Consider the following 142,935-nt stretch of genomic DNA (forward strand, 5'->3'; position numbering starts at 1 on the left):
TCGTCGAGCAGCAGCAGCTGGCCGCCTACCTGGAGAAAGCTCTGACTGAGGGCCCAAGAAATGTAGTGCTGTTCCTTCAGGACAAGGTGCACGCAAACACACACATTTTAAATGCTCTTTGTTTCATTACATTTCAATTATCAGTCAGAAAAGGGATATTTTGTTTGTTGCAATCTGCAACTCCACCGCTAGATGGCCCTAAAGTTTACACGCTGTACCTTTTTTTTAAAATGACTTGTTTGCGCTCACCCTCAGTCAAAACACTATAAATGTTCCTGATAATGATCCAGAACTCAGAACTCTACACATATTTGGAAATCCGAGTTTTGTAGCTTGAATGTCTACATTTTGAGTAGAGTTGATTTTTGCTTATTTGAGATTGTTTTTGACTGTCTCCACCCAGATGAGCATAGAGGACTTCACCATGTATGGAGGAGCTTTTGGAAACAAACAGGACAGCGTTTTCCCCAACCTCGAGGTAAGATGATGTCATTGAGTTATTGAGTATAAGATTTCTGAGTCCTATTATACTCTCAATTTCTGCTTATCATGCTGATGCGAAAAGTTTAAAGTTCTCGTCTCAAATGAACATGACAGAAGAAGAATGTTACACTTAACTTTAAATTGACTAAAAGCCACTAGACCTTTTGTTATATATTTTGTTGAGTTGTGTATTTACATTATCCAAAATGTTTCCAGTAATGTCTGAACCAGAGAAATAATAATTTAACTGAAGGTAATCATGCGTTTCATTTGGTCGCCTGTTCACATCTTCTGTCTCTCGTGTCTCACAGGGGGCTCTGATGTCCTCGTCCTCCCCTCTGGTGCTTCCTGCTGTGTCCTGGCCTGCCTCCAATGCAGTGATTGGTCAGCTGCAGGACCAATTAGAAACCTCCCCTCTGTACATGGACCCTGAGACCCTTAGCCAGCTGAGACTCAACGCCTCCTCACCCGCCCTGCTGGTGTTCAGGCTGCCGTACGGCATTGGGTAGGTACACTGGGGATGCAATCAGAGAGAGCATTACTGACTGTGATACCAATAACAATCTTTAAGCCCCAGGCAGAACAGAGTCCAGCCTAGGGCATTAACAGAAAAGCCGATTTGTCGACGCGTCAACGTCAGTGGTGCAAGTCGACGACCCCTGAGAGTGGTCGACAAGTCGTGTTTTTTTGCTCTTTTTTTTTTTGGGCAGTGAACAGTGACAACAAATTTGTCTTCAAAATAAGAGCTTTACATTGCACCCCATTGGATTTTAGAACTGGGTTCTTAGCGGGGGGCTTTTAATTTGAAAGTAGCGACCGTTCGTAGCTTGTCGCTACACAGCTACAGAGACCGAGGAGACGCTAGCATCTCCCAGATCTCAGCGGCTTTCCAGTTGCTCATCTTGACGTCCGCGGCTGAAGTGATGGACTGATTACTGTGATCAGCTGTTTCCTGGTTTTAAAACTCTCCGGCTGTGGGCCAGACACACATCCCATGTATGGAGGTGTTCCTCCGCTGTGTCAATGTGATGACGTCATCAAACGACTTGACTTCGATTTTATTGACGGATAAGTCGACTTGAAAAAATCTGAAGTCATTAATGCCCTAGTCCAGCCCCATTTTTTTATCACTCACTGCTGATCTCTGCCTCCCTCCGACAATAGCTTTTAATACAGGTAATGTTAGACTATTGGACTCGAACCCCGGACCGCTGCAGCGAGGACAAGGCCTCTGTACATGGGACGCCTGCTCTACCAACTGAGCTAGTGGGCGCCCCTAACTTTTAAAATTGTTGGTCCAGCCGAGGCCAGAAAATCAACAATAAGGCCACAGTCTCTCGATTATGCTCTATCTCTACATCCAAATATTAAATTCACCACATCTCCACTAGAGAAATAAATTGAGTCTGAATGGGGTTATTACAATCTCAGTCTTTTGATTTTAATCATGCCAATTTCACTCACCTCCCTCCTATTTTCATCAATATCTCATTGTTGTCCGACTCTCTTTCAGGGCTGATCTGATGTCTGCAAAAGAGATTCTCAGTGGAAACGGTGAGTCTTACATTTAACCTGTCTAACGAGCCGCCTGCGGTATGTCTCGGGTAAAATGGTGTTCATTATGTGTATATTGCAGCCTCATATACATAATATAAGCGTGTAATAGGTTGAATGAGTTCTTTGCGTAGACCATCTAAAAAGTGTTTCATCAATCAGCTTACATAAAAGAGGCCAGCTACAGTTAGAAACCAATATTAAAATCACTCCTGCAACATTGTTTTGTAGGAAAATGTCCCCAAAATCAAGCTGATTGACCCTGTAAAGTCCGATGAATTCTGACTGGCTGTCAGTGTTTCTATTGTTGATCAAATTGCTCTGAAAGTGATCCCAATGACATCGTTCCCCACTGTCGTTATTGTTGTGGTGTGGACTCCATACACTGCAGTTAGAACGATTTTTAAAACGTAATATTTATAGTTATCGTTCTTGGTGTGGATGGACCTGAACCCCTCTGGGGACAGTTTTTGGCATGTGAGAACTTGCTGGGTAATGCCACGCCAATAGATGAAGATGTTGTTTTTCAGATGAGGTGATTGGTCAGGTGTTGAGCACCATGAAGGCCCAGTCTGTTCCATACACTGCCATCTACACAGCCCTGCGACCGTCCAGGGTGAGTGCCAATGTGTTTATTAATAATGTGTTGAACATCTGTTAATTCATGTTTTTCCAACCCAAATGTCTGTTCCACTCTTCCTGTCTCTTTACAGGAAGCTGCGTCTCTCTCTATTGAAGCCGGCCTGGGTGGAGGACGTTCTCTGCTGCAGGCCAGAGGTGGATACAGGGAGAGGGAGAGAGAGCGTGAGAGGCAGCGTCGGATCAAGGAGAAGACTGAGATCTACGGTCCGGTGGAGTTTAAGGTGGAGCGACTTGGTTGCATCCTTCTTTACATTCAGTGTGCAGTCTCATATTTTCTTCTTATTGTTAACAAATCCTATTGAAAGACCCAAATCAACGAGTGATGTTTTTACTGACAAGCTTAGCCGTGTTTCCATGAAGCATTTTGAAGAATATCGCATTCGAAATTTTATGCAAACGGCAACATTTGAAAAAACATGCAAAAACGTTTGAACGCTCGCATGAGGTGGTTTTTGTCTTTTGTGAATCAGAGTTGAAGCGCAGACTGTTGGGTGGAAACAGAATCGAACTGAATAACCTCCGCTGTCTGCATTGTATTTCTTTGTCAACATGGCCGATGCTATCAGACATGCAAGAACAATTACAACTTGCCCTATCGTAATTTCTGAGCCTACGCTGCATCATCCTCTGGCCAAATTACGCTTTACCTGGCCAACTTCATTCATTCAAAACAGTTTATGGAAATGCACCAGATTCACCTTTTGTTTTGTTTTAACTATCTTTCAAAAGTTTGCTTAAAATTTGCTTAGACATTTTATGGAAACATGGCTACTGTGTGTGTTTCACAGCCCGATGTATCCTCTTCCTCTGTGCCACAGAGCTCCACTGTCCATAAACTATTAGCCACACTGCCATGAACGCACACACCGTAGTTTATTTTGATTCAATCCAGAACACACCATCCTGCTTCCACAAATAAGGGTCAAAACTCTAAACACCAGGTGGGTTTATAAATAATAATTGCTTGCCAGAAGAGGGCAGCACATATACGTTTTAGATCTTTAGATTTTCCTTTTTATTTATTATTCATATGGCACTAGTCTAATAAGTGGGAGCAGATAAATATTGTAAATGTTAGTATTTTGTTTAACACTTTTATATGCAGTGTAGAGATAATATTGCTGAAATAAAACTTATAGACTGACTGACTAGCGTTCATGATGTTCAGTTTCCACAAGCGATGATTTAACTTTTTTTCTGATCCAGTGTTAAAGAATCAAACAAAAAAACTTAGTCTTGTAGCGTCACATTAGTGACGTGTACTGTAGAACCACCACCCAATAATGTGATAGTATTGATTTGGGAGGTAAGCATATCCTCCCAGCCCTTTGAAAGGTTTTTGATGTTATTATTAATTTGGTAACAATAAGAAAAATATGCAATAACAGTTTTATTCTTTCAGTCTTGTTTTCTTGATCTCTCATCTCTCCTCCTTCTTCCTACAGGAGGGTGAAGACACCTGTATCCTTCTGTGGGCTAAAGGCCTGACAGTCAGCATCCTTCGGAGCGGTAGCTGGGAAGTCCAGGACTTAACCATTTCAACCTTTGGGAAGGAAGCCCGCCTGAAGCTCGACGGCTCACGCTGCGACAAAACCAAAGCGAGGTAGTTCATACATGTCATATACTTAAGGGGGCACTGTGTAGTTTTGGAGTGTCCAACTCACAATTTTAATATTTACAATATTAATGAGGTTTAATTAATCCAAACTCAGAAATATTTATCTTTTCCATCAGTGAATAAACAAGTTGTTCTCAAAGCAAAATCAGGTCCCAGAACACTGTTTGAAGATCTTTCTCTTCTGATTAAAATGTCTTCACCAGAACTATGTAGTGCACCGTTTAAAAAGTGAAGGAGGAATTACTTTTTTTGGACAGTCAAAACTGCTGCCACAGGTGGGCTAGTACAGTGCTTCTGCTTAAACTTCACTTTATGTAATCTGCAATCCACCAGGTTTTACTTTTATAATGGATTCACAGTGATAATTAAGATAGTGAAAAATGTACATCAACTTTTCCAAAGTGACGTCACAAATGTTTTGTTTTGTCCTAATTAAAAAAAACAAAAACAAAAACTCAGTTTAGTTACAGAAGATTAAGAAAAAGTGTTCTCTCTGGCACTAGAACAGAAGCTGTATCAACTCAATAATTAGCATTTGTGCCTAACTGAATGACTTCAGTGATTAATTATCCAACTAGAAACCGACCGCCACTGCCCACATTGACCTCTGGGGTCGTAACATTTGGCTTTTGCTAGAGTATCTTAAAATGTTCAGCTGAAAGGTTTTGGAAGTAAATAAACAATAAGTATTGAAATGGTGTCATAAATAAAACAATACAAAAATCAGACAAACTGAACACATTTTACTAAAGAGACACACAAACCATGTTATCCAAAACTTTATTAGACCCATTATTTCATCATCAGTGTTATCGGAGACTTAAGACAGCAAAAGCAAACAAACGAGGAGATGCAGACATTATTTTAAATTCATTTCACCACCAAAACTGCTCTCAATATTCATCATAGCAGCCTAAAAGAAAAAGTAAGAAATTGTCCTTAAAATTGTGTCAACTGGATTTTTTTTTGTTTTTTTTTGACCTCCTTTATTTGATTTCATCTTTGGTTCTTTGCAGGTTGGTTCTTAATTATGAGGATGTTCTCCGCCACCGTGACTTCAAACTAATGTGAGTCCACAACATAGAAAACACACTCAAATGACTGAATATAATTCTATATCTTCTGTTCTGTTTGAACTTTAAGCCTTCAGCACTATAATTCACTAATACTAGTGGACATAGAGCTCCACCATCTCCTGCTGTAACCTCCATGAACCCGTTTGAATTCTCTCCATGTGTTCGTGTGTATCCAGCTTTGCCATGAGCCAGCGTCACTACAAGGTGTCCGCTCGCCGCTGGTTCACGCTGGACGCCGTGGAGCTGGAGTACGACGGCACCAAAGCCACGTTCAACGGCAGCAGAAACATTTATGCACCCGCTGAGTACTCGTACCGCTGCGAGTCCGTCACCAACTTCCGTTGGCCCCTGCTCATCCCACGCTCGTCCAAAGATCCAGCCAATCAGTGGAGGGTTTCTTTTGAAGACTTTCAGGTAAGAAAGTCATCTTAAGCCGGATAAAACTTTTGGTTTTCAAAGTGTGACACCTTGCCCCCCTCAACACACAGGAAGTATGATATCTTGGAGCTGTGGGCTTTTGTAGCTATACGTCTTCACATTTTGGCAAATTAGACTTATTAGCAAATTATTACTACAAAACTCAGCCGCACGCATGCTGGTGAGGACCAGAGGGCGGGAGCACATTACACCAGTTTTAAAATCGCTGCATTGGCTCCCCGTGCGCTTCAGGACCGATCTTAAGGTTCTTTTATTAGTTTTTTTTTATTTTAGTTGTTTTTTTTTTTAACTGAAATTTTCTTTCAACAATTACAGTGTCAGGTTTTACAAACTCCACAAAGCAAATATTCACATATCAGTGTCCTTATTGTCCAGTGGTGATGTGGTGTCCTCTTGCTGTGTTCTATAGTCTGTCCATTTTCCCCATTTTTCCTGAAATTGTGTCTCTTGTAATCGTAGTTTATGTGTAATTTTTTCCATTACAAATATTTCTCCCACAGTGCTCACCCACTGCTCCACGGTCGGTGGTTCTGCTTTATACCATAACCTTGTTATTGCTTTTTTACTTGCCAATAGCAGATCTTTTGGCAAGACCAAAAAATATGCATATGGGCTACATCCATGTGTCCACATAGTCTCCAGCATGGTTGCTGGTTACATACAGTTTCCTTCCTAATATTTGGAGTTATAAAAATTCTGACCATATTTTTCCAATTGAATTCTCTCCAAATCCTGGAGCTAGTGGCCGTGCACTGCGTTTTACACATATTGAACCATTCCTCCTCAGTTATTTGTTCCTTCAACTCTTTTTCCCATTTTTCTTTGATATAAACGGAGGAAGTCTTCCTGCATGACAACAAACCTCTGTGTAGGGTTGAGATTACTTTACAATAGCTTCCAGGTCATGTGATCAATTGACTCAAAATCATGTTGGGATCATGTAACTACACTGGCTGCATGAGATACACCTCTTGTTTTTACATCTCTAAATATTTTTTATTAATTTTTATATGCAAATATTAGCATTTTAGCTTAATAGTCACGATATAGTCATTTTCTACATCCCACAGAGAACAAGCCGCGATACATAGAGTATATTCGAGATATCGCCCAGCCCTACCTGTACACATAGCTGGGATAATCTCAGTTCCTTCTGTAAGGAAAGAGAATTTCAGGATACTTTGTTTTTCTTGTGAAACTGATCTTCTTTTTTTTTCTAAAATTCCCCTCAGTAGAACTTTTGTTTTTATTTTTGAAAAAGCAGAAAAATTTGCCTGAATTTCCTCCTGGAAAAAAAAAAAATCTTTCTTCTGGAAAATGTTTGCACGAGGAATTTTTCATGTGTGAAACAAATATACATTTTCTCCCAGGAGGATTTTTGTTTTCATGTATGAAACTAATTTGACAAAGAAAGAAAAATTCTAGTGAAAAAACAAATTCAGAAGAAATCATTTTCCATGCGTGAAACCGAGTGGGGGGGGAATTCATAAAAACCTCTTCAGGAGAAAGAAAATATTACTAAAAAATGCTCCACCAAAAAATATTTTCCACTCAGTTTCACACATGGCAAAAAAAAATCACTTGAACTGGTGGAAAAAAGTTGTTCTCATCTTTATGAGTAACGATTCTGTGAAAACATGAAAAAAGAGAGTTTTGTGTGAAATGTTTCCGTTTCTGCAGGAGAAACTGATTTTTTTTTTCTTTTCTTCTAAAAAATCCCCTCAGGAGAATTACAGGAAACGTTAAAAAGGAAATCAGGAGAAACTTTTTTCTCATGCGTGAAAAAAAAAAAGAACATTTCCAGGAGAAAAAAGTATTTATAAAAACCCAAACATGTCTCCTGTACGGAGTTCTTGTACTGCATTATATGTCTAGAAGAAATTGTACAGGATGTAATTTTTGGAAGGAATTATGTATTTTGATATAAATAAAAAGATAATTCAAAGTAAAAAGGAAAAAATACAATAAAAAAATGTTTTTATATTTTATTTATTTCATCTATTTTCATATTTTAAACTAGAAATTTTTTTAAAAATTAGGAGAATTTTCAGGAGAAATCTTTTTTTTTTACGTTTGAATCCGAGTGGGGGAAATGGGAAAATGGGAGACTTTTTCATTTTCCAGGAGGCTTTTTTTCCATTTTCGAAATTGAGTTGGAAAAAAAAAAAAAAAAAAACATTTCCAGGAGAAAAAAGTTATTTAAAAAAATAAAAGAATTTCAGGAAAAAAATAATTCAGGAGAATTTTTTTTTTCTTTTCAGGAAATATTTTTTTCAAATTTCACCAGAGGATTATTTTGTTTCCATGAATGAAACTTGTTTGAAAAAGGAATTTCAGGGGGGAAAAAAAAAATTCAGGAAATGTTTTACTATGGGCTAAAAATTCAACTAGGAAAACATTTTCAGGAAAAGAATTCTGGGGGGAAAAAAATCCAGGAGAGAAAAGTATTAAAAAAACAAACTGGAATAAGCCGGAATTTTCTTCTGGAAAAAAAAAAAAAATCTCTTTTGGAAGTATTTTTCAGGAGGATTTTTTTCATGTGTACGAGGGTAAAAAAAAAAATGTGCGAGAATTTTCCCTTTTTTTTCACGTGTGATTTTTTTATTCATTTATTTATTTTTTTACTTTTTGTTTTGATGTATGAAACTAGTTTGACAAGAAAAGTTATTTGGGGAAAAATGTTTTCAGGAGAAATCTTTTTTTTTGTATATGAGCGAAACTGAGTGTGGGGAATTCAACCACGAAAAAAATATAGTATAGTATATAATATAGTTGTTTTTTTTCTTTTTTAATTACAAATTTTCCTCAAGGAGAATTTTTGTTTTCATGAATGAAACTAGTTTGAAATGGGGGGGGAAAATTCAGGAAATAAAAAAAAGTTTTTAAGTATTAAAAAAAAAATTCCAGGAGGAAAACATTTTTTACTCTTTCACGTGTGAATTCTTCTTCGTGTGTTTACCCAGGAGAAAAAATGTTCTCGCGTGACAGTGAAATTGTTTTTTTAAACTAGAAACTGAAAAAGAAAAAAATCCTGGATATTTATTTTTTCATAAATGCCAAAAAATCACTTGAGAACTGGTGGAAAAAAGTTGACCCCTGTGTGAAATCAAGTGGGGAAAAAAAAAACAGGAGAAAGAAACTATTTCAAAAACGAACAGAAGAATGAGCCTCACAAAGAAAAAAAACAGCCCTGGGGAAAAAAATAAATAAATTTCTTCTTTTTTTCCACTTGGTGTGTCACACATGAAAATAATTTTCTCCTGGCAAAAAAATAATATAAATCACTATTTCTCACATTCTTGGTATGCAGCAGTGTTTAGATGGTTCATGAAAAAATGTGAGTGACACCGAGTGAGGATAAACATTTCAGATCTTTTTCTTTTTTTAAACCGAGTGAATTCTTCTTTCTTAATTCTTGTTTCTAGGAGAAAAAAAATCTCTTCTGAAACAGTGATTTTTATTATTTTTTTTAGTCCAGGAGGATTTTTATGTCAACGTGTGAAGCTAGCTTGAAAAATAAATCCAAAACGTGCAGAAAATTCCCAAAAACATCTTCAGGAGAAAGAAAGTCAAGTGATTTTTTTGGCATGTGTGAAACTGGGTGGAATATATTTTTGAGTGGGGAAAAAAAAGTTTTGCCAGAATGGTGTTTTTTTTGTTTTTTCATCTGTGAAAACATGGAGAGAAAAAAATTAAGGAGATTTCTTACCCACGTGTGAAATGGTGCAAAAAAAAAAAAATCCAAGTGAAATAATTTTTTCATGTGTGAAATGTTTCCGTTTTCTGCAGGAGAAACTGTGAGTTTATTTTTCTTCTAAAATTTTCCCCCATCAAATTTTTTTTTTTAAAAATGGAGAATTTTCAGGATTTTTAATACAAATTTTCCCCCAGGAGAAAAAAATCAGCTAGGATGTGTGAAACAGATTTTCTTTCTGGACCGTCTTCTCGATGTATTCTGATGAGCTACATGATCTGCAGCTTTCTACTTTTCTGTTTTTCCGCCTTTGTGACGTCAAATATGACACAACAGATAGTAACAGGGAGCTAAACTCATCTCCTGGCAATGTGAAAGTAGTCAAATGCCTATTTTTGGTGTCTACCTACAAATTTTGGTTTGTTAGCGCTTTGTGTCACAGACACTGCTGCAGCTCCAAATGCTGAATGTGTCGATAAAAGGCCAAATCAGTCGAGCTACAACTCCCTGTTGTTTTTCAGCTGTTCCCTTCACCACATGCTGTATTTTTGCCTCACAGTTTGAAAACCTCTTTTCTCTGTGTACATCATACTTTGTCCAGTTGGCTGTTGAACAATGTGTCTCTAAATGTTTCTTTTGTACAAACAGAGAAAACAGAGATTAACACCGTCACCTCTTTTTCATTTAACTTGATAGATCCAGGGCTTCAACGTGTCCGGCAGTGAATTCTCGTATGCCAGTGACTGTGCGGGCTTTTTCTCTCCTGGTATCTGGATGGGTCTGATGACCAGTCTCCTCATGGTCCTCGTGCTCACCTACGGCCTGCACATGATCATGCAGCTCCGCACTATGGACCGCTTTGATGACCCCAAGGGCCCGGCTATCTCTGTGCCCCAGACAGAGTAACTGCAGTCTCTCTCCTGACTTCACTTTCCATTTTTCCTCCCTCCCTTTACATTCCACTCCCTGTTCATCTGTAGTTGGGCATTATGCAGACTAATAAGTGGTGTTGTCAGAATAAGGGTTTAGTCATCACTGCGTATGTGTCAGTTTATAAAATGTGCATCCTGAGACTGAACAGCCGAGTGTTCAGGTCGCTCAGTTTGTGCCTCTCATGTATTAAAAATCCCTAAAAGGTGGTTTAATAAAACTAAAAGCTGCTCTGAAGGGATTTCCAGAATCCTCAGTCACTTCTAAAATATTCGTCACTGCTCGATGAGATTTTCAACTTGTTTCCTAATCTGAACAAAGACGATGGCTGAAAAATGTCTGTCTTGGCTTAAAACAGCTATAATCAATATTCTTTATTAACAATGTGATCATGTGGAGGGTGTGGCCCTGTTTATGGAGTCTTGAGGTGACTTTCACTTTCACTACATTCAGGCAGCTGTTCTCAGATAAAAGGCTGTAAAAAGCCACTGTTCATTGTGGCTGTGTTAGACAATGCTCTAACACAGTCCGGTCAAGTTTTTCAAAACCCAGTGCTGAATCTGACTCTACAGCACAACTAAGTAGGAAACGATTAAACTATGTAGCTTTGGGTAAGGGTAGTAAGTTGGGTGGTCTTCGTTGCAATTTTTTACATGTAAAAATTGACTTCGGGAACATTTCTGGGTACAGAAATGCTTGACTGAGCGAGTAAAAACACATTAACATTACTCAGTCATTATCTCCTCCCTCCATGTTGATGTAAAGTCAGGTGAAGTTTCGTAGTCCACAAAACATTTCTGGAGCTTCACAGTAAAAGAGTTGCAGCATTCTGCTAAACAACTGAAGGAGCTGGGTTAGGTGAACTGTTCCTTTAACGTTGAACCCCATTATTTCTCAAACATCACCAAAAGTGATGTTAATACATGAGAGGCACAAACTTGGGTGAGTTTTCAGGCTGCTGTGGAGGGATACAATTGTACATACAGGGACAAAAATTAACTTAAATTATGAAATGCTATTTATTGGTGAAACTCATTTGTGTGTGTGTGTGTGTGTGTTTACAACTGTTTTGTGTTTGTCAGTAGACAAGGTTCAGTGTTGATATTGAATGAAGGGATCCATTTTCTGTATGGATGATAGATGAACTTCTATCCATTACATTACTGTTAAAGAGCAAAGGGACATTTTGATGAACAAGCTGACTCAGATCCAGATCATCTCAACACGCAATGTGAGACGACCTCTAACAAACAGCATGAAGTCAGACATTTCCAAGTGTTTGTCAATCATCCTCATGGTTGTGTTTCAGACCGTGAGCTTAAAGCTATTTTCATTTTTGAACAATATTCTTTGTCTCAGTCGACATGAATACTGAATTTATTACTCAGCTGAAGTGCACTGAAATATGCTCAATGTGAATTTTATTTTCAGTTTAACTTATTTTGTTTTGATGATTTGTAGTGAATATCAATGACGTGAGGAACATGGTCCTGTGTTGATGTGAACCCAATAAAACATCTGTGAAAACTGAGTGCTTATTTTTATTTTTAATACAATAATGAAGTCTAATTCATTCACAGAATATATTCAGGCAAACTTTGCAGAAATTAAATTGAGACTTATCAAGGAACAGTACAGCACGTTTGTATACTGGCTGAAAGTAACTAAGTATTGTGCTTATGTACAAATCTGAAGTACTTATATTTTACTGCAGTCTTTTGTTTTCATGTCACTTTCTACCTCTACTCTACCACATGTCAGAGGAAAATACTTTTTTACTCCACTACATCAGACGGTTGTAGTTACTTTATGAATTAAGATTTTTTAGAATTTTTTTTAGGAGGAATTTTTTTCTTTTCCTTCAGGAAATATTTTTTTAATGTGTGAAAAAATGGGCTAAAAATTCAACTAGAAAAAAAAAAGGTTTCATGTGTGAAACATTGTTTTTATTTTTCACCCAGGAGGATTTTTGTTTTCATGTGTGAAACTTGTGCAAAAATTTCAGGGAAAAAAAAACATTTCAGATTTTATCCATGTTTGAAGCCACGTGGGGGAAAATCCAGGAGAATTCTCTTCAGGAGGATTTTAAAAAAAAAATTTAACTAGGCTAAAAAGAAAACTGAATTTTCAGGTGTTACGACCGGGGCCTAGGGGAAACCCTCGTGCAACACGAAAATGAGACTCCCCTCTTCCCATCCCTCAAGCACCACCAGCAGCAAAGCATTTTTAAAGGTTTTATTTAAAAACACATCTAGCACACAAACAGACATGCTGGCAGTCTGGCTGAGAGAGGAGAGCCCACAGGAACTGGGAAGAGCCGGCCTTTAAACTCCTGGCTTCAGGGCAGGAACCAATCAGCTCCCTGGACAACCTACAATCACTGAAACACACCTGCAACCAATCACACACACACTCAGGTAACAGAGAGGGTTATTTAAGCAGAGACAATAGAAACATTTATACGACTTGAGGGTTGTAACATCAGGGGGAAAACATTCTGGAGAAAAAAGTATCTAAAAAACAGAAACAGCCTGTTTTCTTCTGGAAAGTCTTTTCAGGAGGAATTTTATCATGTGTGAAACAGATTTTTTAAATTTACTTTTATGTATCCTAATTTCCCCCAGAAGGACTTTTGTTTTCATGTATGAAATTATGATGTCAAAGTTTCGTAGTCCACAAAACATTTCTGGAGCTTCACAGTAAAAGTGTTGCAGCATTCTGCTAAACAATTTAAGGAGCTGGGATTTTTTCAGATTTTTTTAAATTTACTTTTATGTATCCAGATTTCCCCCAGAAGGACTTTTGTTTTCATGTATGAAATTAGTTTGACAAAGACAAAAATTCTAGGGAAAAGAAAACATTTCAGGGGAATTTTTTTTCTTCCATGCAGATTTTTTTTCAGGAGAATTGTATTTCTTTTATCCTTCAGGAAATATTTCATGTGTGAAAAATTGGGTAAAAATTCGACTAGCAAAAAAAAATTTCAGAGAATTTTCAGGTAAAAAATGTTTTTCATGGATGAAAAAAAAACAGGATTTTTTATATCAGGAAATACTTTTCATGTGTGAAAAAATGGGGTAAAAATTCAACTAGGTGAAAACATTTAAGGGAATTTTCAGGGAGAAAATGTTTTTGAAAAACAAAACAAAAATTCGCCCGGTTTTCTTCTGGAAAAAAATCTTTCTTCTGGAATTTTTTTTGAGGAGGAATTTTTTCATGCGTGAAAAAAATTGGGTAAAAATTCAACTATGAAAACAAAAAATTGGGAGATTTTTTCCCACAAGATCCCCTACAGGGACTTTTTGTTTTCATGTTTGAAACCAAGTGGGAGAAAATCCAGGAGAATTCTTTTCAAGAGGATTTTTTTAATTTCAGGAAATATTTTTCATGTGTGAAAAAATGGAGTAAAAATGCAACTAGGTAAAAAAAAAAAAAAAAAATTTAAAAAAAATCAGGGGAAAAAAAACCATTTCCAGGAGAAAAAACAGAAATAGTCAGGTTTTCTTCTGGAAAAAAAAAGTATTTCTTCTGGGGGAAAAAAAAAAATCTTCTAGAATTTTTTCCATGTGTGAATCTGAATGGGGAACCATTCAACCATGAAATCAAAAATTAAGGAGAATTTTCAGGAATATCTTTTAACATGTGTGAGAGATTTTTTTACATTAATTTTCATATATACAAATTTTCCTCCAGAAGGACTTTTGTTTTCATGTATGAAATTAGTTTGACAAAGACAAAAATTCTAGGGAAAAGAAAACATTTCAGGGGAATTTTTTTTCTTCCATGCAGATTTTTTTTCAGGAGAATTGTATTTCTTTTATCCTTCAGGAAATATTTCATGTGTGAAAAATTGGGTAAAAATTCAACTGGAAAAAAAAAAATTCAGAGAATTTTCAGGTAAAAAATGTTTTTCATGGATGAAAAAAAAAACAGGATTTTTTATATCAGGAAATACTTTTCATGTGTGAAAAAATGGGGTAAAAAATTCAACTAGGTGAAAACATTTAGGAGAATTTTCAGGGAGAAAATTTTTTTGAAAAACAAAACAAAAATTCGCCCGGTTTTCTTCTGGAAAAAAATCTTTCTTCTGGAATCTTTTTTAGGAGGAATTTTTTCATGCGTGAAAAAAATTGGGTAAAAATTCAACTATGAAAACAAAAAATTGGGAGATTTTTTCCCACAAGATCCCCTACAGGGACTTTTTGTTTTCATGTTTGAAACCAAGTGGGAGAAAATCCAGGAGAATTCTTTTCAAGAGGATTTTTTTAATTTCAGGAAATATTTTTCATGTGTGAAAAAATGGAGTAAAAATGCAACTAGGTTAAAAAAAAAAAAAAAAAAAAATTTTAAAAATCAGGGGGAAAAAAACCATTTCCAGGAGAAAAAACAGAAATAGTCAGGTTTTCTTCTGGAAAAAAAAGTATTTCTTCTGGGGGAAAAAAAAAAATCTTCTAGAATTTTTTCCATGTGTGAATCTGAATGGGGAACCATTCAACCATGAAAACAAAAATTAAGGAGAATTTTCAGGAATATCTTTTAACATGTGTGAGAGATTTTTTTACATAAATTTTCATATATACAAATTTTCCTCCAGAAGGACTCTTGTTTTCATGTATGAAATTAGTTTGACAAAGACAAAAATTCTAGGGAAAAAAACATTTCAGGGGAAATCTTTTCTTTTTCGTGCAGGAAATATTTTTTCGTATGAAAAAATTTAGGTAAAAAATCAAGTAGGGAAAAAAAATTAGGAGCATTTTCAGGGAGGATATTATTTTAATGTGGGGATAAAAATTCAACTAGGAAAAAGCATTTGGGGGATTTAAACTAGGAAAACCAACATTTAGGAGAATTTTACAGGAAAAATGTTTGAAACCGAGTTGGGGGAAATCCAGGAGAATTTTTTCCAGGAGGATTCAACTAGGTAAAAAAAAAAAGGAGAATTTTCAAGAAAAAAAATATTCAGGAAAAGACAAAATCCAGGAGAAAAAAAGTATTAAAAAAAAAAAAAAAAAGACAGAGAAATTAACCAGGTTTTCTTCTGGAAAAAAAAAATATGTGTGAGAAACTGGATGGGGGAAAATTCAACTAGGAAAAAAAAATTATGATAATTTTCAGGGACTTTTTTTTCCATGTGTGAAACAGATTTTTTTTTTTTTTTTAGTTTTTACCTTAAACTTGTTTGAAAAAGGAAAAATTTCTGGACAAAAAAAAAAATCAGGAGAAATCTTTTTTTCATATTTGAAACCAATTGGGGGGAAATCCAGATATTTTTTTCCAGTTATATTCACCTAGGTATAAATGTCAGAGGGTAATACTGTACTTTTTTACTCCACTACATCTATCTGACGGTTTTAGTTACTTCATAAATTACAAAGAAAATATATGAAGAACTTTAAAAATTTAAAGTTTATAATAACTATCATTAGTAAGTGGTCAATTTAGAGTTATTTATTTCATGTTTAACAAACACTGAAATGCTTTATAAACAATTTATTTAGCAATTACTTATTGTAAAGTTGAAACTGGTGTTTATAAAATGTAATTATCCAGCAGGTTATTTGAAAGAACACTTAGGTTCGGTCAAATATAGGAAACTCGTTTCACTATTTAAAGTTGCAGTAAGTAGTTTTGGGGGGGGAATGTAATCAGAAGATAAGACAAACTGACCTTAAAGGACAACACAATGTATACTGTTTTGTTTATATGTGGCGGACCCTGCCACCTCTCTAGCTTCAAACAGTGGTCTGGGTCCTTAGTTTCCTCTGAGAACAGCTTGTTTATTCACTGATGGAAAAGTACACTTCTGATCCTGTTTAATGCAGTTATACTTCTTCTTTATACTACATTTATCTGACAGCTTTAGTTACTTTAGAGATTTCTATTTTATATCCTTCATGTCCAGTGAAAACCATGCATCTCCAAACGATGATTTGAATATGAATGAAGGACTGGATAGTTGTTACACTATAGGTTGACAAAATCCTCCTTCTTAAGCTAAACACACATTTTTAAAAACCCTCTTGGATCAACTGGAACATGCATCATCACAAAGCTGAAGAGAGACGTGGTCCTCACAGCTACACCTCAACATATGATGATCTTACAGAACATGATGCGCTGCTGAAGATTAAACTAGACAAATATAAAATATATACAGGAGTTAAAATGAGCTCAGCCTCAGATCTACAGCAGCGATGACACAACTTTCTGACACACTTTTACTTAAGTAATGTTTCTGAATGCAGGACGTCAGCTTGTAGTGGAGTATTTTCACACAAGCGGTGGAGTTTGTACTGTTACTGGGTTAAACAATCTGAATATCGATGAATATTCAATATAGTTTACCGTTTTTAAAGTTGTAATTCTCACTGGTTGTTCTCGGCTTTCTGCCCCGCTGCGGTAACTTCGCCTCACCGTCGTTGTTTGTACTCGGCGCCATTCGGTTTGTTTTGCTACTGCCTTCCTTCCGGAGTCATTTCTGCACATGCGCAGTAAGATGGAATAGTCCACTGTAGTGACGACGCGGGGGGACGACACACGCATAATGGATGAAGCATTGTGATGTGACATTTAGCGCATGGATTTTCTGAAAAACACAATAAGCGAAAAGTAAAAGAAAATGTTTTAACCAAAAGTGTATGAGGACGTTTATGGGGTCCTTGGTGGCTTGAGATCCAAAGTACTCCTCAACCTTTGCCTAGCGGAAAGTCCGAGAACCGAAGTCCCGCCCCTTCCGGTTGTCATGGCCCTTATTTGATAAAACCTTAGTGAATGAAGAGATAAATAATTTGTTGATCCTGTTTGAATTGTCATGAATCTCACATGTGATGTTTGTCAATTTAAAAGATAATTTTCAAGTCAATAAAGTCTCAGTTCATCATCATCATCTGACAAACAACAAAAATCCAAGTTATTTGTGTCTCTCATTCAGTGGTGGACAGTAACGAAGTAAATTTACTTGAGTACTGTACTTAAGTACAGTTTTTGAGTATCTGTACTTTACTTAAGTATTATTTTTTGGGGATACTTTTACTTTCACTCCACTACATTTGAAGGACAAATATTGTACTTTTTACTCCACTACATTTCTATTGATGCTCTCGTTACTCGCTACTTTTGAGCTTACGTCAGCTGATGATTTTTTTTTTTTTTTTGTGTGCAAAATTCAGAGAAAATAAACTGTTTCTGCTGATTTGCGTATGGTTTGTCTTAGTCGTATTGCCGTACCTGTACTACGTCATGCCATACGAAGAAATGGAGGAAGAAACTGGAGAAACACGGGGGAAGCTCCCACCGAGCACCTGTGGCCTTATCTCAAACCCATGTTTGATTCGTTTCAGTTTAAATGTTTGTTGTGCTTATAACGAACAAATTATATCACGGCCGACAAATACTCGTCTTCCAACCTGAAAAAGCACGTCGCGGTATGTAAAGTTGTTACTAACGTTAGCTAGCACAATGTTGGTTAAATTGCAGATGAACATTTTAAACGTAATTGTATGTGTTTGTAGTATCATAGTTGCCATTTTTAAACGGTTTAAAAATATGGCAACTGTTGCAGTGCAGTTGAATGATTGAGTTTGACTTTCTGTTCATGTTTTTTATACAATTCATATCAAAGAGTCCAAGGTAGGGGTTAGGTGTGTGTGTGTGTGAGAGAGAGAGAGAGAGAGAGAGAGAGTGTGTGTGGGTGTGTGTGTGAGAGAGAGAGAGAGAGTGTGTGTGAGTGAGAGAGAGAGTGTGTGTGGGTGTGTGTGTGAGAGAGAGAGAGAGTGTGTGTGGGTGTGAGAGAGAGAGAGAGAGAGTGTGTGTGGGTGTGAGAGAGAGAGAGAGTGTGTGTGAGAGAGAGAGAGAGAGAGAGAGAGTGTGTGTGGGTGTGAGAGAGAGAGAGTGTGTGTGAGTGTGAGAGAGAGAGAGAGTGTGTGTGAGTGTGAGAGAGAGAGAGAGTGTGTGTGGGTGTGAGAGAGAGAGAGAGAGAGAGAGAGAGTGTGTGTGGGTGTGTGTGTGAGAGAGAGAGAGAGAGTGTGTGTGAGTGAGAGAGAGAGTGTGTGTGGGTGTGTGTGTGAGAGAGAGAGAGAGTGTGTGTGGGTGTGAGAGAGAGAGAGAGTGTGTGTGAGAGAGAGAGAGAGAGAGAGAGAGTGTGTGTGGGTGTGAGAGAGAGAGAGTGTGTGTGAGTGTGAGAGAGAGAGAGAGTGTGTGTGAGTGTGAGAGAGAGAGAGAGTGTGTGTGGGTGTGAGAGAGAGAGAGAGTGTGTGTGAGTGTGAGAGAGAGAGAGAGTGTGTGTGAGTGTGAGAGAGAGAGAGAGTGTGTGTGAGAGAGAGAGAGAGAGAGTGTGTGTGAGAGAGAGAGAGAGAGAGAGAGAGTGTGTGTGAGTGTGAGAGAGAGAGAGAGTAGTATAGAGTGAGTGTAGTATATATTTCATGTGTTGGTGAATGCAGCTGAGTCTGTGTTCTGAGGCTTCTTGCCTTTGTTTATTTTTGAGCTATAAACACGTCTGTAGCAGAATCGCATCAGTGTATTGTATAATGACATTAAGCTACTTTCCTTTCCTGTATTTCCTGAGATATTTTTTAAATACTTTTACTTAAGTAATTTTTTAAGCAAATACTTTAGTACTTTTACTTAAGTAATATTTTGACTAAGCTACTTTTACTTAAGTAATATTTTGACTAAGCTACTTTTACTTGTATTGGAGTAATATTTGACAAGGAGTATCTGTACTTTTACTCAAGTAGTGAAGTTGTGTACTCTGTCCACCTCTGCTCTCATTCACCACCATACCATTTTTCTGACATGCGTCCCAAGAGGTCCACCGGAAGTGACGTGTTTGGCGCTCAAAGGACTTTAATTTAAAAAACAAAACAAAAACAAAACTGTTGTTCTGACATTTTCTCAAACCACACTTCTTTATTTAATGTCACACTTTTTATAAGGACACACTTTATTTCACTCTGTCATTTGTCACATTTCACTGACAGTGGTGTTGACACCGCCCCCGTCATCTGTCAGCCAATCACATGCGCCCGCCTCACTTCAACTAGCAAACTGAACGAGTGCTAATTTAGCCAGTTAGCTCCTGTTAGCTGGAGCAACAACATCAGAGTCATTCTGAATCAACCAACTAGAGGCTGCTGCTGTAAATACACACAGATTGGCTCAATAGACTGAAAGGTGAGGTGCTGAATATCACTCTGAAATGAACAAAGACTTTTCATTTTAAAGAGTCTTCAAACATTAAAGCTCATCTTTTTAATGTTTTCTTCACTGCAGCTTCCTCCAGTCAGTTCTTATCTTATCTAACCTGCAGTCATTTATCTCATCACACAGTATATTATCTCATCACACAGTATATTACCTCATCACACAGTATATTACCTCATCACACAGTATATTATCCCATCACACAGTATATTATCTCACACAGTATATTATCTTATTACACAGTATATTATCCCATCACACAGTATATTATCTCATCTATGTCAGAAAAGAGTGAATAAAGTCTGTTATAAGTTCCCACAGCCCAATGAGATCACTTCAAATGTCTTGTTATAATCGACCAACAGTCTGAAACACAAAGATATTAAGTTTATGATCATATATGAGAAGAAAACATCAAACCCTCACATTGAAGAAGCTAGAACCAGAGAATATTTGGTATGTTTAGTTGACAAATAACTAAAAGGATTAACTGATGATCAAAATAGTTGATGTGACTGATCGATTCATCCACATGTTGCAGGTCTATTCTGACACATTACATGAGCACTTTGAGGAAAGAAACACACAAACTCAACATTAAAGGAGCATTCTGTAGTTTTGGTGAAGAAATGTTAATGAGCAGAGAAAGATCTTCATTGGCTGATTTTTTTTTTCTGCCTAAACAAACTAAATAAACAAACTCTTTGTTTTCATGACTGAATAAACTGAATAAACAAACTGACCTTAAAGGACGACACAGTTTATACTGTTTTACTTTGTTTATATGTGGCGGACCCTGCCACCTCTCTAGCTTCAAACGGTGTTCTGGGACCTTATTCTCCTCTGAGAACAGCTTGTTTATTCACTGATGGAAAAGATAAATATTTCTGAGTTTGTATTATTACCTGATTAATATTGTAAATATTAAAATGATGAGTTTGAATTTCTTCTCCAAAACTACGTAGTGCCCCTTTAAAACTCGTCCTTCTTCTTCTTCTTCTTTGTCTCCTCCTCCTTGTGGAAGACCTTTCCATCCGACTGCTTCCTCCAGCTCAGTTTGACGTCTCCATCCACCCCCTGGTCCTTCAGCCTCTGTTTGAGCTGATAAAACCTCCTCAGCATTATCACTCACATAGAGATATTACATTCTGCACTGTTCTTTATATGTTCCTCTATTTCAGGAGCGCTCTGCATCACGTTTATATATTCACATGTTGTGTTCCCTAAGATGGCGTCGCCCTGTTGGCCTGCTGTCCTTTCTGACTTTCTCCTCCTCTTTCTTCTGTTGTAAAGGCTCTGGCTTTTCTAAAACTGACAGTAAAGTTTGTGCTGAGCGTCGACTCTTAACGAGTCACAGTTGTACCTCAGTCAGGCCTGCAGAGTGGCACGACTACACTCTTTAATCCTGCACATGTACATGCACAGCTTCCTACACAATGCTCAGCTCATGTCATGTTTATCTGTTTCCTACCTCTTCACACTGTTTCTTGTTCTGCTGAGTTTTCCCTCGGGGATCAATAAAGTCTGATTTTATTTGAATTTGTTCTGTTTGTGTATAAAATTAGAAAGGTCCAACATGATTTACCTCCTTCAGCATTTGTTCCATCACAGCAGGGTCGTTGAGATCCAGAGAGGAGTCCTTTCTCTCCAGACGCACTTTGAACACTTGCTTTGTAGTCGTAGGGACTGTGAAAAAATATGTTCATATAAATATTGACTCATCAGTCTGAACAATGACAGGGAACATGTGGCTCTGTCCTCCATCTGTGGCAGGGCCGGCTCTCGCCATTTTGGTGCCCGAGGCAAGATGAGGAGTTGGATTTATGACTGCAGCTGAAGTAAAATATCTCATTATGTGTGTAATGTAGACGATGCCCACAGTCACATACAGTTAACAGAACTCACCGGCGTCAGGCTGCGTGATGCTGGAGGTTGGTGGCGTGCTGGATGTGGTGCTGCTGCTGCTTGTTGTCTGAACTGCAGCTGTATTCAAACACACAGTACGTTCATACTGTTACACCACTGCATTAAGTCCATTGTGTCATTCTACAACTGCAAAACATCTGTTCATGTAAATATTGACTCATCAGTCTGAACAATGACAGGGAACATGTGGCTCTGTCCTCCATCTGTGGCATCTGTTTGCTAACTTTACAGATAATTTCATGTCAATGATAAACATCAGGAGTGTTTACATTTTATTTTCTGTCCATAACTTTATGTTTTGTGTTGTTTTTGTTACATTATCATTGAGGACATTTGATGCTAAATTAAACCAAAATCCAAATATAAATACAAGTTGAATCAAGAGTTAACACTCACGTAGGCTGTAGCAAACGAACGGTCTCTTCTGGTCACAGGGAACGTCCCACCATTTTCCAGAGGTGGGTAAGTGTGCCATCACACAATCCTCTATCACACCACGATAGTTATTAGGTTCAGTTTCATCCCAGTACCTAAATGAGGAGTTACTTCCATCCGACCACTTCCAGGAGTCTCTGAAAAGGCCGATCCAGACTATATATCCTGGATTTAGCAGGTCCTTTACCTCCTGGTTCTCTGCTGTGTTCCTCACACTGGCCAGGTCTGTGTGGTGTTCTCTGCAGTAGCTCTGGGCCTCAGTCCAGTTCATGCGAGTACCGATGAGGACAAACGTCACATTCAGCCCTGAAAACAGAGCACAGTGCTGTGCAGAGGTACTATAACATACAGTTTACCATCCATGCCGTGTCTGTGGCAGTATTCACAGCATTATAAATCCACTGAATTAATGACTTTGTAAAATAAAGATGGAAGACATGATCATCTTAATAAATGTTACTGAGTATTTCTTCAGTCTCTCCCCATTAATAATCACATCCTTAAAATCTACATCTTATAGATTGACACATTATTTTTTCTACATGTGAATATTTTCTCAGATTTATGAAACACAAACATACGGGCCCCTCTGAAGGGTCACCAGATACATCTGAGGGCTCGTCAGATGGTTGATGGGAGAGGAAAGAAAAGAAAAAAGTTCTGATACACAAATCTGTCTTCAGCTTTTCTTTTCTTTAACTTTCCTCCAATATTTGCTTTCACATAAAACATTGGATCATCTGACTTCTTTGGACTTCACCATGTGAGAAGTTTAGTGGGGAAATGTTTCTTTGGTGGAACTAACAACACATGAACATGTGAAACATGACAAGAAGCTCCAGTAGACAGAGCTTTGTGTTAGAGGTCACCAGCAGAAAGAAGCAAGAAGGTTGGGAACTAGTTCAATATATAACAATGTGTTGTATTTTATAAGCTTCTCTTTTTTTTTTTTTTTTTTTTATACCTTTATTTAAAGAGGACAGTGCACATCAATGAACGTAACCGTAAAAGTGCCAGTGTTAGCCAGAGGCTAATTTCCAACTGTAGTCCTCTGGCAAGATGTTTAAAAGCCATTTAAATATACAATGACACAAGGGACATGAAAACACTACTGAGAACAAAAACAACAGATAGGCAGTAATACACACAAAGAAACAAACAAAGAAGTCGAACAGCAAAAAAACAAACAAACAAACAAAAAAAAACGAACAAAACATAGCACAACTCTTGTTGGAGTTGTGCTACAATGAATTGAGAAACACAACGAAGCCAAGGTCATACAATATAATAAGTGCTACAGTGCTCAAGTAAAGTGTTGCAGTGCTCATAAGAGTTGGTGGGGTTTGAATCAGCTGTCAGAGGTGTGTAAATGGGATGAAGTGCAACAATGCAAAGACCGGAACACGATTTCTTGTTGGGAGTTGTGCTAAAATGAAATGAGAGGTGGTACATTTGAAAAGTGCTGCAGTGCTCCTTATGGTTTACCCATGTCAATGCGCATGTCCATGGGGGGTCATGCGCAGTTTGAAAGTGATAAGACTGTCAAAACTCAGTAGATTATGGCGTGTAAGGATGTCACAGTGACGGTAAAAGAAAGATTTTTTGTCAAAAATTTTCAGGTTTTTTTTATAAAGAGATTCAATGGGTTTAAGTAAGTTTTTTCCCGTTAAAGACCAAATTGTGAAGCAGTACTCAATATGTGAGAATATCATAGAGTGCATAAATATTTTTGCTGCGTCTTCAGTTAATGAGGATCTTATTTGCCTGAAATTGCTCAGATTGAAATTAACTATTTTGATTACTTTTTTCACATGCTTTTTGTAGGATAGGGTAGGATCTAAAGTGACACAGAGGTACTTAAACTCTGTCACCAAATTAAGTTCCTCCCCTCTCAAAAATACATTGGAATTTTGCATAACAACAGGTTTTTTAGAGAAAGCCATACAAACCGTTTTTTGCGTGTTTAAATACAGACATGAGGCAGTGAGCCATTCTTGAACATTGGACGTGACAGATGTTAGTGTCTTAGACACCTCACTATAGTTTTTACCGTGAGCAAGGACAACGGCGTCATCTGCATACATCTGGAAATGGACATTGTTACACACATCTGGTAGGTCGTTTATATACAAGGAGAACAACAAAGGTCCAAGAATAGAGCCCTGCGGAACCCCAACAGAACAACTAAGATATGTTTTTAATGTTTATATTAATCTGAGCAGTAACAAGTAACTACAGCTGTTGAGTAAATGAAGTCAATTCAAGAATACATCATTTTCCCTCTGAGATCCAGTGGAGTTATAAAGTTACACAGTAAATAAAGTAGTGTAGTAATAGAGTACATGTACTCAGTTGCTTTCATGTGGGCTGTGGAGCCAGATCTGCCTTTTATTATCTGAAACAGCTAAATTGCGGCCACGTCTCCGTCTGAGTGACTCAGAGACTGAAGCATGTTTTTAAATCCAGCAGGATGGACTATTACAATGCTCTTCTATCTGCTCCACCCAAACAAGTCCTTCATCACTGACAAGCTTCTTTTTCTCATTCTCATCTGCATCGCTGTCAAATCATCAATATTCATTGCTGCCTTATTGGCTTGTAAGTCGTCTGTAAAGCTCTTTGAATTGTGCTAACTTTGATGGAAGGTGCTGTAAATAAAGTTTGACTGACTGATCCTGTATCGGCCCAAATAATGAGGGAGAGCTCAAGAACCTGAACTGGTGTGTTTTAAACTTCACTGCTGAATATTCTCACCTCTGACATCCATGCAGACCGACCAAAGGCTACTGTTACAATCATAGTCATACCATCGTCCACTATCAGGCATCACTGTGCAGTGCTGTCTACTGTTAATGTTATTTGGGTCTCCAGTCCACCACTGTCTGAACTCAGTCTCCCCGTCTTTGTAGAAACTGGCGTCTGACAGTGACCACCTCCAGCTGTTCACGTCATCATACAGCCCGATCCAGAAATCCTGAAAGCAATATTTTAATGCATCTTTCTTTAGCCTCACATTTATTACATGACAACACAATATACACTCAAAAGTGAATCTGAGGCTTCAGCAGTCTGAGTGACACAGATCCAGTTCATATCTTCCAAAGTGACAGGCTTTCTAATACAACATTCCCTCCTTTTGTTTCCATCCACTGCAGCTCAACAGGGACACTCAGTCTGGTGAAACACAACGAGGGAGTTTTATATTAAAACACTTCACAGCCCGAGTCTAAAAGAGTTGGGACGCTGTGTAGAATAAAGACACAATGCAAACATTTGCAAAGAGCTGACTTCAGTCCTGCTGTTCCTGAGCTCATGCAGTTAAATCATTTATACAATCATGTGTCTGACGACCTCGCCCCATCCTTGCTTGTGAACGACTGAGCCTTTCGAGGACGCCCCTTTCATACCCGATTATGATACTATCACCTGTTACCGATGAACCTGTTTACCTGTGGAAGGTTCCAACACAACAACTTTCAGGCTTTTGTTGCTCCGTCACAATTTGTTTGAAACGCGTCGCTTCAGAATAGACATATATTTACACAAATCAGTGAAGTTGAACATGAAATAAATAAATAGTCTTTGTACTGTTTTAAACTGAGTTTATGTCAAAAAGGATCAGCAAATTATCACATTCCCCGATTCTGTTTAATTTGTATTTTACACAACGTCCCAACTTCTTTGGAGTGAGCGTTGTATACATATATAGACATATGTAGACATATAGTCTATGAGTACATTTCATATTGTAAACAAATAAATACGAGGCATTTTCTAGAGGTAGAGGTAGGAGTAGTTTAAACTCAAGCTGCACCTTAATCAGACACAAGATTAAAGTGCTGCTTACAATGTCCTTCTGAGAAGTAGTGGAGTAGAAGTACAGAGTGGCATTACATGGAAATACTCAAGTACAAGTACAGTACCTCAAAATGTTACTTCAAAATGTATCTACTGACTTTACACCAATGTGGAAGTGCAAAACTTTCAACCTGCGTGTCATTTACATGTTTGTCAAAAATGGCTTTGAGACTAAAGAAAGACATCAGTGAACTCACTTTGAGTTTGCTTTTATCTACGGTGTCGATCAGGATCCTCATGTCCTCCATGTTGTCTATAGTTGCCAGGTCAGTGTATTTCTCTCTGCAGTACCTCTGAGCTTCAGTCATGTTTTTCCGGTCATAAACAAAATGGTACTGACGACGGACATGTGATGAGACAGCACTCAGCCCTGTAGTGACAGACATGCATACTGGTGACATTTGGGCGAAACATGACTTCTATGAATCATCTGGACTTTGTCACGTTGCATTTCAGTGTATTCAGGTGTGTCGTTGTCTGTGTCAGTAAAATCAGTTGTGGAGTGTAACAAAGTCATTTACTTCAGTACTGTACTTAAACTAGTGACAGGGTTGGGGGTGTCTGTTGACACTTTAAGGACAATTTGGAGTATTTCTGTTTCAGTAACTTTATATTTCTACTCCATTACATTTCACGGTAATATCAGACTTTTACTGCAGTACATTTAATTGTTATTCAGATGAAGATTTTAGTCTAAAGACACATGACAACCTGAAATACAGTAAAATACATAGTTATATATTACACCAGTGGTTCTCCGGGACGTCCCAGTAACTCAAGTGGTAGAGCATGCGTCTCATGCACAGAGGCTGATCATTAAAGGGGCACTACGTAGTTTTGGAGAAGAAATTCTAACTCAGAATTTTAATATTTAAAATACATACTAATGAACTGATTGAATCATCCCTAATTGTATTTCTAAGAATAAATGAGAGCTGTGATTGGTTCCTGCTTTATTCAGACAGATCCCAGTTTATTTTTTCATGTTTTAAAAGTCAGTTCAGCATCGAGAAATATTGAGGAACTCAGTGATGGTTTGTAAACGGCAAACACCAAAGCTGGACTGGAAAAAATAGAAAGCTGAAGATTGTAAGAGCTGCAGCGCGACCACAAAATATTTCAGGGTAAAAGAAATCAAACTCAGAGGATTCAGTTTGCATCAGTCTGTGCGTCAATCAAAGGAGAAGGATTATATAAATGTGGGACATCATTTTTAATTTAGACTTCTGATGACAGTTTTGTCCCCACAAGGTTATGTGCTGTAATAAAAGAATATAAACATCTATAAAACAAATAAACTTCTGACCTGATGCAGCCATGATGAGCAGCAGGACTGCGTCCATCTTCGTCGGCTCTCTGTTCGCTCTAATGTGAGACTTCAGACTGTGGCTGTTGATGTAGCTCATTAAAGCTGACACGGCTTCAATACAATACGTCACTGTCCACCTCTGATTTGCATTATTAGGAGCTGTAAACTTCGGGTACGCTGCTAAAACTGAACCTTACCCTTTATGCATGACATGGTTTGCATCCTTCATTTGGCTATCGCAATGTTTATGACAAGGAAACAAACAAGAACAACATATTCATGGAAAATTTCATTACACATACCTTAATGTTCATGCCAGACTGGGTCCATGGTATTCTTTGCTGAGTGTCAGGCTCATCCCAGCACTGTAAACAACACAGAGATACTCTGTTAGTAAAAGTCGTGTGTTCATCATTTTATTTGAGTAAAAGTAGGATTGAAATGTGATTAATGTATCAAGTGAAAGTACTCATACTTCTGAAAAATGCCCCTGTGAGGGATACACTTTATTATTGATGCACACATGAATGCAACATATTGTCATTTATTTGTTGATTATATTTTGTGTCAATCTGAATCTGACGGCCACTTAAACTTTACAATACGTGTAGTACAGTGAAAAGTACAAACCCCTGAAATGGAGGTGTAGATGTATACAGGTACAAGTGACAAATGATGAAAGAAGCAAAGACCTTGAGATGTGACAAACTGTGGACTAAAAGCAGCCCAACTGACATAAATCGCTATAAAAAGCTGAATTTATAAAATAGGATACATGCTGGAATTTTTCTATGCAAATCAAAGTTAAGCTAACTCTTAATAGTTGTCAGGAATGTTAAAGGTGCTTCGGCTGCACAAACAGCCACAGACTGCTTGTTTGAAGAAATGCAAGGTTTTCATAAATAACTGGACAAACAGGTGATTTTAGTGTTTCAAGAGACCAAACGAATCTGTACCAGAGTTTATCAAACACCGTCAGAGAGTGTAGGAATCTAGTGAAGCCATAAAAATGGGCCATTGTGAATCAGAACAGACTCTAATGAATGGCTGATTGCCTACGATAGAGACTATCTTTAAAATAAGAGATCTTACAGAGATCAGACGGACTTGAAGCCTCAGAGAAAAGTGTTCCTGATGAAGGAAGCAGCCCTCCTCCCCTCACAACGCCCAGAGGACAGCAGAGGGAGGAGCCCCACAAACAACACACTCACACACACACACACACACACACACTCACACACACACACACACACACACACACACACAGAAAAGAGGAACTGTAGACCAGAATAGACGAGAGGATCAGATATGATCTTCATACACTGAGGTACGTGTCAGGCAGCAGGTAGCAGGTGTCAGATTACCACTGTACCATCTTCTCTCACACCATGTTTAACCCGTATAGAAATCTTACCAACGACAGGCAGAAATTTCATTTAGGGCATTTAGCAGACGCATTTGTGCAAAGCGACTTACAATAAGTACATTTGTCACAAGAAAGAAACCACAACATATCACCGTCCATAAAGCAGAAAAGGAAAAATAGAAACAATCTTCACAGCCCTCTTCTGAGCAAAGAAGCTGCTATTTATCAATGATGCCTTAATCATTTATGATACATAAGTGCTATGATGCAAGAACATACAACTGCATATCATTTCATATCAGTGACTCTGCTGTCCTCACATTGGCCTTGCTGTCCCACCCCCCGAGGTGTTGGCCTTGCTGTCCGCCCCTCCTCCCCGTGCAGGTTTGAATCCTGCCCACAACGACTTGATGTTTTGACTTTCTCATATAGTTATAATGGACTTTGAGTAGTTCTCATCAGTCTGCTACCAGAAACACAGGCTAGGAACAGGCAGCTGGGTTCATTTGTAACTGAAACATGTTGGGTTCAGGACTCATGGTTCATGCAGGATATTAATCGCAGCAAATTAAATCATTCGAGACTAACAAATAATACTTGATTCCCTTGTTTTGTTATAAAAAATTCAGCCATTATATTTACACATTACAAAAATTGACTACACAGCGATATAGATCTAAATATCTACTGCTACATTTCATTTAAGGGCTGGTATTAGTGCAATTCGTGTATTTCACCACCAGGGGGCGCTGCTTGTATAGTGCTTGCTGTTTACGTTTGGGACAGTCTGTGGTTACATGGTGAGTCAACTGTGATCATCAGTCACTGTGCAGAGTCACTGAACACTATGAAGGTCACAGAAATCAAGTCATGTTATTTATTTATGTATTGATTTAACTGTCACATACAGGCTGAGCAACACCTGCACAAGCTGAACAGTTTTCATGAATGTTGCATTGTAAAAACAAAAAAAAGAAGAAGAAACTCTAAATAAAATATATTTGTAATATTTGAATTACAATATAAAGACAAGGAAGCAACCAAACTCAGCTGTGTGTCATCTTTATTTTTAAATTGAGCAACAGACATAAACAAACACCAGACTATAACAAACTATGACATAAAAAGTCCAAATTACAGTATGAGATACAAAAGTCATAGTTACGAGGTGTGAAGAAATGCTGTCAAATAAGAATGCTTTCAAAAATATAAATAATAATTGTTTACTTTCATCAATTTACGAATGCAAAGTGAGCGAACACAAGAAAAATCTAAATCCAATCAGTATTTGGTGTTACGACCCTTTGCCTTCAAACCAGCATCAATTCTTATTTTGTAGGATTATAGTCAGTCATGATCAACCAATTATACCAGACAGGTGCTAATGATCGTCAATTTCACATGTAGGTTGAAACACAGTCATTAACTGAAACAGAAACAGCGTGTAGGAGGCTTAACACCGGGTGAGGAACAGCCAAACTCTGCTACCAAGGCGAGGTTGTGGTTGAGGTTTCATGTCACAGGTCATACACCAGGGCGAGACTGAGCACAGCGACAAGACAGATGTTAAAGATTCTTCAAACATTAAAGCTCATCTTTTAATGTTGTTTTCACTGCAGCTTCCTCCAGTCAGTTCTTATCTTATCTAACCTGCAGTCATTTATCTCATCACACAGTATATTATCTCATCACACAGTATATTATCTCATCACAGTATATTATCTGATCACACAGTATATTATCTCATCTATGTCAGAAAAGAGTGAATAAAGTCTGTTCTAAGTTCCCACAGCCCAATGAGATCCCTTCAAATGTCTTGTTATAATCGACCAACAGTCTGAAACACAAAGATATTAAGTTTATGATCATATATGAGAAGAAAACATCAAATCGTCACATTGAAGAAGCTAGAACCAGAGAATATTTGGTATGTTTAGTTGACAAACAACTAAAAGGATTAACTGATGATCAAAATAGTTGATGTGACTGATCGATTCATCCACATGTTGCAGGTCTATTCTGACACATTACATGAGGACTTTGAGGAAAGAAACACACAAACTCAACATTAAAGGAGCATTCTGTAGTTTTGGTGAAGAAATGTTAATGAGCAGAGAAAGATCTTCATTGGCTGATTTTTTTTTTCTGCCTAAACAAACTAAATAAACAAACTCTTTGTTTTCATGACTGAATAAACTGAATAAACAAACTGACCTTAAAGGACGACACAGTTTATACTGTTTTACTTTGTTTATATGTGGCGGACCCTGCCACCTCTCTAGCTTCAAACGGTGTTCTGGGACCTTATTCTCCTCTGAGAACAGCTTGTTTATTCACTGATGGAAAAGATAAATATTTCTGAGTTTGTATTATTACCTGATTAATATTGTAAATATTAAAATGATGAGTTTGAATTCCTTCTCCAAAACTACGTAGTGCCCCTTTAAAACTCATCCTTCTTCTTCTTCTTCTTTGTCTCCTCCTCCTTGTGGAAGACCTTTCCATCCGACTGCTTCCTCCAGCTCAGTTTGACGTCTCCATCCACCCCCTGGTCCTTCAGCCTCTGTTTGAGCTGATAAAACCTCCTCAGCATTATCACTCACATAGAGATATTACATTCTGCACTGTTCTTTATATGTTCCTCTATTTCAGGAGCGCTCTGCATCACGTTTATATATTCACATGTTGTGTTCCCTAAGATGGCGTCGCCCTGTTGGCCTGCTGTCCTTTCTGACTTTCTCCTCCTCTTTCTTCTGTTGTAAAGGCTCTGGCTTTTCTAAAACTGACAGTAAAGTTTGTGCTGAGCGTCGACTCTTAACGAGTCACAGTTGTACCTCAGTCAGGCCTGCAGAGTGGCACGACTACACTCTTTAATCCTGCACATATGTACGTGCACAGCTTCCTACACAATGCTCAGCTCATGTCATGTTTATCTGTTTCCTACCTCTTCACACTGTTTCTTGTTCTGCTGAGTTTTCCCTCGGGGATCAATAAAGTCTGATTTTATTTGACTTTGTTCTGTTTGTGTATAAAATTAGAAAGGTCCAACATGATTTACCTCCTTCAGCATTTGTTCCATCACAGCAGGGTCGTTGAGATCCAGAGAGGAGTCCTTTCTCTCCAGACGCACTTTGAACACTTGCTTTGTAGTCGTAGGGACTGTGAAAAACATACAGTACAGACCAAAAGTTTGGACACACCTTCTCATTCAATGAGTTTCCTTTCTTTTCATGACTATTGACATTGTAGATTCACACTGAAGGCATCAAAACTATGAATTAACACATGTGGAAATATGTACTTAACAAAAAAGTGTAAAACAACTGAAAATACGCCTTATATTCTAGTTTCTTCAAAGTAGCCACCTTTTGCTCTGATTACTGCTTTGCACACACTCTGCATTCTCTTGATGAGCTTTAAGAGGTAGTCACCTGAAATGGTTTTCACTTCACAGGTGTGCCCTGTCAGGTTTAATAAGTGGGATTTCTTGCCTTATAAATGGGGTTGGGACCATCAGTTGTGTTGTGCAGAAGTCAGGTGGATACACAGCTAAGTAAAGAGAAACGAGTGGCCATCATTACTTTAAGAAATGAAGGTCAGTCAGTCCGAAAAATTGGGAAAACTTTGAAAGTGTCCCCAAGTGCAGTCGCAAAAACCATCAAGCGCTACAAAGAAACTGGCTCACATGAGGACCGCCCCAGGAAAGGAAGACCAAGAGTCACCTCTGCTGCGGAGGATAAGTTCATCCGAGTCACCAGCCTCAGAAATCGCAGGTTAACAGCAGCTCAGATTAGAGACCAGGTCAATGCCACACAGAGTTCTAGCAGCAGACACATCTCTAGAACAACTGTTAAGAGGAGACTGTGTGAATCAGGCCTTCATGGTAGAATAGCTGCTAGGAAACCACTGCTAAGGACAGGCAACAAGCAGAAGAGACTTGTTTGGGCTAAAGAACACAAGGAATGGACATTAGACCAGTGGAAATCTGTGCTTTGGTCTGATGAGTCCAAATTTGAGATCTTTGGTTCCAACCACCGTGTCTTTGTGCGACGCAGAAAAGGTGAACGGATGGACTCTACATGCCTGGTTCCCAGCGTGAAGCATGGAGGAGGAGGTGTGATGGTGTGGGGGTGCTTTGCTGGTGACACTGTTGGGGATTTATTCAAAATTGAAGGCATACTGAACCAGCATGGCTACCACAGCATCTTGCAGCGGCATGCTATTCCATCCGGTTTGCGTTTAGTTGGACCATCATTTATTTTTCAACAGGACAATGACCCCAAACACACCTCCAGGCTGTGTAAGGGCTATTTGACCAAGAAGGAGAGTGATGGGGTGCTGCGCCAGATGACCTGGCCTCCACAGTCACCGGACCTGAACCCAATCGAGATGGTTTGGGGTGAGCTGGACCGCAGAGTGAAGGCAAAAGGGCCAACAAGTGCTAAGCATCTCTGGGAACTCCTTCAAGACTGTTGGAAGACCATTTCAGGTGACTACCTCTTGAAGCTCATCAAGAGAATGCCAAGAGTGTGCGAAGCAGTAATCAAAGCAAAAGGTGGCTACTTTGAAGAACCTAGAATATAAGACGTATTTTCAGTTGTTTCACACTTTTTTGTTAAGTATATAATTCCACATGTGTTAATTCATAGTTTTGATGCCTTCAGTGTGAATCTACAATTTTCATAGTCATGAAAATAAAGAAAACTCTTTGAATGAGAAGGTGTGTCCAAACTTTTGGTCTGTACAGTATGTTCATATAAATATTGACTCATCAGTCTGAACAATGACAGGGAACATGTGGCTCTGTCCTCCATCTGTGGCAGGGCCGGCTCTCGCCATTTTGGTGCCCGAGGCAAGATTAGGAGTTGGATTTATGACTGCAGCTGAAGTAAAATATCTCATTATGTGTGTAATGTAGACGATGCCCACAGTCACATACAGTTAACAGAACTCACCGGCGCCAGGCTGCGTGATGCTGGAGGTTGGTGGCGTGCTGGATGTGGTGCTGCTGCTGCTTGTTGTCTGAACTGCAGCTGTATTCAAACACACAGTACGTTCATACTGTTACACCACTGCATTAAGTCCATTGTGTCATTCTACAACTGCAAAACATCTGTTCATGTAAATATTGACTCATCAGTCTGAACAATGACAGGGAACATGTGGCTCTGTCCTCCATCTGTGGCATCTGTTTGCTAACTTTACAGATAATTTCATGTCAATGATAAACATCAGGAGTGTTTACATTTTATTTTCTGTCCATAACTTTATGTTTTGTGTTGTTTTTGTTACATTATCATTGAGGACATTTGATGCTAAATTAAACCAAAATACAAATATAAATACAAGTTGAATCAAGAGTTAACACTCACGTGGGCTGTAGCAAACGAATGGTAGCTTCAAGTCACAGGGAATGTCCCTCCATTTTCCATCTCTGCCCAAGTCTGCCACCACACAAGCCTGATTCTCACCACCGTTATTAGGTTCAGCTTGAGCCCAGTACCTAAATGAGGAGCTACTTCCATCCGACCACTTCCAGGAGTCTCTGTAAAGGCCGATCCAGGCATCATATCCTGAAGTCATCACGTCCTTTACCTCCTGGTTCTCTGCTGTGTTCCTCACACTGGCCAGGTCTGTGTGGTGTTCTCTGCAGTAGCTCTGGGCCTCAGTCCAGTTCATGAGTACCGATGAGGACAAACGTCACATTCAGCCCTGAAAACAGAGCACAGTGCTGTGCAGAGGTACTATAACATACAGCTTACCATCCATGCCGTGTCTGTGGCAGTATTCACAGCATTATAAATCCACTGAACTAATGACTTTGTAAAATAAAGATGGAAGACATGATCATCTTAATAAATGTTACTGAGTATTTCTTCAGTCTCTCCCCATTAATAATCACACCCTTAAAATCTACATCTAACAGATTGACACATTATTTTTTCTACATGTGAATATTTTCTCAGCTTTATGAAACACAAACATACGGGCCCCTCTGAAGGGTCACCAGATACATCTGAGGGCTCGTCAGATGGTTGATGGGAGAGGAAAGAAAAGAAAAAAGTTCTGATACACAAATCTGTCTTCAGCTTTTCTTTTCTTTAACTTTCCTCCAATATTTGCTTTCACATAAAACATTGGATCATCTGACTTCTTTGGACTTCACCATGTGAGAAGTTTAGTGGGGAAATGTTTCTTTGGTGGAACTAACAACACATGAACATGTGAAACATGACAAGAAGCTCCAGTAGACAGAGCTTTGTGTTAGCGGTCACCAGCAGAAAGAAGCAAGAAGGTTGGGAACTAGTTCAATATATAACAATGTGTTGTATTTTATAAGCTTCTCATGTGTTTTTAATGTTTTTATTAATCTGAGCAGTAACAAGTAACTACAGCTGTTGAGTAAATGAAGTCAATTCAAGAATACATAATTTTCCCTCTGAGATCCAGTGGAGTTATAAAGTTACACAGTAAATAAAGTAGCGTAGTAATAGAGTACATGTACTCAGTTGCTTTCATGTGGGCTGTGGAGCCAGATCTGCCTTTTATTATCTGAAACAGCTAAATTGCGGCCACGTCTCCGTCTGAGTGACTCAGAGACTGAAGCATGTTTTTAAATCCAGCAGGATGGACTATTACAATGCTCTTCTATCTGCTCCACCCAAACAAGTCCTTCATCACTGACAAGCTTCTTTTTCTCATTCTCACCTGCATCGCTGTCAAATCATCAATATTAACTGCTGCCTTATTGGCTTGTAAGTCGTCTGTGAAGCTCTTTGAATTGTACTAACTTTGATGGAAGGTGCTGTAAATAAAGTTTGACTGACTGATCCTGTATCGGCCCAAATAATGAGGGAGAGCTCAAGAACCTGAACTGGTGTGTTTTAAACTTCACTGCTGAATATTCTCACCTCTGACATCCATGCAGACCGACTGAAAGTGTATTTTACAAGGATCGTCATACCATCGTCCATCAGACATCGCTGTGCAGTGCTCTATACTTTGAAAGTTGTTTGGTTCTCCAGGCCACCACTGTCTGAACTCAGTCCCCCCGTCTTTGTAGAAACTGGTGTCTGACAGTGACCACCTCCAGCTGTTCACGTCATCATACAGCCCGATCCAGAAATCCTGAAAGCAATATTTTAATGTATCTTTCTTTAGGCTGAATTTTAATATAAAGCGTTCGACCCTGCTCTAGCTTTGAGCTGCTAAAGGAAATGTTTTCATGTAACATGTTCAGTCTTGATACTGCCTCTACTTTACAACGACTTTGGCTCAACTCTCACAACAATTTGCAAAAAAAGTCTTTCTTAAAACTATATCTAGGTGCCCACATGTACACTGAAACAGGATTTGCATGCTGTGATCATTCTTCCTGTTCATACTGGCCATATTATCCCCTGGTAATATTCTTTCAGTATCCTGTCAGTGACGGGGGTCAAAATCCACAGTCCTCATTCTGAGTAAAACTACATTCAGAGGTGAATCTGAGGCTTCAGCAGTCTGAGTGACACAGATCCAGTTCATATCTTCCAAAGTGACAGGCTTTCTGATACAACATTCCCTCCTTTTGTTTCCATCCACTGCAGCTCAACAGGGACACTCAGTCTGGTGAAACACAACGAGGGAGTTTTATATTAAAAACACTTCACAGCCCGAGTCTAAAAGAGTTGGGACGCTGTGTAGAATAAAGACACAATGCAAACATTTGCAAAGAGCTGACTTCAGTCCTGCTGTTCCTGAGCTCAGGTAGTAAAATCATTTATACAATCATGTGTTTGACGACCTCGCCCCATCCTTGCTTGTGAACGACTGAGCCTTTCGAGGACGCCCCTTTCATACCCGATTATGATACTATCACCTGTTACCGATGAACCTGTTTACCTGTGGAAGGTCCCAACACAACAACTTTCAGGCTTTTGTTGCCCCGTCACAATTTGTTTGAAACGCGTCGCTTCAGAATAGACATATATTTACACAAGTCAGTGAAGTTGAACATGAAATAAATAAACTGTCTTTGTGCTGTTTTAAATTGAGTTTATGTCAAAAAGGATCAGCAAATGATCACATTCCCCGATTCTGTTTAATTTGTATTTTACACAACGTCCCAACTTCTTTGGAGTGAGCGTTGTATACATATATAGACATATGTAGACATATAGTCTATGAGTACATTTCATATTGTAAACAAATAAATATGAGGCATTTTCTAGAGGTAGAGGTAGGAGTAGTTTAAACTCAAGCTGCACCTTAATCAGACACAAGATTAAAGTGCTGCTTACAATGTCCTTCTGAGAAGTAGTGGAGTAGAAGTACAGAGTGGCATTACATGGAAATACTCAAGTACAAGTACAGTACTTCAAAATGTATCTACTGACTTTACACCAATGTGGAAGTGCAAAACTTTCAACCTGCGTGTCATTTACATGATTGTCAAAAATGGCTTTGAGACTAAAGAAAGACATCAGTGAACTCACAGTTTTGAACACATTGTTTTTATCTGCGGTGTCGTTCAGGATCTTCACGTCCTCCATGTTGTCTATAGTTGCCAGGTCAGTGTATTTCTCTCTGCAGTACCTCTGAGCTTCAGTCATGTTCTTCAGGTCAGAAACAAAATAGTACTGACGAGGGACACGTGATGAGACAGCACTCAGCCCTGTAGGAACAACAGAACAACGTGAGATGTTGAAACATCACATTTCTGTGTTCAGGTGTACTCTCTGAACTTATTCATATCCACACACCATCCCGCACTCTCCGACCCTCTTCTACCATCCAGCTCTTTGCCCCATCTGCCAACCTAACCACCACGGGGTCAAGAGCCTTCAGCCCATCTGCCTCCAGCCTTTGACCTCTCTCCCACCAGACATTCACACTTCTGACACTATACATATGTATTATTGTACTACTGTATTATTGTACTATGTAATTGCATTTCATATCAATTTATTTAACTTCCACACAAATGTTACCTGATTATATTGTCTGATGTACTGTTGTTATGTTGTGTGTTTTGTAGAGTGTCCTTGAGTGCTATGAAAGGCACCTTTAAATAAAAGGCATTGGCATTATTATTATTATTATTATTATTATTATTATTATTATTATTATTACATTTAAAGTACATTTAATTGTTTTTTAGATCAACATTTTACATTAAAGGATGATAAACCTAAACACAGAACACAACAATACATCATCATATATTAAACCAGGCGTTCCCAACTCTTTGGGCTTTTGACGTCTTTAAAACAAAAACTTCTGTGCTTCAGTTGTTCAGAGTCTTTTACCTTCTAAACTTCTCCCATCGTTTCATTTATACAACAAATTATCAAATACTTCACAACAAATCCATTCCTCCCCACTAAATAAATAAATATATATATACACACATACATACGGTACTTGCCTGATGCAGCCAAGACGAGCAGGAGAACTACGTCCATCTTCACTGGCTCTCTGTCCATTCTGATGTGAGCATTCAGACTCACATCTGTTGAAATAGCTGAAACAGCGCCTCAGGATCATTTGACGTAATGTAAACAACTATTTGCATTTCATGAAAAGAACACGCCTATTCTGCAGGTAGTTTTTAAGGAAATGATTTGTGTAATAGGAAACATGGGAAAAACAGGAGTGTTGGCAGATCTGTCAAAAACCCCTCAGTTGTAGTTGTCATGAAACATGTTTGTCACGCACCTTGAAGTCCGGCCTGAGGACTTTGGTGGCCCTAAACAAGATATTTTTTATGTGGCTGCAAAATACTCAGTTTTGAAGCGGGGGTTTGTCCCGTAAGCTGCAGGGAGAGCTGCCATTGCTCCACCACCCGGCCTGCTCGCTCCACCTTATGAGCCCGCGGACACAGCTCAAGAGGTCGGAGTGTTTCCCGGGGCAACTATGTCACACAGTCCGCCTGCGTCATCTCCACCGCTTGCTGTTTGTTTTACAAACCAACCGCTAGGAAAAGACAAGCACAACCCGTTAACATCAGACAACCAAAATGGGAAATATTAATGCATCAGCAAGATTTTCATGGCCCTGGTAGTGCGTGGCTGTCCTCTGAGTCTCTGGGCTGGTTAGGTAACACAGACAGGCCGGGAGCTCCAATCAGGACCAGACTCTTACATGTTCCTTCTTCCCACGGGAAGTTCAAAATTAGCATGACTCGTACCTGAATCCAAAATTATTATTTAAGGTGGCAACGTGAGACGACACTACTACTTAGCACAGACTCTAAGTGCTGTATCGTAAAACTGGACTTGTTTTAGTTTCTTGAAGATGTTTCAGCTCTCGTCCATTGGATGAGAGCTGAAACATCTTCTGATGTCAATGATATTGACTTTGTTTCTAAGACATCTGGTTTTATCTGTCATTTTCAGATGGCTCTAAATACTGCAATACCCATGAGCCTCAGCTGCGGTTGCCAAAGTGAAGAATCCAGATGTGAACATGGTGAACACTAGCCTATATAGCATTGAGACTGTGACCGTGTTAGCGTGTTGCCAGTAACATTTAGCTCAAAGCACTGCTGCTTATTTACAGCCTCTCGTATGCACTCACAATCATTTGAAAGACAACGATTCTTCACTCTGTAGCAGCATAACAATAGTATCTGCGACAATCATGGGAATTAAAGGAAGACTGCAAAATATTTCTGGAGACAAAACTTTTTTTTTTTTAAAGGACGAAGCAAAAAAAATCTTTCATGTAAAGTTCGCCGCCAGACAAATCTCCTTCCCACGCCTGTTATTAGGTTCCCTTGGTGTCCGTCTCCAGAACCGAAATGAGGAGTTACGTCCATCCGACCACTTCCAGGAGTCTCTGAAGAGGCCGATCCAGAAGTGTTCTTCTCTGGGTACCAACTCCTTTATGGAGGACAGGCACTGCCACAATCAAAAACAAATAAATGAGTAAATAAATCTACTGGTTTGTGTCTGTGTTGTCTTTTTACATTTCTTTATGTGTTTCTGATTTGTTATATGCATGAGGTGGCTGTGATTCAGAGCCATTCACAGCACAGCAGGGCAGGACCAGGCGGGACAGTCTCAGGCTCAGCGGGCTGATTTACAGACGCCCCGACCAGGATTCTGATCTGAATCATATTTTGTGGAGACCGCTAACTACTTCTAACTGCAGCTTTAGCTACCATCAGCTAGTTAGCCGTGTATTCAGCGGTGTTGTTCCCTGAGGAGGGAACAAACAGCAGCTCTCAATCCTTCATTTCTTCTATCAGGCTACTAAACGCAGCCAGTCGTCTCTGAAATGACATTATTTCAGACTGATCATTGATATGAACTCGTTGTCTGTTATTGACCTGTCAGTCCAAAGCTCCTGTACCAGAGGTGTAAACCAACTGTTGCCGGCCCGGCCCGGCTCCGCTCTGTTGGACCTGACACAGTCAGCCCGGTGTGGCAGGGATTTGCATATCCAACTCTTCCTCCTCTCGGTGCTATGGAAAAACAGATGCTAAAAAAAGCTCCACTGGTTGAGTGGAAAACTCGTTTAATTTCCAATGAAATGAAATAGAGAGAGGGGGTGTGAGCTGGTGCAGGGTGCAGCAGCAGGAGAAGAGGGCAGGTAGCGCGACTTCAATGTGCAGTGAAGGCCTCAGCTGTGGGTAAATAAAGCTGCAGCTTCTCAAGACCGAGCTGAAGTCTCCCACGAGCAGCTTCATTACTGCTGGTGAAAGTGAAGGAGGCAAGCACAAACAACTTTGGCCCAGGAGGAAAACACACATCTCTGTTTCCTGACTTCAGTGAGGACACAGAGCAGGAAGAGGCAAACACACAGAGATTCAGTGAGAAGCTACAAAACCACTGAGAAAAACAAAACAACGAAAAAGGCCTTTCTCTAAGGTTTCCTGCTCAGACATGAGCTGAGTCTCACAACACAGGCTTGTTTGAGGGGGAGATGGGGGGTCGTCACGGGTCGGCGCAGCCCGCTTGGAGGTGGGCCGGCACACTACGGCCCTACTAGGCGTGGTTAACCTGGTAATGCAAATCGGCGCTGCATGGATCGACTCAGCAACGCCCAGAGTGACGGTGGAAAAACCCCACAGCGCCCGGCGCTCCCGGTCAGAGCACAGTCACCTGAGAGGAGCTGAACGGCTAACTGAGCTACTGCTAACTACTGTTAGCTGAGCAACAGCTGAAGCTGTCAGTCAGGAAACTGTCTGAGTCTTTTTCTCTGTGAAATATGAGTCAGTGGATAAAGTCGTATGTTATACAGTAATCAGTGAGGCCTCGCCCCCCCGATACACTCAGCTCTGTGCCGTCTACGGTTTCACATCTGGCTGTGCACTAAATGTCACGTCATTCCCTTTGCCTTTGTTTTTTTTCCCTGTGCCACTGTGGACTTGGTCTGTCTGTCCAGCAGAGGTGGGAATTGTGGAGTCATCAAGTCATCTCCATGCCATGTATTTGTTCTGTTCATGCACTAAACCAGCTGAGTCCAATCAGCACATCTCTTCAGCCAGGAAGGTGAGCTAATTAGTGAATGCACCTGGTTCAGTGACTGAGCAGAACAAATACATGGCATGGAGATGACTTGATGACTCCACAATTCCCACCTCTGCTGTCCAGTGTCATGACTCTATATGAAAACTTCTCATCTGCTTCTTGTGTTGTCCGTGACTCATATAAGGATCGGAGAAGTTGTAACGCATCATACAGGAAATCTTTTAGGCAAAAATGTCTGATTATTTTATTATTGTTAATGTCTGGGAATGTGCAGCCAAACCCAGGCCCAGACATCCCTACAGGCTTTGACACACCGGCAGATTTTAAAGAAAGATCTGGTCTCGGTTTCTTACATTTGAATTTACGCAGTCTTGTCTCTAAAATGGACATGATGAATAACTGGGCACACTCTACAGATGCTGATGTTATTGTCTTATCGGAAACATGGCTAAGCAAATCTATTTCAGATAAAGATATCATGATTAGGGGGTATAATGTATTTAGGACTGATTGCCCTAAAAGAGGTGGGGGTGTAGCAATCTACATTAAAAATAAGTTTCAAGCTAATGTCCTGCTCTCAAAATCTGTAGCTAAACAATTTGAATTTTTAGCCTTGAAGCTTGAAGTCTCTAAATCTATTCCTATAACTGTTGTTGGTTGTTATAGGACACCTTCAGCTGATAGTCGGGCTCTGCCCTCTTTAATGCAGCTCCTTTCAGATCTGAACGCCAAGGAATTGGTAGCTCTGGGAGATTTAAATTTGAACTGGTTGCAACCAGTTTCTGATGACTTCAGGGCTTACTGTGATTCACTTAACTTATTCCAGATTGTTGATGGTCCCACACGGCCAAGCATAAAAAATCCAGAAAAATCATCTTTAATAGATGTTGTTAGAGCCATTTTTTGGTTTATGTGTGTTTTTGTTATTTTCTGTGTAATACCGAAAGCCACAGTAGGTGGTGCTCTGCACGGTGGTGTGCAGAAATTCTTCAAATAGAGCAACAGGTAATTACTCAGCAGGTGTGTTGCTGACTGGAGAAGCACACAGTTTTTTGACCGTCATCGTCATCGTCATCGTCATGCTTTAATGCGTTGTGGCAATGTAAGCCTTTTGTTTGATTTGCATTCAAGTTACAAGTTAAGTGTCTGCATAGGTCGGCGAAGATCGCTTGTTGTTAAGAGCGCAAATAGCAAATAAATGTTTGGATGACTGCATACGACGCTCACTGGTTTTGACTCATTCATTCATTCATTGGACCCGGAAGACGACGCGTCAATTATTCAAGTACCCAGCCAGCAGCCCCTCAGTGGCTTAGGTTCGTTTTGTTATTTTTTACAAGAACAAGTCACAATAGATGTTATTCTAACAAATGTTCCCCACAAGTATTCAGCTGCTTCCATATTTGCAAACGACATCAGTGATCACTGTGTTGTTGCAACAGTTAGAAATGTCAAAATACCAAAAACCAAACCACGTATTTTAGCCACATCCAATAATATTAGGAAAGGGGAAATTATAGGTAAGACTTGCCTGATGCAGCGATGATGCTCAGAAAAACTTTTTCCATCCTCGTCTCTTCCCTGTTTCTCTCTCTGTGTCTGACTGCAGATGTGCAGCTTCTAAAATCACTCGATATTCATTAACTATTATCTTCGTCACCTTCAGCTTCATGCAAAGTCGTCATGTGAGCGCTTATTTGCCGATCAGGCTCCTCAGTCTCTGACTGTTTACACTGTGCTGCATAGGTTGTTAAGTCAAGAACCAGGAGCCTTTGTTCAGAAACATGATCTGATATCTGTTGATGGTTCAAACGTGTCGAGGGGAGCACGGCCACATCAAGTCAAGGAAATACAATCTGAGCTGAATGAAGCAGAGATGTAAACATTCAGACACCAGACCTGCTGGTTCATCCTGAGACCGCTCAGGAGACGCACACAGACACTCACAAATAAACAAAAACCAACCTGTATTAACTAAATTCATTAACTCAAGTATTGTATTTAAGGGCAATTTTGACTTTACACTACAACTCTTCTATAACTGAGAGGCAAATATTGCAGACTTATGTTGAGTTAGAAAAATTCAGGTGAGATAAACATAAATAATTCAGTGTGGTTGGACTCCTATAGATCAGTGACAGAAGCACTTACAGAGCTTCTGACAGCTTGGGGGTAAAACAAAAATCAGTTTATAACTTCAAAAGAGCCCAAAACCATGTCTGTACTCCAAATGGTTCAACAACAGCTTTGAATTAACTTTGGGCTGGACGGGGACAGACGTTTTAAGATAGTATTACATCCATTTCCAGGAATGGTAACAGCTGAAGTGGATTTTAATGATAATACTGTAAACAGTACGTTTTGGATGCAGTACTTTTACTTGTAGTTGAATATACTCACAGTGTGGTATTCACACTTTCACTTAAAGCCCCCTCCAGTCAGTTTTTATTCCTGTCTGAAGGTCGACGCTCTTCCTCAAACAGAGAATGGGGGCGTGGTCAGTAGTCATAAATAGTTATCACCATCATAACCAGACAGCCCTGATGGCTACGCCAACATCACTAGCATGGATTAGCAACAGCATCGATATTGGCACGGACAAGCAGCATGAATATTAGCAGGGATAGTGCTAGCTGTCACTCAAACTGAAGTTCTTCTTGTGTATTGAGGAGCTGCAGAGTTTATTCATGGTCAAACTGCAACCTGCACTGTACATTTACTGCCACTAGACAATTATCTGCTGAATATATTATTCCATATTAGCAACAGCTTAAATTTAGTGACTTTGAGAACAAAGTTATGTTGTTTGTCTGAAAATATTTGCCTCATCAACACTGCCAAGAAAGGACTCAGAAATATCATAAAAATATCAAAATACAATGGAGGGGGGCTTTAAGTTAAAAATACTTTTTACATCTCCGCTGTGAGTTTTGTCTGTCATAGTGTGTCTGATAGTTTCACCTCTCTGACAGGAAGTGTGACAGTCTGGTCACCAAATACAAGTCTTCCACACACACACACACACACACACACACACACACACACACACACAAACAACATTACAGAAACACATTATGCTTAAAGATTATTTTTATTTCAGTGTATTTTTGTTTTTTGTAGTGATTGTGATTGAGATTAAAGAAAGTGAATATATGACAGTAAATGAGAAAAATCACAAGAAAAATCATTTTGTCTCATTTGAGAGCAAGTTTTTAAATCATAGTTTAGTGAGGCAATTTCCTACGCTGCCATTTACTGATTTGGTGGAATTTTGATTTGAAACATTAAATGAAAAGTGAATCATCAGAGAAAGGTTGCTACTATTTAAGTGTAACATTGAAGACAAAGTAACGTCGTCATGGTGGAAGTGGCATCATCTCGGTACACGTGAGGGCAGATGGAGGATGGAGGCATCACTGTCTCCCCACACAAACAGAAGGCAACACTGAGGTGCATGGTAAATCATTCCAGTAGGGCCCTGTAAAAGGAAAAGAGTCGCTGAGTACAAGAGCACAAACGTCTTTGCAGTTAATGACTTGTCGAACTGATCTAAGTGCATTTAAATTAAATGCTTGTTCTGCAGAAAAATTAAGAAAAACATGAACACAATTTTTATCCATGTTTCTTCTCAATAAAAAAAACCATTAAGAAGTTCAGAAATAATATTCGTACCTTCGAAGTTGATGTTGGTACAGTCTTCTCTGCCACCATTGTTGTTGGGCTCCTTGCGAGCCCAGCGAATGAAGACGACCCTCGACCCATCAGTCCACAGCCACTTTCCGTCCTGGAAGAGAAAGCTGATTGCTGAACAGCTGCATTGATTGCAGGTTATGATTTGTCTGTAGACTACACGTGTAAACAGGACTCACCTGAATTGCATCAAACAGCCCAATCCAGGTCCACACATCAGAGCCACAGGCTTTTTTAATCATTCCCCTAATTGCGGAGTGTTCCTCATTGTTGTGGATTGAGGCCAGGTTCCCACCAAGACGAATGCAGTTGCGCTGATGGAGGAGACGGTGGAAGAAAACAGAGACACAAAATCAATATTGAACATGTGAGAGCATGTACGCAGAGAAGAATAATAGAGGAGAGAAACACAAACAGGTTCTGAAAAGCTAAAACGTGATCATCAACTACCTGAAGGCCAATAAAGAGCGATTAACTACGCACCTCTGCATCAAGCATCGACAGTCTGCTGGCTTGAACGATGAAACAGCGTGAGCCAATCAGAGTCCAACCAGGAGGACAGGCTGCAACACAGTTTTCATGTTAGACAGACTGACAGGATGATGCTGTAATCTGAGTCAGAAGTGTTACATCATATTCACTGGGGCTGCCAAGACACTACAGGTGAATACGTAAATAATTTAACTAACAGATGTCACCATGAAACTTCCCCAGGTTACTTACATTAAAGTTGAAATATGTCAGAATTATTGTTTTAAACCATTCAAATATTAACTAAAGTTATTAACAGAAGGTGAAATAATGTTGACGTTATGTCAACTATGTCTACGTATTCTGTTAGACAGAGCTGCAGAAGTTAGCATGCAAAGCAGCTAGCACTGGGCCTGAAAACCTCTTTCTCCCAGCAATCTGAAGCTCCTGTGCAAGCAGTGTAAACACCAACATTCCCTGGTTGTCTGGCTAGCTTCACGGCTAACTTAGCTAACACGGTAACAGGAGCTACAATCATGCATGTAACAGAATACAGTTAGCAGCAGTTAGCAGTAACTCTGGTTATATGCTGCCTGTATTTGTTTTGAGTATAAATTAAACAGGTGAACAATTCTTACATATTGCACCTTTAAGTCAATTATTTCAGAGTTTTCAGAAATTGTAGACTTAAATATGCAAATAAAAAAACTATTGTAAACTTCAGAAATAAATAATGACACTTTGGGTGAATGGGTGGAATTATTTTAAACTAATAAATATCACCATAAAACTTCTTTTGTTGTGTTACAAGTTTTCTGAAATGATATAGCCAATGAGGAACTATCTATTAAGCATATGATAATTTGCATTTAAATGTGTAGAACAGAAATCTGGACTAAAATAGACCCATAAATGTGTATTTTAGTTGTTTTCTTGAGTCTGAAAGAAGACATGTTATGGATTAATGTATGAATATATGATGGCTTCTCCTGCAGTGTCCCCCCTTTAAAAGAAATAAACTTTAACACCCTCCCACAACATCAGAATAACTTGAAAGATGCTGTAATCACTTGGGCTGACGTGAAATCATTTGTGTCAGAGGTTCATATAAACAGTCTGATGACATTGTGTAATTTTATCGCTCCATCACAGAGTGACAACAGCATTTTGTGCATTGATCAGAGGAGGTGGTGGTGTGTTGGTGAACTGCTCTGTGTAATGACTCGAGCAAACCAGATGATGTAATGTGTTCTGGATGAACTTCTGCCACTGGACACAGTTGAAGGTTGCAGCTACCTACCTTCGGCAGCAGACACCTGTGAACATGAACAAGACATTCATTAAATCAGCTTGGAAGGAAGTTGTTGTAGTTAAATTAGGAAGTAGAGGTAGATGAAGAAGACTGATTATTATTGTGAAGAAGGGACATAAAGTCAGAATTTCATACTGCTGAGGATGAAATGATAATGTCAGAAAAGTAGAAAGGGTTTAATGTAGGTCTTATGAATAAAACAAATGATTTAAAATCTCTTGCAAGATGCATCATCACTTACGTTCAACGGTCCAACGGTCAAACAGAGGAGCACAATGAGAGGAAGAGCTGATGCCATCTCTAGAAAGATATATGAAAGAAGTTAGGTTGTTCAGATATCAACTGACAATCAAAACTACAGTAACTTACAGGTACTGGTTATATACTTCAGTTTGTGAAAGTACACTATAAAGTACACACTCATTAAACTACAGGTTCTACTTTATACTGCAGGTATACTTGTTTTCTTGAAATGAGCGCTATCAACATCGGTTAAAGGAGCATTCTGTAGTTTTGGTGAAGAATTTTAAATCAGCAGAGAAAGATCTTCATTGGCTGATTTTTTTTCCTGCCTGAAGAAACTAAATAATCAAACTCTTTGTTTTCATGACTGAATAAACTAAATAAACAAACTGACCTTAAAGGACAACACAGTTTATACTGTTTTACTTTGTTTATAGGTGGCGGACCCTGCCACCTCTCTAGCTTCAAACAGTGTTCTGGGAACTTATTTTCCTCTGAGAACAGCTTGTTTATTCACTGATGGAAAAAATATATATTTCTGAGATTGTATTATTACTTCAACATTAATATATTAAATTTTATAATTCTGAGTTTTAATTTCTTCTCCAAAACTACAAAGTGCCCCGTAAATATTTGTATATAGTATTTTGTACTTTAAAGTACCACAGGGTTTTTATTTAGGTATAATTTCATTTTATTCTTATTTATAAAAATAAATGGATACAGTAAAACACAGTTGATTCTTGAGCAAAATATTAAGTAATATGTATGATCCAAATATTCTTAAACTCTTCTATACACCTGTCAGTATAAACCGTGTATACTTCTGTATAGTTTTGTCATGTTTATCTCTGAAAAGTGCATGAAAAATAAACTGAAAATATAAATAGCACACTCAAATAAACATATTTTTTGGAAGGGAAGGCAGCACTGTAAACAACTACACCCTAAAAAGACATTGCCTCATTAAGTGGACACAATGCAATCAGCTGATATATTTTGTTTTTCTATGAATAACTGTAAATCAGCACTGGGTAATTGCAGTTATCAACAGTAGAAGCAGAGTCTTTTCTGTGAAGCTGGTGCTGTGATGAAAGACAAAGTTAAAACCTTACCGCCTTATGATGATCAGATTCAGTTGCTCGTGCAGTAGCAGGTTGAAGGATGTCTTGGCAAAGGGAACACAGCCTTTATATAGTTTTTCTGGGTGCTTGTTTCCTCATCTTGCTCGTCATCCACTGACCACAAGACTGTCTGTTGTTTTAGTGAATATTGTTTTACCTATTGCCACAGCCTTGAGTAAATTTGTTCCTTAAACAATTTTATGAAAACAATCCGGTTCCTTGAGACATCAGCTCCAAACGATACAGTGTCAAAAACAATAGTGTTATCTGTCGCAGTACATCTTCTAGTTACACATAGGGGCGTTTCAAAAGAAATAGTATCGATATATTTGCGGAGAAAATAAATAAAGTTTCCTCCCAAAGGACAAACTGTCTCCTCGTTCTGGTAATGTGATTTTCACAAACTAAAACTATAATTACCGCCTTGCGTTTGTTTGCCTCCACGCAACAGGAAGTAGCAGTATTGACCTGTATGATTCCAGAGAATAACTTCCAGTCAGACACATGCCGGCTACACTTGGAGGCCATTTTTACAGGACTGATAGAGAGCTTCACCACATGGTGCAACAACAATCACCTGAAAATCAATATCAGCAAAACCAAGATTCATTCATTAAGACAAAAAAAACAACAGTTGTAATCCTTGTATGTGATCAGAAACATTTGACCACCAAAGTCAAAATCAGTCCATCCTTGAGTCCAAGTGGACGTTTCTTCCAACTGTGGGGAAATTCCCTCGAGGTGTTCCTAAGATGTTGGGTTCACAACATCGGGACATACGTTTATATGGAAAACCTGAAAACAAAACACCTCCAGCCAGAGCGATCACCAGCGCGGGCATAAAACTACTTTCAAATGTCATTCTTCCGGCTTGTCATCATTGAATCTGCTGTCGTTATGCAGAATCATCCAAACATGCATCTACGGAATAAAAAATATATATAAAATATTTACTTTTAAGACGCTGGAATCAGAAAACGTTGATGTTTTTTATACAGTGAACATGGTAACTCAATAAGACAGTTTCAGCACTGTGTGTTACACTGCCACGTCTGAGCCTGTAATCTAGCCGACTGAACCTTAACTGTCATCATTGCAGTAGATCACATGCTTCTGCAAACACATCATATGAACGAGAGCATGAAAATGTCAAATATAGTCAAAAACAACAGGAGCTAGATCTGCTCATGCAGGACTACTGGCTGTTGACACATCCACTATACCAGAGAAAATGTACCTGAAAACAAATCTAATACAAACATCACGAGTCTTCTGTCGTGGATTCATTCCAAGCAGTCAAAGCTGTTGGCATACTGTCCTCCCTTATCTCTTAAAGCCATATTTAATCTGCAGTTCAGTCGTGGTATCTGAAACGAGTCAAATGCCTACATGTGTGACGTATTTCCAGTAACTGCCAACAATATACGCCTGTTTCAAATATGGAATATTTGATGAGATGGAATAAACAGATGTGGAACACAGTTTAATGATACTGAAGCATTCAGTCGAGAGGAGTTTGGGTCACTTTTTCTTCTTGTGTTTGTGTGTAGGCATGTGCAGATGGCATGTATATAAATAAATATATGTGAAGGTAATGAATGCTTCATATGTTCATATATACAGTAGGTATGTGCACCACCATACTAACCTGTTATTTTTCCTCATTTCCTGTCTGTTACGGACCCTCGAACCTAAAGGCTCGCAGAGAGGGTGCGACATATTTAAAAGGACGCTCAGACACCAAATGAACAGTTGAACAAAAGTTGATTTTAAATCAATCACTGTAGCTCAAGCAAAGTACCCACCAAAAGAGGATGGAGATCCCAGCTGAAACCAACAAAAGAAGGGGAAGTCACTGAGCCAGCCACGCAGTGGGCCGTCGCACCCAGCTATCCCCTCTAAACTATCAAAAAGGGAAAGAAAGTAATCTAACCTTAAATGAACCAAAGAAAAGTGAAAACTGGACTAGCGGTGATCTCCAACCCAAACTAAAAACAAACTAACAAAACAAAACCCCAGCACTGAAACAACCTGCTGGGGAAAAGACAACAAAGAGAAGAAGGGAAGAATATCCCCCTTCTGATGTGAGCTGGGCAGCGACTCCAGAGAGAGTGAGCTTTCCCCTCAGTGCTCCTCAAATGCTGTCATCAGGTGATTGCAACACACCTGGGCAGGTGTGTCTTCCTGGAAGACAAACACAGACAAAGGAAGGGAGGGCGCCAGAGAGCAACAGAGGGAGAGAGAGAGAGAAGAAAGGCAGAGGAAGAGAGAGAACAACCAGCCGGGCGCGACAGCGCCCCTACAGGCCCACAAGCAACACTGTCATTATTTTAGATTTTTATCATCTTCATTGTTAATATTATTTTGTTATTAATTAAGATTTTTGCACCCTTACAATAAAGTATTAAAGAATGAAGCATGTAGAGGCTTTTTCAGAGCACACTGTGGTACAGGAGTCCGACCCGTCGCTTGTGCAAATACACTGCTCAAGTACAAAAACTGTATAAACTGTCAAAAAGTGAACAATACAAGTCCATTCTGATGATAGTGCCTAAATGAGTAAAACAACTTAAAAAGCAATGAAATCAAATGCATCATGTAGAGCAGACCTATCCAACCGGAATGCTTTCAAAGGCAGGACACCTGTCAGGAGCTTCATTTTGTCCTGTAGCATGTTGACTGACGCTAAAGTGTTTCCACACAACAAACATGACAACGGTTGTTGTGTGCTAATTCCTCTCACCTGCCCCGAGCTGCATTTCTTCAACATCAATCATTTTGCATTTCCTCGTGTGCAAGTCATCACCTCTGCACTTTTACTCTGCAGTAGCAAATTTCTCTTTCAGCGCTTTGCATTTACTTTCTCCTCTGAACTGCCTCACCTGACTGCCATGATATACATGTTATTTACAAGTGTATGTAAAACGTTTGACAACTGTACAACCACAAAAATCAAGCTGACAACCTACGTCTAAGATTAAAAAGGTGAATTGTTTTTTCTTCTTCTGTTCTTTTGTACACATAATTTCTCTTTCAATTCTGAAAACTATGAGTACATTGTTTTAACACATTTAAACTACAAGTTGTAAAGGGCAGATATAGGTAATGTAAAAGTCCGGCCCATAGCAAGTCACTTATTTCAAATCTGACCCTTCTACAAAAGAAGTTGAATCAGCCTGATGTAGAGGGGTGCAAGCCTACTGTACATTAAAAAGACATAATGTGATATTGAGCATTTGTTAATGATCGTGGTGTAAGATAACTTATTTAGCCGCTGCCGAAGCTTTTGGTCGTATCCCATGGTCTTCTTCTGTGGATGACACACGATGGGAATCCTCCACTGAGATTCAAGACCAGAACTGACACTACTAACCCAACAGGGACTGTTCACAGACAGGACAGTCAGAAGATGCAGCCAAGATCTCTGCTGTTACATCCTAAACACCCCCCAGATGGGAAAACTGGGATGGTGGATGACATCACTTGCCACGGCTGTGAGGGACACTACATCAGTGAAAAGGAAAGGACCATGTGAAGAAGGCCGATAACATGAATCTATTTTTTAAATAGATAATTATCTGTTTGTTGTGGCAGATACAGATACAACCATATTAATCTGACAAAAACAAAAATGTGAAGAGGACAATACAAAGCTCTATTTTTAGAATAAGAATTTGTTTTTCGTTTTTATTTACATTTTTTCTATACTGTATAGTGACGCAGATTGTAGATCAACAACAACATAACATCACTGTTTGCCTGACTGGCCATCAGATTGTGGCTCCTAATAGCCATTTACTGCCAGTCAGATTCAAGGGGCTGGTTTCACCCAAAAAAGGGGCGAGAGCTGCTCTCATCAGTGCACGACTACTGAGTGGGTCACACCTCTGACACCCCCACCTAACCAGAGAAAATGTACCTCAAAGATTTCACAGTTTTCAGATTGAACATGCCTGACACAGATTGTGGTGCCACTGCACTCAGTAAGTTCCTCTCAGAAGAGGCTGAGCCACGTACGCCACCTAGTGCTAAAATTCTGTATTACTAGTCCGGTCTTCATGTCAAGTGTTTACATTGGGTCAACCCTCCGTAGAGTGGGCAACATAACCAGGCTCAGCAGCCTCCACAGACATCATGACAGAGGTGAAGAGACCAAAGAGGACAATGTCTGAGGAGACTTAGAGAGAAAGAGAGCAACCCAGCAAGAGACACGAGTCTCAGACCGGCTTTCAGTCATTTGTGCAGCTTCACTGAATAAAAGCCCAAATGGAAAGATAATCAGCCAGTAGCATGTTAAAGTCAGATGTTATGGTCTCTGGTTCAGGTTACGTTAGCTCGACATGCTGTTGCTATTCTGAGTTGTGTGTGGCGCTCGTGAAACCTTTGACTGCGGCGTGGGAAAAAACATCCATGTTCACTTCAAGACGCAGCATTGTTGCTACATGCTGACTGTTGTTTGTAGTTAGCAAGTAAGGAAACATTTCATCTGAAAAACTGTTACAATCACCTGGTATTTGTTTTTATGAAAGGTGTGTTGCGCCAAATGGAACAAAGTACAACATAATGTTGCTTTAATCAAAGATGCACATGAGGACATTTTGGACTTTACTGTGCCTACCTCCTCCTGAGGACGTCCACAGTGTCCTGCTGAGAGCACTTTGTATTGGTGAGCTGTTGCGGAGGTCTTCCCTCACTGCAGGTCTCTCTGTCTGCACGTCCATACAGAGCTGCCTGCACACCGATCACACCGCCCTCTGCTACAGAGAGTGAAATCAAAAAGTAAGACTGAAAGAGTGACAGTATTCAGTGGATATAAGAAACTATGATCTTTGACGATGGACTTGTTTTTGTCATAAAATACAAAAATTAAAAGAACATTTTTGGTACGCTGCAACTTCCTTTATCCAACCCACAGAGCTCTGATCCTACATATGATCAAGAAAATAAATGTCAGTGGGAAATATTCAGCTAGGTTCCTGTAGAAAGTCTCTGTATGCCTCCACATGGATTGATTGGTTTATTTAGGTCGTCCAACACCAAATGTACTGTTGGTTGTGGTTAGAAAGCTTTAGCATTGAGTCGTATCAGCACTTAGATTCACCATGACCTGGATGACTGAGAACCTTCATCAACAGTACTTTTTATTCACTACATTTGTCTGGCAGCTGAGTTACTTCTCAGGTTACAATATTACATCCCCCTCCTGTCCAGTAAAAACATGCATCTACAGATGTGCTGATTTTGTATGTTTGTGATAAACTGAGGGATGAAGTGATCCTTGATGAGTCCAGAAACTTCTCCTCTTATGAAGCTAAAGAAACTCTTTAAAAACCCTCTAGATGAGCTGATGATCATCACAAACTGAAAACAGGCTGTTTTTATGATTCAGTGTGTTCGGACTCCTATAGATCAATGACAGAAGCACTTACAGAGCTTCTGACAGCTTGGGGGTAAAACAAAAATCAGGTTATAACCTTTCAAAAGAGGCCAAAACCATGTCTGTACTCCAAATTGTTCAACAACAGCTTTGAATTAACGTTGGGCTGGACGGGAACAGACGTTTTAAGATAGTATTACATCCATTTCCAGGAATGGTAACAGCTGAAGTGGATTTTAATGATAATACTGTAAACAGTACGTTTTGGATGCAGTACTTTTACTTGTAGTTGAATATACTCACAGTGTGGTATTCATACTTTCACTTAAAGCCCCCTCCAGTCAGTTTTTATTCCTGTCTGAAGGTGACGCTCTTCCTCAAACAGAGAATGGGGGCGTGCTCAGTAGTCATAAATAGTCACCACCATCATAACCAGACAGCCCTGATGGCTACGTCAACATCACTAGCATGGATTAGCAACAGCATTGATATTGGCACAGACAAGCAGCATGAATATTAGCAGGGATAGTGCTAGCTGTCACTCAAACTGAAGTTCTTCTTGTGTATTGAGGAACTGCAGAGTTTAATCATGGTCAAACTGCAACCTGCACTGTACATTTACTGCCACTAGACAATTATCTGCTGAATATATTATTCCATGTTAGCAACAGCTTAAATTTAGTGACTTTGAGCACAAAATTATGTTATTTGTCTGACACACACACACACACACAAACAACATTACAGAAACACATTATGCTTAAAGATTATTTTTATTTCAGTGTATTTTTGTTTTTTGTAGTGATTGTGATTGAGATTAAAGAAAGTGAATATATGACAGTAAATGAGAAAAATCACAAGAAAAATCATTTTGTCTCATTTGAGAGCAAGTTTTTAAATCATAGTTTAGTGAGGCAATTTCCTACGCTGCCATTTACTGATTTGGTGGAATTTTGATTTGAAACATTAAATGAAAAGTGAATCATCAGAGAAAGTTTGCTACTATTTAAGTGTAACATCGAAGGCAAAGTAACGTCGTCATGGTGGGAGTGGTATCATCTCGGTACACGTGAGGGCAGATGGAGGATGGAGGCATCAGTGTCTCCTCACACAAACAGAAGGCAACACTGTGGTACATGCAACAACTTTCCAGTAGGGCCCTGTAAAAGGAAAAGAGTCGCTGAGTACAAGAGCACAAACGTCTTTGCAGTTAATGACTTGTCGAACTGATCAGAGTGTATTTAAATATAACGCTTGTTCTGCAGAAAAATAAAGAAAAACATATACACACAATTTTTATCCATGTTTCTTCTCAATAAAAAATACCATTAGGAAGTTCAGAAATAATATTCGTACCTCCGTAGACGTTGTTATGGGCACAGTGTTGGTTTCCACCGTGGTTGTTGGGCTGACCACTTGCCCAGCAAGTGGTGTCAACCTTCGACCCATCAGTCCACAGCCACTTTCCATTCTGGAAGAGAAAGCTGATTGCTGAACAGCTGCATTGATTTCAGGTTACAGATTTGTCTGTAGTCTACAAGTGTAAAAAGGACTCACCTGAATTATAGCCCATTGAAAGAGCCCAATCCAGGCAGGCACATTAGAGCCACAGGCTTGTCTAATCAGTCGCCTAATGAAGACGTCATCACTGTAGCTGTGGATTGAGGCCAGGTTCCCACCAAGACGAATGCAGTTGCTCTGATAAAATGACAAAATACATATGGAACATGTGAGAGCATGTACGCAAAAAGAATAATAGAGGAGAGAAACACAAACAGGTTCTGAAAAGCTAAAACGTGATCATCGACTACCTGAAGGCCAATAAAGAGCGATTAACTACGCACCTCTGCATCAGCCATCGACAGTCTGCTGGCTTGAACGATGAAACAGCGCGAGCCACACAGAGACCAACCACTAGGACAGGCTGCAACACAGTTTTCATGTTAGACAGACTGACAGGATGATGCTGTAATCTGAGTCAGAAGTGTTACATCATATTCACTGGGGCTGCCAAGACACTACAGGTGAATACGTAAATAATTTAACTAACAGACGTCACCATGAAACTTCCCCAGGTTACTTCATTAACGTTGAAATATGTCAGAATTATTGTTTTAAACCATTCAAATATTAACTAAAGTTATTAACAGAAGGTGAAATAATGTTGATGTTATGTCAACTATGTCTACGTATTCTGTTAGACAGAGCTGCAGAAGTTAGCATGCAAAGCAGCTAGCACTGGGCCTGAAAACCTCTTTCTCCCAGCAATCTGAAGCTCCTGTGCAAGCAGTGTAAACACCAACATTCCCTGGTTGTCTGGCTAGCTTCACGGCTAACTTAGCTAACACGGTAACAGGAGCTACAATCATGCATGTAACAGAATACAGCTAGCAGCAGTTAGCAGTAACTCTGGTTATATGCTGCCTGTATTTGTTTTGAGTATAAATTAAACAAGTGAACAATTCTTACATATTGCACCTTTAAGTCAATTATTTCAGTTTTCAGAAATTGTACACTTAAATATGCAAATAATAAAACTATTGTACAACTTCAGAAATAAATAATGACACTTTGGGTGAATGGGTGGAATTATTTAACTAATAAATATCACCATAAAACTTCTTTTGTTGTATTACAAGTTTTCTGAAATGATATAGCCAATGAGGAACTATCTATTAAACATGTGATAATTTGCATTTAAATGTGTAGAACAGAAATCTGGACTAAAATAGACCCATAAATGTGTATTTTAGTTGTTTTCTTGAGTCTGAAAGAAGACATGTTATGGATTAATGTATGAATATATGATGGCTTCTCCTGCAGTGTCTCCCCTTTAAAAGAAATAAACTTTAACACCCTCCCACAACATCAGAATAACTTGAAAGATGCTGTAATCACTTGGGCTGACGTGAAATCATTTGTGTCAGAGGTTCATATAAACAGTCTGATGACACTGTGTTATTTTATCGCTCCATCACAGAGTGACAACAGCATTTTGTGCATTGATCAGAGGAGGTGGTGGTGTGTTGGTGAACTGCTCTGTGCAATGACTCGAGCAAACCAGATGATGTAATGTGTTCTGGATGAACTTCTGCCACTGGACACAGTTGAAGGTTGCAGCTACCTACCTTCGGCAGTAGACACCTGTGAACATGAACAAGACATTCATTAAATCAGCTTGGAAGGAAGTTGTTGTAGTTAAATTAGGAAGTAGAGGTAGACGAAGAAGACTGATTATTATTGTGAAGAAGGGACATAAAGTCAGAATTTCATACTGCTGAGGATGAAATGATAATGTCAGAAAAGTAGAAAGGGTTTAATGTAGGTCTTATGAATAAAACAAATGATTTAAAATCTCTTGTAAGATGCATCATCACTTACGTTCAACAGTCCAACGGTCAAACAGAGGAGCACAATGAGAGGAAGAGCTGATGCCATCTCTAGAAAGATATATGAAAGAAGTTAGGTTGTTCAGATATCAACTGACAATCAAAACTACAGTAACTTACAGGTACTGGTTATGTACTTCAGTTTGTGACAGTACACTATAAAGTACACACTCATTAAACTACAGGTTCTACTTTATACTGCAGGTATACTTGTTTTCTTGAAATGAGCTCTGTCAACATAGGTTAAAGGAGCATTCTGTAGTTTTGGTGAAGAATTTTAAATCAGCAGAGAAAGATCTTCATTGGCTGATTTTTTTTCTGCCTGAAGAAACTAAATAATCAAAGTCTTTGTTTTTATGACTGAATAAACTAAATAAACAAACTGACCTTAAAGGACGACACAGTTTATACTGTTTTACTTTGTTTATATGTGGCGGACCCTGCCACCTCTCTAGCTTCAAACAGTGTTCTGGGACCTTATTTTCCTCTGAGAACAGCTTGTTTATTCACTGATGGAAAAAATATATATTTCTGAGATTGTATTATTACTTCAACATTAATATATTAAATTTTATAATTCTGAGTTTTAATTTCTTCTCCAAAACTACAAAGTGCCCCGTAAATATTTGTATATAGTATTTTGTACTTTAAAGTACCACAGGGTTTTTATTTAGGTATAATTTCATTTTATTCTTATTTATAAAAATAAATGGATACAGTAAAACACAGTTGATTCTTGAGCAAAATATTAAGTAATATGTATGATCCAAATATTCTTAAACTCTTCTATACACCTGTCAGTATAAACCGTGTATACTTCTGTATAGTTTTGTCATGTTTATCTCTGAAAAGTGCATGAAAAATAAACTGAAAATATAAATAGCACACTCAAATAAACGTATTTTTTGGAAGGGAAGGCAGCACTGTAAACAACTACACCCTAAAAAGACATTGCCTCATTAAGTGGACACAATGCAATCAGCTGATATATTTTGTTTTTCTATGAATAACTGTAAATCAGCACTGGGTAACTGCAGTAATCAACAGTAGAAGCAGAGTCTTTTCTGTGAAGCTGGTGCTGTGATGAAAGACAAAGTTAAAACCTTACCGCCTTATGATGATCAGATTCAGTTGCTCGTGCAGTAGCAGGTTGAAGGATGTCTTGGCAAAGGGAACACAGCCTTTATATAGTTTTTCTGGGTGCTTGTTTCCTCATCTTGCTCGTCATCCACTGACCACAAGACTGTCTGTTGTTTTAGTGAATATTGTTTTACCTATTGCCACAGCCTTGAGTAAATTTTGAACTGTTCCTTAAACAATTTTAAACAAACATTCTGGTTACTTGAGACATCAGCTCCAAATGATAAGGCTTCAAAGCAATAGTGTTATCTGTTGCAGTACACCTTCTACAGTTACACATAGGGGCGTTTCATATGAAATTTGATTCTAGTATCAATATATTGGTGCACAAAATAAATAAAGTTTCCTCCCCAAAGACAAACTGTCTCCTCTTTCTGGTAATGTGATCTTCACAAACTAAAACTTTAATTACCGCCTTGCGTTTGTTTGCCTCCACGCAACAGGAAGTAGCAGTATTGACCTGTATGATTCCAGGGAATAACTTCCAGTCAGACACATGCCGGCTACACTTGGAGGCCATTTTTACAGGACTGATAGAGAGCTGGTGCAACAACAATCACCTGAAAACTAATATCAGCAAAACCAAGATTCATTCATTAAGACAAAAAAAACAACAGTTGTAATCCTTGTATGTGATCAGAAACATTTGACCACTAAAGTCAAATCAGTCCATCCTTGAGTCCAAGCTGACGTTTCTTCCAACTGTGGGGAAATTCCCTCGAGGTGTTCCTAAGATGTTGGGTTCACAACATCGGGACATACGTATATATGGAAAACCTGAAAACAAAACACCTCCAGCCAGAGCGATCACCAGCGTGGGCATAAAACTACTTTCAAATGTCATTCTTCCGGCTTGTCATCATTGAATCTGCTGTCGTTATGCAGAATCATCCAAACATGCATCTACGGAATAAAAAATAAATATAAAATATTTACTTTTAAGACGCTGGAATCAGAAAACGTTAATGTTTTTTATACAGTGAACATTGTAACTTAATAAGACAGTTTCAGCACTGTGTGTTACACTGCCACGTCTGAGCCTGTAATCTAGCTGACTGAACCTTAACTGTCATCATTGCAGTAGATCACATGCTTCTGCAAACACATATGAACGAGAGCATGAAAATGTAAAACATAGTCAAACAAAACAGGAGCTAGATCTGCTCATGCAGGACTACTGGCTGTTGACACATCACTATACCAGAGAAAATGTACCTGAAAACAAATCTAAAACAAACATCACGAGTCTTCTGTCGTGGATTCATTCCAAGCTGTCAAAGCTGTTGGCATACTGTCCTCCCTTATCTCTTAAAGCCATATTTGATCTGCAGTTCAGTCCCGGTATCTGAAACGAGTCAAATGCCTACATGTGTGACGTATTTCCAGTAACTGCCAACAATATACGCCTGTTTCAAATATGGAATATTTGATGAGATGGAATAAACAGATGTGGGACACAGTTTAATGATACTGAAGCATTCAGTCGAGAGGAGTTTGGGTCACTTTTTCTTCTTGTGTTTGTGTGTAGGCATGTGCAGATGGCATGTATATAAATAAATATATGTGAAGGTAATGAATGCTTCATATGTTCGTATACACAGTAGGTACATGCACCACTATCCTAACTTATGTTATTTTTCTAATTTCCTGTCTGTTACGGACCCTCGAACCTAAAGGCTCGCAGAGAGGGTGCAACATATGTAAAAGGACGCTCAGACACCAAATGAACAGTTGAACAAAAGTTGATTTTAAATCAATCACTGTAGCTCAAGCAAAGTACCCACCAAAAGAGGCTGAAACCAACAAAAGAAGGGGAAATCACTGAGCCAGCCACGCAGTGGGCCGTCGCACCCAGCTATCCCCTCTAAACTATCAAAAAGGGAAAGGATAAAGTCATCTAGCCCTAAATGAACCAAAGAAAACTGAAAACTGGACTAGCGGTGATCTCCAACCCAAACTAAAAACAAACTAACAAAACAAAACCCCAACCTGCTGGGGAAAAGACAACAAAGAGAAGAAGGGAAGAATATCCCCCTTCTGATGTGAGCTGGGCAGCGGCTCCAGAGAGAGTGAGCTTTCCCCTCAGTGCTCCTCAAATGCTGTCATCAGGTGATTGCAACACACCTGGGCAGGTGTGTCTTCCTGGAAGACAAACACAGACAAAGGAAGGGAGGGCGCCAGAGAGCAACAGAGGGAGAGAGAGAGAGAAGAAAGGCAGAGGGAGGGAGAGAACAACCAGCCGGGCGCAACAGCGCCCCTACAGGTCCACAAGCAACACTGTCATTATTTTAGATTTTTATCATCTTCATTGTTAATATTATTTTGTTATTAATTAAGATGTTTGCACCCTTACAATAAAGTATTAAAGAATGAAGTATGTAGAGGCTTTTTCAGAGCACACTGTGGTACAGGAGTCCGACCCGTCGCGTGTGCAAATACACTGCTCAAGTACAAAAACTGTATAAACTGTCAAAAAGTGAACAATACACTTCCATTCTGATGATAGTGCCTAAATGAGTAAAACAACTTAAAAAGCAATGAAATCAAATGCATCATGTCGAGCAGACCTATCCAACCTGAATGCTTTCAAAGGCAGGACACCTGTCAGGAGCTTCATTTTGTCCTGTAGCATGTGGACTGACGCTAAAGTGTTTCCACACAACAAACACGACAACGGTTGTTGTGTGCTAATTCCTCTCACCTGCCCCGAGCTGCATTTCTTCAACATCAATCATTTTGCATTTCCTCGTGTGCAAGTCATCACCTCTGCACTTTTACTCTGCAGTAGCAAATTTCTCTTTCAGCGCTTTGCATTTACTTTCTCCTCTGAACTGCCTCACCTGACTGCCATGATATACATGTTATTTACAAGTGTATGTAAAACGTTTCACAACTGTACAACCACAAAAATCAAGCTGACAACCTACATCTAAGATTAAAAAGGTGAATTGTTTTTTCTTCTTCTGTTCTTTTGTACACATAATTTCTCTTTCAATTCTGAAAACTATGAGTACATTGTTTTAACACATTTAAACTACAAGTTGTAAAGGGCAGATATAGGTAATGTAAAAGTCCGGCCCATTAGCACGTCACTTATTTCAAATCTGACCCTTCTACAAAAGAAGTTGAATCGGCCTGATGTAGAGGGGTGCAAGCCTACTGTGCATTAAAAAGACATAATGTGATATTGAGCATTTGTTAATGATCGTGGTGTAAGATAACTTATTTAGCCGCTGCCGAAGCTTTTGGTCGTATCCCATGGTCTTCTTCTGTGGATGACACACGATGGGAATCCTCCACTGAGATTCAAGACCAGAACTGACACTACTAACCCAACAGGGACTGTTCACAGACAGGACAGTCAGAAGATGCAGCCAAGATCTCTGCTGTTACATCCTAAACACCCCCCAGATGGGAAAACTGGGGTGGTGGATGACATCACTTGCCACGGCTGTGAGGGACACTACATCAGTGAAATGGCAAAGACCATGTGAAGAAGGCCAATAACATGAATCTATTTTTTAAATAGATAATTATCTGTTTGTTGTGGCAGATACAGATACAATCATATTAGTCTGACAAAAACAAAAATGTGAAGAGGACAATACAAAGCTCTATTTTTAGAATAAGAATTTGTTTTTTTCGTTTTTATTTACATTTTTTCTATACTGTATAGTGACGCAGATTGTAGATCAACAACAACATAACATCACTGTTTGCCTGACTGGCCATTCGATTGTGGCTCCTAATAGCCATTTACTGCCAGTCAGATTCAAGGGGCTGGTTTCCCCCAAAAAAGGGGCGAGGGCTGCTCTCATCAGTGCACGACTACTGAGTGGGTCACACCTCTGACACCCCCACCTAACCAGAGAAAATGTACCTCAAAGATTTCACAGTTTTCACATTGAACATGCCTGACACAGATTGTGGTGCCACTGCACTCAGTAAGTTCCTCTCAGAAGAGGCTGAGCCACGTACGCCACCTAGTGCTAAAATTCTGTATTGCTAGTCTTCATGTCAAATGTTTACATTGGGTCAACCCTCCGTAGAGTGGGCAACATAACCAGGCTCAGCAGCCTCCACAGACATCATGACAGAGGTGAAGAGACCAAAGAGGACAATGTCTGAGGAGACTTAGAGGAGAGAAAGAGAGCAACCCAGCAAGAGACACAAGTCTCAGACCGGCTTTCAGTCATTTGTGCAGCTTCACTGAATAAAAGCCCAAATGGAAAGATAATCAGCCAGTAGCATGTTAAAGTCAGATGTTATGGTCTCTGGTTCAGGTTACGTTAGCTCGACATGCCGTTACTATTCTGAGTTGTGTGTGGCGCTCGTGAAACCTTTGACTGCGGCGTGGGAAAAAACATCCATGTTCACTTCAAGACGCAGCATTGTTGCTACATGCTGACTGTTGTTTGTAGTTAGCAAGTAAGGAAACATTTCATCTGAGAAACTGTTACAATCACCTGGTATTTGTTTTTATGACAGGTGTGTTGCGCCAAATGGAACAAAGTACAACATAATGTTGATTTAATCAAAGATGCACATGAGGACATTTTGGACTTTATTGTGCCTACCTCCTCCTGAGGACGTCCACAGTGTCCTGCTGAGAGCACTTTGTATTGGTGAGCTGTTGTGGAGGTCTTCCCTCACTGCAGGTCTCTCTGTCTGCATGTCCATACAGAGCTGCCTGCACACCGATCACACCACCATCTGCTACAGAGAGTGAAATTAAAAACTAAGACTGAAAGAGTGACAGTATTCAGTGGATATAAGAAACTATGATCTTTGACGATGGACTTTTTGTCATAAAATACAAAAATTAAAAGAAAATTTTTGGTACGCTGCAACTTCCTTTATCCAACCCACAGAGCTCTGATCCTACATATGATCAAGAAAATAAATGTCAGTGGGAAATATTCAGCTAGGTTCCTGTAGAAAGTCTCTGTATGCCTCCACATGGATTGATTGGTTTATTTAGGTCGTCCAACACCAAATGTACTGTTGGTTGTGGTTAGAAAGCTTTAGCATTGCGTCGTACCAGCACTTAGATTCACCATGACCTGGATGACTGAGAACCTTCATCAACAGTACTTTTTATTCACTACATTTGTCTGGCAGCTGAGTTACTTCTCAGGTTACAATATTACATCCCCCTCCTGTCCAGTAAAAACATGCATCCACAGATGTGCTGATTTTGTATGTTTGTGATAAACTGAGGGATGAAGTGATCCCTGATGTGTCCAGAAACTTCTCCTCTTATGAAGCTAAAGAAACTCTTTAAAAACCCTCTAGATGAGCTGGTGATCACCACAAACTGAAAACAGGCTGTTTTAATGACTTTTTCAGATGTATGTGGTACTCAAAGGACAGGTTTATAAACTGCTACGTGTGTGGGTGGTCATCTGCAGACTTATGTTGCGTTAGAAAAATTCAGGTGAGATAAATAGATAAATAATTCAGTGTGTTCGGACTCCTATAGATCAATGACAGAAGCACTTACAGAGCTTCTGACAGCCAAAAAAAGATTTACTGCCACTAGACAACTTATCTGCTGAACAAAAGTATGTTGTTTGTCTGAAAATATTTGCCTCATCAACACTGCCAAGAAAGGACTCAGAAATATCATAAAAATATCAAAATACAATGGAGGGGGGCTTTAAGTTAAAAATACTTTTTACATCTCTGCTGTGAGTTTTGTCTGTCATAGTGTGTCTGATAGTTTCACCTCTCCGACAGTAAGTGTGACAGTCTGGTCACCAAATACAAGTCTTCCACACACCCACACACACACACACACACACACACACACACACACACACACACACACACACACACACACATTACAGAAACACATTATGCTTAAAGATTATTTTTATTTCAGTGTATTTTTGTTTTTTGTAGTGATTGTGATTGAGATTAAAGAAAGTGAATATATGACAGTAAATGAGAAAAATCACAAGAAAAGTCATTTTGTCTCATTTGAGAGCAAGTTTTTAAATCATAGTTTAGTGAGGCAATTTCCTACGCTGCCATTTACTGATTTGGTGGAATTTTGATTTGAAACATTAAATGAAAAGTGAATCATCAGAGAAAGTTTGCCATTATTTAAGTGTAACATCCAAGACAAAGTAACGTTGTGGTGGTGGAAGTGGCATCATCTCGGTACACGTGAGGGCAGATGGAGGATGGAGGCATCAACGTCTCTTCACACAAACAGAAGGCAATGCATCCTCACAATCTAAATCATTCCAATACTCCCCTGTAAAAGGAAAAGAGTCGCTGAGTACAAGAGCACAAACATCTTTGCAGTTAATGACTTGTTAAACTGATCTGAGTGCATTTAAATATAACGCTTGTTCTGCAGAAAAATAAAGAAAAACATGAACACAATTTTTATCCATTTTTCTTCTCAATTAAAAAAACCATTAAGAAGTTTAGAAATAATATTCATACCTTTCGCGTTTGGTACAGTCTTCGTTTCCTTCCTTTCCTTCGTTGTTGGGCTCCCCGCGAGCCCAATGAGTGAAGACCAACCTCGACCCATCAGTCCACATCCACCTTCCCTCCTGGAAGAGGAAGCTGATTGCTGAACAGCTGCATTGATTGCAGGTTACAGATTTGTCTGTAGTCTACAAGTGTAAAAAGGACTCACCAGAATTGCATCAGACAGCCCAATCCAGGTATGCACATCAAAGCCACAGGCTTTTTTAATCATTTTCCTAACTACTAAGTGTTCCTGGTAGTTGTGGATTGAGGCCAGGTTCCCACCAAGACGAATGCAGTTGCGCTGATGGAGGAGACGGTGGGAGAAAACAGAGATACAAAATCAATATTGAACATGTGAGAGCATGTACGCAGAGAAGAATAATAGAGGAGAGAAATACAAACAGGTTCTGATAAGCTAAAACGTGATCATCGACTACCTGAAGGCCAATAAAGAGCGATTAACTACGCACCTCTGCATCAGGCATCCTCAGTCTTCTGGTTTGAACGATGAAACAGCGCGAGCGAATCCGAGTCCAACCAGGAGGACAGGCTGCAACACAGCCTTTTCATGTTAGACAGACTGACAGGATGAGGCTCTAATCAGAGTCAGAAGTGTTACATCATATTCACTGCGGCTGCCAAGACACTACAGGTGAATACGTAAATAATTTAACTAACAGACATCACCATGAAACTTCCCCAGTTGATTACTTACATTAACGTTGAAATATGTCAGAATTTTTGTTTTAAACCATTCAAATATTAACTAAAGTTATTAACAGAAGGTGAAATAATGTTGACGTTATGTCAACTATGTCTACGTATTCTGTTAGACAGAGCTGCAGAAGTTAGCATGCAAGGCAGCTAGCACTGGGCCTGAAAACCTCTTTCTCCCAGCAATCTGAAGCTCCTGTGCAAGCAGTGTAAACACCAACATTCCCTGGTTGTCTGGCTAGCTTCACGGCTAACTTAGCTAACACGGTAACAGGAGCTACAATCATGCATGTAACAGAATACAGTTAGCAGCAGTTAGCAGTAACTCTGGTTATATGCTGCCTGTATTTGTTTTGAGTATAAATTAAACAGGTGAACAATTCTTACTTATTGCACCTTTAAGTCAATTATTTCAGTTTTCAGAAATTGTAGACTTAAATATGCAAATAATAAAACTATTGTAAACTTCAGAAATAAAAAATGACACTTTGGGTGAATGGGTGGAATTATTTAACTAATAAATATCACCATAAAACTTCTTTTCAGTTTTCTGAAATGATATAGCCAATGAGGAACTATCTATTAAGCATATGATAATTTGCATTTAAATGTCTAAAACAGAAATCTGGACTAAAATAGACATAAATTTTAGTTGTTTTCTTGAGTCTGAAAGAAGACATGTTATGGATTAATGTATGAATATATGATGGCTTCTCCTGCAGTGTCTCCCCTTTAAAAGAAATAAACTTTAACACCCTCCCACAACATCAGAATAACTTGAAAGATGCTGTAATCACTTGGGCTGACGTGAAATCATTTGTGTCAGAGGTTCATATAAACAGTCTGATGACATTGTGTAATTTTATCGCTCCATCACAGAGTGACAACAGCATTTTGATCAGAGGAGGTGGTGGTGTGTTGGTGATCTGCTCTGTGTAATGACTCGAGCAAACCAGATGATGTAATGTGTTCTGGATGAACTTCTGCCACTGGACACAGTTGAAGGTTGCAGCTACCTACCTTTGGCAGCAGACACCTGTGAACATGAACAAGACATTCATTAAATCAGCTTGGAAGGTAGTTGTTGTAGTTAAATTAAGAAGTAGAGGTAGACGAAGAAGACTGATTATTGTGAAGAAGGGACATAAAGTGAGAATTTCATACTGCTGAGGATGAAATAATAATGTCAGAAAGGTAGAAAGGGTTTAATGTAGGTCTTATGAATAAAACAAATGATTTAAAAACTCTTGCAAGATGCATCATCACTTACGTTCAACGGTCCAACGGTCAAACAGAGGAGCACAATGAGAGGAAGAGCTGATGCCATCTCTAGAAAGATATATGAAAGAAGTTAGGTTGTTCAGATATCAACTGACAATCAAAACTACAGTAACTTATAGGTATTGTACAGTACACTAAAGTACACGCTCATTAAACTACACAATTTATACTGTTTTACTTTGTTTATAGGTGGCGGACCCTGCCACCTCTCTAGCTTCAAACAGTGTTCTGGGACCTTATTTTGCTCTGAGCACAGTTTGTTTATTCACTGATATATATATATTTCTGAGATTGTATTATTACCTCATTAATATTGTAAATTTTACAATTCAGGGATTCAATACAGTTTGAATTTCTTCTCCAAAACAACATAGTGCCCCTTTAATATGTGTATATAGTATTTTGTAATTTACAGTACCACAGGGTTTTTAATCTAGGTATAATTTTACATTCTTATATATAAAAATAAATGGACACAGTGAAACACACAAAAAAATGATTCTTAGGTTAATTCTTGAGCAAAATATTAATTAATATGCATGATCCAAATATTCTTAAACTCTTCTTTACACTTGTCAGTATAAACCGTGTAAACTTATGTATAGTTTTGTTACGTTTGAAAATATAAATAGCACACTCAAATAAACTTATTTTTTGGAAGGGAAGGTAGCACTGTAAACAACTACACCCTAAAAAGAGATGGCCTCATTAAGTGGACACAACGCAATCAGCTGATATATTTTGTTTTTCTATGATTAACTGTAAATCAGCACTGGGTAATTGCAGTTATCAACAGTAGAAGCAGAGTCTTTTCTGTGAAGCTGGTGCTGTGATGAAAGACAAAGTTAAAACCTTACCGCCTTATGATGATCAGATTCAGTTGCTCGTGCAGTAGCAGGTTGAAGGATGTCTTGGCAAAGGGAACACAGCCTTTATATAGTTTTTCTGGGTGCTCGTTTCCTCATCTTGCTCGTCATCCACTGACCACAAGACTGTCTGTTGTTTTAGTGAATATTGTTTTACATATTGCCACAGCCTTGAGTAAGTTTTGAACTGTTCCTTAAACAATTTTAAACAAACATTCTGGTTACTTGAGACATCAGCTCCAAACGATACAGCGTCAAAAACAATAGTGTTATCTGTTGCAGTACACCTTCTAGTTACACATAGGGGCGTTTCATATGAAATTTGATTTTAGTATCAATATATTTCCTCCCCAAGGACAACCTGTCGCCTCTCTCTAGTAATGTGATCTTCACAAACTAATACTAGAATTACCGCCTTGCGTTTGTTTGCCTCCACGCAACAGGAAGTAGCAGTATTGACCTGTATGATTCCAGAGAATAACTTCCAGTCAGACACATGCCGGCTACACTTGGAGGCCATTTTACAGAGGACTGATAGAGAGCTGGTGCAACAACAATCACCTGAAAATCAATATCAGCAAAACCAATGAGCTTGTGCTGGTATGCTGCCGTATGTCTGTTAGTATGTAAGTTCATTAAGAGAAAAAAAAAACAGTCATACTCCGTGTATGTGATCACGTTTTCATCGTTAAATCTGACCCTGATAGAACATAGCTACAAATTCTAAAATAAGGATGCTTCACTGTATAAAAAACATCAACATTTTCTGATTCCAGCTTCTTAAAAGAATCTCTTATAAGTATATATATATTTAGGGCCCGAGCACAAATCTCGTGTGAGGACCTATTGTCCCTGGCCACCCCAAAACTCATCAAATTTGAAACATACGTCATATGTGCGCGCCCACATCTTAATTCAACATGATTGGCGGTGGGTGTGGCCAGGGGACTCCATAGCACCACCTAACGTTGATTGTCCCCGCGGAAACATTCTCGGATCATCATGAAATTTGCAGGACTCATGGGTCTCATGGATGTAGGCAGGTGCCGCAACAGGAAGTCGGCCATCTTGAATGGCGTGCTGCAAATTTCATTGTTCCGCCGCATTTTTCGGGACTTTAGGATGGTCGCAGCCTCACCAAATTCGGCCCGTAGCTTCTTACCCATGAGTACGTTAATTCGATACCATAACTGCCCACATGTGCGGCACGAAACCTCAGTAGCGCCCCCTAACGCCCCCCTTATAGCTTTTCCCATTCATTTTTTGTCATGTCTTTGCATTGTACTTTATTTAACTAATCAGACAGATTTAAGGCCACAGACTTCACACTCACTTAATATCATCTTCAGACCTTGATGATAAAAAGTTGTAAAGAGCTTTCGCCTACGATATACCTGGTGGGCGTGGCAGTGCCATGACTGCTTATGGCTGTTCCCATTCTGTAGGAACCCATTTCTAAGCATCGTACATTAACTAACGCGTCCTACAGATTTTACACCACAGACTTCACATTCACTCAGTAGCATCCTCATGTCTTGATGATGACAAGTTGTGAAAAGCTTTTGCCTACGTTATTCCTGGTGGGTGTGGCAGTGAGGTCAATTTCGATGACCCCCTTATGGCTTTTCCCATTCTATACAGACCCAAGTTCTATGGCTTGTAGTTTCACTATCTTTTCCTGCAGATTTAAAACCACAGACTTCACATTCACTCAGTAGCGTCCTCATACCTTCTACAGCCTGTGTTACACCTGATGGGCATGGCGGTGCGGACAATTTCGATCCTTCGCCATCAAACAGGAAGTACGTATAGGAAGTACAAGTTCCCATCTACACCAAATTGCTCACACATGTAGAGGAGCTCACCCTGAATACGTCTCTGCGTCAATACTGTGTCATATCTATAGCGCCACCCACTGGACACAGGAAGTCACTGAAGATGTCACTGTTGTTCTTTCAGTGACACGGTTCCCATTTAGGTAGGAACCTCTCCACAGACAACGGGCCAGCACACATCTGGGCGCCCAGGCCTCCGACGGCGCCACAGCCCGACGTACGTGGGGGGCCGAGGGCCCGTTCATCACTGCTTGCAGTTTTAATTATAAATGTTTTTTGACTTTCATACACCTTTTCTTACATGAAGTAACCTACATTCACAGATTTCTACATGTCATTGTGCACCTTACAGTAACAAATTAAAGAGGTCATATGTCCCTTTTTGGGTTTTTTCTTTCCTTTATTGTGTCAAGTGGCATTTTTGTGCATGTAAAAGGTCTCCAAAGTGAGCAGCCCAAAGTCCACGAATTAACTTTATTAACTAATGTGCATAACTAAGTAACAGCCGTTATGTTAATATATATATTTATATATTTATTAAATAATATATCACACTACCTTGCTCGGCATTACCTGCCCTACTCTGCCTCTGATTGGCAGCTCTCACCAAAGATTGAACAGAGGCGAGTTGTCTCACTCTGTAGCCAAAATGAAGCATTCAAGACACAGTGTGAAACTGCTGCAATGCACCATATGAGAAAAATACATACTTTAATTTTTTTTGTTTAAAAGTATGTAAATATATTCTACTAGGACCCCCAAATAAAAGTATAAACATGAAAATGTTAATTAGTTGACCTCTTTAAAAAACATTACAAAAAACATTACATTTTATAATAAATACAAATGTCTCAATAGAACAAATTCAGGAAAATTTTAGTATTTTGTAGACATTGTTGTTAATGATTGAATGATTCATCTGCTGCCAATTCCTTTGGTATCATGGCCAGATTATTTAAAATATTACCTATATATAGTGAATAGTGAATATTCAGTTATTGGTTGCTGAGATAAATACATTTAAAAGTAGAAGAGTTTGTTAAAGAAATATAACTCATTTCAATTGTTGATATGTGTTTATATGTCAATGGTTTATTTGAAGATAATCACAATTTTACATTTGAATTCTGCATGAAAGCAACAAGATATACCCGAAAAAAGACATTATTTCAGATTTCATTTTTATTTTCTAACTACTACAGTTTTTTTTATGATTGCTGGCAAAATTAGGACTAATACTGGATTATGAACCACTAAAGCAATTTTGTCATTAAAGGAATAGTTCACTCTAGAACGAAATTCAATCATTAGCGACTCAACCTCATGCTGATGAGAAGTCCGTTGTAGTTTCTTATTCCTCAGAGTGCAGCTGGAGAACCGCGGGGGTACCCTCCTGCAGCAAAAATCCATGTTACGGGCGTAGATGGTGTCCGAGAGGAAAAGGTCCATAAAACTACACAAAAACTTTGTAATATTCCTCCATACTGCTCGTCCGCTGCAATCCAAGTGTCCTGAAGTGGCAACATCCAGGGTTTACTCGAAACTACGTCATTTAGTACATTTTTCTAGCCTAAACACTCACTATACTATATTTGCCTGTTAGGCAAATATAGAATAGTGACTGTTTAGGCTGGAGGTAGGTATGGAGGAATATTACAAAGTTTTTGTGTAGTTTTATGGACCTTTTCGTCTCGGAAGCCATTTATGCTCGTTATATGGATTATTGCTGCCGGAGGGTACCCCCGCGGGTCTCCAGCTGCACTTTAAGGAATAAGAAACTATACCAGACTTCTCATCAGCATGAGGGTGAGTCGATAATGACTGAATTTCGCTCTACAGTGAACTATTCCTTTAAGCTAGCAATTAATTTCATAACATCTTCTACCTTTTCGCTGTTCAAATCAAATCAAATCAAATTTATATAGCCCAAAATTACAATCACATTTACAGTCTGTACAATGAGCGACATCCTCTGTCCTTAGACCCTCGATTCGAGTGAGGAAAAACTTGCCATCTTGATGGAAAAAAAACGACCCTTTTAACAGGGAAAAAAAAAGATGATGGAAGAAACCTCAGGAAGAGCCACAGAGGAGGGATCCCTCTTCCAGGACAGAGAGATGTGCAATAGATGTCGCATGTACAGAAAAAAAAAAAAGAAGGGTAGAAGGTAGTTGGGGAACCGGAGCACCCGGAGAAAACCCCAACAGGAATTGAAACCAGGACCTTCTTGCTGGTTAAAGGACTAGGTAATTAATATTGGAAAGTCCAGTTGTTAAAGGTTCTCAGTCAGCCTTGTCCTGGTAAGTCATGTCAAGCCCCAGTGATACGGACACTAAATACTACATGTATGGGGAGAATGGATTAATCTAATGAATTTGTAGAGCACTCTGGATACACTCCACGAGTTAGACCCACTCTGTTTTTCCGAGTAGGAAACCTGGTGGATGATACCTGACTAGTCGTATCTTGTGCCTTACGAGGTAGTGGGGGTACTGGTCTTATTGTAGACGGAGCTATCGATCCCAGAGTGTTCAGGGATGTTTGCACAAGGAAGGAACTTTTTTTTTTTTTTTTAATCACAACTTGTGATAATTGGGGAACCGGAGCACCCGGAGAAAACCGCAACAGGAATTGAAACCAGGACCTTCTTGCTGGTTAAAGTACAAGGTAATCAATATTGGAAAGCCCAGTTGTTAAAGGTTCTTAGTCAGCCTTGTCCTGGCAAGTCATGTCAAGCCCCAGTGGTACAGACACTTTACATACAAATACTGCATTTATGGTGAGAAGGGATGAATCTGCAGAATTTGTAGAGCACTCTGGATACACTTTTGGCAGATCTGTGCAGCGTGTGCCCTTTGACACATCGTCTACCACAGGCCTTGCCCTGGTTCTCATTGGCTCTATTTCGCGATCCACAAAAAACCCTTCCTTCGGTCTGTATGGAACACGTATATCAGGTTTTGTAGGCACTGCCAGTGACCTTTTCAACTCCAGACCGCTTTTTTGTGGGTTGATTGGCGGTAATTTTGTGTCAGCTGCATTCAGACGGCTGGTAGATACACCAGTGTCCCACCCTTTGGTTGATTTTCGTCCCTGTGCCTGTTTTAAAGGCCCTTTCTCTTGGATGGGTGGGAGGACTGAAAATGCAGATGGTAGAGGCCGTGTTGTCTGCGTTTGACGAGGAACCCTGACTGGTGATACCTGACTAGTCGTATCTTGTGCCTTACGTGGTAGTGGTGGCACTGGTCTTATTGAAGACGGAGCCTTCACTCCACGAGTTAGACCCACTCTGTTGTTCCGAGGAGGAACCCTGGCAGATGATACCTGACTAGTCGTATCTTGTGCCTTACGTGGTAGTGGTGGTACTGGTCTTATTGAAGACGGAGCCTTCACTCCACGAGTTAGACCCACTCTGTTGTTCTGAGGAGGAACCCTGGCAGATGATACCTGACTAGTCGCATCTTGTACCTTACATGGTAGTGATGGTACTGGTCTTATTGAAGACGGAGCCTTCACTCCACGAGTTAGACCCACTCTGTTGTTCCGAGGAGGAACCCTGGCAGATGATACCTGACTAGTCGTATCTTGTGCCTTACGTGGTAGTGGTGGTACTGGTCTTATTGAAGACGGAGCCTTCATTCCACGAGTTAGACCCACTCTGTTGTTCTGAGGAGGAACCCTGGCAGATGATACCTGACTAGTCGTATCTTGTGCCTTACGTGGTAGTGGTGGTACTGGTCTTATTGAAGACGGAGCCTTCACTCCACGAGTTAGACCCACTCTGTTGTTCCGAGGAGGAGCTTTTACTGAAGACTCTCTAGGGCGCTCTGGGATTCTAGAGATGGACCTGATGAATTGAGGTGAAGAAGGTTCCTTAGGGGCCATTATTGGGATCTCTATCTTTTTGCCTTCCTTTTGGAAAAGGGCATTCTCTGTAGAAATCAACAAAGATAAAAACAAAAAAAAGCATGTTAAAAACTAGATATGACACAAGATTTTTCAAAGATAAAAAACAAATCAGGTTTCGGACTGTATGTCTGTACTGATGAATTAGCTACAAATACAGGCCAGAGTTGACTCTGGACATCCTGAACATTAATACATTAATTTTGTATAGCGATTTTCATGGCACACAAAGACACTTTGCATGTTAAAAAGCAGAATAATAAAAGCAACACAATACAAATACCAAATCCTACAATCTTAGCAACATCTTTTATATATATATATATATATATATATATATATATATATATCAAGTCCTAAAACTTACCCCACTGCTCTTGATAGTGAAAAGCGACCTCCTTGGTGTCCCTCTCTTCTTCTCCTCTGAACCGTAACATTTCTTCCACATGTGTGGCCAGAAACTTTGGGATGTCATCCGGCTGTCCTAGGAGTGCTGCCCTGGACAAACACTCCAGCAAGCTTTTGAGTCCGTATGGCGTAGGATTAATAGTGCTCATTTTCGGTCGAGATATGTCGATAATGAAACTTTCCTGAAGATAACTCGAGCTACAGTGAACTGTGATCCTGAAATCCTGAGATCTGTGTTGTTAACAACTGGTGCTTTGATCTTAAGCACAACAGAATTGTGTTGATGTATCGACGAGGGATGAAGATTCTGTTCAAGTCCAATGATGCAGCATTCCAAACACACACACACGCACGCACGCGCGCGCACACACGCACACACACACACACACACACACACACACACACACACACACACACACACACACACTACTTTAAGGTTGAAATAGAAGGCAATAAGTCCCTTTAAGATACTTTTTAACATTATGTGTTAATAAAACTATATAACTGTTCATCGAAACGCATCATCATCATGTTTATTGTTAGATTATAAGTCTCTTAGAAGCCTATAAACAGTTTATAGACTGCTTAAAGGTGCATTACGTAGTTTTTGGGGGAGAAATTCAGAAAATCAGATGAGAAAGATCATCACTGACTGATTACTTTTCTGTCTAAAACTAAATAAACAAACGTTCTTTGTTTTCATGAATGAATAAACTGAGTAAAAATGCTTAATCCTCATAATATATGGAATTAATTGAAACTGATGTGATTTAGAAAAGTATTTGAAGGCATCAAAGCTAATTTTTATTATTAGGGCCCGAGCAGGGAACCCGCAAGGACCCTATTGTTTTTGTAGTGAGCATTGGAATATATGTCACATCTGCCGAAAAATTTTAAAATCTGTTGTCGTTGTGAATTTCCATCACTAGGTGGTGCTGTAATCAAGGAAAGTGCGTTTTGGCTATAACTCCCACACACTTTGTCGCACATTCAAAAACCTCATATCCACGCATTCAGTGAATTGTGCTGAATCTCCTGATATAGGCCACGCCCATATCCGCCTACCGTTTTTTTTCGCTAACTCGCGAAATGTCGCAAACCTACTTTTTCGAACTCCTCCCAGGCAATTTCACCAATTTCCACAAAACTTTGCACACAGCATCTGTGGACCCTCCTGACAAAAAATTATTGAAACAATTTTGATATTCCAAAGAATACTCAAGTTATTAAATAACAACTTCCTGCAGATTTAGCTCAAAACAGGAAGTGTTGCATATCTCCACATTGATTCGGCCAAATGACATGAAACTCAGGATACTACTTCCCCATGAGCCCCTAAGGCTCTGTGCAAAATCTTGCCCGATGCCCACTAGGTGGCGCTCTTTAAATTGAAGTATTTTATATCTCCACATCGGTTGGTCCCATTAACACAAAACTTGGTACACTCATTGCCAATGCCCTCCTCAGGACATCTGTTGAAGCTTTTACCGATCCGCCACTAGGTGGCGCTCTGGTGGCAGTTTCATTAGGGCCCCAGCAGATAACCTGCGATGTCCCTATTGTTCAAAAACCATATATCCACACGTTCCCTAGATTCTGGTGAATCTCCTGATATAGGCCACGCAAATTTGCGGCCTGGGTTTTTTTCCCGCAAAGTCGCAAAATTTCGCAAACCTACTTTTTCCAACTCCTCCCAGCCAATTTCACCGATTTGCACCAAACTTTGCACACACCATCTGTGGACCCTCCTGACAAAAAGTTATTAAAAGAACATCGATTGCTCAGATTAACACGAAACTTGGTACAATTATTGTCAATGCACTCCTGAGGATATCTGTTAATGGTTTTACGATCTGCCACCAGGTGGTGCTCTGTAGCGCTAACGCTGTAGTGTTAAATCTGTAACCAGAGAAATTTACCTCGAAGATTTCAGTTTTCAGATTGAACATGCCTGACACAAATTGTGGTGCCTCTACACTCATTAAGTTCCATTCAGAAGAGGCATTTACATTGGGCCAACCCTAGCACTTTGCATATTTCTTGATAAGCCTTCCAGGTATGCCCTACAAAAGAGAGACAACATTTCCTTGTATGCAGGAGCACCCTTGTGCCTCTGCCAAGCAGCTCGTCTTTCAGGTCTGTTGAGTAGGTCATTCCACACCAACTCACCTATGTCCTCCCAATTCATGTAAAATATTTAAAATTGTGTCGAAACTTCAATTACATTCATGGATCTTGCAAATTGCTACAGCTGTACTCTAAAGACCTTTTTTGTTATGAATTTTTGGAGCTTGGCCCTCGGAGCTACAGTATATAGTTGGGCATTTTAATATGGGGTCTTATGGGGATTGACTTCTATTTAGAGCCAGCCTCAAGTGGCCATTTGAGGAACTGAAGGTTTTGGCGCTTCCACGATGGCTTCATGTTTCAGTCTTGAAGGTTGCCGCTTGGTTCTACACAGGACGGAAAGTCCAGTCCTTTGGGTCAAAGTCCAATCCTGGGCCCGACCCATTCAACCACCACAACCTGCTCCCTGTATGGACTAGAGCCCAATCGATACTCGATCTTTGGCTTTGATGCCAGTATAGATATATCGGCTGATGAACACACATTTTTTGCACTCGCATGTGAGGATCAAACACTTGTGACAAAGATATGTAATGGAAGCAGGATATTTTACAGATCAACAATAAACTTAGTCTAAAATGACATCAGTGCACTGATACAGTAAACTTCACATATTGAGTAATTATGAATCTATTTAAAAGGTATTTCTTTGCTTAAGGCTTAATGCTTAAGGCATTTCAAAGAAGCCATATTTGGCCTCCCTTTCCACTAGGGTTGTCACGATACCAGAATTTCAGTAGTCGATACCAATACCTGTGAATTTCCACGATTCTCGATACTAATTCGATACCACAATTTTAAAAAAAAACAACAGAACCCATGTACTTTTAAATTCACTAATTTATTGAAAACTGCTTCAAACTGTTAAGTATTTAACACCAATGTGCTTCAACATCTTTTTGCACAGAATTTAAATTGCAGTACCAGCTGCCAACTGCCAAAAGGTACTTTTAGTTTAAATAACATAAGGTAAGAGACTGTCAGACAGTATCTCATCATGTCACCTTACGTATAATGACGCAGACCGTACCGTTACATTACGTTAAACATCTACATGAGTGAGCGACTGAGCGAGAGTAGAAGCCTGCGCCCCAGCTGACTCTCATGCCCAAATGACGGAGCGTAGGCATATTCGGGTTAACGTATGACATGACACAACAGTGATAGTAAACGGATACTCACTCGAAACTCACTTGAATTCTCTAAACAAGTCGGGGTGCCTGTCTTTGAGGTGTTTGGCCATGTTTGACCTGCTTCCTCCTTTCGTTTGAAAACTTCTGAGGCACTGTTTGCATGTCGGCTTGTTTGAGTCTAGAATTGTTCCGTATTCATCCGCCTCGAATGCAAAATATTTCCACACGCGACTCTTAGTACCTGTCTTGTCGACGAGCCGACGTGTTGTGCTTTCACTCTCACTTGCTGAAGCCATTTTTCCTAAGACGGCAGGTTTCCTTCTTCAGCGCCGCTGACTGCTCTGTGCTGCTCACACGCGTATACTGCCCCCGTCAGTTCTGCCAAGAATCGACACGGCTCGCCGAGTGAAAAGTTGTATATTCGGTTCTGACGTTACCAGAAAAAAGCAAGTATCGTATTATTTTTTTCGTGTCGGCATCGAATTGGTACCGAAGTATCGGCTCTTGTGACAACCCTACTTTCCACCATTTATTTATTTGTCTAATGACAAACTGTAGCTCATTTTCAATATGCACTGATACATTAGCTGCTAACCTGAATGTTTAAAAGGCAGGACACCTGCCACGAGCTTCATTTCATCAACATGAATCACTTTGTGTCTGTCTTACTGGAAACACACGGTAGTTACCAGAATTTACTGGATGAGTTAATAATGCTTTCTCAAATCTTCTGGTCCATCTGGTTATTCCTCATGCTCTGTTTTACTATTACTCTTAGCGTTCTTGTTTTAATCACTCCATGCACTTAATTGCTTCCAGATATTGCATGTGACTTCTGGTAAGGATGTGACAAAAACAACAGATTTAGAGAACATTTCCTTGTGTGCAAGTCACCGCCTCTGCACTTTTACTCTGCAGTGGCAAATTTCTCTTTCAGCCGTTTGCATTTACTTTCTCCTCTGAACTGCATCATCTGTGAGAAGTTTTAAAAATAAAGATTTTCAGTGCATCTGTTTAGCTTTTACATGTGTCCATAACTGCCATTTTGCCTCAATATGTTTTCACTTACTATTCAACAATAATTTGATAAATTCATTATTTAACCAAACTTCATGAATGTCTTTTGTGACAAAGTAATGTGTACCACTCATTCCATCAAAGAAAAATTTGAGTTGTAGAAATCACTGGAACTCAAGACTGTCACGATATACACGTTGTGTATGTACAATTTTACCACTACTGTATATACTGGGATATATTGCAATTAATTTTCAGTTGGATGTTATTTGTCCAGTAACAGAGCACTTTATTTTGAAACTTGTTTGAGTGAGAGTGAGATAAAGTCCTATAACCTGGTGCAGTTTCTGAGAAAATGTAAGAGTTGGCCTATTTAATATGAACATACAAATGTTTGTGCATACTGTACATTTTTGTTCCTTGACAGAAAATTGGAAACGGCCGGAATCTGCTTTAAAAAAAGACAAACATGGGAATCAGCAAAGAAGATTTGCAATTGGCGTTAGTCTTTTGAAAACATTTGCAGCACCAAACAGAAAAGCAAGACCACAACAGATCCAGCTTGTGTACGGAGGACCCCGTGTATCAATGGAATCAGTAACACCTCTTTGATGGGTTTTGGGATCTGATGTAGCTGATATGAATAAAAGTTTAAAAAGGGACAGCTAACCCCAAAACCAACAATACATATTGTCTCTCTTACCTGTAGTGCTATTTATCCATCTAGATTGTTTTGGTGAGAGTTGCAGAGTTTTGGAGATATCGGCGGAGAGACGTCTGCCTTTTCTCCAGTATAATAGAACAAGATGGTTCTCGGCTTGTGGTGCTCAAAGTGCTCAAACATTTGAAAACCTCAACTCAAGATAATCCACAGACCTTGTTGTGAGCAGTTTTGTGTTGGAACTACTAAGGCATCCTCCTCAGCTGAGCTGCAACATTAGCTAGCTTAGTAAGGGCCTGTGTCTACATAGGGGTTTTTTCCCCAGGCAGAAAAGCACTGAGATGAAGAGTTTTTGAGCGCTGGTGTCGCACCAGCACCTTTCTGAATTAATGAGAGATTTTTAACTCGAAGTGGCCGCACAAAAAAGGCGCAGTGCTCAAAAAAAGGACAGGTCGCAGCCACCTGCTGCTGCAGACACTCATTCATAATTTTTGCACAATACTGCACAAAAAAAATCCATATTGGACAGAAGGCAGATACATCTACGGCTGATATCACCAAAACTAGATGTAAAAAGTAGCACTCAATGTAGGAGAAAAAAATATGAAACTGAAATAAAATGAAATCATCTCCTAGAATTGATGTGACGCCGTCAGCTAGATCATTTCTCCAGACAAGACTCGCCACTCTGGTGACCAAACTAGGATAAAGCATGCTAAGAAAGAGAAACCTTCCATGTGATGTTGGCTACATATCAAAAAAAGATTCAGTGAGGGAGTGAGCCTCGGAGCAGAGCCAAAGTGGATATTTTGCCAACCAGGAACCAAAACAAAAATAGAAGCGCCTCACGCACCAGCCTACAAAAAAACTTGTTGGGTATGTTTGTTTCTGGTAACAGGTGGAAAATCCCCATGTTCAACAAAACTGAGGTTGACATATTCAAGATTCCAGGTCAACACACCCTGGGTGGATGTATATATATGTAGTGACTGGTCTTACTTTCGATAGACAAACTGCAGTTTGCTCATCCTCTCTGCATCAGCTGCATCACTTCAGCAAAGGTAATATTTTATAGGTTAACTTCTTTTAAATCTCATGAGACAATTACATCTTAGTAAATTTGTAAATTAGATAATCGACAGAATAATAATCTGCAACTATTCTGATAACTGATTAATTGCTTAAGTCATTATCATGCATTATCTTTTTTTTATCATTTTAAATTGACTATTTTTGGGTTTAGGGCTCTAAAAATCTAGTGTTGAACTTAAATGTTTACTTCATATATATTGACGTCAGGCATGGAGATGCTTTTTTAACCACAAATTTTAAAAAACACAGCAACTTACAGTCCGCTAATAGAATAAGATTAAATTCCTACACTGTCTATTTTGTAAGAACTACTTTGACAGAAATGAAGTCGGAACACTATTAATTTAAATCATTCATGCTTACATACCTGATGTTTAAGGTGAGTACATTAACTCTATTTAACGCTTTTCAACAGATGGCATCTAGTTGTCATTTGGCTTTCTTCCTATGTCTGACCGCCGGACTGTTGATCTCAGAAACTGTAAGTACATTTTATTTTTTTTCATTAAACAGTTCTGTACTATATTAAAGACAAGATGTTTGACACTCAAGTACACAAAATCTTTCTTTAATTAATGTTTTGTTCATGTTCACAGTCGTCCTTCAGATTGTTTTCTAAAGGTAGGTAGCTCTGTGACTTATTTACGCTGGGATGTTGTATGTTCAGTTCTGTCCAAAGGCAGAAGTTCATTCAGATGACATGACCTCATCACATGGTTTGGGTTGTTAAAGTGTCTGTATGAACCTCTGGCGTTAATAATAGTAAGTAAGCATAATCAAAAGCATTATATTAGTCTTTAAATGTTTATCATGTTTTTGTGATTACAGCATCAATTATTGGTAATGGTGTGGGAGGTTCGCTAATAAAGTTTCCAGTTTTATTCCTATGAAAATCTTTATAGATTTCTAATCTATATATTTATCTTATTCTCAAGGTTTTTACAGAGATTATGACATCTATTTAAATATAGCATTTCTAACAGCTTGTAATACAAGAAACAATTTTCTTAACGTAAGTAATCAACCGGTGGAGTTTCATGGTAATGACTTTAAGTTGAAATTTTTAACCTATTCACATGTAGCGTTTTACCAATCACAATGATTAGGAACTACACTTTTTCCTCTCAGATTAAAGCCATATCCTTTTAGTGTGTCTAATATTACAACGGTGTTGCAGGCTGTCCTCTAGGTTGGACTCGGTATGGCTCACGCTGTTTCATCGTTCAAACCAGAAGACTGAGAATGGCTGACGCAGAGGTGCGTAGTTAATCGCGCTTTACTGGCCTCCAGTTACTCAGTGATCATGTCTTAGCGATTCAGAACCTGTTGGTATTTCTCTCCATCTCATTCTTTTTGCGTACATGCTCTCAGATGTTGATTTTGTTTCTCTGTCTCTCCCACTCAGCTCGACTGCGTTCGTCTTGGAGGGAACCTGGCCTCAATCCGAAGCGTCTCTGAAAACAGCTTTGTTAGGGGACTGATTTACAAAAGGTGTCACTCTTATGCACCTGCCTGGATTGGGCTGTTTGATGCAATTCAGGTGAGACCATTTTTGAGTCTAGTAGACTTGTGCTCGTTCAACATATGACCAACTGTTCCAAAACATTCTGTCATCCACAAGCAAATAAGTAATCTGCAGTTAGCGCAGGTGTTCAGCAATCAGCTTTCTCTTCCAGGAGGGAAAGTGGCTGTGGACTGATGGGTCGAACACTAGACTGAGATGCTGGGCCCACAGGGAGCCTAACAACAGCTACTCAAGGGAAAACTGTGTAGAGATGAACTTTGGAGGTACAGATATGACTTTTTAACTTTCTGATGGAATGTGTAATTGAGAAAAAACATGGATACTTTGTAGGGAGCTGATAGATAGCTAGCTGATAAATCTAGCCGATAATACAAAGCCAAATTGCTTTTGTCGGCTTAACATGTGCAGCATTTACACACAGTAGGTAGTGGTATGCACCTTTACAGGTGTTTTGTGAGCAGCCAATAAACACAGAGAAGAAGAAGAACAAAAATGATGTTGCGCTCATAACGCCTAACTGCTGCACCTGTGTAGAGCCACAATGTAGACATGAGCCACAAGTCATCACTGGTTAGGGTGTTGTTTTTTTACAAGAACAACACAAGCATTACATTTAAATGTCTTCTGATCAGTTAACTGAGGAGAGTTTTATGCTGTTGAACTCTTCTTCTTCTTACAGGAACAGCCTATTGGGGCGATCGACTATGTTCATTGACTAGACCTTACGTCTGTGCCAGGAAACTGTGGTGTCTCCCTCTGACGTCACTTCCACTGTCATGATCATCATGTCCTTGATGTGATACCTCACTTATAGCGAACTTTCTCGAATGATTCACTTCCAACTTAACACTCCTAGACCTAAATTTCTCCCAATTGCTACAGCCAATCACCTCATTAAACACAATAAATTGTCATTGATTTAAAAACATGCTTTTTTATGAGGGGAAAAACAAATATTCTTGGGATGTTTTCTATAACTGTCATGTACTCACAGATTTTCATTTTAATCTCAATCAATGCAAAAACATGGGGAAAAAATTTCACTGAAATAAAAAATAATGAGCATAATGTGTTTCTGTAATCTTGTCTGTGTGTATGTGTGTGTATTATCATAGAGCAGTGTTCTCCCTTTGTTTTCCCTGAAGACTTTTGAGGAGCATCACTTGAATCAGCATGAAACAAAACACTTATTTTTTCCATCCTAGCTGGATTACTGATAAATCATTTGGTGATAAATAATTCACAGAAATAACAATGTTCTGTTTTATGAGTTATTGTTATTATTTAAAGGAAAAACCACTAAGTGAAGTAGTGCTTTAAGAGAGAGACATTACATTTTTAAGGGAGGCTGCAGCTCCTCCTTAAACCAGATGTGTCATGATCTGGTCATGGGTTGCCTAGATCTCGCCTGCATCCAGGCACCATTTCACTCCCTCTTCCTCCATGTTTAGTTCGCTTTTATGATTTTGTTATTGCTGTGGTGGCCATGGCAGCAACACTGCTACCTGTATTTCACATCACAATGACGATTTTAAAAGGAAAATAACTCATGGGACCTTGTTTCAAAAAAAACAAACAAATTGTACAGTAATCAATGGGGAGAGACAAATCACTTTTCGGTCCGTTTGAATTGTCCCATGAATCACACATATGATAGTTTGTTGTAAATAAAGTAAAATATCATCTAGTTTTGTGTTAAAGCACTCAGTGAACTACATTGTCGCGCTCAACACACATCAACAACACTAACATGGCCGACACACAGAAAGGTGATAAAAAAAGATGAAACTCACAATAGATCTGGCCGTATTGACAACTGCAGTTATCTGAACGGAGAGTTGGTCAGTTCTGTGAGCTGCTAACATACAGGAGCAGCTCTACAATGTTTAAGTTACAGGGTTTGGTGATCGTTCAACGAGACAAAGTCTGTTGGCTGTGTAGTCTTTATAATAACATATTTTCACAGTGTGATATTTCATTAGTTTAATGGCGAACTGAGACTTTATTGACTTGGAAAATTATCTTTTAAACTGACAAACATTATATGTGAGATTCATAACACAATTTAAACAGGATCAAAAAACTATTTGTCTTTCTCCATTCACTACCAGACAAGGTTTTCCGACTTTGGCTCTCTCTATAGTCAAACCACACAATTTAGGCCAACATCAGACAGAGGCCACATCACTGCAGAAGATAATGGTACTATCATCCTATGCACGTATAATGTTACATTACTAATTTTTGTAATGTTACTGACAGTCAACTTGACCTTATTCAAGTCAACCTGAAGAAAAGAAAACAACGTGGGATGGTCACCAGCATCTTGAACTCCAGGACAAGGAAGCTATGAAAACAATATATTTTTTTCTTTTTTTTTTTTTTTTGAGTTTTTTTTATTTGAGTTTTTTTTTTTTCCCAAACAGAATACAAACACATCAGGAGAAAAGAAAACACACCAATACATTAAAAAAAAAAAAAAAAAAAAAAAAAAAAAAAAGCAGCAACACATATTCACTGATATCAGTGGAGTATTTACGCATATATGTACATGCATGTCCATACACATACATTCCCATAGGCCCTACATGTACACATACCTATACATCCCCATATATATATATATATAGGCTACACATATACATACATATTTACAAGCTCATGCATACACATAGTGTACATTTTACGTTATGGTCTACCTATCTAGGTAAGGTACAGATTCGGGGTTAAACTAAACTAATCAAGAGTCCCTTTTAGAAAATTTCTCCAAACTTGAGAGTAGTGGCAACCAAAATTCTTGAAAAATATGACCACAATTATTTTTTTCCAAAGTTAATCTTTCTAAGGGTAAAAATGCTGAAATCTGATCCATGAAAATCCTAAAGGTTGGGGGGGAATTATCTTTCCAAAATAGGAGTATACATTTCTTAGCAAAGTATGTAATCATAATTAATATCCTGCATTTTTTCCTATCTAACTGAAGATTCAACAAATCATTTAACAAATACAAACTGGGGCTTAAATCATATTTTATTTTCAAAACAGATTGTGTAAAAGAATGAATTGAGTTCCAAAAACTTTGTAAAAGATCACATTCCCAAAACATATGCATAAACGTCCCATCCATCCTTTTACATCTAGGACATTTTGCTGAAATATCCTTTGAAATTTTATGCATTTTTGTCGGTGTTAGGTATATTTTATGGATGAATTTAAAATTAGATTCCTTAATTTTATTACTAGTATATGGGAAATGTGTTCTTTCACAGATGTTTAACCAGGTGTTTTCTTCAAAGTTCATCCCTAGCTCCTTCTCCCATATCTTCATTAATATCTGGAAAGATGATGATTGACCTCCTTTTGAGAGAATATTATAGAATTCACTTATCTTCCCCTTTATTGTCTCTGAGGACATAAATATTTCTTCTATCTCTGATATTCCAAATCGCAATTTGTTTTCTTTAATAAGTGAATGAACAAGATTCCGAATTTGTAAATATTTAAAAAAAGTCTTTGTTAGGAATGTTGTATTCCGATCTTAAGTCATTGAAGGATTTTAATTGCGTGTTCATTTTAAATAAGTTTTTAAATTGTATTAAACCAGAGCTTGTCCATTCCCCTATATTGATTGTTGTTTGAATGTTCAGATCTGGATTTTGATAAATAGGGGAGTAAATAGAGGTACAAGAGGTAATACCGTATTTTTTCCTACAGTCTTTCCATGTAAGCAGAGTATTAAGAACAGAAAAACATTTGTCCATTTTCTTTTTCTTTTCAAAATGATTTATGAATAACAAAGAAACCAGTGGTAGAGGTTTAAACAACTCTGCTTCCATCTGAACCCACTGGGACTCCTGTCTCCCCAATATCCATGACACCATGTTCCTTAACTGGGCTGCCCAGAAGTAATATTGCAGATTAGGGAGACCAAGACCTCCCATGGATTCCGGCTTCATAAGGGTCATTAGGCTGATCCTAGGTTTCTTATTGTTCCAAATGAATTTTGAGATGCAACTATTTAATAATTTGAAAAAATCCACAGCTAAGAAACATGGTAACATCTGGAAAAGGAAGTTAAGTCTTGGAAGAACATTCATTCTAATAACATTTATTCGTCCTAATAATGATAATGGTAGGGAGGACCAATTTAACAAGTCTGATTTAATCCTGTGTACAAGGGGGGTGTAATTTTCCTTAAAGAGATGGTCTAAATTGGGAGTAATATTTATACCCAAATATTTAAAACCTTCTGGTGTCCAATGAAAGCTACAGGATGTAAGCATTTTTTCCGTTGGCACCATGTGTAAGAGAGCAGCATTAGATTTATTGAAATTTATCCTATATCCGGAGTAATTTCCAAATTGTTGAATTGTGTTTTGTAAGTGTAATATTGATTTCTCTGGATCTGTAATGTATAGAAGAATATCATCAGCATATAAGGAAATTTTATGTTCATAGTTATTAATCTTTAAACCTTGAATGTTTGTGTTATCTCTTATATTTGCTGCCAGCGGTTCAATCACCAAAGCAAAAAGCAATGGCGACAAGGGACAGCCCTGCCTTGTCCCCCTGGTTAGGGAAAAGAAGTTGGAACAGCTGCCATTGGTTATGACTGCAGCTTTCGGACAATTATAAATCATTTTAATCCATTCAGTAAAGTTAACACCCAAATTAAATTTTTGTAAAACGGAAAAAAGAAAACTCCACTCCACCCTGTCAAAAGCCTTCTCTGCATCTAAAGATAGAAGGAGGGAAGGCTTTTGCTGGTTATTGAAATAGTCTATTACATTCAAAGCTCTCCTTATATTATCAGCAGCATATCTCCCCTTTATGAAACCCGACTGGTCTGGACTGATCAACTTAGGCAAAACAGACTCCAGTCTTTTTGCCAGTAATTTAGTGATGATCTTATAGTCATGATCCAAGAGGCTTATAGGTCTATATGAGGAGCACTGTAGAGGATCTTTACCATTCTTATGTAAAACACTAATATGTGCTAAGTTCATTGATTGAGGAAGTAATCTTTTATAACAGAAATTATTCATCATTGCCATGAAAATCGGTTGAATCTCCGACCAGAATTCCTTATAAAATTCAACTGAAAAACCATCTGGTCCTGGACTTTTATTTATGGGCATTAAGTCAATTGTAAGCAAGATTTCTGTTTCTGTAAATGGAGAATTTAAACGGTGTCGATCCTGCACAGATACTTCAGGTAGCTTAGTATTTTTAAGGTAATCATCTAAAGCATCCTGTAAATGTCCATCTTGTGACTTATAGAGATTGTTATAAAATTCAAAAAATGCTTGGTTTATCTCTTTCGGGTGATAGGTTACCCTATTGTCCTTAAAATGAATAGCTTTAATAGTCTTTTCAGCCTGCTCCTTCTTTAATTGATGAGCTAATAATTTACCTGGTTTGTTTCCAAATTCATATTCCTTTTGTCTAACATAGTTCATCTTTTGTATGATCTCATCTGAGATATTAAGGTTTAATTTTGCTCTGGCGACAATTAATTGTCTCCAATTATCCTCAGTGGATGCACTCTTATGAAGTTTTTCACATCGTATTACTTCTCTCTCTAGTTCTTTTCTTTTAGTACGTTTTTCACGATTTTTGAATGAAGCATATGAAATAATAAGTCCTCTTAATGTGACTTTCGCTGCTTCCCAAATAATGTTGGGGTCTAAGGAAGGATCATTATTTTCTTTAATGTAGTCTGTTATCCACCTTCGCATTTTTAATTTAAATTCATTATCCTTAAGTAGAGAGGAGTTAAATTTCCATCTCTTAGCGATAAAATTTCCATGATCGAGATGAATCCGTAAGATAATTCTAGAATGATCTGAGAGGATAATTGGATTTATTATGCACTTGCTTATCATATGTATGTATTTAGTGGGGACAAAAAAATAATCTAATCGAGAGTAAGAATTGTGAACATTTGAAAAAAAGGTATAATCCCTTACATCTGGGTTTAACTCTCGCCAAACATCAGTTAAACCACAGTCAGTACAAAGCCCGTGAAGAACCTTAGCGGATTTGGGAGTGGAGCTCTTTGCCTGATTAGATTTGTCTATTGAACACATTGTTAAATTAAGGTCTCCCCCTAAGACACCCAGCCCTTTACAATTTTCACTGAACAATAGTACCATGTCTGATATGAATGATGGTTCGTCTATATTCGGAGCATAGACATTTAAAAAAGTAATTGGAGTGCCATTAATGGTGCCTGAGATCATAACAAACCTACCATTTGGGTCTGTAACTGTTTTTTCTAAAATAAAAGGTAAGTCTTTGTTTAACAGAATACTTGTCCCTCTACTATGTGATTTGTATGATGAGAAGTAAACTTGACCTACCCAGTCTGTTTTTAGCTTCGCATGTTCACTGTCAGAAAGGTAGGTTTCCTGTAAGAAAACAACGTCCACTTTGTCTTGCTTGAGAACAGATAATATTTTCTTCCTTTTAATAGAATTACCTAGACCTTTAACATTCCATGAAATAATATTCATATCATACATGGTAACTACCATTTGGGATAAGTGTACCTTTTAATGTAAACCACTGAACAAAAATAATTATGTTACTGCTTTTATTAAGGGATGTTACTCTAAAGAAACAAACATGAAATAAACAAGGGAAAAAAGAAACCCATACCCCAACCCACCCAAGTTGTGAAATAATAATAGTTGTAATAAATAATAATAATATATTTTTTTCTAATCATAATTTTCACTGATACCATGAAGTCAGCGTGGAGAAACGTTGTTTTTGTGTACATCAAACAAACAACAGGGTAATTTATTGACGGTCCCTAAATCAGCCTCCAGCGCAGCGCGAGGGTCTGGGAGGCGGCTAACCGTCCTGCTGCTGCCAACACTGGGGGACACTGAGGAAGAGACGCCGCTGGGTGTCTCCGGAGTGAACTTAAAACTAACTTAACCTCAGGCCCATTAGCTTATTTAAAAAGATCTAGGCTGTTTCATCATTTTATATAGATTATTTAGGCATTTTGTTGAAAGTAACTAAAGAGTAGTGTAATAAAAACATATATTACTTTAAAAATTAAGGTAACTAGTAATATGGAATAACAAACACCACCCAGCACAGTTAAATACAGGTCTTACCTTCAGATGAGCTTCTTTATCGACCTTCTAGTCCTCAAGGTGAACTACCAGCAAAGGCAGCGCTGGGTGATGTTCCTCAGAAAATCTCCAGTCACCAGCAAAACGTGTTTTTCTTCCACAATCCAAAAGATATTGTAATCCTGTTGCTGATAAACCATGTCGCCATTTTTGATCGTTTCCCTCCAAATTCCCGCCATCAAGCTGGAGCTGGGCGTTCCTCCTTCGCCTTCTTGACTCCTTATTCTTGCCGTTTTCCGTCTTTGTTGCCAACTAAACGTAATCTTTGTCCAACTTAGCAGTCTCTAATGTTTGCTGTGAGGTTTATAATGTTTCATCGTGAAATTACCTTGAACTTGCCGGTGCTGATGGGGAACGGTACTTCATGAGCCTTTACCGTTAGCTAGCAATAACCCGATCCAACCATTAAGGTTGTGTCTGTCCAATAAATGTCACGGTAAAAGAAGCTGAGGCTTGGGGGCATTTGTATTGCCCCCCTGCATGCAGGACACCATGGCTTAGAGGCACTTCAAGAATTAATTTACATTATAGCTAAAGCTAACTTTAGCTGTCGGGTGCTAGCATAACAAAAGTGGTCTACTTCGAGACCGGTGTTGGAAATATGACCACACTGAAGGGCAGCTGAACTTATCGGCAGCATTTTAACTGAAGTCACGTCAACGTCAGGCAGGTCAAAAATGATTAAATAACAACTCACTCCAACCAAGGATGTGATGTAACATCTGGACACAGTCCTGCAGGTGGAGCCCCGTTCACTCCTATGAAAGCTGCTTACACCGTCTTTCCACCTAAATTAGCGGGAAAAAAATCGCCTGTTGACCTGTGGCCAGATCTCGCGAGAGAAAGGGGGTCCTCAGATGTTTGAGTTGTTGGACTTTTCAACTCTTAACTTTTTAGATGGTTTCATTGAAATAACTTTAAATCCCAGAGAGATAAATATTAGTGTTCAAATGATGTATTCCCATTTTAACATCAAATGAAGTGCCATATGTTCAGGCTCCACTAACAATCAATCATTTTTGAGTCTTTTTCTTTTTGCTCAGTCTATCAATCTAAATGTAGTTAGGTGTACAAAGTTTTATTGTGTATATTTTTTCACTTGTAGATTTACTCTTAATTACGAAAATTTAGTTGTGACAACTACACCAACAGATCCTACTGATTTCTCAATAACCAGCATGTTCTCATCTAAAATAAAATCACCATATTATACCTCTAAGAAAGTGAGTCATCTGTATTTTCTGTATGTGGTTCACCCTTTAACTTCTTGCTCATGATCCAGGTGTCAATAAGCTGCACTTTTTGGGATGAAAGAAGCAGCTCTGACGACCAAAAAATCCAGATTAACGTCAAATGTGTTTTATTCTAAACTGGAGAACTCTGTTATTACCGCACCAGGGCCCATCACACCCATCACACACAGTCAACTGTCTGAGGGCACAGGGGCCCTAATACAATACTGAAAGTATAAACATTTACTTTCACACCGCAGTCAAATAACAACATGCAGTTTGGAGATGACTGGATTTTTTATCTCCAAGAACCTTCAGGGATAAAACAATATTTCTGCAAAAACACATCAAATTCAGTTCAAAAACAGTTTTTTAAGAAACAGCCAGTGACAGAGGATGAGAGGCAGTAGTCATGTCCTTTTACTGTCATTGCATACACGTTGATACAAACAGGGAAATGAAAACAAAACTGAGGATGAACAGAGAGGAAAAAAAACAAACAGCAAAAGTCTCTTTCCATCACCCGCATTATTATACAGACAAAAATCAAATAAGCAGCTGCACTGTTTTTTAAACATTAGATACAATTATTAGCTTTATACAACCCGCTCCACTGTTACTTATGTTGGCACATTTAGACACAAACGGCAACAAATTAATAAAAAATAATACAAATAATAATAATTATACTAATGAAAAGCTGATGAAATCTGTGTGATGTCCCGCTTCTGGTTCATGTCGTCCAAATGCATCAAATCATTCTCACAATCAGAGACGTCTACAACAGAAACATTTCAAGGTCTGGATGAGCTCCTCGCTCGGATGTTGAGTTGTATCTGACTCAGTTTTACGTTGCGAATGGTGTGTTATTTTTTTAACCTTTTCAGTACAGGTTTAAGATGTAGATTTATGCCTTGAAAATCATAATTTTTATGTAGAGGCTGGCTCTGAAGTGACATTTTCACCGTCTAAATATGGAAAGTCCCATGAAAAGACCAAAACCAACATTGAATGTATTAAAGTCTGATGTATCTTCTTCCTCTGTGCCGAAATCTATTAAAGCACACCCTCCTGCTGGCACTAATACTCACTAGAGCACCACATGTGGATTAAAGGGGTACGCCTCCAGCATTTCTCTCCAAGTTGTAGGTAAAACAGATTCAAATATCAAAAGGTCAGAATTGATGCATCAGAGACCAAGATTTCCTGAGAGTTTCATACTTTTAAAAAAAAGTACACATTTGCGAGGTGTTTTATAGATTTACATCTTCACGAGGAACCAATTATTAGTTTTGATCTTTTCATGGAATAATTTAAACCACGAAGACGAGCTTTAATACTCTGATGTTCTCTTGCCAACAGGAAAATTCCCCTTCTTCACTGAGCCTTAGCTCTGATTTAACAGACTTTATAATATATCATTTTCATAGTACCATATTATGATCTGAACTTCAGGCAATAAAGAGTTCATCCATCACACATGAGTTCTGTCAACTCCCAAAACTGTTGATCTTTTTAATTCAATTCATACTTCTATATAATTATATCAATTTGGGATTCAATTTGGTACCTTATTTTAATCAGCACTGTTAAGTCTGATTTAAAAATGAAATGTAAATAAAACTCAAGAAGACTCGATCAGAAACAGTTTTGAGTCATTGGGAGACGCATGACACAGTTTTTCCCTTTTCAACATGAGACCTGCAGCTGGTTTTGGAGGTTTTTGCGAGAGGAGCCGGCTGTTTGGTGTCCTGCGCCGCATGAGGCCAAACACACTTTCCCAGTTTCCACCCGACAGAGGAGCCTGATCACTTCTCTGACACTTAAGAGCAAACAAACAAACAAACCAAAAAAACATACAAGCGTGCAGACACACAAACGGAAATACCCAAACGAATCCTATGTCAAAGTAAGTCGGAATAAAAACAAAAAAAATTACACAAATCTACATAAAAAAATGACAATAGAAATTAGATCTAGTATAAATGTTGAGCTTTCTCAGATTTAGCTAATCATCAGTGTACATTAACAGTACTATGGCAGCGAGCGAGGGGAGGAGACGACTTGTTGTATTAACTTCAGGGCAGGTACAGGCAGCACTTCACATCAGCCTCATTCCAGCGCAGGAAAACAGTGACGGAGGACTCACTGTGGTGTACAAGTTAACTTTAGCAGTTAAGTAGCAGATATTGCTGAGTGTTGTCTTAAACGCTGGGATAAGACCAAGTGAAGTGATGCTCTGTTCTCCCTCGTCCACACAGTTGGACTGCAGGACGGCCTTTCACTGAAACAACCTCTGGCTTCTCGCTGTCACACACACCACTGCCTTGTTTTTAACAGCAGCAACTCTGTTAACCTCTAAAGACATTTCAGCCAACAGACTCATGGACTCATTAATTCCTGGACTTAAAATCTGTTATAACTACCACTACAGAAGTGGGAAGTCTCTACTAGTAAGCAGATACTGTGTCTCCTGCTGCCGCCATTTGTTCTTACATACAAGGACAGTGGGGTCATTTTAAATACAGACTCTGCTGCACACCAGCAGTACTCATCAGGAGCTAAAGGTTGTTTGTTGGACAAGACCAAATTCATAGGATTCCTCCTCCTCCTCCTCTTCCTCCTCTTCCCTGGTTGGGCGGGGGTGGCCGCTGGCGTGCGCGGCTGCAGTCGGAGCCTCCCTGAGAGGATGCTGGAGGCCGTCACACCGCGGTGGAGCATCTGTTCTGGTAGAGGTGCTCCACGACCGAGGTGTCGGCCAGCGTGGAGATGTCGCCCAGGTCTCGTTCGTCACAGGCGATTTTGCGGAGCACCCGGCGCATGATCTTACCTGCACACAGAGGAGGACACAGGTGATGACGGCGTGTTTGGGTTTGTTTGGGTTAACGATCAAGGAAGGAAGTGAAAGTTAGTTTTAATATTACAAAAATTAGGCTTCTATATTTTTAGTAGTTAAATTCTGCTCCTCTGCAACTTTAAAATAAAGATTATGAATTCATAAAGCTTTTTATGTGCTCCTGGATAAGCTGGAAGCTGCTTCTTCTGTGACAATGAAGTTAAAAAGGACCATAGACCCGTGTGATGATCTGAGGGGAGGGTTTTTTTAAGCCTGCAGCCTGTGTCTGTTTGCTGCACATCTCTGAGTAAAAAATACAGACAAACACAATCACTAACAGCAGCAGCGCTATCTGTAATAGATTATCTGTGTGTTTTCTTGTCAGATTCACAAGTGGCAAGCAAAGAAAACGGAACCAATGGCGAAAGGATCACTGCAGATAATAAGCTGGGTACGGAGCAACAGGCGGCGGGTGCTGCACGGCGCTTCCACCTCCTGCATTTCCCTCACAAGTGAGACAGCAGATGGATGTCAATAAAAGGGAAAGTCTCACGCCAAGTTCAGGTTTGACCACGTTTTTAAAAAACAAACCTGCATATACAGGACTCACTAATTAGGGTGTAAAAGTGGTTTTAGTGTTTGGCTCTTTGTCAAGGCCAAAAGGCAAACCTGCATTTTTTAGACCAACCCATCAATTTTCAGTCAGTTTGGTTACTTTACCAGATCGGGTCTTGGGGAGACCTGGAGCCTCCTGGATGAAGTCTGGTGTTGCGATGGCACCAATCTTCTCCCGTACTGTGAACACCAAACAAATCACATCAGAATCCAGTTTAGCAGAAATTGTTTTGAAAATCTTTAATAAAAAGGAAATTAATTATTTATTATTAATATTTATTTGTGCAGCAGGATCAGATTCTTTGGTTTGCTTGTTTGTTTAAATCTCCTCCTTTTTCTTAACTCCAAAAAGGACATCAGGATTTCACTGGAGACGTTTAGCGTAACATGATCATCTGAAAGCTGTTTCAGAAGCTATTTATCTACGACAAGAAAACAATCCCCAGGTAACCCTGAAAAAAAACTACACTTGAGCCATACCAACAGCCGTGTTTACTTACCTTGTCTCTTGAGTTCTGCCTCCAGCGTGCGGTTGTAAGTCACTCCATTAGTGAGCGTAACGAAGCAGTAGAGGCTCTCTCCTTTGACAGGATGCGGTCTGCCCACCACGGCAGCCTCGGCGACGGCCTCGTGCTCCACGAGAGCCGACTCCACTTCCGCTGTGCTCAATAAGTGCCCTACAGGGAGGAGAGAGGAGGTTATCGGATCATAGAGTGTAACTTTATCACGGAGGGAATAAATTAATATTAAAGATATAACCCATGATTACAAATAACAGATCCTAACAGATAAAATCCACAGTCGGTCTTACCTGAGACATTCAGCATGTCGTCTATCCTCCCTGTTATCCAAAAGTATCCATCCTTGTCTCTACGGCAACCTGCAGATTAACAAATAATAAAAATAAAGTGTAGGTGAAGTGTCTGAAACGTAAAGCTTGCAACACAGAGCTCAAGATCGTAGTACTGGGAGGTGATGTCTTTAAAACTTAAAAAATAAATAATAATGCACAGAAAGATGATTTGATAGATAAAAGTCTAAAGAGGTAGGAATCATTACAGGATCATTTAAAATGAGAAAGAGAACTCAGGATATTATTCTCATATATTCCAGAAAGAGTTTCATCATAACCAGATCTCGTCTCTCACCGTCTCCCGTCACGTAGTATCCAGGGAACTTCTTGAAGTAGATGGTTTCAAACCTCTGATGGTTTCCGTACACCGTCCTCATCACACCGGGCCACGGCTGTTTGAACACCTGTTTGAAGGCAGAGGAAGGCGATCAACACACATGAACAACACAGATATACTGATCTAGATCATTTAAGGAATGATATTAATAAGAACAATAATAATCCTGACCAGGTATCCTTCACTCGGACCCTCCAGCTCTTCTCCCGACTCATTCAAGATGGCCGGCACGACTCCGAAGAACGGGAACGTCTGCAAGACAGAAAAGGACAGAAGTTCAACTTCTTCACTTTGGAGAATTTATTTATTTGTTTATCATGACATTCAGTTAGACAGTAATCTGGGCATTATTTCAGTTAATAAATAAAATCTTTAAAAATACATCTTTATTATCTTGTTATTCTCATTAACACGCTTTCCATTTTTTCTGTATTTAAATGTATATATATATTAACTGCCAGTTATTTTATTTTTTTTGTACTAATTAAGTTCTTATATTGATTTCTTATGACGCTCTGTGTGCAGGGAAACACAAGAAACTTCCATTTTCATGAACCAAAAACCAGTTACAGTTACTCTCACTGCACCAAGTAAAGATATTATGGATGTTACACTATTTTGACTTGCCGCCTTGTGAAACCTCATTACTTGTGGAGAAGAAGAAGGCTTAAATATAAACCTGGAAGAGTTTTACATCATATTCTAGTAGCTTCAGTGAAGAAATGTTCATTAACACTGAAACTGTCTCGTGTATGAATTCTGCTCTTTAAATACATTTACCAGCCTTAAAATGTTGAAGCAACGAAAGCAGATATAAAAAGCACTAAATGTATAAAGAGTGTGTGTTATTTACTCACAGCTGATCCAGGCTTCATGGGTGTGGCTGCAGGTAGAGGAGTCAACACATGTCCACCCTGAAAGGCAAAAAAAACATCCAGCTAGATTATTCCACATGGTGTAATTAACCTGTCTGTCCAGCAGGGGGCAGCACAGCACAGTCTGTAAATATTAAACATTTAAATTTGCCAAAACAATCTGAAATCTGTTTGATTTTAAACCGTCAACACTGTAGGACATGGTGTCCTCTTTTTAATGAAACAAAATCATCTCCAACACACTCAGGATATAAACGTTAGGACGACTGGAAGCCCCTCAGTGGATGTCGGAGACTGCGATAACTCTAACTCACAGTTTCTGTTTGCCAGAAGGTGTCGACAATCGGACACCTCTTCTCTCCCACCACAGTGTAGTACCACTGCCAGGCCTCGGGGTTGATGGGCTCGCCCACCGTCCCCAAAACCTTCAGAGACTCTCGCTTATACCTGCAGAGAAAGACGACAGGAAACATTTAAACTGCCGCCAATAGCAGAGAACATCACCTTCCTGTTGCGTTGAACACGGCTTTTGTTGAAAATGAATCCTGAATAAAAACACACAAAATCACTGGAAGTCATTTTGTGATGTTCAGACACGACTCACTTCTGCACCGGCTCGCTGCCGTACTTCATCAGCATCCTGATGGCAGTCGGCGCCGTGTAGAACTTGGTCACATGATATTTGTCCACAATCTCCCACATACGACTAACATCTGGGTACGTAGGCAGTCCCTCGAACTGAAACACACACACACACAAGATCAACAGAAACAGTTCAACAAAGATTTTGACGTCACATTTCAGGCTGGGGAGCTGGAGCACAGTGGAGCTAACAATCATTTAGTTTATAAAATGTCAGAAAATGGTGAATAATGTCCTTTACGTCACGTTTTTAAATGTATTATCAAACCAAAACACCCCAAAACTAAAACACATTCAAGTAACAATCAAAAAACAGCGAAAAAGTGGAAAAAAACACATATTTGAGCCAGTTTTATCCTCTTTTGTGACTTTTGTTTCAGCTCTTATTCAAACTAATACAAACTTGTATGAAGACCAAAAACTACCTAAACTCCAAGTTTATCGTTTACAAAAGGAGCAAACCAGTTTGAAGATACTTTCACCCAAATTTAATGTCCCAACACATTAAATAGTGTTTCAAGATTATTTTACAAAATGAAATAACTCAGATTAGGAGATAAAACTACAATGTTTGGGCTGCAAATTCAATTGTTATTGTCTTGAGGTCTTTTTTGAACACAACATCAACCTTTTTTAATAAATTAATCAATGCAAAGTTGACAAGTGTGTGTGGGAATTACTCTTTTCATTTTAAGTGGATTTTTGGGACAATCGATTCACTGCACCATAAAAACAGAGATAAAGGAAGTGGTGCGGTGTTGCCTGTGAAACTGATGATCTTGGGCTGAAAAATGCAGAAATTGATTTGAATTGTGACCTTAAAATCCAAAGTTAAATCGATTATTGGATCTGGAGAATCGTGACACTACAGCGTAACACTGTCACTCTAAATATAGATCGGATGTATTTAAATGACTCTATTGGCCTGTATTCTTCAGTTGCAGAGCATCAGACACCACCTGTAGTCGGTCACAATAGAGCTCCAGCAGCCAAGTTGTCTGAAGGTTGTAAAAACAGGAAGTTGGGTAATCCCTCCGTCCCTCAGCCTCCACTCACCAGCACGCTGGTGGCCCCGTTAGCCAGCGGGCCGTAGGTGATGTAGGAGTGTCCGGTGATCCACCCGATGTCTGCCGTGCACCAGTAGACGTCGTCAGGCTGGTAGTCAAACACCAGCTTGAAGGTGGTGGCAGTGTAGAGCATGTAGCCGCTGACGGTGTGAAGAACTCCCTGCAGACAAGAAAGGATGATGTGATGAGCGTCTTTACAAGTCAGTTTTTTTAATTCCTCCTCGGCAGCGACAGCCGTGGACGGAGGCACAATGCTTTTGGGTTTTTCAATCCGCCTGTCCGTCCAATTCTCGTGAACGCGATTTCTCAGAAACGCCTTGAGGGAATTTCTTCAAAGTTTGTACAAATGTTCATGTTGCCTCAAAGATGAACCGATACGAATTTGGTGGCCAAAAGTCAGCGGTCAAGGTCGCCAATACCTCACAAAACACATCACTGGCCGTAACTCAAGAAATCATTCAATAATTACAATAAAATCTGACATATAAATGTCTAAAAAGGATAAAATGATTTAGTTATGACATTCGATATCCAACATTTCAGATGTTTATTGCACTGTGATGTTATAATATTCTTCTAGAAGATGTTCTGCCCATTAATCAACAGCACAGCTCAGGAACAGTCACCCGACTGGTGCACGGAGGCAACGACTACATAACCCCTTGTAGTCGTTGCCTCCGTGCACCACCACCAAGGTGCTTTTTTACTTTATTTTTTATTACAAACAGACCTCCTGACTTTATTAGTGGAGGTAAAAACACATGAAATATCTGATAATGATCATTATCAGACAGCTTTAACCCTTTACTAATACTTAATATTTAACTGTTTTGTACAATAATCCACAGTTTCATGATGTTAGAGGGGCAACACTGTTAATATTCATTCATTCGCTCTACCTTTGGTTTGCCGGTAGAGCCGCTGGTGTAAAGGACAAAGAGAGGATCTTCAGACTCGCACCACTCTGGTTCACACTCGTCTGATTCTCCACGAACCAGAGTGTGCCAACACAAGTCCACGTCTGGGTTCCACGAGACCTGGTATCACACACACACACACAGAGGAGACACAGACATATACACAAACATGCATGAACACAAAGAAATGAACACACAAATCCCCGAGTTATCAACAAAATCAGTCACCAAGAAAACAAAACAAACAAACGTCTCTACAATCTAAAACACAAACCAAAGTGGAGGAAAGTTAGTTTGACAGACGTGCCTGTAAACTAGCTCGCAGAGTGCAAACAGCAGGAAAACATGTGAAACTGTTAATCTGAGTGAACGAAGCAACAAAGAGTTGTTAGAGAAGTTACAGACACGTACATGTTATTGTAACTTATTCCCTCTGTGTCAGTCAGAACTGGGTCACTTACTGTTTGATATCAGATTAAAATAAAAATAACAATATAAAGTCTAATTTTCATGTAGTTTAAAGAATAATGGGGAAGATTTATCTGTAAATCTTGTAAAAAATAAAATATCTTTGGACCAACAATGATAGAAGAGAAGAGAGAGGAGAGGAGAAGAAGCAGGGAAAGATTTTGACTGCACAAAATCTTTCTACAGGTGCTTCAGTTCGTCTCTGAATGATGAACAAGTATCAAAAACAATTAATCAGTCACAGAAAATGTAGTGAGCTCAATCAAACATTAAAGTGACCCAAATCTGACGTCCACTCAGCGTTACGCATCTTCCATGAAGCGGTTTTCTTCTTCAGAGCGGACATGTTGGCAGAGCCTTGTGTTTTTCTATCACGACCTCAGTTAAGATGTTTTCTAAGTAATCACTTTAACAGACTAGTAACCAAAGAGAAGACTCTATAAGTTACTGCGGTTTGTTTTCATCTTTAAATCTTACACAGGGGAGAAAACAGCACCACAGTTTTGGAGTGATTACTGGAAGTTTGCAGATGGGCAGATAAGATGTTATGGTTTCCAGACATGAGGCTAACGGCACGTACAGCACAGAGTAACAATGAGGTCAGAGATAAGAGAAACCACAAGGCTCTACCTCTGCTGCCCGAGACAAAGTCCTGAGGTTACTGAGAAAGAACGAGGGATCTGATTGTGCTTTAAAAAAATGTTTGTGTATTTAAACCTGATTCTAGGAACAATAAGAGGGATTTGGGTGATTAATAACACAAAAATAACGCATGATATGGAGTGAGGGCTGAAAGCAGTGTGACGTCATTAACAAGAATCATTTTCTTTATATGGTAAATATATGCAGAAACTACATAAAATAATGAAAAGTATGATTTTTAATGCAATTGAATTTGAGTGAGTGAATTATAAAGCAAACCAAGAGGACGATAATATGGAAAATGAGTATGAACCTTTTAAAAAGGGGCACTACTTAGTTTTGGAGAAGAAATTCAAACTCTGAATTTTAATATTTACAATATTAATGAGGTAATAATAACAAACCTTTTCCCATCAGTGAATAAACAAGCTGCTCTCAGAGGAAAATAAGGTCCCAGAACGCGGTTTGTTTATGTGTGGCGGACCCTGCCACCTTTCTAGCTTCAAAGTTAAAACAGCATAAACTGTGTCGTCCTTTAACGTCAGTTTGTTTATTTAGTTTGTTTTAGGCAGAAAAAAAGATTTTTCTCTTGTCATTAACATTTCTTCTACAAAACTACAGAATGCTCCTTTAAGTACTTTTAATTATTTTACTGTCTGTGTGATAATCCCCCTACTTTGTTTCCCTTCTTGTTTGTGTATTGTGTTGCAGAGATATCTACTGAAGTTAGCATGCTAACCGGCTAACCCTGACCTGCCCGGTCCAAAGCTCCTGTGCTAGCGGCGTAAAGCGGGCTAACAGAGCTAATTATCTAACAGCAGCAGTTAGCAGCAGTTAGCAGCAGTTAGCGGTTACTCTTGTGATACACTGCCCCCTTTTTTGTTTCGGTATACGACTTAGACAGCTGGCCAAACGTTGATGAGAGTGAGGTGAAGAGAAACCTTCAGAAAGCCAAATTTATTTAAAACCAAAGCTCTGAATCACAGTGAGTCGCTACAGCAGACCCCTGATTCTGTCCTGACTCGTGGTGTGTAAGTGAAGGAGAGAAGTGTTAAAGCACAACAACCTTCAGAAACAGCAGCTCTGCTCATACAAAAGCTAAAAAAAAAAAAGGTGCTCAACTCCGCCAAGAGCGAAGTCGACTTCAACGTAAAGAGTGTTCACAACAAATACACGAAGAGAAAAAACTGTTAATCCAAACACGTACAGAGAATTTACATTTCATTCCAGTGAATCCAGACAGAGCAACATCTGAGAACAAAAAAATACATATTCCCATATTTTTTGGTGCATGGTACCACTTCAGTTACAGTAGTTATTTTTTTTATTTCCATTTTTTATTTGAGTCGGCTGCAGATTATAACGAAAATCTCCAGTCACAAACGTAGTTTTTAAAGCCGACATGACATAAACAATAAATAAAATCTGCTTTTCATTTCATCATAAAATTTAAGTGTATATTTCTTTATCAGGGAAAATCATTTTTCATGTTCACAAATGTCATCTGAACTGTGGAAAAACTCACAGGAATAACAAACTGCTGTTGACGAGTAAAAACAATAAATCAGCAATTATAGATTCTTAATTTTTACAGTTTTAACAGCTTAAATATATTTAGGATCATAGATTTCATGTCGAGACAGACAACGAAATAAATGCCCCATGACTTTGTTTATTCTTTTTACTGAACAGCAGCGATGATGGAAATGAAATTTCTGCTCGTGTCCTTCAAAAAAAGCAAAACCAAAAGGTGTTATGGGGTTTTTAGTGGAGGGAGGAGGGAATGAAAATACCTGCGGAACAGGACGTGTTTTCTTTACTCTCCCTGTCTGTTTCTCCTGCTGGACGGGAGGGAAGAAAGGAGGAGGAGGAAGAGGAGGAGGAGGAGGAGGAGGAAGGAGAAGTTAATGAGGGAAAGTGGTTATTTCAAAAACTCAAACTTAAGAAGAAGAAAAAAAAAACGGGGTCTCGTCACCTCGAGTTGACACAGTGAGAGAAGTTTTAGGAGCTTTTCAAGATTAATTTAGTAAAAAATAAGAAATCATGTCGATGCTACAGGGTCAGTTTCACAGAAAAACATCCACAGAGATTCACTTTTTCCCACAAATAAAACAAAAACAGTCGAGGAGAATTAATGACCCGAGTCCTCGTTGGGTGGAGCAATAACTTTATAATCGACGACACCAGAATTCAGAGGAATCTCTAACTTTCTTATGAACACAGCCGACGTACAGAAAAACAAACAAGAAATTGAATATTATTTAAAATAATCAAGCTGGTTTTGCTTCTATATTTGTCGTATTGTTAATAAATCACATGAAAAGACTCAAACCAACAATATGTCCGTCTGTCAGTACTTTGTGACTTCTTCTCTGCGGCTCATTGGCTCCTACCAAAGAAGCAAACCTTAAAACCACCTCATAAATATATACTTTCATATCAAAAACCGCATTTGTTTTTCTATTTCTGACTATATTTACACATTTATGTTGTTTACAACTATACTTGAAGAGTGTTTTCTACTTGAGGTTTTTTATTCTACATATTAAAATTCTATATTTTGATACACTTGAACGAAGGTTCAAAATAAAAAGACAATAATACCATTTGTTCTTTGTGGTCATTTCATATATTCTGTTTATTCACTGACTGACTCACTGACTCTTCTGTTTGCTTACATGCAGCCCGTAGACGTACACAACTCCAGCGGCATAAAAATTCATTGCTGGTTTGGATTTTTTCATGTGATTTGTTGAGAGTTAAAGAGATACAGAAAGTCACCACTCTTGTCCAATTAGTATTATTAAATGTTTCGTAAAACTGACCCCGCTGACTTTTATCTGACAAACACAGGAGAAGCGAAGCAATGATGTGAACTAAATTAAATTAAATCAAAATGACATTAAATTAAATTAAATTAAAGGACGCTCCATGATGAGACTGCATGATACCATGAGACGGTAAAAGCACCACAGGCCGCAGTGACTCTTTGTTTACCTGCAGATCTGGACAGGACCGTTTGGCTGGAGGAGAACCCAGAGTCTCTTCTGCCTCTTTAGACAAGTGCTTCAGCATGATACACCTCTTTACTGGGAAACCCCTGCAGAGACAGAGACATGGGAGTCATTACCATGACTTTCCAGAGCTCAGTGAGCTTTTCTGGCACTCCACTCCTCATCTTTTCGTCTAGTTAGAAATTAGCTGGAACACTGTTGATGTCTGATGATGATTTATAAAAAGCCAAATAGTTTTGTTCACGTTGCTGCTGAGCCATTCAGGTCCGATACGATACTGATCATTAGAAATCAAGGGGACTGAGAACTGATATTTGGGACCGATATTTATTAGAAGCAAAACTGAAAATCTTTGTGTCAAAATTTTGAAGTACAATTTACTCAAGTATTGTTCTTAAGTACAGTTTCCAGGTACTTTACTTGAGTATTTCCATTTTCTGCTACTTTATACTTCCTCTGGATGCATTTAGTAACTCGTTACTTTGCAGATTACCAATCAGACATTGTGATGGGTGGGACACTGAGTAAGAGGATGCTGCATCAGAGCCAAAGTAGCACATTATTAAATTAGTTTATTTAATCGGCATTCTGACAGAAAAATCTCCGATATCAAAAAATACTGAATATTGGCACCGATAATCGTTCTACACATAATCTATCGTATTGAATTCCACCATGTACGTGTTAATAAAATATACATATATATTTAAACTTTACATCAAGTTTCATATCTGTCAGGACGTCATATTTAGTGAAATTAAAATAAAGCGCTTGTTGAAACAAAAAGCCACATTGTTTCATATTAAGGATCAATTTAACGGATAATAACAGCAATTGTATAAAATCATGATACAATGAAACTGTGATATTGTCTGTGTTGGTTGTTATATAGTTGCATTCATACATCACGCTGTGTGTTCTTGCTTCATTATGTTACAGTTACAGGAAGGGTCAGAGGTTAGGAAAAGAGTGTGTGTGTGTGTGTGTGTGTGTGTGTGTGTGTGTGTGTGTGTGTGTGTGTGTGTGTGTGTGTGTGTGTGTGTGTGTGTGTGTGTGTGCAGACAGCTTACTTGTCTCTGCATTTCTGCAGTGCTTCGTCAGCTAAGAGCTTCAGGTTGATCAGCTTATCTCCTCGATAGAAGGCGTCTGAAGCGATGACGGATGAAAACAGACATGAACAAAGAGAGAGGGAGAGGAAAGAAAAGAGGTGAGATTCATCCGGCGGTCCGAACAGTTCGGACGAGACAAATGTACTTGTTGCGTTCGGGCTAACAGCGGGTGGGACGGGAAAGAATATGAGCAGTGTCATTAAGATGAGCTGCTGGAGGTAGCACAGCTAACAGGCTAGCATTAGCATGATTCTTTTATCAAACGTGTTATCATCTTAAATCATCAGAAGGTTCATATTGGCTTCACCTCAACCTCAGAATGGCTTTTTGTGTGGCTGTTGTTGTGCTATAACAGAAATCACTTCCTGGCCAGCTGGTGTGAGATTAAAGGGCACGTGGCCACATCCATTTTTTTCCCCCAGGCAGAAAAGTGATGAGATGAGGCGCGTGTTCTCCATGACAATAATTATTTGCAAACACCCCTGTATGATCGACACTCGACGCGTCCCCTTTACGGTTTCATATCTGGGTTTTATTTGTTTTTTTAAATCGGGACATCAGAGCAAGGAGGATGTGGGTGCATGCACGATCCACAGGAGACATAAATATGGTGAATATTATCACCTAGGCCAGGAAAAAGAAAAAGAGCAACGGTGACAGCAGCTTTTTTGAAAAGTTGAGCGCTCTGGAAGAAAGACGCCGGGCGCTGCGCCTTTTCTCTGAGCGGCCGCCTGCTGCCGCAGACGCTGGAGCTACCGGAAGGTGTTTATTTATCCTTTATTTGTGCAGGAATACTTTATGATGTGTGATTTAAGATTCTTTGAGAGATTGTTTTTCATTGTTTTTTGTGTCTATCTGTGATGCAATAAAAATATTTGTTTCCAAAGCAAATCTAATGACTTTTCTGAGAAGCAGGAGAGGGATTTATTATTGAGGAAGAGGAGTGAATGTGCTTTTAAGAGTTGTTAACAAGGTAATTTAACAAAATAGTCTTTTTATGTTTCTTCAAACATGCTCATCCTCAATAAAAGGCAGAACATGTCTCCAAATTGGACATAACTTTATACAAAAACTAGCTGAGACAGTCACATTTCTGTTATTCATTGCCGTTAGTCACCCGTCAGTTTTACAACACGCCTCACTGACATAGTTCACAAACTTTATCTGCAGTAATAAATCTCAACGAGACCCAGTGGAGGCTCCGTTTCACTCTTCACGCTCTCGTTACTCTCTACAGCGTAATAAAAGCACACAGCCGGTCAGGATGAAAGGCCCCGAGCTAAAGACTGTGATCCACTTACAGGACTTCTATGAATGAGAAAAATGTGTGTGTGTGGACTCCAACCACAGGCCACTAACCCCGTGGATTAACAGATTTATAATCACCAGACTCTAATCCAGATAATAAGACTTTGATTAGTGGTCACAGCCCAGCAGCTCGTTCTGAGGAGCCAGAGCGACAGGGTCCGACGTGTTTTGCTGAGGGCCCTTTGAGCAAGACGCTTAACCACATCCTGCTGGATCGCTGGTGACTCACAATGAAATGTCTGTTAATTATATGACAAAGAAATCAACACAATGCCAGAATACGTCACTGATTAGCCAGGTTTCCATCCACTACCGGTGCAACGATCTGCAGTTTGCACCAGTTCTTCAGTCAGAAAACCATTTTACCCTGCAGAGGACATGACGAGCCTCAAATACGATGGACGAATGACACTTCTGATCGTTTCATATATCAATGTGAGGAAGGTTACAACTGATCTTTAGAAGTCTAATGGGCATAAATATAAAGACGTAATATATATAAAGACGTAAACACAGCTAATGAGTCATTACGGCTCTCAGCTTTGTTAGTTTTAGATGGCAAAAAAAATGTGCTTCCCTTCCTGACTGAGCGCAGAGAGTTGAGAGTTCAGTGTCAGACAGTGAGCAGCAGATCTGGAGATAAAGGACACGTCAGCAGGTGATATGATTACAGGCTGTGTGTGTGTGTGTGTGTGTGTGTGTGTGTGTGTGTGTGTGTGTGTGTGTGTGTGTGTGTGTGTATGTGTGTGTGTGTGTGTGTGTGTAGTGGAGCGTCTCGCTTTTCATTTTGGCGTCCATGTTAACGGGTTAGAGCAGCCACACTGGCTGACTAGCACGTCTCGCACGCGTGTCAGGCGAGGCTGCATCTTGAGATTTGGAGTCTCGCCTATTTGCTGCGACTTGCCGGCAGTTGTCAACAAAAATAGACCTGAAAACGACCTGTAGGCAGTCGTATCGACATCATACCAGCCCGTCTGTATCTGTGCGTCCACGCAAGTGAGGAGCAGCAGCTCGGCAACGCAGCCGCCACGCAGGACACAGGCATCCATTGTGGCCGGCCCGTTAGTGTCAGGGAGGCATTAATCGCCGTGAACAAGTACAAGAACAACTCACGCAACCATCCTCCGGCACCCTACAAGCCCTTCAAAATATTCTTGTGTTAACCTGTGATGTAGATTTGATAACTTTAGCCTGAAACCCACCTGCTGTGATGAGCAGTGAACACTGAGAGTCCATGATCCTCTCACACAGAGACTCAGCAGAGAAACCTGCAAACTAGAAACAGCAGCACACACAGCGTCAACACGTATCTTTAATCTCAAACTAACCATCATACAACGTGCTGACGTAGCGTACGTGCGTCTCCAACTCACCACTATGGAGTGAACAGCTCCGATACGGGCACAAGCCAACATGGCTACCACCAGCTCCACCACCATGGGCATGTAGATGGAGACACGGTCGCCCTTCTTCACTCCTGCACACGACAACACAGAGACGGTATAATCAAGTCAACAATAAAGCAGGAGGACGAGATGAATCTTTACCGCCACACTTCAGAACACAGGTGTAACTTCAGACCAGGTTGTTTTACCCTGAGACTTCAGGACGTTGGCGAACTGACAGACTCTCTGCAGCAGTTCTCTGTAGGTCACCGTCAGCTCATCTCCAGGCTCGTTGCCTTCCCTGAAATAAATATTAAAACATACAGAGAAGTGTCAGACAAAAAACTAAACTAGATTAAAATGTCAACCATCAACTGGTTTGTGCAAATTTAAAATATCAACAGGGCCTCTACGATGGTTTAAGTCCTGCTTAAATACCTGACAAGCAACCAAACGATTAGCCAACTAACTCATCTGTCGGTCAAAATAAATAAAAAGTCTAAATAAAGTCTTTTTACAAGCAAAAATGTCAAACATTTGCTGGTTCCAGTTTCTTGAATGTGAGGATTTGCTGCTTTTCTTTGTGATTTATGACAGTAAATGAAGAGTCTTTGGTTTTAACGTCTTTTCAAATCAACCTGGGATCTCTGGGGCTTCTGAAGACCTGGATTACATCAGACGGTTTGGTTGGTTCAGTTGTAGGTCGGGCAGACCGTCCTTGCCCCGAGGCGACCGAGCACAGCTGATCCAGTTTTCAACACACGACTCGACAACATCACGAACCGCAATTACAAAACTAAACAGCCCAAAAACACAAACTGTTGTTGCAGCCACGTTTTCATCAGTCAAACTTCAGCCCAGTTATGAAACTCCACTAAACTTTCCCCTTTTTCACAACACAGCATCATCCTGGGCGTTTCAGGAACTGCTCGCTTGCAAAAGCATCACTAAGGGTCTCACACACTCACTCTCACACACACACACACACACACACACACACACACACACACACACACACACACACACACACACACACACACACACACACACACACACAGATGAATGAGCTGTGACAGTTCTGCCTCTCCAGATTACATTACAGTCCTTCCTGAAGTGCTCTTCGTCTCGCTCGTCTCTCAGCATCGCAGACGACAAACTGGAGACATGACTGACAAACAGAGACGAGAGGAGAGAGCGAACCTCCGACACTGTGCAACAACTCCAGCTCCAAAATATGACATCACAATGTAAAAATGATCTGCTTACAAACCCCGGAGATTAAAAGTATACAACTGTAGAAAATACATAATTCTGTCAAATCATGAAGACGTGTGAAATACATCTTTGTAGTGTTTTTCTCTCGACTTGAGCTCCTTGTTTATTCAAACTGTTAAAACTTTAAATTCTGACTAATTTAACAGGTTTGAGGAATGATATATGCATATTTAGGTAAAAACTACATACAAGATGTTTTCTTTTAAAGGGTTTTAAATCACACCAACAGTGTTGTAGAGTTACAACTAACGTATTTTGATGAATTCATGTCTGGTTCATGTCAATTACAGCTGAAACTTTTTATCGATTAGGTGTTCAGGCTGCTCAGGAAACTACTTGAATTGAACACAGGAACTGCGGCGCATTTTTCTGACATTTCAGATAAAGAACAGATGAATCAATATAGTCTTAAATTCACATTCGTATAAAGTACCTCATTTGTGCTACTTTCAAACTGTTTTGCAGTTATTGCACAATAAATTAATGTACTCTACCATTTTGTACTAACAGGAAATTATGCAATAAATGCTCTGATGCACGTCGGTCAAACTGCAACTTTGGATTCACACAGCAAACTAAACTTCACACATGTATTTTCCAAACATTTAATATTGTTATCTTATTGTTTTCTTTTGTTTGACATGATCTTCCAGGCGTCACCAGCAAAATCTTATTTCAACTTTTCACAGCTGTGAGTGGCTCATCTAGATCGCCAAGTTTTTTGTTTTTAGTTTTTTAAACGAGGCCACATTTTTGTTGTGAATGCTGAGACGTATCACATGTACGCTGCAACTGGAGCACAGCTTAAGAAATAAGAGTTTAAGTGCACCTGAGGGGAAAATGTGTGCAGGTAGAAGATGGATGACCTAAAGCAAGTAAGAGACGGAGAGTCAATAAAAGACAAAGAGAGTATGAGGGTGCATTAAGATGGTGGTTGGAGGGCGAAAGCCACAAATGGGGACGAGAACAAAGAGAGCAAGAAGTCAAGTTTTAAGTGTAGGAGGCTGCTCGGCTGCTTAGAGCCGGCTGCAGAGTCTGGACTGGATCCAGACCTTCTGGAGGAATAAACACCAGGAGCTGTTTACAGACGGGAGGAGAGCTCAGACTTACTTTCTAACTTTTTGGGATTAAAAAGTGGATTTATCTTCACTCCTGTTTATCAACCTGACTGCAGCAGTGATCCGGAGGTGACCTCCACTGTCGGGTGTTTCTGTTCTGTTCTGTTGACTGCTGACTGGAGCTGGAGGGGAAATGGACTTTACTTCATGAACGCAACGTTACAGAGAACCAGAACCAGACCAGAGTCTCTGCTGAGTGCTGACTTCACTCAGAGCTTCACCTGAATCACACACAAACCCTCGATGGTGTCGTTGCTGCCGACATTAGCTTACAGCTAGCGTATAGTAAAGTAATCTGGCTCTTTGGGGCGGATCAACACTGCGTCAACGCAAACAAATATAAATGTTCCTTCTGTCAAAATGTATAAACCTCGAGTAAACCTGTGGATTTCTCTGATTTGAACATTGTCAGAAACATTTGCGATACACAATGCAACAAAATATAGGAGAAAGGTCTGGTCGTCTTTAGACATTTCAGTGCAGAGATGGAACATAATATGTCTTTAAATGCACCATGAGGAGAAAACTGAGAAAATAGACAACCTGCGAAACTCATGTGTCAGAGATGAAGAAAGGATAACAATTTATGAGCTCCTTGGAATAAATACAAGCTCAGACACATCCTTTTTTTTCTGTTGCATTAGCACGTTCTCAGATCAACCGCAGTGAAACACCATGAAGTAACTGCACTGGACTGTTTGAGGAAAACTAGTACAGGACGTACAGATTACAGCACAGTAAAGCAACCCCTCAAGAAACGGGCTCATCTGACACAAAACTCATCCACCACTTTGTCTTTGACTGACTGCAGGAAAAATCATTTTCAGGTAGCTGCAGCATGTTTAGTGTAATGTGTGTGTTTGTGTGTGTTTTTCTTCACCTTCCTCTCTCTGAGATATTGCCTAACCCATTCTGGCTGATAATGTCAGTTTAAAAAAAAAAAAAACAGCATTAGCAGCAGCCTCGCCTTTCGTTGGCTTCCAGCATAAATCGAAATGCACTTCAACAAAAACAAAAGATTGCAAAATGTCTCTTTCAGCAGCAGCGAGTGTGGATTTCTCAGAAATCTGAAAATGATCCAGAAACAGCAGCCAACAGCCAACACTGCTGCTTCAGAGTGTGTGTGTGTGTGTGTGTGTGTGTGTGTGTGTGTGTGTGTGTGTGTGTGTGTGTGTGTGTGTGTGTGTGTGTGTGTGTGTGTGTGTGTTTCTCAATAGCACACTGTATCTGAATGTGTGTAGGTAGGAGGGGAGGCTGCATAGCTGAAAGGTCTCCGTGACCCACTTGGCACCACCAGCTGATGGGCGCTGCATTCACAGATTCACCGACACTACGATGAGGCTCCGACCTTGATAACCGTTTCACACACGATATCCGAGTTCACAATCAGGTCTGCAGATACAGTTTATACCCAGTCTGACTTCTGTGTCGAGTCGACACATGTGGTACATGATGGTGCCACAAACGAGCGGCAGGCTGGCGTCGAGCCAAAGTACATAAAGCTGGTTAACTGTTTCAGTATTTATGTTAAGTGTCTGCACGTTAATCCGTTCACACATTTACAGAGTTTACTCTTCAACGACCTTTGACCCCCGTTTCTAAAGACGCCTTTCTGTCTAACAAACCACCTGGTACGTCAGGTAATGGCAGATAAACTGATGATGAAAACAACTTTAAACGGACTTTGTTTTTGCTTTATTTTGTCTCCTGGAGTTGTTCCAACACCGACTGTTACACATGCTGGAGCAACACACACTTCAACGAAGGTCATCCGACGTGTTTCTTAGCCCAGCTATCCTGTCTGGAAAATTTAAGATAACGGCATGTACACACATTTATAAACACACACATACCTGCCAGTACACACACACACACACACACACACACACACACACACGCACACGCACACACCTATAAATATACAACAGTGAAAGACATTTTCAACCCTGTGGATTTAAATGTCAGCGACCAACGAGGAGACAAACACACTAAAAATAAACCAGCATGAAAGCAACAAATCATGCAGAGACGTTGTCCTGCAGGATTTTTGTCTCAGAGGAACAAACTCAACAACTCATGTTTCATGTTGAGTTTGCTGAAGACAAACTGGTTCTGCTCATCATTTAAATTAAAGAAAATAAATTCTAGTTTTTATTTAACTCCACGACCGCATGATGTTCTCCAAGAGTTCAGACACTTTGCACACGATACTTGGAAAAAAAAAGGGTGTCTACACTTTTTGAACACCGACTATCAGGTGACATGTGAATATATTATATTACATAACGTGTCCAGCTGGTCAGTTTAATGCAGTCAGACTGGATGTTGTTCAACATTCATTTAAATGACTGACAGATCAAACTGACCTCGCCTCGTTCTCCTCCTGTAGAGTTGAATATGAGCGAACTTTGACGTGGGAGAAAATAAATAAGCTGTCAGGAATGTCTGTTTTTGAATAACCCAGTTGTGACAAAACATTATCATTCATCACAGCGATGAAACATTCATTAAAAATACAATATTAGCATCAAGCAAGCAAACTTTGCTCACAAGGGACTCAAGGAAACTGGTGAACTTTTTACACTAATGCAAACAATTGAGGGACTGAAAGAGGAATCAGATAAAAAGTGAAAATAATCATTTGTTGACCAAGTTATTTTGATCTATATCCGTGTCTCCATCCTCTCCCTGGATAACCCTGCTTTAAAAAGGCTCAGCGCAGTCCAACTGCAATCCTCTCTGTGGCTTCACCATTCAAATCAGGACACATCAGCGACCGGAGGCGAGTGACACAATGAGAGAGAGGAGAGCGAGAGGCTCGAGAGAAGGAAGAAAGAAAGATGATGAAGTAGAAGTGATGCTGCAGAGAGAAGAAAGAAGGTCAGCCGAGAGAGAGAGATGGAAGAATGTGAGCAGGTATGTGTTTATGAAGAGAGAGGTGAACTCACCTTCACCCTGCCAGCAAACACTAATGCAGCAGCAACTATTATAAAATGTTAAAATTATCGCTCATCTCATCACCCCGACTTCTGCTCCACAACTTTTATTTGATATCTTTATTTCTTTTGTTGCAGATTAAGATTAATGATACAAAATCTAACAACAAACGTAAAGATATGCGGTTTCTCTGCGTCTTCTCTTAAAAATATTTTTGGGATTTCAAAGTTACGGTTGAACAAAAGAAGAAATTTGACGACCAACGTGCCAGTTGGACTGTTGGACTAAATGTGGTTCAGACTAAATGGTTCAGTCCTCAAACTGGAGGAACTGATTAAATAATAAATGAATCGACTAATCGGTGCAGCTCTGATCTTCATACCGTTTGTTCTCTGTGTGTGAATAAGTGTGTTGGTTTGTGCCTACATTCCTCAGTGGAAGAGAAAGTGTGTTTAAAGGGGGTCACTGATGTATTTAAAGCCTCCTGTGTGTGTGTGTGTGTGTGTGTGTGTGTGTGTGTGTGTGTGTGTGTGTGTGTGTGTGTGTGTGTGTGTGTGGCCTCTTTGTGAGGGGCTCCTCTCTGTGAACACAATAACAGGATTGAACAGCGGATCGAATGAATGGAGCTGCACTCATCCTCCCTCCTTTGTCTCTCTCTCTTTCTCACATACTTCATCCCGTCGTGATTCCCTCTTTTCTTTTCCTCCAGCTTCGGCTCCATCTCTCACACTTTTGTCTCTCTTGTCCCACGTTAAGAGAAATGCAGGTTATTCCAAACATCTCCGGACTGTCAGCCGGTACGTGCACCTTGAAAAAGCTCCTCTGGGTCTTTAAATAGCGAGCAGTGCTATGAAGTGATGGTTTTCTGGGTCTGTCCCGGCTTTGTTTGTTTTTGTGCAAACACAGAGGGCTCCGGTGATGTGATACACGTGTGCCAATAATCACCTGATCTACTGGTAGCGATAATGTGCCAATAAAGGCTTCAATGTGCCAGCAAAGGAAGCAAATTCAAGATGTTTTGAGAGCTCAAAGACACACAATGCCTTCTGGTGAGAAGGTAAACAGATCATTTGCTGAGGGGTCCCTGAGAGTGTGTCGGCATTGATCGTCACAACTTAATTTTTGTTCTGCCTTCTTGGCCTTGTCTCTCCGTAAAACTATTAATCTCACGGTTTGTTTTATCTGGTTGAATGAAGGAAGAGAGAAAGAAGAAAAAGAAGTTGTCAATCTTCAGAGAAACTAAACAAGGAGAACTCGATCTGGTGCAACAGAGATGAAACTTTAAACTTCAGCACCGATCGAGTCTGCAGGAGACATCGTTGTACTTGCAGACACATGCAACCAAATGAAACAGTGAAAACACGCAGACACACTCACTCAAAAACCACTACAAAGGCTTCGTGTCAGTGTTCAACCACAGGAATCAAACACACACACACACACACACACACACACTAACCAGTAGAAGGCCACTTTGTCGCCCAGTTTCCTCTCGTGGACGTTGCGGTCGAGGACGTTGTAGCAGATGTTGGTGGAGGCTCCCTCCATACACTTGACAAATATTTCTCCTTTAGTCACGTCGAAGTTGTAGTCGAGGAACTGACCCGTGTGTTTGGTCTTCCAGAAGAAATCTTTGGCAACGTCACCCCAGAACTCTGCAGGACGAGAGAGAGAGAGAAACCTGCGTCTCAGAAAATGTGTTTGAGTTGAAGTTTCATTAACTCTCATAATTGTGATCAGTTAGATTTTTCGGATCACACACAAGAACGGCAACATTTTCATCAAACACATTTTTTTTCTATAAAGTGCCAGAAATCTATGAAAAATGTTAAGAAATGTCAGTTTCCCACAGACTTTAAATGACTTGAAAATTGTCAATGAGAGCGACAACTAACTATTTCCATGATTCATTAATTAATCGTTTAGTTTGCAAAATGTCTACAAATCGTCCAAAAGACGTTATTGACTGTCAGAAATGACAAAGAAAAGCAGCAAATCTTCACATTTAACAAGCTGGAAGCAGCTAATGTTTGACTGTTTTGTTTGAAAATGACTTTTCTTTTATTTTCTTTCAACATATCTTTGCAGCTCTACTGTCAGTAGAAGTATCCGTCTATTTTTGCAGCTCTAGAGGAAACAAACCAAGTCTAAAGGTGATTCAGCACTAATCCAACAGCATTGTGATGTCACTCAAGGTTAAATGTCTTCTTGCTGCAACGTTTCCTTCCAGTTAGACTCACCGATTTCCTCATGAGACTTTTATAAGACCAACACTTGCTGATTATCATTAACTTACTGTAAATGACAATAACTACACACTGCATCATGATAAAACTGTGGTGGATGTAATAAAACAGCCCTGAGCATCAGCTTCCGCCTGCAGGAGGAACTTGTTTGATTGCCTCTCTTGTTCCACACTTCACGAGGAAATGACCTGTTTGATTAACAATAGCTGCACAGATCCACCGTCCGCTCCGTCCTCCCGCCTGGTGAGCTCAGTCGAGGCCCGTCCCACCCAACGGCCTCAGCAGAGGAGCTTCCTTATAACCAGGAACCAAAAATAACTCACTTCACTGCATACTGTGTCATACTCTGTCAGACCAAACACTGAAGGAATAGACTGCTTTTTGACAAATCATGCAACAGAACAGTTATTTGTATTATCGATTAATGTGACAATTATATACTTGAACAACTATTTAGTCTGAAAAACAGTGAAAAGGGGGAAGTTGCAGTTTTTCAGAGCTCAAAGAGGCGTTTGCAATTTAGGAATAGAACGATTATCTGGGCCGATATTCAGCATTATCGGTATCTGTAATGTAAGGCAAGAAACCAGAAAACTATCACATCAGAGAGGCTTGACAAAATGACAGTTTCTGTTTTACGTCCTCGAAAATTAAATCTTTCTGGGTTCTAGACTAGGAGTCGGACAAAAATTTCTTTGAAACATCACCTGGGAGGTGAGAGGCATATATTTGCCTGTTTTTTTGTATTTTTAGACTAAACAATCAAAGTCAGAATACTCTGATTAATGGATAATATATAATCATCAGTTGCAGCCTCATTATAACATCGTGTGAAGCACCTTGTATTACTTTCGTCTTATGAAAAGTGCAAACAAAGTTGTGATTTGATTATTTTTCCTTTAAGATTCTCTCTATATGTTGAACTCAGTAAAATTACAGAAAAGGGGAATTTGGCACAGAACAAAATGAAGCATGTAAAGTATTGAGCACAGAAATAAGCTTTAGAGAGGATTCAGCTTTTATGGGCAACTGAAGAAGTTTCTGATTCTTGTGCAGAAAAGAAAAACAACCTTATATTTAACTGTTGATACATGTGACAGAACTTTTGAACACATTCGTCTATCACTGTAAGTCAACTAGGAAGTCAGGCTGAGATTAAAATCTCTTTTAAGAGTGAAGCTGAGCCCAGATATTTGTCAGATACAGCTACTAACACACGAATACATTTCACATTAGAGTGCACAACATTATTCATGCATGAATAATGTTGTCTTGATTTGTGAAGACTTCGTAGACACCCTCCACCAACAGCTGGCAACGCAGGTGTGAGACACAGATCTGGGTTATGGCTGAGTAACTCAGGGTTTGTGCAGCTCCGGAGGGAACTGCAGCGGTGTCACACTCTGTTTGTGCTGCTGTTTAAAACGAAATGCAGTATCTTTAACAGCCAGGTGATGTCTTTATATCGCATGTGGCAGGTGCACCCCTCACTTAAAGCTCTCTCTCTTACACTTGATTGATTGAGATACTGTAAATGGGGACGTACCTTCAGGGTTATCTACGGACTTCAGGTAGAGCTCTTTATATTTCTCAAAGCTGGCGATGTGAGCCTCCTTCTTCAAGTCTGCAGACCCGTGGAAGACGTCCTCCTTCGGGGCTTTGTCGGGGATCATCTCTGAAACGTTTGTCTGACTCTTCTCCGAGTTGGCAGATAAGAGACGTGGTGGCAGAGCAAACTACCAGACTGGCTCCGATAGATAGCGATCGAAATGTCGACTTTACGCCGAGATGCTCTTTCAGATCACCGATATCAGCAACGACAGGCTGCAGAGACTCTTCAGCTGCAGCAGCGAGCGGCACAATGAAGCGGTGCAGCTGCAGAGCTGGCTAGGTGCTAGCTAGCAGGCTAGCAGCAAAGTTCATCCAGACTTCCTTGTTTTGCAGGATGTTGTTTGTGGCGGTTTTGTCAAAACTTTGCGTGCAAACGCCGCGCTTGGACCCAAAACGTGCAGCCGAAACTGTAAAGAGTCGGGTCCAGGTCAGGTTTGGTGCAGCAGCTCCGACTGGATCTCCTTGCTCCTGATGTTGAAGTCCTGCACGGACGGACACGGGTGAGTGGGTTCCCTGCTAAGCTAACGGGCTAAAGCTAGCTTACTCCACTGGACGAGGAGAACGAGCGTGATGCGCGTCTCGACGAGGCCCTTCAGGCTCCACAGACTCGATGTCTTCGTGATGATTAAATTAAAAGCGTCCTTTCAGTCAGCAGAGAGTGTTTCATGCTGTCCGGGAGGGCGGAGGTGACCTGTGTTGTCCCAGCGCGGACTGTTACCTGCTCCCTCTCCTTCTTCCTCTTCTTCTTCTTCTTCTGTTCTTTCTTCTTCTTCTTCTTCTTCTTCTACTCTTTGACAAGGAGAGCGAGCGTGTGGCGCTGAACTCTGTTTGGCCCTGAGCAGCAGCCAATCAGAGCGCGCGATGCCTTCACGTACTCCTCGAAAGCTCAGAATTGAGACAATGAACAGAAGTAAATACGACATCTTGTTGCGTTCAAGTGCTGATGGTTATCGTAAATGTTATAATCTCAAAAAATAAGAGTTTTTTTATGATGATGAATGATGAAAAAGAAGCTGTTTGTGAACCTTTTCAGGCAGCAACACGCTTCCAAATAATATCTGGAATCATCATGAAAACTTCCTGCTGTAAAACTAACAGTTATTTTTATTCTCAATTAATCTGTCGAGTGTGTCCTCAATTAATCAATAAGGTTTTTTGGCCTTTAAATTGTCAGAAAATGGTGGAAAATGTCAATGTTTCATCCTCAAAAGGAGACAGACGAGAAGAGATGATAAATGTCATGTCCAGTTCAGTCTTTGAGTCTTTGTCATGTCACCTTCATAGAGTTTAGATTCTGCCACCAAGATTAATGAATAAAAACATTGTTGTCTTTGTTATAATCATAATAAACTTTTTTTATTTACACAGCACTACAGTCCTCCACATGGGCGAACCAGGACGAAGACTAAACTCATCTTGAGAGTCCACGTGTCTATCATTGTGACTGGAGGTGTGTAGGATGGTTTCCACTATTCAATAGTGATGGAATGTAACCAAGTACATTTACTCAAGTACTGTACTGAAGTACAGTTTTTAGGTATTTGTACTTTACTGAACTATTTCCATTTTCTGCTACTTTAAACTTCCACTTAGCAACATTTTGAAAGGCAAATAGTGTACATTTATTCCTCTACATGTGTTTGATAACTTCAGTTATTAGTAACTTTGCAGATTAAATGCTGCATCAGAGCCAAAATGTCACATTTTTAAATTACTTTAAAGAAAACATTGATTCTTTTAATCACAAAAATGCTTAAATTCAGATCTTATAATCGGCACAGCTGACTCATTGTATACAGTAAACACACACATACATGTTGTACAGTTCATATCAGATACTTTAAAACTTTTACTTTTTGTACGGGTGACTTTCACTTCACAAAGTAATATTTTGACACGTTACCTTTATTTCTACTTGATAATAAGACTTGTGAGTCCTATTTACAACTAAGATGTTGAAGTTTGGTCGGACAAACAGCAGGTGGTGATATTGTTCAACAGTGGAAGTGAACAGTTGTCAGCCTGAGTGACAGCAAAGACCAACAACATACATGTCTGGTTACACTTTATGTGAAGCACACACATTCACCATTTACTAGTTTAATATTAGCATACATGTCAGTAGCATAATGGCTCTTTATTCGTTATTATAAAGCACTTATCAATGTTTTATTCTTCTTGAACATGTTCTTCAACTACTGCACCTAGGAATAGGAAGTGAGGAAGTTGTATGAAGCCTAATCAACAGGTAGTACCACAAGAAGAACAGCTCTTCATAAATATCGTCTATTCTTATGTGACAAGACACAAAAATACCAAATGTGTTAATAGTTTCCAAATAACTAATAAAACAAACTCGTTTAACTCACAGTGTGTTCCCAATTCTAACGAGAGGTCTGAAGCTGTTTGGTGTCAAACTACTCGTGAATTAATGTTGACTCGGTTCTGGAGGAGAGTCGGTGCTGATCCAGACCTTCTGGAGGAATAAACACTCTGAGTCACATCATATCTTGCCCTGAATCGGAGCCGTTTACCGACGGGAGGAGAGCTCAGAGATTACTTTCTAACTTCTGGGATTAAAAAGTGGATTCATCTTCACTCCTGTTTACCAACCTGACTGCAGCAGTGATCCACGGAGAGGAGTTCAAGTTCAAGTCCCTCCGGCACTTTCTGATGTCACCACTCTGGACTGCTGAAGGTCAGAGGTCAACCATGGGCCTGGACTGGAGGATCATGGGTGATTCACAAGGACTGCTTTGTTTTCTGTGTTCAACTTATATCTGTTGTTCCTCTGATTTGCTGCATGTTTCATATATATCAGGTTTTACAGCTTTTTCAGAGTAAAATTCATTTACAGACTCAAGAAAACTTCACCATCACATCACTTTGTTTATTTGACCAACTGATCATATTAACTTGGATTTTTTTGTTTTGATGAGGATTTTTTAATTCTTCCTAATTTAAAACCAAACATGGCCACAGGATAGTTTCCTTTCAAACATTAGACAAAAAGATATCTGGTTTACACGAGTGATTGTGTTGATGAAACATCAGATTATGTTGAAATCAAGCATTTCTCAGAGATTAGGCCGACACTGGAATTCAAGCATTACTGGTAACGTTCAGCAGTTTCCAAACTTTGTACAAATCCTGGTGTCAGTTCAAACACAAAACCGCAGAAGTGGCAAAAGTCCACACATTGTTTCCTCCAGTAGAAATTCAGATACTCATGTAAAAACAGACTCTGGTAAAAGTAGAAGTACTGATTCACCTTCTTTACTCCAGTAAAAGTAATCGAGTACAGGCTCTGACATGTACTCAGAGTATCAGAGTAGAAAGTCTCCCTCTGAAGGACATTTGTGGTCAAAGCTAACTGAAGCTCACCTCATATTAATATAATTCAAAGACTATTAAAGTTAAAGGTAGAGTCAGCAGGATTTGTCCCAGCTGTTCCTGAACGCACCACAAAGATAGTTGATTGTTGAGTCTCATTCCCAGGACGTCAAATAGCCACATGTTGGGTTGGTAAAGCGTCCCGAGCAGCAACAAAGAGAGAAAATAAGAAACTCTCTGCAGATACCAGACACTAACACTAACACGTGTTCAGATGTAGGGAGGGAAAAATAAAGTCAAAATAAATACTCATCAAGTACAGATGCCTGAAACATCTACTGAAGTGCAGTAACAGAGTATTTGTACTCTGTTATTTCCCACCTCTGCAAAATTGTGAAATAAAAGATGTTTCACACAGCTGATCTGGACATGAAATGAAGTGATTTAAACACACACAGGCCGCTGCTGAAGTGGAAATACTGTTTTATTGTCTGTACCAAACTTGATTGAAGAAAGTCGAGTTCACCAGAGTATAACAAACACATCAAAGTCCAGCAGAAACAGAGAGGAGAGACTCAGGTGGCCCTCAGGTGGCCCACAGTGTACACGCTTATCAGCACTGATCGTTGAGAAGGGGGAAAGGTCAGAGGTCAGACGAGCACCACTGTTACCTTTAAAGCCATTATTTCACTGCTCAGACAGTTTCAGCAAACACACACACACACACACCTGCATGATGCTCCAGGATGTTTTTCTTTTAAATCAGCCCTGATTACTGAGAGATAACAGTTACAGATTCCCAGAGCAACCGTGAACTCCTTCAGGTGTGTGTGTGACTGAACACTGACGAACAGTTCACACAAAAGTGAGAATCCAGTCATCACCTCCTCCCTCCATGCTGATGAAAGTCAGGTGAAGTCTCGTACTCAACAAAACATTTCTGGAGCTTCACAGTAAAACAGAGTTGCAGCATTCTGCTGAACAGCTGAAGCAGCTGGAGATGATTTAAAATATAAAAAAACCAACCAAAAAACATAAAATGTGTCCATACAGCTCGTCTGATGTATCAGGAAGCAGAGTTCCCACATCTGACCCTTTTTTTGAACCAAAATCTTCACTGTAGCTGCTAAGCTAAAGCGTTACCGTGTCTGAAGTGGATGCACGAGTTCGACCACATTTCAAGGGTGTTAATAATTTTCAAATTAATTTGGGATCCTGAGAGGACGTGGATTTTACGTTAAATTATGTATGATGCTTAAGTACATAAGCTCAACAGAAACATCCACGTCTCCTCGGGATCCCAAATTGAACGTCTTTTCAAATCAGTTAGGGATCTCGAGGAGACGTGGTGTTTAAAACTTTATTTAAGTCATTTACACCCTCGACCGAAAAATCTTCACTATAGTTGCTAAGCTAAAAGCGTTAGAGCACCCTCGGTCTGAATCACGTTCACGGGCTCAAATATAGGTGTAAATAACGTAAATACAATTTTAAGAAACGACGATGTTATTTACACCCTTGCTGTGCGGTCGAGTTTGTGAACCTATGTTAGATATTTTTTTTATCTCAGCAGCTAAAATAAAGATTTTAGATTAAAGAGTTTATATATCGTCTTTTCCAAACAATTTGGGATCTCGAGGCGTCCGGAAAACTTGGATACGCTGTTTGGAGCCTTTTTTTGTTTTTCTTTTGGTTTTGGTTTTTCCATTTCCAAGTCTCCAGCTACTTCAGCTGTTTTACTGTGAACTGTGCGAGACTTCACCTGACTTTCTATCAGCATGGAGTTCAGGATATAGTGACTGAATTTTACTTTTTGGGTGAACTGTTCCTTTAAAAGTCTTGCAGCAGAGTTTAATTCACCACCACCACACACAGTCCTTCTCAGAAACACTTACAAGAACACATTTTACTACGATCATGAAACCACACAGGAGTCGACACAACTGGAGACACGTTCAATGACCTGTCAGGGAAAAAACCAGGCGACTGTCAGAACCTCTCCGAACATAATGAAGGAAAAAGATCTCATCATGCTGCAAATCACACTTGACAGGAAGTAATTACAGTAACAGACTGTTAGTGGAGGGAGGAGGTTACATTGGCACTGGGTTCAGTACAGAGGCCACTATGTAAAGGGGGACGTCCGCTCCCCTTTGACATTGCATAACGAAAAAAAGCACTTCTTCACCGAGGCTCGACGACACACAGTCTGTCAGAAACTGCTTGAAAACAGGGAAGTTGCTCTTCTGTCTACAGTGTTCAAGTTTTCCTGCGTTGAGAAGGCTCACAGTAAACAGAGAGGGGAAGCGTTCAAAGTGTGCGTCTGTCCTCGGTGTGCTACGATTTGTCTCGCCGTTAACTCAACTAAAGAATTAAAACGATCAGGTTAGACCAAAAGTTAACGGTCTAACTCCCGAGATATCTTTAAAAACTGGTTAATCAATAGAGTGGATATGAAATGCAGACATCTGGCCCGTGACAGCTATTCAACAGCAGTGTTTGAGTCAAATAGCATCAGCAGTTAGTAAAGAGCATTCAACCAACCTGCTGAGTTTTTGTTTCTGCTTTCAGTGAACAAATTTTGGGAAAAACACCTAAAATAAAATGATGATTAATAGTTTGAGTCACTGTCGAGACAAAACTGCCAAACATTTACTGGTTCCAGTTTCTAGAATGTCAGGATTTGCTGTTTTCCTTCCTGTTTTCTATCATTATAAACAGAATTTCTAACGATTATTTTTTATATTGATTGATTTGGTTTTTGGTCTATAAAATGTCAGAAAAATGCCGATCAGGTTGACGTCCTCAAATGTCTCGTTTTGTCCCCAACCTAAAGATATTCAGTTTTCTGTCACAGAGCAAAGACACCAGAAAATATTCACATTCAAGAATAAAAAAATCCGAACAGCTGGCGATTAATTTAATAGTTGACAGCAACTTGATTAATCTTTTGTTTTTAGGCTGTTGGTCGGACAAAAACTGTCAATATCGGACTTTCTGATTTGAGAAACTGACATTTTTTAGATGAAACACTATTAACTGAGAAAATATTGAGCAGAACAATCAATAACTAAAGTGTTAATTAGTTGCAGCCCTGTTGAGAAGCTCTACTCACTACAACACCTTAGTTTAAACGGTTTTCTGACACAAAGATCGTCCACAATCGTAAGTTTTAGGTGGTGCAAAGAAAACGTACAGAGATCATCCTGACATTAAGCATCATCTTGTGAAACCTTGCACATCAATTTCAGTTACAATTTTTGTTGTGCTGCATCTGAACGTCAACAGATTAGATATGAAACTAAAGAATTATTCCGGAGGTTAAAGTTCTGACTTGCAGCTTTAATTTGATGTGAGGTTTTAACAAAGTTTGATGAACAGTCTCAGTTTTAGGCCACGAAATAAACCTAAAGTTTTATAAGCAGGAAAACACTTGTGAGACATCAGCAGACAGAGATAATGCTCGATCAGATCTTCACTTCACATTCAGCTCGTCTTTCTGCCTTAAGCAGTTGAAACACATGACTGAAGAGGTGACTAACTTACAAAGCTCACTGGTTTAATTGTCTGTATGATAGTTTCTCTGCTGCATTGTCCAAACAACTGGCTACGAGTTCGACAGTTTCCATCTGAACCAGATGTGAAAACTCTCAAATTAAAGCTGAAAGTCAGTCAGAACTCTCAACACGTATTAAGAGTTTCATGAGCACAGAGACAAAACAACAAGATAAGTTTCTACACGTTTACAACACAACACGAAGTCGACTGTGCTTTGAAACAAGAAACTCCGGAGTAAAAAAAAGAAGCATACATTCCAAAAAAAGTTACTTAGAAATGCTTAAACGTCGAAGTAGAGACGTATTTTTTAAAGATGTTTTACTAAAAATAGAAAAACTTAATACCCAGGCACCCTCTGATTTTATGCAACATTCAACCCCTCCACTCATGGCAGTGTTGGTTAAGGGCGTGCGAGCTCTGCCAAACACCAGATTATGTAGCTACGATGCTTAAATGCCAAATAACCGAGTCAGCGATGGAGCGCTGGTCCATCAGCTGATCTGTTTGTCCAAACAGGAAGATGCTCGACTCGGCAGCCCCGAAGCCAATTCACCTTTAATTTACATCATAAGATTGCAGAAAGAAGAAAGAAAAGACAAGAAGTATTCACCAGAAATCGTTGAATTAAATTGAAACACCATAAATATGTTTTTGTTTGCTTCGTGAGCGTTCGATGGAAGACAGGCGGTCTGCTGCACCCTGACACATCCGAGCTTCGGTCCAAAATACCTCCAATGTTGTTTATTTTCAGAACACATAAAAAATATGACTAACAGTACAAACATTCGCCCCCAAAACAGCAGAGACTTACATTAAAGTGAAATAAAAAAAAAAAAGTTATGAAAAATGTTTGCTTATGAAAAAAAGTATTTTTATGAATAAGGCCATTGATAAAGTGTTTTCCAATAACAAGTCGCGAGTAACAGGGATGGATTCAACATGAGGGTGTCGTTTCAAATTAGCTACAAATGTGTCAGAATGACTTCGTTACAGAGTACAGCGGAGAAACTGGTCTCAGATTAGATCCACAATACACAATATTAGCATTAAAATTGGTCAATTAGGGTGTGGAAGTAGGAATAAAGGTGGGGAAAGACACCCGTCCTGCATTCACAGAGAGGAATCGGCCTTCGTCGTGGCGGCCGTCGACTCATTGATCCCACGTTTTTTTTTTTAATCAACTTTGGAAAAAACAGAATCCAACATCAGTAATCAGAGCAGAGGATTCACGGTCGTCTTGACTGTGGTCGGCTACATGAAGTGAACACACTGATCAGCTCACAGTGTTCGTAACGAGGCTGGTCTGGATCTCCTGCCACCCTTTGGGAACCATTTTTACTGGCTGGGGGGCTGATTAAGGGCCACTGGTATGAAACTGCATGTGCCTGAAAACAGACGCTCCGAGAAGAAACGGACAAAACAATCACTGCCGACTCTGTTTGTTTTTGCACTTTTTCCTAAAACTTGGCATGTTGATCACATCTCGTATCGACTCGAAGAGTGAGCTACTTTTTCCTGGATTTAGGAAGTGCACGTTTAGGAAGTCTGAAATGTAAGCAACAAGACCACTGATCTGCTGATTGCGACATTTGAAACCCCTTTTCTCTATTGTCGTGGGTGGAAAAACAAGTTTCTACACACAAGTAGAATCTTTCCAAAAGTGTGATCATTCAGTGAGTGCGAGGAAAACTCAACTTAAGCAGAAAACACATGTATAAAGTCTAGAGCATGACTGACAGGTGCCAAAAAACAGGTTTGAAAACATGACAAAAAAAAAAAAAAAGAAATAAGATGGAGTGTGGGGGGAGGGGGTGAGGGACCATGTGGTAAAACAGTAGCATACATTTACAAAAGCTCTTCTGAAGCTGAACAGGACAAAAATCAGGATGGTGTCGTCGGTGGAGACAACTGGAGAAGACCCGACTGGTGCCTTGTCCCAGACTAAACCCTGAGCCCTTTAGCATCGACGTGAGGAGTCGACAGGCTGCATTTTTCCTTATATCAGCTACATCTAACTGGCAAATGATGTCAGCAGGACTTCTGAAAGTCTGATGGTTAAATTTTACTATTTCAAAAGCACAGTCCGAAGTTAGCCTAAAGACTAAAACTGTCAAAAATACACAAAAAGACTTCAGATTCGGTTAGAAAATGATGCAAAACTAATTCTTCTAGTTGGGAATGTGTGTTTTTTTTTTCTTCTTTTCATCACTTCTGTACACGCACCTTCCTCCAAATAATTAAAATTCAGTGTCAACAGTAGAGGCACAAAATGGCGGCGGTGCCATCACACAAAAAACAAACAATCGGGGTTAGTTTGGGACAACGTGACCAGTGAACTGAATGTCAGGTCTTCAGAGGAGGTTCTTCATGTTTGATTTGTTTCAAATTGATGTTTAAACATACAACCACACACACACGCACGCACACACGCTCAAGTATACACAAACACACACACACACAGAGAACATCACCGTGCTTTTCACACTCAAGTCCATTACAAAAACCAGATATGTACTGCTTGATCTGGTTTCAGGAAGGTTGGGGTTAGGGGCGAGGGTTGGGTTGGGTTGGGTTGGGTTGGGTTGGGGGGAATCTCGCAGACTGACATGTGTGTAAGAAGAAGAGGCAGTGACCGAGGCTTTGTTGATTAATGGTGAAAGATGTCTGAAGAAAGAAGGAGCTGAGCTGTACGGCGGCTGAAGGCTAGAAGAAGAAGAAGAAGTCCGGTAGGTTTGGATTTGGGTCCAGGAGAGGCGAGTGGGGAGGGAAGGGGGGTCAGAAGTCGAGATCAAGTTTGGTGTTGGATATAAAACCAAACTGGCCGTGTTGAGGAAGGATCTCGAGGTGGGTTTGTAGACCAGCGCATCTAAGTGAAAAGCTGCTTGCAGTCTTGAATATTAAAACTCCTCCTGCTCCTCGGCATCCGGTATAACGAAACCCTCCTGGAGAGACAGACGGAGAGAGATGTGAGATGTGAATGAACAGCAGCAGACACAAAAAGTTTATATTTGAGGATACCAGACAAGAGGCAAAATATACACTACACACAGTAATTTGCCAGAATCAGGAAAAAGCCACAGTCAACATGTATATTCAACTGGACGTTTACATGTCGCCTGCAGAACAAAGTGCCACTGAAAGCTCTGAGCCTCAGTGAGCGAGCCGCATGCCATTCCTCTGCAGGAATTTACGCCGGCATCAGCAGTTGTTGACAGCACAGCAAATGGGCTTTAATCTGGTGCTGAGCTCATAATATAACACACTGCTTTACAGAGGACGTTTTAAACAACAAGGCTGGGGACGTTTTATGTTTTTACTGTCAATAAATCACAGGAAAAGAATAAAAATCAACAATGTGTTACTCCAGACATATTCCCACCAGCCCCAAACCCATCTGCTCCAACTTAAGACATATGTCATATATCAAGTATAATTTCTAGTGAAGTCTTTCCCTGAAACAGCTGCTCCCTGTAGTTTTTAATGAGAAAACATATCTCGTCAGGTCTCGACAGGCCCCGACACACCAACTCCACCTTTAACTGGGAAAAGCAGCCTGATAAAAGCAGGTGAACTCACGTCTGTGGCGTAGAGGATGTCGATGATCCTCTGCAGTGTGGGGTCGCCCTCTCCTTCCTTCTCCTGGCAAATCAGCTCAATGTTCCGCAGCTTACCAAAATAAAAGTCTCTCTCCTTCTCCATGTCCTGAATGGTAGATTTCAGCATCTCCACCTGTGGAAAAACCGGCCAGAAGAACATTAAGACTTTGATTTTTCCCCAGGTGACTCTTTACGTATCCTCTTTCAACACTCTTAACTAACAAGTTATTTCACTTTTCAATAGTGACTGTACAGAGCTGGAGATCTTTGTGTGGTGTGCTGACCTCATTCAGGAGCTCCACCCTCTCCTCATCGCCTCCGCCCATCCCGGGCTTCCTCGCGCTGACGTTAGCCACCTTTGGTGCTACCTTAGCAACAGGTGGCCTCTGAGGAGCTGAAGAGACAAGAACACGAGGTTATTAACAACAGACAAACCTTCACACTGAAGGAACCCACCAGCACTTTCCCACCACGTTCCCGATCCAACATCATTTTAAACTGTTTGACCAACCAGAACTCGGACCTTGACTGAAGGCCTTTTTAGGGGGTTTGTTGAGCGCTGACATGGCAGAGTTGGGTGTGGGCATGGCGTCCTGGCCCTGCCTCGCCTCCACAGGGTCGTACTCCTTCCCATCGTAGTTGGCATCGAAGAACTTCTTAAACCACTGGACGAACTCAAAGTTGTCCTGGAACTTCCCCTTCACCAGTTTGTCTACTGGAATGATCTGAAAGGAAAAAGAAAAGAGAATCAGAACCGGCTCGCGTCAAGTTATCTGAGCTGTCGTTTCTCTGTCGGGATAGTCTGTTAAAATACTTTTTTTTTTTTCAAATGTCAAATGATATCAGCTTAAACATGAGTGAAAAGTTGAATGATTTTCCAGAATATCTTAGTATTGGGCAGCTGGCATGGACTCCACAAGTTAGTGTAAAACCTGCTGACTCATGTTATCCCAGCCTGATTTGACAGTGTTCAACAAAGCTTCCTTTTTAGCTTCTTTAGTGCCCCCATAGATGTTCAATAGTGTTGACGTCAGGTGACTGTGGGGGAAAATCTTCAAGTAGTTGTGTCAAAGCTCTGAGGTGTTTGGGCTCATTATCCTGCTGCAGTATGAATCCTCCTCCACAAACATCAAACCAGAGGGTGGAGCATGTCTCTGAAGAATGGAGTGGTGCTTCTCCTCGGTCAGGGTGGAGTCAGTCCTGTGCAGGAGTCTGAAAACCGCCCCGGACTTGAATCTTCCCACCACCGTGTTTCACTGTGGGTTTGAAACACCGTGGTGTCATTTTCTCTCCTGGTCGACTCCTTACATTCACCCTTCTGTTGCCGACACTAATCTATCACTGGGATTCATCATCACTGAGAGATTCTGGTATTTCTTAGCCCACCACAAGGGTTTTTCCTTGTTTCTCCTTCCTGAAAAGTGGTTTAGAAACTGTTCTTCGTCATCAGAGACACCACAAGACAGTCATCTTCTGACAGGACAACTTAAATAAATTCTGTATCTGTTATTAAGTTTCTTTTCCATCTCTCAGGAAACTAAGTTTAATGTATTGATCTGCTGAGGGTGTGCTCACTTTCGCATTTGCTGTGGATACACACTAGACTTCACTGACACTCAAACTACACTGATTTGTATAGTCATGATATGACTCTGAGAAAGCGTCACTTCGCTCAGAACAATTTGACTTCTGTCGTTGAATTTCTAATATTTCCAGGTTTACGTGACAACAAAGAGGTTTTTAATGCGGTCTCAGACTTCTGGACTCTGCCGTGTGAGTGCACAGTATATTAGTCACTCAAAAGATAAGACGCTAACACCAGCAACCATGTTCAGTTTTTATCAACCAAAAGCGGATGCTTGGTCGTCAGCCTTGCAACCACTTTTAAAAATTAGTGTCGAGTTGGGATGGAGAGATAAAAGATTTTATTGCAGATATTGGCAAAAAAAAATCTGTCTAGCTTGCTGACGTACGGTCCTATATTGGTGACTCGATTTATCAAATCGTCCCATGCCTAGTGTTGAGCCCTGATACCTCAGTTCTGGTATATATATGTTTAGGTATTATCAAAAATATAATCTGATACCCACGAAAACCGAAAAAAGAAATAGAAACAAGGTGCCGCTTCGTTACAGACACATCAATACTAAAGAAAGCAATCACAGAAGCGTCAAACAGGAAGAGGAAGCTGTTAAATGTCACGGTCACTCTGTCTCTGAGTCAAAGAGCAGCGACTAACCTGCTGGAATACATTATGAACCAACCGTGTCTGGACTGTATTGTATAGGACGCTACGCCCAGAAAAGATTTTTGTTAAATGGCCAAAAAATGTCCTCAGTTCTGGTACGTACATTCAACACAGAGCTGACCAGAGTCTAAGCCACAGTAAAAGACAGAGCAGCAGTGAAACAAAAACAGAAGTCAGTGAGAAACACTCGGCCGCGTCTCTACTCAGCGACAGAGGAAGCTGACATCATCAAACAATACACACACACAAAGCACGACCGTCCACAAAGCAGACACAATGCCTGGGATTATAACCCTGCACAGCCATGAATACACTGATGTGCTCTACAGGTTAAGTATCTGTTACATCGATCTATGAGATGAAACACTGTCCAGGCCTTTCAAACAGCACAGATCTGCAGTAATGAGGTAACACAAATGGACGGCAGGAAGGAAGTGGAGCCATGAATAAATTATGGCAGCTTTGTCAATAGTCCTGCAAGCTGCTGCGTGTTCAGTCTGAAAACAAACGATGACTAAGCTGCCCTGCCTTTTATAATCTGTGTGCACCTTCTGACAATAGCAAGACTTTATGAAGTGTCCAGATCTACAAGAAGTTCCTTAAATCAATTACAAATGTGTCTCAAAGCCTCTGATAGGTCAGCTAAAACACGACAAGTGCACGTGGGCATTACAACTCTGAGAAAAGCGTATAAAACACAGAATTATTCAACGTGTAAATGGCGTTTCATTCCTTTTTGATAGTACATAATATCCAAAGAGTGACAGATGAGGTAACACAGTGCTGAGCAGCAGATCAGCAGAGGCAGCTCAGCTGGCTGAGAGGAGACAATGATGGAGTCTGCATGAGAAGCAGCAGTGAGGAATGACGGTGAGGTCACTCGCAAAACATTTTATGATACTCTGATCCAACAACCAACCCGAGTGGTCACAGGACAAAACATTCTGTTTCCTCTTCTTGAGGTAGCAGCGTTGTGTCGCAGTTTCAATTTCAACTTGGACTTTGAAATATTTGGTGTCACTGTAGAGATAATTATTATTTACACTGACAGAGTGTTAGGAGAGAGGGTGGTATAGTAAATACAGCTTCAGTGTTTTCCCCACCACAGGACAGAGAGGGCGGACAACATGATTAATGTTCACTCATTTTCAGTGCTTCTGATAACGGATGTTAAAAACAAACAAACAAAAAAAGTCTGCTGCTGTTCATGTAATCCAAACACTTCCTGCAGCCTCTCAGGATTTAAAGATTTTCATCAGCCAACCACTGCAAGGTTTTTATTGTGAAGCCTGCATCAGATTAGACATTTCTGTGTGCCGATTCATTCTTTTTATTATAATTTATATTTTCACAAAGAGTGGGTTGACATGGGCAACACAGTACTTTTGAACAAACAGCGTTTTTCAATGTATGTAGAACTCATAGGAACACGTGTAGTCAGTATTTTGCTGTGACACTGGGAGTTTAGTCGTCTATTGTTGGAAGGTTTGTTTGTAGGTGTTTTCGTGTGATGGCGTTCTTGCTAGTAGTCAGAAGCATTTCACATCATGCTCTAACTGTATGTGAGCGTCAGATGCAACATGATGACATTTAATCTATTTAATATGCCGATCAGATGTGCACTGGAGATCTGCAGGTCTAACAACTGAAGTAAAAGGTAGGCAGGTTTGCAGAGTTGGCATGTCTTCCCACATTTGTAATTTTCAAACTGAAAACAAACACTTTATATTGTGATATTTAGGTTTTATTTGGGAATTGGAAATGAAAAACAATACAGCCAACAGCAAACAGAGATGGTGTGTTTTCTTAGCAGAAACTTTAAGCTCTCCCTCCAGCCAGCTGGCATCTTATTTATGTTTTTGTAGTAAAAAAGGAGCAGTATTGTATAAAAAATTAAATTTCAATTGTCAGCTGTTTCTCGTCTGCTTTCAACGCGATCGACAGAAATGAAAATAGAAACAGGGTGTTGGGCTCAAAATGTTTCTTGCAGCCAGTTAGGACACTTGAACAGGAAACAATGAAATCAAGCTGATCTTGTCGCTGACACTTGCACTGCATGCGGTTAGGACACAGTGTTAAAGTGATATTGCTGAGTGCTGAGGTATAATGTGCAATCGACTCCTTTTCAAAATATCAGATTATGTTCCATCATCTCAACTGTGCAGATTTCTTTTAAATACCACAGAAGGAAAATGAGACAACGTTCAGGTTTCTAAGCATATAATCAACACCCAGAAGTGCCCTCCAATATCAGGAATTCCTTCAGATATTATCAGTTCGTCTGAACGTACGTAGGGAGCACACCACGTAACATGAAGCTGATGCGTGTGCAGTAGGTGAGAGTTGTTACTTACTTTGTCGACTCCCATCTTTTTGAAGGAAACCTGCAGAAGCTTGAAGTTATGGATGTATTCATGCTCCAGCTTGGCACCGAATTTTACTTTCTTCAGAGGCACACAGGAGGGAAACAGCATGTCCATGAACTGGCAGTAGGCAGCACCTGGACAAAAGAAAATGACCCAGAAAAACAAGTCCTCTTATGTCTGATATAATCCAAATCAGTACAAGGACTGAGTGTGTGCTGCATGTTCAAAATCCATGGAAGAACAAATACAGCATGTAGAGTGAGCCCCAATCCATGCCCACTTCTTTCTACAATATTACCCAAACACGACCTTCGTCTCGTCACGTTTTAGATTTGCTGCGCAGTAGGGTTTTCAAAAATATCAATTTATTGAAACTTATAGATTCTGAATTTCTCAGATGCTTATTTTCTGCAGTATCGATACGACGGCACCAGCTGTGCTTTCTCACTCTCTTCGGACAGCGAGTTGACACATGCACTGCTGCAGTGCCAACATAACCCTGCCTTCTCCACCTCCAAGTTAATTACCTTAGTTGCTGTTGTGCTCAACGCAGAGTACACAACCTTGTTATATTTTATGCCCACAATGTTGTGTCAATTCTTCCTTCTGGTAATGAACATCAATATTTTTCAAGGTATAATATCGAATACTGAAATTCCAGCATCGTGACAACACTATAGTGCAGTGCTCAAAATACCAAGATGCACCTGGATGCTTTACAACTCATTTTCTATCAAATGAAATTATTATGTAAGTGCATCACTCAGTATCTCTAAAATACAGAAGATCCTGGCTGTAGGCACTTTTTATATTGCTTTTATTTCATAAGTGTCCAGTACTTTGACAACAAGTGGAAGAGTATCTTATTTCGACCTGAACTCTTGAACTGCAGATGAAAATCCAGCTGACTAATATATCTGTCCACCAGAGATTAAAACAACCTGTGCCTTGTTCTGACACGCCTTTTAATTACACACACAAAACTGGAGGATAGATGTTAACAAGCCGCACAGACAATGTGCAGACGTACAACACAAGCATGCACAGGCAGATGGGTGTGAAACAAAGAGGTGAAGGATATTAACTGTTCATAAGCTTTAGGCCAAAAAAAAAAAAATTAAAAAATCCTTTTGGCCTCAACTGAACCGTTTGAACCTGCGCTAGATGATGTGTCCGACAGCAACGGCAGTACAGCGTGTTTTACAAGCTTTTTCTGAATCGATGGTATTGTATATATGTATATTGTAATTATGTTAATTATTTTGTCTTGTTTTATACCTAATGTTTCAATTGTATTTACATTTATTATTTGTTTGTTGGCTATTTAAATATGACTTTTTATTATGCACCTTTGAAAAGGCAGCAATTGAAGGTTGAGGTCCTGACAGCCAGTTACATCACAGACGTCTAGCTCAAGTATTGTACGTAGTTACACCTAAAATCAGGACTTCTAAATCAGGACATCTTATTTTTTTGTGTGAAGAATCAGAACTTCCAAGACTGTAAACATGAGTAGACTGTACTCAGTTCAAATTTAAGACAACTGAACCTGACTGAAACATCTTTGGCCATTATTATCAGTCAATTTTGGTCAATCACAAATATATCGGTATCGGCGTACATGTTGCTCAATGTGAAAATCTTTTTCTCAGAGATTATTATGCAGGGGAAAAAAATGCTTGGGGTAATTTACAATTATCAAAATCCTTGTGAAGTTTATAGTTTCATTTTGGACTATTAAGCATTACATATCTTTGTCACCAGTGTTTGATAACCACATTTGAGAGAACACTGCAACAACTGTGTGAGTTTTGTACTCCCTAATGGTATCCCCCTCCAAAAAAAGTGGCTGGTAAAATCTGATCACTCGGTACCCTACTGGCAGGTGGACAAAAAGTAGATTGAGCACCCTGATATGAAAGTAGTGAAACTTTTAAATCGTTACTTTTTGTGCAAATTTTTTCCAAATGTTTCTTTGACGAAACAAAGCTTCAGCCTACAAGAATGTGTTTCATTGGATCATGTTATATATACAAAAAAACATCGTCAACATCTTCAGCATCAGTGACGGCTGACCTATTGTTCCACAACACCAGTGAGGTCACACAGTCATGCAAGATATCATCATGCATGATCACAGCTCTATTTCCAATGTGAACACTCAGCCTGGAACTGAATCTGACAACTGTCTGTTAACGAAACACGCCTGGTCCTCACACAATAAAAGAAAGACTAAAAAAAGCAGACTAATGTGTTACCTGTACACAACATTTCTATCTTGGTGAGGTTCATCTGTAGAGACTCATTGATCCACACCAACATGTCATGACGACTTAAGTTGTCACTGGTCACTGAGGTCGAGTACACGTTCACAGCCATTGTCGGTCACCTGCTGACACAGAGGAGAGAAACATTTACATGATGACTTATTTATCTGTCTGAGTGTCTTTTAGAGCAGACAATCCAACTGGTCACAGATTAAACATACCAGCACAGAGCTGCTGGGAGACCGTTCCTTTATATCATCAATGCTGCGTCATCATTATGAGGCATTTTTCACTACAAATTGGATTAACATGACCAAGACCCACCTGATGCACAGACACACATAGCAACTGTGTTGATTAGTTATTAATTTTCTAATAATACATAATTTACCCTTTTTTGTACCAACAGTGAGGCTGCAACTATGTAAATTCTTGATTATTTGGTTTGCAAAATTTCAGATAACTGTATAAAACATGCCCATCAAAATGTTTAACATCCAAAGTTTACACCCTCATATTCTTTGTTTTTGTTTTGTCCGATCAACAGGCCAGAACCCTAAAGCATTCAGTTCAATATCATACAAGACTAACAAAAGACAGCAAATGTTCATATTTGAAAAGCTGGAACCAGTTAATTGCTGCCATTCTATGCTTAAAAAATGTATTAACCAAATACACTTATGCACAAGGCATCAAGAATTATTGTTATCCTCTTATCTGGGATTTTCCTGCAGCCCAGCCTCTTACTTTGTGACATGGAGAGTGTTGCAGCACCCATCTATCAACATGTCACTTCACAATGAAGACAAGCTTGTAGGCATCCAAAACAATAAAATAAAAATAAATGTATTTAATTGATGGCTGATTGCAGCACTGTAATCAATTACAAATGTCAGCTCCCACAGTCCCTGCTGGGCCTCATGTCCAGGTCAGGCCAGATGACAGAAGTAGCTGGAGGCTTTACTTCACATGGAGCCAACTATTGTCTTTGGATGTGCAAAATCTGATCCCGGGAGATTATTCTGAAGCTAAAGGAGAGATAACTCTGTCACGTGATGCTAGGTTTTGTTGTCTATTTATGAAATTACAAATCTTGTTTTTTTACCTGCTATATATATATATATATATATATATATATATATAGGTTAACAGCAATTAATTGATCATTGATCATTAACATCCCTAATATATACATTCAATGGCCAACTCATAGCTACTACAGGACTTCTGTGAACATTGAATTTCAGTTGTTCTGAACTGACAGGCCCAACAATTCACAATGAAGGGCAGGTCTCTAACATTACTGCTAACTTCATAGAGCTAAAACGATTGTTAATATCGTTTATCTCACTAATCGTCTCAGTTATTTTTTCATGTAAAAATGACCGACTAGGACACTCTTCCTGCATATCAAATAGTATAACTGTATGTTTTCTCTGTTTCAGATCGTTGTGATATTATTCATGTTGAGGTTTCACAAGCAACATGATGACCTCAAATAAAGCTCACATCACATCACATTTTTGTAATTTGCTTGACTAAAAGATTAGTCCAGGACATTATCGGCATATTGTCAGTTATAAGATAACCGTCAGTTGGAGCTAACAGGTAACAGTTAGCTCAATGCAACAGGGCCCGGTTGAGAAACTTGTCAAGCTAACGGTAGCGGCAGTGAGCCAACTGGCAAGCAACTTGGGTTAGCTCCCTAAATAGCTAGCTTAGCCATATACGGCTACCCGACAGACTGTATGAGCAGTTACCTAGCAAGCTACCATCTGTCAATTTAGTAAAATTAGCGGACAATTAACTTACATTGGAGACCAAGATGTAAGTAGAATTGGCTACATTTATGTCACTGGCTAAACACGAGCATCGGCTAATGTGAGCCAGTCTATCAGACACTGAGACGTTTTCCCCGCCCTGAAAATCACCGAGAGCCCTGCTAGCTTAAATTAGCCTGTAACGATTAATTCGACTAATTTTGAGTGTTGGATTTTGAAAGCACCTGCTTTGTCCACATGTGAACCGTGTGTTGAAGGAAGTGGCCTACGCTGTAAGCCTCGCTGACGCTGGTTAACTCTGGAAGCGAACTGGCGCATCCCGGTTATGTTCGTGCGAGTCACAGGCTAGCTTCATCGTAGCTAACAGCGCTTAGCCTCCGCCGCTTCACATGCCGGCTAATAAATGACACCGTGTTTGAAACCTACCTTGATTGGATTGGCTTTCACACTTCTTGGACACAATGACTTATTTTTCTCGGCGGTAACTCTCTGTCATATGAAGCCTATCTGTAATTGTTTCGACGTTATTGCCACTTCTGCTTTTTCTTCGCTCCTTCTTGGCAGTTCACGTTCACTCTACCGGCAGCGGAAGAACCGATTTGATGACGTCAGGACGTAACGGGTAACGCCTAAACGTGACGACGGCGAGAGACGTAAATATAAAACCGGAAGCGGAGCGGAAATGAATAGAAGATAAAAAAAAAAATACATTAAAAAAGGAATATAATATTTATATTTATTACAGGGTAAATATCATAAACATAAATACAAATGGAACAACAACAAACCCTCCGTAACGTTTTTAAAAATGAATGTAAACAATACAAACTGATGTCTGAGAATAACGACTACATGAAGCCGTGTCTTTGTTCCTAAGATTTACTGAAGGTATCCTCCTCTACAGAATAAAACAATAAGCATACATGTCTTTTTTCCCTTTCAGCCACCCAGGTGTTGTACTTTTGATTTTAATTTATTTTATTTCATGTATAAATGTTGTATTTATAATATTTATACGTTTTGATGCATATACTTATGTTTCTAAAGCAAACTATTGATTTCCCTATTTGTATATGTTCAATAGAGTGTTATAAAAAAGTATATTAAGATTATATTTATTATGATATATTCCCCACTAGTGTGTATTTTGGCATGATATCTGTAGTTTCCCTTCACATTGATGCTGAATTTTCCCTCTCATATGAAAATGAATTTGTAAATAAATAAAATAATAACAATAACAAAATAAATGTATTCTTTACTTCTCTACCAAAACATATCAACCCTACATCATCAGTTTGATCATATTGCTTGCAAAGGAAATATATTTAATATCAGTTATTCAGGTTTCTGTCTATACCAGGAGAGCATTTTAACTTGTATTTCATTGTTCACACACACATTTTATATTTTATTCATGATAGCCCCAGTGTGGCCTTAGTCAAATGTTACAGACAATTTAGGACTGTCAGTCTTTTTAATGAATTGTGTTTTTTTTTAAAAACCCTGTAGACTGACTGACGGGGTGATTTAAGGATTGTTGGCATGGCTGTAGACAGAAAATATACTTTGAATCAGGTATTTAGTTTAACATTTTTATTCAGTTGACCGTTCAATTATATTTTATGTGAATCTCTTTTTTTACACATTAAGGTTTAATTGCTGCCGTGTTTGACACAAATAAAATAAACAGGTCATCTTTTGGATCAGAGATCTCATTTCTTTTATTGATCTTGTCAACAAGTGAAGAAATTCTCTCATTTTCATTCAGTCACTTGGACAAATATACAATATGCAATTATGATAGAAACAAAATGAGTTAATAAAAAAAAATTCTATGTTCAAACATTAATACATGTAAAAATATTGTATGTGACTCAAAAAAAAACATTTTAAAAACATGGTACATAATCGTGGGCGAACTGTCACATTCATCACTTCAAACCCTTAAAATCCAATTCACTGGTGTTAATGTGCATTAAAACCGTTATCAAAACGTTCATGATACAATCATCAAAACTGATCACAGTACTCAGTATTATTTACAAACATTTAGTGTAAATGATGTCATTTCTGTGTATTGAACAATAATGTCTTCTACAAAATACAACTGAATAACAATAAAATGACAGAAATTCTGTTAAAAAAGAATAATGTGACATTAAATTATTAAAAATTAACTCGTGTGAAAAGTAAAGCCTTGTTTCCATTTCCTGTCACTGAACATTAACATTCACAGTTTCTCTGAAGTAAAACACGATACAGATGATTAATCAGCACGTTAACTTCTCATCAGGATGGTTTTGTTATTACGAGCACAACAGCAGCATAAAGAGTCTTGAGGCGTTTGTCAATCCAAGTTTGTTTGGAAAAGTGGCAGTGCACACACACACACACACACACACACACACACACACACACACACACACTATTACATTCAATATAGTATATATAATGCATCCCCCAAAATACGCATAATTAAGTTGATAATCAGTTATTTTCTGCAGTTAAAATGTAAATGAAGCAAAGCTGAAAAAAAAACATGAAGTTAAAAACCTTGTTTCCTCTCAAATAACTGAATACATTTAGCAACATTCACACTACAGTAAGTTTTGGTAGAAGGAATAGAAGAGAAAATAAATGTTGGTATAAATATACAAACGTTACAGTGGATGTTAATCTCATTGTAAAAGTGACAAGTTTGGAAACAAAAATTATTCAAAGGACAGCTCTTAGTTCAACATGATTCAGACTTTGTAACCTCAAATATTTAAAAAATATTTTAATATGCCAACTAAGCTGTTTACATGGCAAATGAAAATGCAAATTCCACTAATATTCCCGTTTACATGCAGTTGTGCATCCTCTCCTGTTTTAGCACTACGGACGGATCGTGAAGAGGTCAGCGTTGATATCCAAACCTTTCATGAAGATTAAAAGAAGGCGTGACATTGTTTATAACGCACAGAGCTGCCCTTATGTTGTAAACAGGACATAAAAATCCCAATTAAGGCGAATTTCCTGAATGCGCTGTGAACGTGTCCAGAGAATGCTCCTAAAGCAAGAATCATATCTCATGTCTTTATCAGAAAACACTACAATCGGAATAAGGCCTAATTAAGAATATGCAAGCGGAGTGGTGTACAGTACAACAGACTTAAAAATGTATTTTTAACAGCAGCCATATGAACATTGTATTGATCTATTTAAAAATGGTTAAAAACTCCCAGGACATACGCCACAAAACAGCCCTGGAGGAAATCAGCTGAACTTGATATTACGTCATCATCTAGCAAAATTCATTTTGAACTTTGACACCAACACAGTCTCTCCTCCTGCACAGAACCAACCAGATGAAAGTCTAAAAAGTTAATAATAATGTGTGTTGCTGGTTTCTGGCTACTTTAGCACCACTGGCAGTCACTGAACATTTGTGGGGAAAAGGAAGGATTCACTTTAAACTCTTTTTTTCTCTTGTCACTCGTCTTTCAACTCCAACAGGTGCAGAGGTTCAGGAGGCAAAACCAACAACCAGAGGGCGCCAAAGTGACTGTTACTGTGCACGTAAACTTCATGTGTGACATGATGTAAGAGATTTGCATGCATAACGTAGAAAACGGCCCCTGTGGCAGTGATCCACAGTAGCCTGTCTGTGAGCTGGCTTTGTCAAAGTAGGAGACTGCATAGATCATTTATGCTCCATGTAAAGCACGTGGTGGAGATATAAAGAAGTCTGTATCATACTGTAGAAAACATAATCAACCTCCCTTATCTCAGCTGCTGCTTTCTGGAGAGGCAGGGGAGGGCGGGGATGTGGAGCTGGTCATAGGAGGCAGCTCCTCACAGGCAAAATAATCCTTGAGGGGAGCGAAGAGGTGACGGATGACCGGGACACTCCAGGCCTTCCCCAGCACCTTCTGTCTCTGCTGCCGGTTCATGTTCCTCACGTCGGTGTAATGTTTGGGGAAACCAAAGATTCTGGTGATGAAAAGGGAGAAGGGACGGATGTGTGTTAGCGGAAGTCTGAGTGAAATAAATTCAGAGTCTAAAACTCTCTGGTTCCAGATTCTTATGTGTGAATATTTGTTGGCTTCTTCAGGTGTTGGACTGTTGGTTGGACAAAAACAAGACATCTGAAGACGTCACCTTAAGCTCTGGGACATTTTAATGAAGATTTTGCGGTTTTGAGGTTTTAGAGACCAATGATTCATCAATTAACTTCATGACCCTGTTTAAAATAATGTAATATTATTTTCCTACACAACATAAGTATCATGATGCCTACTTCTCTAGCTCAGTGATCCAGAGGATGTCCTCTCGGCCGTTCTGGAGGACGGGCAGCAAAGAGACATCTTTGCCCTGCTTCAGAGAGTTTGGGTTGGTGGTGATCGTCCTCACCTTAGTGACCTGGAACAAAGACAACAGCACAGTGATGATTACGTACCTTAATGAACATCGTAATCCTTTTTGAAAATGACACAGTATTCACCTGAAATAGAGAGACTGTAGATAACACACAATTATACACATTAGGCATAAAAATGAACGAGCAGGATCAGTCACTGACCCTGGCTTCTCTTCCGATCTCTAGACAGTCCTGGAGACTCAGCTTGTCACTCTGGGAGGCTGTGATGGGCCTGAAGGGAGATGAGCAGCAGATAAACTTTATTAATGACATTTTCAAAAACAGAAGTTACAAAATGCTTTACAAGATGAAGAAAGAAGAAAGAGGGAAGTGAAAGAGACAAAGAATATAATATATAAAAGCAAGAAGAAAGTGTAAAAAACACACAACAGAGTTACGCAGTCCCTGGTAAAAATACTACGTTTACTGATAACACTACTGCTGGTGTTACAGGACACTACTGTATCACTCCAGTCAAGAACATGGTCTGAAAACATTCATTTTCAGTGATTTAACATGATGAACTGAAGGTCTTACCGGCCCATCCCTGGGATGTTTCCCCAGAAGCACCGAGCTCTGTGTGCAGGACTGACTTTGACTGCATCCACCAGCACCGGGTTGCACTGTTGAAGAATCACAGAGGAGAAATAAGTACACTTAAATTAAGATAAGTAAATGATAAATTAGTAAAACAAAACATGACCATTTAACAAGACAGTATTATATAGTATGGGATATAAAATAAAGTATAGATAAACTGTAGTAATACACTATCACATAGGGAGCACTCAGGATAAAAGCAAACAGAAGAGGATGTGGAACCTCGAGGAAGCGGCAGATGTTGACTTTGTCATGTGTGTTCATGAAGACCACGTTCTCGAACAGCCAGAAGAACGGCCTGGGGTCTTCCTCTTTGGGCTTCAGCAGCTGGAGGATGCGGTAGTAATCAAAGAATAGCCTGCCAGTGCCCTCTACTGGAGAGAAGAGTGAATTACAGCAAGAGAGTTTGGCATTTTAACTTGATTATTTACTAAATTAATACATTTTTAAAGCCGATATGTGTAAAATGCAGTTACGTACCATAGAGGCCTTTTCTAAAGGGGTTGACGATGGAGAGGTCATTACAGGGGCTGCCACCGATAAGCAGATCGAACGGACCCCACCGCTCGAGCTGCAGAGTCAGAGAGGAACAAGGAGCTGGTTATATTCAGTGTTACACTCCGATGTCACTGTCAGCCAAAAGCACAATATCAAACAGAGATATATGGTAGGAAGTAAGAAGAATATTAACATTAATAACTGCGTGTGAGGATGTGAGTATGTGTGAACATACGTGTTCCTCGGTGATGAAGCGGGCGTCACCAACATGGATGATCTTCGCATCGTGGTTGATGACGGCCACGGCAATCGAATCCTCGCAGACCTCTGAGGCAACATACTTCTCTACTTTGAAGCCGAGCTCCTTCAGCACCAGGTAGCCTGAAGAAAAAAACCCACGTACACAGGCTGTAAGCTTCTGACAGACATCAAATATACAGATAATTGTAACCATCAGAGCATCTGGTCATCGAACTCTGATAAAATATCATCAGTTGAAGGGCCTCGTTTCCCAAAAACAACTTCAGATGAATGATGATGAAATCCATTTTAATGAACCTTTTTACTTTAAGAGGTTTTTCCCAGAAGCATCGCAGCTGACGACTCTCTTAGAAATGACCACAGATGAACAATTAACAGTAAAAGCATCAGCAGGAGGAACCAAAACTACCTTTTATTGTTTTGTTTTTTATAGCTATACTTTTATCAGGAACATGAGCGATAATATCTAAATTAGGAAATGAAAAACACACATACACAAATTATTACAACTGGCTCAACTTTCTGCGTTTATATCGAACAATTCCATGTATTACTGACGTTTGTATTTTTAACATATAGCACAATTCAATACACAGACAGTCGACATTAGGACTCTACTAATATGCTGTTCCTGCCTTCAGTCTTTAGTGCTGCTTCAGGAAAAACATTAAGATTTTAAACCCTCATAACCTTTAAAATAGATCATTATTGGTAAAAGGGGCCCCGGTCTGCATGCTCACCTGTTGCTATGCCATCGAACAGTGACAGAACTCGGAGTGGTCTGCGTAGGTTGGCGGGGATGGACGGGTAAACACGATGTGGCTCCTACGAATAAAAAGGATCACAAAAATATCTGGTAACTGAGCTAGTCTCAATCCTCATTAACTGAAACCTGTACTTTAGAAAAAAGGAAATTCCAAATAACTTAAGTTCAGTTTTTATAAGATTAAAATCCCTCCAAGTGCAATTTCTTTACATAACGACTTATGGTACCTTCCTCATTATGCGAGTTATTTGTGACAACTGTGGTTAAATTCTTTTGATACCTTTATCTTAACTATACTATTAATTAATAAAGGTCTGAATACATTTAAACTCAAGGTATATTCATGATTTGTCAGCACAGCCAAAATTAATGTGCTTTATTAACACTTTTCCATCACGAATATTCACTACAAAAATGTTTTAAATAAAAAATCAAAACGTATATATCATTACTTATGTTTAAACCATCTGAACTCTGATTTCTGGACACAAAAACAAAAGATGTCAAGCTCAGACAGAAAACAGAATAAACATCCAGGTACTAAGACCAGAATTCAGAAAATTAAGTCCTGAGTTTAATAAAGCAGATAAGAGCCCAAATGATTAGTGAGTTGATCAATTAGCCAATACAGAACATGTATCAGCAAAAACTTTGATAATTGAATTAATCATTTAAGCCATTTTATAAACAAATAACTGCTGCTTTTCTTTTCATTAAACTAAATAAGTCGTGTAATATACAACTGTGCTGTTTGACAATTTTCTGAAACTTTAAAGACAAATCGATAAAACAAAACATTTTTAAGTTCCAGCCCTGGAGCAAATTACAACTGAACACTTCTAACACTGTTACTTATTACCAAGAATGTAAACCATGCACATATTATCCTGTCATTACACAGTGAAGAAGTAAAATTTAGACGTTTAACATGTACGATACTTAAATAAACTGCACAACATCCAACATAATGCAACATATTCAGAGAGCAGGTGACTTTGCAGTTATGGAAACGGTTCATATCCGTTGGTCACTCACAAACGCCATGGCGCTGTTGTTGGCGAATAACTCCTGGACACGAATGCTCCAGTCCTTTCTGGGAACCAGAGCGCCGTGGGGTCGATGAGGCTGACACAGGAAGCAGATCCACGGTTCCAACAGCTTCAATGAGTCAAACGTCCCCGCACCGACGAGGATGTTCAGACAGTCCCTACAATAAGATCTGCACATGTAGAGGAAGAGGAGGACCAGAAGAGCGACAATTAAACAAAGATGAAAACTGAGCTCTACAAGTTCTCTTTGTTAAGACGGCTAGGTTGAAGCGTAGAGAAGGAGATGGACAGACGGACCTGCAGCAGCTGTCTTTGCCACACAGTATGACCTCCATCCCATAGCAGCAGATGGTACAGTAGGACTGGTATCCGTCTTCATCATAACGATACAGCGTTTCTGCAAAGTTATTCTGCAGAGACACAGACGGCACAGCGCTGAATACTTCAACACACATTTAACAGACATTCACAGTGCGCTCAGAAACCCTTACTGTTGGTCACTGCTGGCTGTAAAATGAAGAGAAGGTGATGATTTCTTACTTTACACTTCAAGCAGAGGCTGCCTTTAAACAGCGGGTGGAAAATCTCAACGTTTTCAGTTCCACAACACAAACAGAAGCCTGCAGACAGATTAGAGACAACAAGGAGGCAGATGAGACAAAGCAAGTGAGGTGCAAATCTAAGTAAGTGAAATTATATAGTTAAATAAACCAGTGTGCTTTTTGTGTTTTACCAGAACAAATGTTAAATACTCAAACTTAAGAATCCTGTGAAAGCTTAATAAGATTCACTGGAATCTGGTTTCACTGTAAACAGCCACAGAATCAGCTGACAGATATCAGGTGGTAAACAGTTAAATGACCATTTTTAAAGTTTTTAGAGGAATATTTTTGCATAAAATGGGAACAGATTCAGAATCTAAATAATAACACACTCACCTTCAATGTCCAGATTCTTGTCCATGATGTTCCTGATGGTCTCCTCTGCAAGGACAAAAAACAAACAATAAGTTAAAACTGACACGGAAAGTGTTTGTTTGCATGTGCACGCTTTAATGATTCGCTTCTGTTTGGTACCTCTGAGTTTCTGGTCCGGCTGGGTGTAGACGCTGGTCGGCTGGTTCACCTTATTGTAAGATTTGGTGCAGGATCTCTTCTTGTGCGGCACAAAGTCTGGTGACATGTCGCTACTAAATCCATCCATCAGGCTGCTCTTCTTCTTCTGAACCTTCCCTCCCTTCCACCCTCCCTTACTTTTCCCTTTTCCCCATCCTGATTTCCGTTTCTCCCATCCTCCTCCCGACTCATCTTTCTCTCCCTCCCATCCTCCCTTCCCTTTTTTCCCCGTCTCTGCAGCACATCCTCCTCTGGATCCCTTCATGACTCCTTTCATGTTTTCTTCCCATGTAGTTTTTCCACCTCCACCTCTGGGGGAGGACTGCTCTGCAGAGTTGCACGTCAGTTTGTTCATGGAGACAGCCATGTCTGTCAGCTCAGAGCTGAAGATACTGCTCTTGCTGCTCATCGGGCTGGAGGAGCTGACGGAGTTAGAGGAGGTGGCTTTCAGGAAGAGTTTCTTCTTCGCCTTCGGTTTGTTGTTTGTTTTTGTAAAACCTGGACAGAAGACAATCAAACAGTTTTTAGTTGTATGAACCTACATATCCATAAGATCATCTCCTTTCTGACTTGTATCCATATTAGTTTGTTTGGCCAATTATTATTATTTTTATTATATTTTCCAATCAGTTTCCCTCTGAGAAAGTCTAATTTACTCGAATGTGAACG

At 39.5% G+C, this 142,935-nt stretch overlaps 8 protein-coding genes and 1 long non-coding RNA gene across 24 annotated transcripts in view; 1 reads left to right on the top strand and 8 right to left on the bottom strand.

The window, feature by feature from the left end:
- Window positions 1–10,452, top strand: part of atp6ap1a (ATPase H+ transporting accessory protein 1a) — a 13,252-nt gene extending 2,800 nt beyond the window's left edge. The window contains exons 2-11 of the mRNA XM_084366081.1: window positions 1–86; window positions 404–478; window positions 795–988; window positions 1,997–2,037; window positions 2,568–2,653; window positions 2,751–2,900; window positions 4,125–4,282; window positions 5,314–5,364; window positions 5,550–5,787; window positions 10,202–10,452. The exon at window positions 1–86 is cut by the window's left edge and continues 41 nt beyond it. Of these exons, the coding sequence (XP_084222207.1) occupies window positions 1–86; window positions 404–478; window positions 795–988; window positions 1,997–2,037; window positions 2,568–2,653; window positions 2,751–2,900; window positions 4,125–4,282; window positions 5,314–5,364; window positions 5,550–5,787; window positions 10,202–10,411 (1,289 nt within the window). The 3' untranslated portion in view covers window positions 10,412–10,452. The remainder of the gene's footprint in view (window positions 87–403; window positions 479–794; window positions 989–1,996; window positions 2,038–2,567; window positions 2,654–2,750; window positions 2,901–4,124; window positions 4,283–5,313; window positions 5,365–5,549; window positions 5,788–10,201) is intronic.
- Window positions 10,453–12,656: 2,204 nt separating this feature from the next.
- On the bottom strand, window positions 12,657–16,857 carry LOC311265031. Its single transcript, XR_014623529.1, has 2 exons — window positions 16,781–16,857; window positions 12,657–12,826 (listed from the first exon to the last, which is right to left on the bottom strand). It is a non-coding gene; the product is annotated as an uncharacterized lncRNA (long non-coding RNA).
- Window positions 16,858–19,338: 2,481 nt separating this feature from the next.
- On the bottom strand, window positions 19,339–35,516 carry LOC311264644 (C-type lectin 1-like). 6 transcript variants are annotated; one of them, XR_014623482.1, is made up of 8 exons: window positions 35,442–35,516; window positions 33,903–34,242; window positions 33,486–33,563; window positions 31,589–31,689; window positions 30,907–31,102; window positions 27,467–27,529; window positions 27,162–27,301; window positions 26,149–26,225 (listed from the first exon to the last, which is right to left on the bottom strand). XR_014623482.1 is itself a non-coding variant. In XM_084365668.1 (6 exons), exons 2-6 carry the CDS (start codon window positions 34,207–34,209, stop codon window positions 20,609–20,611), a joined length of 693 nt encoding a protein of 230 aa, XP_084221794.1. In that variant the 5' UTR covers window positions 34,210–34,242; window positions 35,442–35,516; the 3' UTR covers window positions 19,339–20,608. The 6 variants fall into 6 exon arrangements, 3 of the variants coding, with proteins under 3 accessions (XP_084221794.1, XP_084221796.1, XP_084221795.1); XR_014623480.1 differs by lacking the exon at window positions 30,907–31,102; XM_084365668.1 differs by lacking the exons at window positions 26,149–26,225; window positions 27,162–27,301; window positions 27,467–27,529; window positions 30,907–31,102; window positions 31,589–31,689 and adding exons at window positions 19,339–20,737; window positions 21,222–21,322; window positions 21,542–21,619.
- On the bottom strand, window positions 34,205–88,729 carry LOC311264645 (galactose-specific lectin nattectin-like). Of its 7 annotated transcripts, XM_084365673.1 has the most exons (10): window positions 87,919–88,729; window positions 62,312–62,450; window positions 58,950–59,876; window positions 57,703–58,637; window positions 56,587–56,645; window positions 56,334–56,349; window positions 55,050–55,129; window positions 54,763–54,903; window positions 54,562–54,676; window positions 53,960–54,365 (listed from the first exon to the last, which is right to left on the bottom strand). In XM_084365673.1, exons 5-10 carry the CDS (start codon window positions 56,641–56,643, stop codon window positions 54,301–54,303), a joined length of 474 nt encoding a protein of 157 aa, XP_084221799.1. In that variant the 5' UTR covers window positions 56,644–56,645; window positions 57,703–58,637; window positions 58,950–59,876; window positions 62,312–62,450; window positions 87,919–88,729; the 3' UTR covers window positions 53,960–54,300. The 7 variants fall into 7 exon arrangements, with proteins under 7 accessions (XP_084221803.1, XP_084221799.1, XP_084221802.1 ...); XM_084365676.1 differs by lacking the exon at window positions 58,950–59,876 and having other exon boundaries at window positions 57,703–57,841; XM_084365675.1 differs by lacking the exon at window positions 58,950–59,876.
- Window positions 44,061–49,742, bottom strand: LOC311264646 (ladderlectin-like). The gene is made up of 8 exons (XM_084365678.1): window positions 49,634–49,742; window positions 47,820–48,749; window positions 46,703–46,761; window positions 46,450–46,465; window positions 45,162–45,241; window positions 44,858–44,992; window positions 44,661–44,772; window positions 44,061–44,466 (listed from the first exon to the last, which is right to left on the bottom strand). The coding sequence occupies exons 3-8, from the start codon at window positions 46,757–46,759 to the stop codon at window positions 44,402–44,404; spliced, it is 465 nt and encodes a 154-aa protein (XP_084221804.1). The 5' UTR covers window positions 46,760–46,761; window positions 47,820–48,749; window positions 49,634–49,742; the 3' UTR covers window positions 44,061–44,401.
- On the bottom strand, window positions 70,722–73,517 carry LOC311265130 (uncharacterized protein). Its single transcript, XM_084366482.1, has 2 exons — window positions 73,193–73,517; window positions 70,722–72,851 (listed from the first exon to the last, which is right to left on the bottom strand). Exons 1-2 carry the CDS (start codon window positions 73,380–73,382, stop codon window positions 71,623–71,625), a joined length of 1,419 nt encoding a protein of 472 aa, XP_084222608.1. The 5' UTR covers window positions 73,383–73,517; the 3' UTR covers window positions 70,722–71,622.
- An 836-nt stretch (window positions 88,730–89,565) lies between the features above and the next one.
- acss2 (acyl-CoA synthetase short chain family member 2) lies at window positions 89,566–115,198 on the bottom strand. 2 transcript variants are annotated; one of them, XM_084365715.1, is made up of 19 exons: window positions 114,359–115,198; window positions 112,026–112,221; window positions 105,446–105,537; window positions 105,225–105,328; window positions 105,054–105,126; window positions 102,505–102,580; window positions 101,418–101,520; window positions 100,214–100,261; window positions 97,293–97,430; window positions 96,383–96,553; window positions 95,289–95,422; window positions 94,999–95,131; window positions 94,667–94,723; window positions 93,981–94,061; window positions 93,768–93,876; window positions 93,431–93,499; window positions 93,120–93,296; window positions 92,725–92,799; window positions 89,566–91,998 (listed from the first exon to the last, which is right to left on the bottom strand). In XM_084365715.1, exons 1-19 carry the CDS (start codon window positions 114,483–114,485, stop codon window positions 91,871–91,873), a joined length of 2,091 nt encoding a protein of 696 aa, XP_084221841.1. In that variant the 5' UTR covers window positions 114,486–115,198; the 3' UTR covers window positions 89,566–91,870. The 2 variants fall into 2 exon arrangements, with proteins under 2 accessions (XP_084221841.1, XP_084221842.1); XM_084365716.1 differs by lacking the exon at window positions 100,214–100,261.
- A 6,842-nt stretch (window positions 115,199–122,040) lies between these two features.
- Window positions 122,041–134,175, bottom strand: mapre1b (microtubule-associated protein, RP/EB family, member 1b). Of its 2 annotated transcripts, none has more exons than XM_084365876.1 (7): window positions 133,999–134,175; window positions 131,783–131,913; window positions 129,513–129,658; window positions 125,434–125,635; window positions 125,195–125,304; window positions 124,891–125,043; window positions 122,041–124,256 (listed from the first exon to the last, which is right to left on the bottom strand). In XM_084365876.1, the coding sequence occupies exons 2-7, from the start codon at window positions 131,901–131,903 to the stop codon at window positions 124,212–124,214; spliced, it is 777 nt and encodes a 258-aa protein (XP_084222002.1). In that variant the 5' UTR covers window positions 131,904–131,913; window positions 133,999–134,175; the 3' UTR covers window positions 122,041–124,211. The 2 variants fall into 2 exon arrangements, with proteins under 2 accessions (XP_084222002.1, XP_084222003.1); XM_084365877.1 differs by having other exon boundaries at window positions 131,783–131,916.
- A 1,091-nt stretch (window positions 134,176–135,266) lies between these two features.
- Window positions 135,267–142,935, bottom strand: part of LOC311265275 (uncharacterized protein) — a 15,804-nt gene continuing 8,135 nt past the window's right edge. For 2 of the 3 annotated variants that reach the window (XM_084366755.1, XM_084366756.1), the window contains exons 14-26: window positions 142,228–142,764; window positions 142,090–142,134; window positions 141,692–141,771; window positions 141,449–141,561; window positions 141,138–141,321; window positions 140,077–140,161; window positions 139,311–139,456; window positions 139,058–139,148; window positions 138,800–138,951; window positions 138,515–138,600; window positions 138,140–138,209; window positions 137,858–137,979; window positions 135,267–137,550 (exon numbers count right to left, since the gene is read on the bottom strand). In XM_084366755.1, coding sequence (XP_084222881.1) covers window positions 137,346–137,550; window positions 137,858–137,979; window positions 138,140–138,209; window positions 138,515–138,600; window positions 138,800–138,951; window positions 139,058–139,148; window positions 139,311–139,456; window positions 140,077–140,161; window positions 141,138–141,321; window positions 141,449–141,561; window positions 141,692–141,771; window positions 142,090–142,134; window positions 142,228–142,764 — 1,916 coding nt within the window. In that variant the 3' untranslated portion in view covers window positions 135,267–137,345. The remainder of the gene's footprint in view (window positions 137,551–137,857; window positions 137,980–138,139; window positions 138,210–138,514; window positions 138,601–138,799; window positions 138,952–139,057; window positions 139,149–139,310; window positions 139,457–140,076; window positions 140,162–141,137; window positions 141,322–141,448; window positions 141,562–141,691; window positions 141,772–142,089; window positions 142,135–142,227; window positions 142,765–142,935) is intronic. The other variant, XM_084366757.1, reaches the window with a different exon arrangement.

This window comes from Pagrus pagrus, assembly GCF_965226575.1.
Source record: "Pagrus pagrus genome assembly, chromosome: 11".
NCBI classification, from domain to species: Eukaryota; Metazoa; Chordata; class Actinopteri; order Spariformes; family Sparidae; genus Pagrus; species Pagrus pagrus.

Coding starts and splice junctions, on each gene's coding strand:
- LOC311264644 (XM_084365668.1), bottom strand. CDS start 34,209: ATGAACTGGACTGAGGCCCAGAGCTACTGCAGAGAACACCACACAGAC. Junction 33,564..33,902: donor ATTCGTTTGCTACAGCCCAC/GTGAGTGTTAAC, acceptor GTTTGAATACAG/CTGCAGTTCAGACAACAAGC. Junction 21,620..33,485: donor CATCACGCAGCCTGGCGCCG/GTGAGTTCTGTT, acceptor GTTTGAATACAG/CTGCAGTTCAGACAACAAGC.
- LOC311264646 (XM_084365678.1), bottom strand. CDS start 46,759: ATGGCATCAGCTCTTCCTCTCATTGTGCTCCTCTGTTTGACCGTTGGA. Junction 44,993..45,161: donor TGTCGATGCTTGATGCAGAG/GTGCGTAGTTAA, acceptor CTCCTCCATCAG/CGCAACTGCATTCGTCTTGG. Junction 44,773..44,857: donor GGCTGTTTGATGCAATTCAG/GTGAGTCCTGTT, acceptor TTTCTCTTCCAG/GACGGAAAGTGGCTGTGGAC.
- LOC311264645 (XM_084365672.1), bottom strand. CDS start 62,414: ATGGACATGCAGACAGAGAGACCTGCAGTGAGGGAAGACCTCCACAAC. Junction 54,904..55,049: donor TGTCGATGGCTGATGCAGAG/GTGCGTAGTTAA, acceptor TCATTTTATCAG/AGCAACTGCATTCGTCTTGG. Junction 54,677..54,762: donor TTCAATGGGCTATAATTCAG/GTGAGTCCTTTT, acceptor TTTCTCTTCCAG/AATGGAAAGTGGCTGTGGAC.
- LOC311265130 (XM_084366482.1), bottom strand. CDS start 73,382: ATGAGCACTATTAATCCTACGCCATACGGACTCAAAAGCTTGCTGGAG. Junction 72,852..73,192: donor TCACTATCAAGAGCAGTGGG/GTAAGTTTTAGG, acceptor TGATTTCTACAG/AGAATGCCCTTTTCCAAAAG.
- acss2 (XM_084365715.1), bottom strand. CDS start 114,485: ATGATCCCCGACAAAGCCCCGAAGGAGGACGTCTTCCACGGGTCTGCA. Junction 95,423..96,382: donor ACGGGGCCACCAGCGTGCTG/GTGAGTGGAGGC, acceptor TGTGTGTTTCAG/TTCGAGGGACTGCCTACGTA. Junction 93,500..93,767: donor ATACTACGTGACGGGAGACG/GTGAGAGACGAG, acceptor GTTAATCTGCAG/GTTGCCGTAGAGACAAGGAT.
- mapre1b (XM_084365876.1), bottom strand. CDS start 131,903: ATGGCTGTGAACGTGTACTCGACCTCAGTGACCAGTGACAACTTAAGT. Junction 129,659..131,782: donor GATAGAAATGTTGTGTACAG/GTAACACATTAG, acceptor TCTTTTGTCCAG/GTGCTGCCTACTGCCAGTTC. Junction 125,636..129,512: donor AAAAGATGGGAGTCGACAAA/GTAAGTAACAAC, acceptor TTTTCCTTTCAG/ATCATTCCAGTAGACAAACT.